The sequence below is a fragment of the Marmota marmota genome, unplaced genomic scaffold (assembly GCF_001458135.2).
Source record: "Marmota marmota marmota unplaced genomic scaffold, marMar, whole genome shotgun sequence".
Taxonomy (NCBI): domain Eukaryota; kingdom Metazoa; phylum Chordata; class Mammalia; order Rodentia; family Sciuridae; genus Marmota; species Marmota marmota.
This window is the reverse complement of record NW_026000016.1, coordinates 44,745,409-44,885,393: the sequence shown is the minus strand read 5'-3', so window position 1 is coordinate 44,885,393 and position 139,985 is coordinate 44,745,409. Positions and strand designations below refer to the sequence as shown.

The 139,985-nt window shown below is 52.1% G+C and overlaps 4 protein-coding genes across 13 annotated transcripts in view; all 4 read left to right on the top strand.

The window, feature by feature from the left end:
* The window catches only part of Tmem9 (transmembrane protein 9), a 17,916-nt gene extending 7,487 nt beyond the window's left edge, over positions 1-10,429 (top strand). For both annotated transcript variants that reach the window (XM_015483812.2, XM_015483813.2), the window contains exons 4-6: positions 129-237; positions 1,675-1,806; positions 9,368-10,429. In XM_015483812.2, the coding sequence (XP_015339298.1) occupies positions 129-237; positions 1,675-1,806; positions 9,368-9,520 (394 nt within the window). In that variant the 3' untranslated portion in view covers positions 9,521-10,429. The remainder of the gene's footprint in view (positions 1-128; positions 238-1,674; positions 1,807-9,367) is intronic.
* A 16,091-nt stretch (positions 10,430-26,520) lies between these two features.
* Positions 26,521-28,017, top strand: Ascl5 (achaete-scute family bHLH transcription factor 5). Its single transcript, XM_015483356.2, has one exon. The coding sequence runs from the start codon at positions 26,962-26,964 to the stop codon at positions 27,481-27,483; it is 522 nt and encodes a 173-aa protein (XP_015338842.1). The 5' UTR covers positions 26,521-26,961; the 3' UTR covers positions 27,484-28,017.
* A 957-nt stretch (positions 28,018-28,974) lies between these two features.
* Cacna1s (calcium voltage-gated channel subunit alpha1 S) lies at positions 28,975-92,351 on the top strand. The gene is made up of 44 exons (XM_015483810.2): positions 28,975-29,167; positions 30,721-30,826; positions 45,058-45,197; positions 46,915-47,057; positions 47,219-47,371; positions 49,542-49,747; positions 50,667-50,770; positions 52,434-52,579; positions 52,956-53,037; positions 54,553-54,713; positions 57,809-58,034; positions 59,024-59,231; positions 60,209-60,329; positions 60,868-60,982; positions 62,084-62,177; positions 62,880-62,949; positions 65,782-65,914; positions 66,775-66,904; positions 67,425-67,484; positions 68,872-68,978; positions 69,393-69,480; positions 69,672-69,779; positions 71,918-71,970; positions 72,248-72,394; positions 72,867-73,068; positions 73,502-73,660; positions 74,970-75,080; positions 75,744-75,827; positions 79,182-79,238; positions 80,099-80,227; positions 80,421-80,486; positions 81,053-81,144; positions 81,772-81,931; positions 82,904-83,031; positions 84,315-84,411; positions 85,066-85,168; positions 86,003-86,104; positions 86,386-86,510; positions 88,142-88,270; positions 88,902-89,152; positions 90,337-90,422; positions 91,033-91,106; positions 91,355-91,498; positions 91,653-92,351. Exons 1-44 carry the CDS (start codon positions 29,016-29,018, stop codon positions 91,902-91,904), a joined length of 5,604 nt encoding a protein of 1,867 aa, XP_015339296.1. The 5' UTR covers positions 28,975-29,015; the 3' UTR covers positions 91,905-92,351.
* Positions 92,352-106,659: 14,308 nt separating this feature from the next.
* The window catches only part of Kif21b (kinesin family member 21B), a 48,598-nt gene continuing 15,272 nt past the window's right edge, over positions 106,660-139,985 (top strand). For 5 of the 9 annotated variants that reach the window (XR_007349866.1, XR_007349865.1, XM_048809622.1 and 2 more), the window contains exons 1-26: positions 106,660-107,032; positions 119,980-120,202; positions 120,409-120,591; positions 122,797-122,946; positions 123,048-123,182; positions 123,469-123,636; positions 123,992-124,107; positions 124,636-124,831; positions 125,967-126,156; positions 126,929-126,992; positions 127,100-127,318; positions 127,734-127,815; positions 128,200-128,317; positions 129,117-129,308; positions 130,769-130,968; positions 134,146-134,253; positions 134,798-134,866; positions 135,275-135,507; positions 135,686-135,833; positions 136,063-136,257; positions 136,355-136,456; positions 137,916-138,081; positions 138,251-138,302; positions 138,477-138,534; positions 139,321-139,526; positions 139,604-139,678. Coding sequence is in view for 6 of the 9 variants with exons in the window: in XM_048809622.1 (XP_048665579.1) it covers positions 106,992-107,032; positions 119,980-120,202; positions 120,409-120,591; positions 122,797-122,946; positions 123,048-123,182; positions 123,469-123,636; positions 123,992-124,107; positions 124,636-124,831; positions 125,967-126,156; positions 126,929-126,992; positions 127,100-127,318; positions 127,734-127,815; positions 128,200-128,317; positions 129,117-129,308; positions 130,769-130,968; positions 134,146-134,253; positions 134,798-134,866; positions 135,275-135,507; positions 135,686-135,833; positions 136,063-136,257; positions 136,355-136,456; positions 137,916-138,081; positions 138,251-138,302; positions 138,477-138,534; positions 139,321-139,526; positions 139,604-139,678 (3,689 nt within the window). In the remaining 3 variants the exon portion in view is untranslated. Of the gene's footprint in view, positions 107,033-119,979; positions 120,203-120,408; positions 120,592-122,796; positions 122,947-123,047; positions 123,183-123,468; positions 123,637-123,991; positions 124,108-124,635; positions 124,832-125,966; positions 126,157-126,928; positions 126,993-127,099; positions 127,319-127,730; positions 127,816-128,199; positions 128,318-129,116; positions 129,309-130,768; positions 130,969-134,145; positions 134,254-134,797; positions 134,867-135,274; positions 135,508-135,685; positions 135,834-136,062; positions 136,258-136,354; positions 136,457-137,915; positions 138,082-138,250; positions 138,303-138,476; positions 138,535-139,320; positions 139,527-139,603; positions 139,679-139,985 lie in introns of all 9 variants that reach the window. The other 4 variants (XR_007349864.1, XM_048809621.1, XM_048809619.1 and 1 more) reach the window with 1 other exon arrangement.

Here is a 139,985-nt window from a genome sequence, read left to right as displayed (position 1 = left end):
CTGCCCTCCCTGGGAGCACCCTTCACCTATGCCCACCCTATCCCTCAGTTCCGCTGGCTGCCTGCCTCCTGCCCTGGGTCTGTGGGGGCTTCCCACGGCCCCACCTTACCGCCCTGTCTGTGTTCCAGCAACTGCCTGCACGTGGTGGAGCCCATGCCCGTGCCCGGCCACGACGTGGAGGCCTACTGCCTGCTGTGTGAGTGCAAGTACGAGGAGCGCAGCACCACCACCATCAAGGTACCTCCAGGGCCCAGAAAGCCCTGCCCCTAACTGTTCTATGTGCATAGTTTTTGCTTTATTCTGGAACATTCCAAGTGGCGAGTGGGACTGGCTTCTGGGCCCTCATACAGACACAGGGTCTCACTTCGCACATCTTTGGAGCTGGCTCTCCTCTCCGACATCTTTCCAGTGGCTCCCACACAATGACAGATAGAGTGTCCTGGGAGAGCAGCTGGAGTCTCCCCTTCCCCTTCCATTCTTTCCAGTTTTATTCCTTCCTCTCGCTTCCATTTATTTAATTCCCCCTTTCTTAAAAAAAATAATAATGATGACTGAGCTGCATCCCCAGCCCTTTTTTAATTACGTTAATGAGGCTGATCCTCATTGTGAACTTGTGATCCTCCTGCCTCAGCCTCCTGAGCTGCTAGGATTACAGGCGTGAGTCACCGTGCCCAGCTTGTTCAGTACATCTTTTTTGGATGTCTGCTGTGTTCTGGGCCCCATACACCATGCTGGGAGTAAAGCTGCCTTCTCAGAGCTTAGGGTCTCATCAGACTTCCAAAGTGACGTCAGACTCCTCTAAGAAAACCTTAGATCTGCGGCCAGTGCTGGGTGCCGGGTGCCAGTACCAGAACCTGGGCTTTTTTGTTTTTTCCTGAGCCCTGTTTTCAGTAATCATTTGGGTGAATTCAGGAAAAAAGTGGTAGACTTCACCTGTGCCACCATAGAGAATGAGGAAGGACACCACATTCCTCTGCCACCAGGTAGGACTTGACCACATCCCATCTCATAGAGGCCATGAAGTCACCTTTCCTTTTTGAAGCTTTACATGACAATTCTAGATAGCATCAGAAAATAACTCTCATGAGTTTAAAGACATTGCTGAGTCCTCCCTCAGCCTCCTACTTTTGAGGCATATTGGAGTGGGAGTGGTCTTCAACCCCCTCTACTTGCTTCAGGGAGCCACAGCCTCTTCCTGTTTTGTAAGGAGAAAGTAGCTGTCGCCCTGTCCAGTCATCCAGGCCACACACCTTTTGTACTCCTCTCCTGGAGCTTCCCCTTTCTGTCTCTGAACTTGCTCCAGTGGGCCTCACTTACTGGGAACTAGATGCCTGAGACTTTTATTTCAGAACCGGATGTTGCCTCTCCTATATGGCAAGGAAGGGACCTCATGCTGTGAGGACACCACTGCCTAACCCTCTGCCTGAGGGTAGAAGTATCTTTATACCTCCAGAGTTCCCTGCTGTGGGGCTCCCTCAGCTTAGGACAGACCTGGTCAGTCTGTGGCAGGGGCTGTCCCTTGTCCTTCGTGGCCCTCCTGCCCTCTAGGCCCATGCCACTTCCCAGTCTTCCCAGTGCAACAGTGGAGGAGTTGCTGGCAGCCAAGCACAGATGGCCCGTGACTCCCCTGGCCCTGGGTGTTATTTCACAGCATAAGCCGGGTCTTTTCCTCAGGTCATCATTGTCATCTACCTGTCCGTGGTGGGGGCCCTTTTGCTGTACATGGCCTTCCTGATGCTGGTGGACCCTCTGATTCGAAAACCAGATGCTTACACAGAACAACTGCACAATGAAGAGGAGAATGAGGTAAATGAGGCCCTGGACTTGCCCACACAAATCCCCAGGACAACCCAGAGAGCCTCCTCTGCACCTGGTGGGGATCAGGGTCTACCTGCTTCCCTCTGCTCCCCCATGCTCTTCTCCTGCCCATTTTCCTATACATCACCCAGACTCAAGCAAGGAACTGCCCTTTGCCCTCCCAGATGAAGCAGGAGATAGCCCCAACTTTTCCTGACATGTGGCACCAACCAGCCTCGGTGTACAAGCTTGGGGAGCCTTAGCTCTGTGTCATACTCTTTCTAGGCACAGTGGAAGTAAACCGACCAGGGCCTGTCACACGTAGATACACATGGTATCTTGCTTGCTCAGGCATTGGTGACAAGTCAGTGGTGGCCTTGGAGGCATCAGGTTTATCCTTTGGTTTGGTGATTTCACAAATGTCTGTTGAGTACTCAGTGCAAACCTCAGTCCTAGGAGCTCTAGAGTCGGAGGAGTTGGGTGGCAGTGCCATCGATGCTGTGCACATGTGAGGAATTTGATCATCCCAAAATAAGGTGGGCACCTAGGCATAGTGGTAGGTGGAGCTGGCTAGGGAGTTTAGGTCAGATTAATAAAGGTCTCAGAGGTCAACTTTATATGACAAAGAAGATGGGGAAGCACTGATGCCAGGCAGCCTGCCAACCCTGTCTCCAGACTGTCTCTGAGGTTTGTCCCTAGGACCTTGCTGGTGGAACACACCTGTTGGTGCGGTGCACATCGTGGTGAGCTTGTTCCCATGTCCACAGGAATGCCTAGAGGGGAAATGCCTCAGTCATGTCCTGGGGGATTTAGTTGAAGAAACTGGGAGATGTTTAACTTGGTGAAGAAAAAACAAACTCAAGAAGGCACATGCCTTAGGTGTTTGTAGAGTAGAACTTGACCTTCCCCGGGGAACAGAAGACCCCAAAGATGGGAGTTGGGGAAGGAGATTTGACATGACAATGTAAGAAGGATTCTCCTTGCAGACAGTACTGTGAGCAGGCTCCCTTGTAAGGTAGTGAGGTGTGGGTCACCATGGGTTCCAGGCTAGGCCAGACTGCCCCCTGGACAGCCCCAGTTCAGAGCTTTCAAGTCTTGGATTGGAGGCAGGTTCCCCACCAAAAAGAGGATCTGGGGGCTCAAGTCTGTGCGTGAAGCTGCCAAGGTGATCTCACGAGGGTCAGCATGGGTGGGTCAGGCAGGGAGACAGGGAAGCCTGGCCACTCCTAGTGGCCCTGCTGCTTCTGGGTATGGGTCTATTCCCAATCTGCCCCCAGCCTCCTGCTGGCATGAATTTGGCTAAAGGTGGAGCAGAGGTGATGAGCCTGGCCCCACTGGAGCTGGGGCCTGGGACGTGGTGGGGCTGGCAGTTGGGTGGTCTGTGTTGGAGAGGAAGGTTGCCTGCCCACCCAGTTATTAATGTAGAGTAATAGCAGCTCTGAGGGGGGAGGAGCATCACTAATAAACACTGGGCGATTAGGGGTAATGTGGTAATTGCAGCCCTGGCCGGGGAGTAATTGAGAGATGCAGCCGATGATTACACAGCCCAGGCTACGATTTCCCTGGAATGTGTGGCTCTCGGGCACGGCCTTTTTGTGTCTCCTGCCATCTTAGATATGGAGCCAGGGGAAGGGCAACTTGCCGTCTGCGGGTCTGAGCCCAGGTCTTTCCTACAAGAGACCTGGTGTTCCCCACTTGGAATCTGTCTGTGGGAGGACCTTGGGGAGGAAGAAGGGGTTAGATTTGGTCAGTCCAGTTCCCAGAGGTGGGACCTGAATCAGAGGGTGGACATCGCCTGGGCGCAGTTTTGGCTGGGTAGAAGGAGGGCTCTCTAAGGTCACCATCCAGCCATATATAAGGGGTGCCCCTGAGCGCACCAGGCTGTCACAGGCAGCACTCAAGTCAGGGCTGGTGAGCCTGTGCCTCACCTGTAGAGGTGACTCCTGCCCTCAGGATAACACCCTTGCCTCTCACCCCAAGGTCGGAAGATCATCAAAATTGTCTTCAGTTTCTTTCTGACCCGAGGCAGAGCCAGCTCTGGCCAGTCCAGCACGAATGCAGTGTCCAGGAAGGATGGGTGTCATCAGGGTCCTCTAACCCCATTATCTGGCATTGCCTTCCATCCCTCGCCTCCTGATTCTGTGCGGTGTCCTAGTTGTAGGTCCTGTGCTCAGCAGTTCCGATCCTCTCCTGCTGCATTCAGACCCCGCAGGGGTCTGATTGACACACACCCATGTCAGCCCTCAGGGACTCAGTCCCAGAGCAACCCAATCGAGGCAAATAGGGAACATGGAGGCCATCAGTAAGATCTGGCTTGTTGACATGATGGTCAGGTGAGGAAACTGGCTGTTCTAGGAGGGTCCCCTTTCCTAGGTCTTTCTCTTCATGTTAGTCATGGAAGGAAGGTTCTTGGCAGAAGGGGACTTTCAGGGCCAGCTCAGATGGGTGGGAGGCGTGCTAAGCTGCTGCAGGGCGGATGGAAGGGCATTGGCTAGAGAGGCCCAGGGACCGACCTCATCCCTACAGATACCCAACAACCTTAGTCCTGGACAGTGAGGGACTGTCTGCTGCCCCCAGCCCCAGCACCCGTGAGGAAAGGGATGTGCGGGGTTGGGAAGCACAGAGGAAAGTCCCAAGGACGCCCCAGCTGGGCAACAGCAAAGCCAGGGCTGTGGCCATGTCTCTGGGCTGGAGAGTGTCACCCACGAAGGTGACAGAAAAGGCCAGGCTTCCCGGGGCCACATCCCAAGAAAAGAAAAGTGGGAACCTGGCTTCTTGAAGTTCCTTTAGAGGTTGTGTAGGTCTAGACAACTGGGTGACTTTAGAAGGAAGGCTTTTAGGCTCTAGCGCTTCCAGCCCCTCTCTCAGGAGCCTGGGACCCAGAGCTGAAGACCAGAGTATTTCTCAGGATTGGGGCCCCTCAACTCCATCCCCCCAATTCCTGTGACCGGGAGCTTTCATCAGGGGGCTAGAGGACTGGAAGAGGAAGGGGAGCCTTCCCCCGCAGCTCAGCCCAAGGCTGTGGCGGGAGATGAAAGCTTGTCATGCTCCCTTTGAACGGCTGGCAGAGCCTCAGTGGGCCTGAGTGCTGGGCGCTGCCTCCCCTGGGATTCCAGAAGCATTAGGCCTAATCCCTGGGCTCAGACGCCCCTTTGAAAGGAGGAAGCCAGCATGTTTGCTGGGATAGAAACGGCAACAGAGCTGTTTTAGATGTATAGGTCTGGCCCTCTTTGAAGAGAAAAACGAGGGTTTGTCTGCAGCTCTAACTGTCTCCGCCACTCCCAGCATGGGCCGCTGAGCTCTCACAGGATCCTCAAAGGTCTTGGCCTAGCTGGGCAGTGGGTATAGTTCTGGCCCCTGTGGGAGAGGGGTGTGCAGGGGAGTTAGAAGGACGATGAGAACCAAGGGAACTGGGAACACGTAGGGCCTGGGAGAAGAGAAGGCCGGGGCCACTCTTGGAGTGAATCATGGAAAAGACACGCATCAGTGAGGGCCATTGATAAGGTCTCTCCCCCTGGAGAGAATTAAAAGGTGTGCCATTCAACAGACATTCCTAGAACATTTGGGGGGTGGGGGCGGGTAGAACAGCACATACAGCACAGTAAGTAGTTCAGGGCAGGGCTGTGACATCCTAGGCCTGGCTTGGAGTTCCAGCTATCCACTCACTGTCCTTGGCACTGACCTCATGGTTTAGTTTTCCAGCCGTGGAGTAGAGGTAATAGATCGTTTTCCCCTCAGCAAGACTGTTGTGGGATGTGCAGGGAAGCTTTACAATTGCTTTTTCATCCTTAACAATGAGGTATTTCATTCGAGTCTTAACGTGTAAGTAGCTTCCTGGTTGTTGGAAGGGAGGCCAAGGGGCAGCACAGGGGTGAGGTCACAAGTGAGGTGGCCACTGCGGGTGGAAAAAGGGTGCAGGCCAGTGTGACTGATGAACAGGGCCACATGTGGATGGTGAGGTGGGAATGGGCTCAGCCAGCTCAGGGGTCTGGGTTCTGTGGTTAGGAGCGATTTACCTGTGAGTAGCTGGTTTCTAGCCCAGTGTTGAGCAGGGGAGTGGCATGATTTGTTTGGTTGGCTGGTAGAGTAGGTTTGGGTTAAATTTGTAAAGTGCAGGGAGACTCTAATCATCTTTGCAGAGGGCTTGACTGAGGGTCCTTCCTCACTATTTGGCTGGGTAGGTTGGGAATGGGAAGGGGAGGCAGCAAAGGGGGCGGATCCTGTCTCTCCCTTCATCTGCTTATCACCAGGAAAACTCTCCCTTCATGTGCTTATCACCAGGAAAACAGGCCCGTCTGAGAGCCAGAGCTTCTGGCGGGCTGCAGAGGGTGCACCTGCAACAGTGTTTTCAGGTCAGGCTTACCTACACAGGTACCAGGGTCCTCCTGCTTGGAGATGAAGACCTGCTTCAATTCCCAGTCCCTGGTTCCTGCACAGGCGCCTTGTTCTTGCTGTAACCTTTGATGGGGGCGGGGTGGTGGGGGACCAGCCCTCCTCTTTGGGTATCCATGGTGGTCCCCTCTTATGAAAAATCAGCCAAAGAAGGACACAGTTGAGCCTTAGGATAAGAGATATGCAGACATGGGTACAAGTCCTAACTTGGTCCTGAACAGCATTATGATCTTGGGTAGCAAGAGTATTTCTCCTTCAGAGCCTCGTTTCTTCATCCTTAGGATGGGAATGGTATTACCCATCTGCCAGTGCTTAAGCCTGGGAGTAATCATATATAGTGCCTGGTACATAGTGGCATAGACTCACACTAGTCCCTTGAAGACCTTAGCTGCTCCCACTTGATTGGCAGGAGCTCCACCTACCCACTCTTCTAGCTTCCCTCTGTCCCCCTGAGTTCCCCAGAGACTCTCCGAGGGACAAGGGTAGAGACTGGTGGCCTTTCCCTGCCTCCACCCATTGCTGTGTAGAGGAGGCAGCGATGGAGGCCCTGCTCTGGGCCGTCTTGAGAACAGATGTGGAGTCTCTAATACCTTTTAATCAGATTATTAGCACTGGGAACACGGAGCCTCTCAGCAGCAGCTTCCTCCACTTAGGAGCTGTTTGCTAAGACTTTACATGAAGGGCTGACAAATGACGCTGTGGTAATGCGGTGAGTTGCAGCGTGTTCCTTTAATGCTCTGCTCTTGGCTCTCCCTGGCTTCTGCTCCTCCAGACACTCTTGAGCGGAGCCTCGCAAGGAAGGCAGGCATGACTGACACTTTTCCAACCCTTCTTGGATGGCCCCCAAGGACCCCAGCCCAGGCTTCCCCAGCTCACATCCAGGCACCCTGACAAGGCCCTGACATGAGTCACTGGTCTCAGAATGGATGAGACTGGGAATCAGGCAGAAGAGAAGCCCCTGAGCTAGATTGGCCAAATCCTGGTGAGCCAGTAGCTTCCTAGTCGGGGGTCTTCAGGGCCCACTTTATCTCAGCAGCCATGCAGAAGTGGAACTGGGTGGGGCTGTCCACAGCATAGCCTGCTCAGGGGTGTGGCTGAGCTGGGAAGAGCAGAGTTGGGAGATGGTAGGGCAGCCACCATCGTTATCCGTAGGCGGCCACTTTCTAGCCCTTTGCATACCTAAGTGGATCCTGGATCTGGGATCTGACTGACCACTGCTGCCCTTGGTGAATGCTTGCTGCAGACAGGCACTGCCAACAGCTCCACATTCATTGTCTCACTAAGAAGCTGTCTTGAGTCTCTGCCTGTGGGCAGGCGGGTGGTTCAGAGTAAGGTCACTTGCCCAACAGTCGTGTATCTGGTAGGGTCAGAGCCAAGAGTCAAAGCCAGATTTGTTTGATTCCAAAGCCTTCCTGACCACTGGGCTAAACTGCCAAGGCAGAAGGAAACTGGACATTTCTGAACTACTACTCTGGGACTATAGTTTACCGAGTGCTTGCCATACGTACTGACCTTTGCTGTACCTGGCCACTAATCATAAACCAGAGTTTTTCAGACCATGGGTCACGATCCATTAGATTACCAAATGAATCTTGGGAGTCATGACCAGAATTTTTAAAAAATGAAATGAAATAGAGCAGAGAATATGAGGACATCATAGTCAGTACCGTTTGGGGAAGTGTTTTTCCTCCGTGTGCGTGGGTCTACTAGATCATCAGGTAAAGAGCATTCTGAGTGACAGCACAGGAGGAAGGAATCTCAAAGACTAGGTTTATTATGCTGAAGCTTGGAGAAATGAAGTGACTTGCCCAGGGACCTCACTGCCAAGTGGCTGAGGCCACACCTCCTCCTCTACCTGCCGAGAGTGGACCTGTGCTTCCACCTGGGAGATGGGCCCAGGAGAGTTTGAGGCTGGTCCCGGCACAGAATCCAGGCATCCTGACTCCAAGCTCCAGCACCTGCCCATCAGGCATTTCCTGAGCCTCACCAGCCTTCTGAGAATCTTTATCAGAGTCGGGGGTACCCAGAGGGCAGTGTCCAACTCTAAGTCGCCCTAGAAATTAGTGTGCATGAGACAGCTTTCTCGGATCCCAGTGGTCAGGATGGTGAACTCCCAGCCCCTTCTCTAGACAGCCACCTCTCTGCGCTGCTAGCCCATCTCTGCTGCCCCTCCCCTCACCTCACCCCTCACAATCCCTCCCTTCTCCCTAGCCTGGCAGCTGTGTGGCGACAGAAGCTGTGCCAGCTCAGGGCATTAGAAGCAAAGTTGCATTTACTGGGCGGCTCTGGGCTTAGAGGGGTGCGCTAATCCCTTAAGAGATGTATGGCAGGAGATGAGAGGCAGGGAGAGCTAGGGAGGAAATCCCCATGGGCTCTGGGCCTGGCCCTGGGCTCTAATTCCCCCCAAAGATCAGGTTCGGGTCCTGCAGGAAATGCATGGGCTCTGGAGCTTCAGAGATAGAGAAGCGGTAATTAGGGGAGGGCTTTTGATGACAGAAACAGGTCTAAGAGCAAGGGGCAGGGGGAGCACCGGAGCTGTCAGGGAAGGTGCCATCAGGGGGGAATGTCCGTGGCCGTTAGGAGCGAGCAGGTCACAGCAGGCCCTGGATAGAAATACTAGATTTAAGCCCCAAATTTCCGTCTCTGCCAGACTCTCCGAGTGACGTCACATCCCCTTTTTCTCAGGGAAGGTAAGCTTGCTGTGCTATGTCCCCTTCCCAGTAGAACAGATGCTGCAGTCTTTGCTCTGCAGTTTTCTCAGGAGGCCCCTCCCCCCATCTGCCATTCCCTGGGCAACAGGGCAGGGCAGGGGGTTCTGCAGTGACCAGGTTGCATGGTCACTGGGGTCTTGAGGCCAACATTTAGTATTTGTCTTGCGAGTTGGGCCTGTGGGGTTCCGGCTGGGAGCCTGACTTGAACTAGCTTGTGTTGAAGTTGCAGAACACGCTCCTCCTGGCTCAGAAGAAGCAGGGTTCCCCATCTTGCAGATCTACAGACACTAAGGCCTCCAGCAGGCCAGACATGCTGCATGAGGTTCTGCAGGTGACAAAGCAAGGTCCTCAGGAACCCACAGCCCCCGGGAATGCAGGCTTTAGGATTGCTCATGGTACGTTCAGTCCGTGGCAGGCTTTCGAGGGCCCTGACCCTCTGGTTAATCATCTTTTTGTTCCCACTACAGGATGCTCGGTCCCTGGCAGCGGCTGCTGCATCCCTCAGTGGCCCCCGAGCAAACACTGTCCTGGAGCGTGTGGAGGGTGCCCAGCAGCGGTGGAAGCTGCAGGTGCAGGAGCAGCGGAAGACAGTTTTCGATCGGCACAAGATGCTCAGCTAGAGGGGCAGCACGGTCAAGTCAAGGACCCAGGCCATGGCTGCCAACTTCCAGAGCTGGAAGGAGCCGGGGGCCGCTTCCTCTTTTGCCTCAGCCAGTCTTCCCTGGGTCTTCCCTGTAAAAAGCTCATGGCATTTTCCCCTGTCTCCCTGTTTGGAAATGTTATACCTGACCGTTTTAATTAGGGACTGTGATGGGGTCTCTGATCTCTTGTCTTCTCGGATCTTTGGGCTAGAGGGGCAGGGGGAAGGAAGTCCAGAAAGGAATGAAGATTATCCAAGGTGGTCTCAGGGTTGGGTGGCGTCTGTCCCTCTTGGCTCCACCTTTGCTACCCCTTCCAGCTCCACATCATGGAGATGTCATTGCCCTTTGCAAGATAAAGCTGTGTCATCAAGAACTCAGTGTTTGGGAGGGAGCAGGGCCCAGCATTCTGCAGGTGCTCCTGTCTGCTGCGGCTCTTCCTCCCACCTCCCTTCCAGCCCCTTTACCTCTGCCCTGGCCTAGCCGGCCCCAGCCCTCAGGATTGGCACTGGTGGGCGAGCCCGTGCCACTGAGCTCACAGAGGTCTTCAGGGCATTCTGGAAGCTTGGCTCCTTCTCCCTGGCCTCCTTGTCCCCAATGCATGGCGGCCCGTGCCTCCTGCTTGCTCTGCCGCCTGGCTCCCCGCTCCGCCTCAGGAGTCCGGGCAGGCTCTCAGCCCTCCCCTGTGTCTGCAGTTGCTGAGCCAGAAGTTGGTTGGACCACGTGACAGGCCAGACAGTGGACTTTAATACCAAAACTCCTATCCTTGGATTGCCAGTTGTCCCTGAATTTCATTGTCCCAGTGCATGGAGAGAAACTTTGTCTCTCTGTTGTCTTAGAGTTGTCTGTACATCAAGGAAGCCATCATTAAATTGTTTTATTTCTCTTGTTTTCTGGATTTTAAGAGATTTGGGGAACGTAAGTGTTTCACCTGTAAGGATGGGATCCCAGAGAGGGGGACAGAAAACTTTGTCCTTAGTAGGTCCAATCCAAAAGGCAGAGCCCTGCAAGGCCCAGTAACTGTGGCTGAGCCATGTAGGACTCAGGCAGAGCCCAGGGCTCATTGGAAAGCCCTGTCACCTCCTAAGGGAAAAGACCGGTAGGCTGGAGTGCTGCCACCCTTGGGCTCCTTCACTGCTGAGGAATTGTTGGGTTGAGATTGGTACTAGGGATTGAACCTACAGGCACTTAACCACTGAGCCACATCTCCAGCCCTTTTTATTTTGAGATAGCGTCTCACTAGGTTGCTTACAGCCTCATTAAGTTGCTGAGGCTGGCTTCGAACCTGTGCTCCTCCTGCCTCAGCCTCCTGAGCTGCTGGGATTACAGGTGTGTGCCACCACACCTGGCATGTCCTGAGATTTTGTTGGCTTCCTCTTGTGGGGAGAGTTCTCTGCTCTGCACAGTGCCTGCTATCGTATTCATGCACTTAAGACAGTAAATGGCACTCACTGCAAAGTGTCCCCAGATGAAAACTAGCAGGTGTTGGGAGAGGGGTGGGAGTAGGCAGCTCAGAAGGAAGTGTTAGCACCTTCTAGAGAGGGCCTCACAGACCTGGACAGAAACAGGGACCTATAGAAACAGTCTGGTGGGACCAGAGTTTGTTCTAGAAGGTAGTCCATGGGGACATAGGTTGAAAACCTTTGTGTGGAGACCATGCTGGGTTTTTGGTGAGGGGTGGAATGCCAGAGAACTTGTGAGGTTTCGGTTTGCCATGGTTTGCCCACATTCAGAGCCATGTAAGGTGCTAGAGGGGGTAGGAGCGGAATGGCGTACACCGATCGTGGGATCCTGAACAAGTGTATTTAGGTGGCCTGAGCTTTGTGATGGGGTTATCCAAAGACACATCTCATAAATGCATGTCTGGGACAGAGGGACCAGTACTAGTTACATTTCTACTCTGTTCATCTGCCTGACGTTTTCTTAGTACCTATGAGGGACAGATGTGGCTTTGGCAGCTGCAGTAGGCCATTGCGTCTTTTCAAGTCAGGATGTGATATGCTCTGGGTCTTGGGTAAGTTGTTCAGAGATCCAGCCAGGCTTTGTAGTTTTAAAGATTTGGTTTGAAGAAAAACTACTGCTAACTATAAATTAACCCAAATCTAAATAAGCTTGGTATATGCAAATCCACAAAATATTAGGAATGAGTGTTCCCTTTACATAAGATACTACTAGTAACCACATATCTAAATGTGTTCCAACTTCACACACCAAAGCCTGAATTTTCAGACTTGGATCCCAGAGCACAACTTGTTTTCTTTCTGTGAATAATGAAGGAACAGGGAGTCCCCCAGAAGAAAAGGTAGTGATCTCTCAGTTATTCAGCTTGAACAGAGATTAGAACCTCTGTGTCCAGTGATGGAAAAATCAAAAGTAGCATTCTTCGTCCATGGCAGAAGAACATAACTTTAGTGTCACACTCAGAAATCCTTTATCTCTCAGCAAACTGGCCGCCATGATGTTGTGCAGTGGATTAGTCCCACCAGGATAAACAGATGGTTGAGTTTGGCCTTGATAATCAGAACCTGAAAACTGGGATTTAGAAGCCAGCACACTGCCCTCTGCCTAAACGAAAGAGAATCGAATCGAGGAGTAGAAGCAGCTCATTTCCTCTCACCCAGACCGATTCCATCTCCCTTGTGCTCTTGCCAGCAGAACCCCAAGCCAGCCCAGCCTGACCTCTCTAGTCCTCCCTGGGCTACTCAGGGCTGCTATAAGAGGCTGAATCCATTCACCATTTCTTGAGGTTCACTTTCAAGACCACTGGGAAACTTTCCAGTATTTTCTCTTCACCCCACCCTAGAACATCTTGCATACTGCTTTAAGAGGCCCTGTAGGTGTGACCTCAGTTTCCTTACCCCCGTCTGCAAACTTGTCATTCACATTCATGACCAATTTTGCTATGGTCTTGGCGATAGTGTGTCTCTCCTGCCCAAAGCAAACCCACTCTCCCATGGTAGTCCCTGGATCGCCATCATCTCTTCAACCTCATCCCATTCCCCGCCCCATCCTCAGCCTATTAACATGCTCAAGTCTCCTGCTCTGAAAAGAATCTTCTAGGGCTCCACACCCAGCTGCAGCTACAGAGTGTCCCTTCCCTGTCCCCACGCCTTCCACCATCCATTCTCACTCACCCCATGCCCTCTGTAGCTTGACCTCACCCTTTGTGCTCCACTAAAACAGTTCTCAGCAAGGTCACAGATGGCTCTGCAATTGCCAGTCACAGAGGACGTCCCTGGTTCTCATCTGTCGGAACCTCTGCTATATTTCACTGCTGAGCCTTCTCCCTTAGCTTCGCCTCTGTGGTTTTGGCCTTCGAGCCCCCATGCTCTTTCTGACCAGCTGAACATTGCTATTTCCCAGACTTCCTTTCTCAGCCTGGTTGGCTCAATCTAAAAATTAACATCAAAATACTCTCCCTGGGAGTTTGTTCTCTTTTGTCGCTTTGTGGTGTTCATTCCAGACTCTGTCTCTAGTGCAGGCCTGACCCAGTGCCCCAGATGTGTCTCTCCGGCTCTCCGTTGGACAGTCCCCCTGGGAGCCCCACAGCCTACTCCCTTCGCCCCCCATCCCCCGTCAGCTCCTGTTATGTTCTTTACCTTGGTTGGCAGCGTCATCACCCACCAAGCTGATCCAGTCAGAAACGCGGAGCCATCCTTTCTCAATTCTGCCCTGTCTGTACCTGTCAACATCTAGCCACTCACTAAGTCCCACTAACTCTTCTTCCAAATAGTTCTGGAATCTCTCCTCCCCTGCCCCACACTGTCACTGCCCCAGCGCAAGCCTTGGGCAATTCTCACTCCCGATATTGAAGTTTTTGTTAGGAACCCCTAGAGACCTTGCCCTTAACCTGACCACATCACTTCCTCTTTCGGAACTTCCTGGGGCCCCTAACTCCTAAGGCACTGGTGTTTTATTGAAGACTAACAGGCCTCAAGGCCATGATCTGCCTGCCTCTTTGGCTTTGGTCCAGAACTAGTCGGAAGGAGTTACCGCAAGCCCTCAGAAGAGGGGCAATTAGATGTCCCTACAATTACATGCTTACTAGGTGGGTGCTGGGTCTTTGGTCCAGGCAGGCCACTGGTCCTGTGCTGCCCTCTGAGGCTTTCGTTTAGGTCTGAGCCAGAGCTGGCCCAGGCTTCTCCCCAGCTCCCTGCTTCCATCCCTGCCTGGTGTGGCAGGGCCAGGGGAGAGCAGAGTTGCAAGAAGTAGCTGAAGGCCTGGAAGAGGGAGCCCCACCCCAGGCTTGGTGACTGCTGTGACAGTTGCTTTTGGCAGCACAGCACCTCCTACAGGCTCCGGGAGTCAGTAGGTGGAGTAAACAGACAGTGTGGGCGCCCGAAAGCCAGCATCGGCCTGAGTTCCCAGCCCAGCTGAGCCCTTTGGCAGCCCCTTAGCCACTCTGAGCCAGTCCCCTTGTCTGTCAGTACCGTGGCCCAGGCCTGGAGTAAGTGCTCATCAGATGATGGCTGCCAGGTGGGGGGCCGGGCAGATGCTCCCCAAGAAGGCCAGGCCTCCACTCAGGGAAGCAAGCGGGGTGGCTAGACCCCAAGCTCAGCCCAGTAGCCGGGTGCGAACCCTAACTTCTCCTTACTAGCTCAGCAGCACTGAGTCAGGTTTAACCCTACCCGTCTCCCCCTTCCTTGCTGTAAAACGGGGATGCCAACTAGCTGCACGCGGGACTGTTGTAAGGAACATGTTAAAGTGTCAAAGACTATTTCAGCAGCCCTCACTGGAGGCACCCAGCCAGGGCTGGCTGATCTTGCCCACGGCACTATGACACTAACACGATGACACTGTCATGGCATAGTGTCCCACCCATCCGTCAAGGCCCTGTGAGTTCAGCAGAGTCCTCCTGCTCACCTTTATCAGGGGCCCGTACACTCCAGAACCCTGCTCCTCAGCTACACCCCACCTTTGTTGAGCTTCAGCTCTGAGCTTCCCAGGGGTAAGCTCTCCTGGAGCCCCCTCAGCTGGCAGAAGGCCCTGCAGCCCCTGGTCTTCCCTCCCAGGGCAAGGAGCTGAGCATAGAGCAGGTTAGAGGCAGGCCCCGAAGGTGCTGAGCTCCAGAGGTTTAGGGGCTCCTCAGATTATTGTATCAATGGGGACATGAAGGGTCAAGGCTCCAAGCTGGGCACTCAGGAACCCTGGCCCTGGTGCTGGCTCTGATACTTGCTGTGTGTCCTCAGGTAGGGTGGACCTTGTCTCTGAGCCTTGCTTCTCCAGATAATTGAGAAGCCATTAAACCAGCCAAGGTTTCCAGAATAGAGTTCACATGAGCAAGGCAATTTGAAGTGGTACATGGAAGACTATTTTTCGCTCAAGTATTTATGTGATTATTTTAACGTGTATTAGAAAAAGCATATATGCTTCATGATTTTGTGAATATGGATACTAGAGACAAGTGAAAAGGGCAGGGGAGTGAGAAATGTAAAGAAAAATACTAGGTGAACCTTGAGCACAAATGGCCCCATAGATGTCAGGAGTTTGGGAAGGAGCATGGTGTCAATACTGCAGGCCTGGGCCCTGGACAATGCCACCCGAGGCACTTTCAGGGCTACATCTCTAGGCGACTGGCTCTCTCTAGATTTTGGGCCCTTGGCTGGTTAGATGGGGACAAAAGGGCCAGGAGAGGGTTTCTTGAGACTGTGCTGCTGCAGAGGTGCCCCATCCCAGGCTCCCTGTACCTTCCCGGCCCAGCAAGTTACTGTGGGTGGGGGGGTGGCTGGGAATGTGGCCACAGAGCTGGGCTGCCCAGCAACAAATCCCAGCCCTGACCCTTCTTGTGTGTGGTCTTGGGGATGTCAAGCTGTCTCCATTTTCTCCCCTGAAAAATGGGAACAGTAACTCATCTCATGGGATATGTGAGTGTGTGTGTGTGTGTGTGTGTGTGTGTGTGTGAGAGAGAGAGAGAGAGAGAGAGAGAGAGAGAGAGAGAGACTGGCTGCAGGCATAGTTGTCTATCATTCTTATCGTGTCTGGGTGGGGGAGGGCGGGTCTGCCCATGGCTGCAGAAGGGTCCTGTTGGCACCCCACCCACTCCCCAGGGCGCGCCTGTGGGATAGTGGAGGCCCGACCCCTTTTCTCGAAGTTGCTATCATGAGGCTTTCCAGGTTCCCACCAGACGGAGCTGGGACTTCTTTGCAGAAGGCTACACCAGCTACCTGCTGCCCCTGGACAAGTCCCTTTCTTCTCTGGACACCAGTTTCCTCAGCTGACCCCCAAGGGCCAAGGCCTGGGTCCTCTCCAAGGGCCCAGCTGCTCCTGCTTTGGACAATTCTGCAAACGTGCCTCTCTGTGCCCTGCAGTCCCCAGCTAGTGCTGGCTGTGCAAAGACCCCCACAGCCCTGGAGCTGTGTCCTAGAGAGCCACAGCAGCCCTCCTGTCCTCCATTCAACCCCAGGAGTGTTCAGTGACCACCCAACCCCCAAATTGGTGTCCTGAAAGCAATGCCAGAGTTGTCATCCCCCTCCACAGAGACCCTGTGTTCAAGGCCCTTGGGCTGCACAAGGGCATCGGAGAGTACCTGGGCTGCCCCGATCCCTGGACCACACATGTCCTCCCCCCTGGCCTCCAGCTGGGCAGTGCCTGAGGACGACATCTCTGCTCTTCCTAGGCGCCAGCCCAGAGCTACATGTCTCCTGCCTGGACTTGGGGCAGCCAATCACAGCAGGCCAGGAGTGGCCTTCTCTCCTCCTTGGGAGCCGGTCCCAGATCAGAGGCGCCCCCACCCCTCCTCCCTCCTTCTCTGGGTGTGTCGCCGTTTGAAACTTAATCAGGTAAAGTGTACCTGGCTCCTGGTGCTGTGACAGGGAAGCCGGGCCAGAGGCTGCCAGAGGCCCCGCAGGACAGTGGAGCAGCACGGGAGCTTCTGCCGTCCCCCTGGAGGCCCAGGAGCAGCGGTGCTGGAGGAGGGAACCCCAGGAACCGGTAACCACGCGCGAAAGTGGTGGCTGAGGGATGAGGCCCTAGAGTTCCGTCCTGAAATAGAGATGCCCCTCAGCCAGAGGAGGGAGGCTGGGAGCACTGTTTATGCAGGGCTTAGTCACCCGATGGCTTTCCTACCCAAAGGAAAGGAAAGCAGAGCCGAGCCACCTGCTGGCTGGGGTTGCTGCGCCCACCTCCCAGGGGGAAGGGGAGATTAGCTGTGCTGCCAAGGGCATTGCCACCAGCCAGGAATTTTTCCATGGACTTGTCCTCTGGAGAGCCCACTGGGTTTGGCCTGTCAGTGTCCAGAGATGACATCATGGATTTTCTGGGTAGAAATCTTCTGGGGAAGGCTTTCTTGATAAGGAGCTAAAATGGGAAGGTTCCAGGTAGGAGAGGGCTTAGGTCTAGTCTGAACTTGGGAGATGCCAGGCAGTGGTGAGGGGTAAAGCCTCTGAGCAGACTGTCTGGGCTCAAAACTCAGCTCCATCACTGCACAGCTGCATGACCACAGGCTATTTGCTTATCCAGCATATGTTAAATGGGTTCATAACAGTATTTTGCTTCATAACTCTATTGTGAGAATCCCATGGGTAAAGTGTTTGGTACCTAACACAGTATGAAAACCATATATTTTATTATTTTAATCCTGCTATTTACTAGAAATATGATCTTGCCTTGAATTCACTTAAGCTCTCAGAGCTTTAGTTCTCCATCTGTAAAATGGGATTGAAAAGTGACCAGAAAGGGAAATTAAAGGAATTAAATAAATTGCTAGGATATGGGTGATGCCCAGTAAGTGGCTCTCTCCTTCCAAAGGGTCTTCCCTGTTAATCTCCTCCCCTTGAGCCGGTGCTTTTTATCCTTCCCGAGAAAGCAGTCTGCATGGCTGAGTTTTGTATTTTCAGGTCCCTGACCTCGGCACAGCTGCTCTGCTGCAGATGTCAGGCCAGGCAGACTCCGTTTGTGGAGAGCGCCTCCTTTGCTGTAACCATGCATGGATGGGTGTCACAGGCCCAGGACCACGTGCCTGGCCACTGAAGCACGTGTGCTCTTTGGGCAGCTTCTTGGGCACCTCCAGAGTATCGGGCACAGTGTTGGGTCCTGCAGGATGCAGAGGTGCATAAGGTCAGCTCCTGCCCTTCCAGAATGCCTTCTCCTTGAGAGAGACCTAGACGGCAGTGTGTGGCAAGGCCAGAGGACACAGCGGGAGTGCCCCAAGTCAGCTGTGGCCAATGAGAGACCAACATGCAAAGGATCTAGGATTTGGGAGAAAAAGAAAAAGAATAGACACAGGAGCGGGCAGGGAGGCTCCAGGAGCATGAAGCGACCCACACAGGTTCCTAAAGGCGGGGGGATTCGGTGGGTGGAGAGGTGAGGCTCATGCTCCTGGAAGAAGCGTCTCCCTGAGCCCAAGCTCAGAGCAGAGAAGGCTGCTGCAGAGAGGGGACAGCAGTGTGCACCGCGGGGCGCCGTGTGCACCCCTGTAATCCCAGCAGCTCAGGAGACTGAGGCAGGAGGATCACAGGTTCAGAGCCAGCCTCAGCCACTTAGTGGGGCACTAAGCAACTTGGTGAGACCTGTCTCTAAATAAAATATACAAAATAGGGCTGGGGGTGTGGCTCAGTGGTTAAGTGCCCCTGGGTTCAATCCCCAGCCTGCGTTTCTGGGCAAAGCCGATTCTTCTACAGAACAACCTAGTTCATCCCACCGGGCCTCCAGGGTATCCACAGGGTGATTTTTCTCTCTTTTTTGTCCTTTTTGAAATGAGCATTGGCAAATTCAGAAGTGCTGCAGGAAGGCAGGGATCCAAGCAGGATGCACGGGGACAACAGGAGGCAGCAGCTCCCCTGGGAAATCAGGTCAGATGCTGGGCTCCCTTCAAACCTTGCCCAGGGCCGTGCTGCCCTTTCCCTTCCCTTCTCCTATGTCCCCTGCCAGCCTGACACCAGTGGGGCATTGAGGCTGATGGCCTCCTGTGGAGGTATTTCTGCTTTCTGAATGGAAAGGAGCAGTTGCATCTTAAAAGATTTGTCCACTGAATCACATTAGCACACTTATGGTGGCTTTGAGACAAGAGTCCAGTTGTCCTGGCTTTTAAGCCATGGCCTCTTTCTCCTTCTTTTGAATGCATCTGACAGCAGGGACAAGGGTGTGATGGGAGCAGTAGGAGTAATGTATGGGGCACATTTTCTCCTGAATTTCAGTCTTATTCTTTCTGGCCCAGGAAAACTTGTCCCTGAACAGGATGATGATGATACACTAGTACCAAAGTGTATATATACCAGGTTCTCTTGAAATTCAAGTTCAACACTTATCAGCTGTGCGGCCTGGAGAAAGTTGCTTTATCTCTCTGGGTCTCCATTCTCCTATCCATAAAGTAGTACCTACCCTGTAGTGAGAACAAGTGAATGAATGAGTGTATGTAGGCACATGCGTGTGAATCGTTTAGAATAGCGGCTGGCATGGAAGGAGTTATATGTGAGGGTTAGCTATTGTTCTCTGATCCAGGCATGCTCCAAATTTCAAGTTCTCAGTGACTCCTGAGCCAGTAGTTCTCTGTTTCTGAAGGTGAAGGTAGCAGATCTCCTGGTGATAAACACAAGAATGAATTTTTTTCTGCAGGCTTGAAATGATACTGGAGAAACGGTCTGGCACTTTCTACTTTCATCTTTACCCAGTGGCTGATGGCTCCTTTTAAAATGGCAATCACAAAAATTAATAATGATAATCCTTTGATATTTGCCTGGAACTTTAAAATTCACAAGTGACTTAGCCAGCTTACTCATTTGGTCATAAAACCACTCATGGGTATATTGGGCACAAAGTACCACCACACGTGCCAGCTCCGGAACTCAGGAGCACAGTACCCTTCTTCACATGGTGCTTGGTGGCTTTACTCTCTCCTCCTGACTCCTTCTGCTCTCACCTCTCTGGTGGATTGGTCTCTCTCTGCCCTGCATACAGCAAGTGGTCTTTAATAAGGAGCCCACTTGCCTGGATTTGAATGCCAGCTCTGCCCTGTTCCAGCTGATGACCTTTTGCAAGTTTCTTAGCCACTTTGTGTCTTGGTCTCCACTCTGTGCTCTGGGGACACATCAGTCCTGACATCACAGGGTCGGGGAGCATTTCCTAGCAGACCTGCAATAGTTAGTGTGGCACATAAGTGCCAGGTGTGTATTGGTCTCAGCGACTGCCATGTTGTCCTATCTTCTTCTAAGCTGAAGTCTGAGGCTGTCAGCAGAGCCCAGCCCACAGCAGGGGTCCTGGACAGAGCTCAGGAGACATTTGGTGATTGACAGGCCAGGAGGGGTATAGCCAATACCTTCAACTTATTAGAATTATTAGAATTCAGTTCCTCTTTTCATTTAAACATTTGAAGGGGGAAAATCAGGCTATTAATATATAGACATTTCCTTTTCGACTTCTGTCAGGACAGCTGTGACCATGGGAAGGTACTAGAGGTGGCCATCAGGGTCCTGGCCAGCTGCCATGTTGCTGGGAGGCCCTCACCATCTTGGGGTCTTTGCAGCCACATCCAAGAGTCTTAGAGCTGCAACTCTTCCCAAAGTCACTCCTGCTTGATGGTCAAGAGCTGCAGCTCCTGGAGGGTGCCATGTGGTCCCCGTACATGACCTTTACCTTTACAGTCACCTATGCGGTAGGCACCATACCCCCCCATATGCAGATGAGGACACTGAGGCTGACAGAAATCAGCAGCCATCCTGAGGCTCTTCCACCCGCACAGGCAGAGGGTGGGATCCACTGGGAGCAGTGTGACCTGACCCTCTGACTCCTACCACCAGGTTTTTCTGTCATGGGGACTCTGGGCAGTGAGATGCTCTTAGGCCCTCCTCCAAGCATCCTGAGGGGCTCAGAGCTGGAAGCCTGGTAATGGGGTAGATGCCTCTCAGAATGTCTTTCTGTGACTCCCCAAAATTACAAATCAGGTGATAGAGAATTAAGAAGGACCAAGTCTCTCATCCAACTCTGGCCCCCTGATCCTGTGATAATCACGACTCCTATAAAAGGTGAGGACCCTTACCAGCCAAGCAATTCCTCACGTGGCAACACAAACAGACCCTGGAAAATTGCAATCAAGTCGTGTGATCCTGAGTGGCTCTCTCAGCTTTTCTGAGCCTCAGTTTCCTCTTCTGTAAACAGAATCAGGGATGCCCACCTCCTCCCAGGTGTGAGGATGACGTGAGGTAAGGAAGCAGAGTTCCAAAGTGGCAGACCCCAGAAGGCACCGACCGACTCCATACTAGCCTTCTCCCATCCTGCTCCTCTTCCTTGAGATTCTCACCAAAGTGACTCCATGTTTGAGGGCTTGACTTGGCCAGTCTGTGCCAAAGCTCTGTGATTCTTTCTTCATGATTCTTTCTTCTTGGTGAAAGAAGTGGCTTGGGACCAACCAAAGGTTTCCAGACCCTGCGACAGGAGAGCAAGCGCAGAGGGCAGTGTGCAGGCCATGGGCTGAGGCCCTCATATACCACTTGCCTTGTTGGGTGCAGGTCAAGGAGCAAGTGGCACTGAACACACCTGCCCTGTGTCCATCCAGAATCACCAGCAGTTTTTAGCCCCCCCCCAAGGATGCATATGAATTCATGGTCATGGGGCCTGGCTATCCTTTTCCTTCACATGACCGAAGGAGGTAGATACTTCTCCCCATGCAGTATCATCAAGATTCTGAAATGACTGCTTATGTTGAATTGTATTTTGGGGTGTTAATGTGTATATGGTGGGAGTGGCAAGTTACCCAAGAAATATTTCAGTCTGTAAGATGCTCAAGGAAGATGGTGGCATTTCTTTAAAAAAAAAATGATTCTGGAGATTTTAAGGTAGAATCTTTTGCAGTACATTCTTTATGATGTTCGTAGGCTTAAGGATTTCTTATTTTATTTTTTGGTACTGGGGATAGAACCCAGAGATGCTTTACCTTTGAGCTACATCGCCAACCCTTTCATATTTTATTTTGAGACAGGGTCTTGCTAAGTTGCAAACTTGTGATCCTCCTATCTCTGCCTCCTGAGTTACTGGGATTACAGTATGTGCCATGACGCATGGCTAGGATTTAAAAAAAAATAAAAAGTCTGTAGTCTACTTAGAATTTCTAGGTTAAACATAAATAGGTTTCTTTACTGCAGGGTTTCCAAGGCCTCTGAGAAGCTAATGTGCCCCACTGATCTCCGAGGATGGAATATAGGCAGCTTTTTCCAAATTATTTGATGGCAGAAAGGTTTGGGGGGAAAGGTTTTTGGGGAAAGGTTTTTGGGAACCAACTTACTTGGAGGCAGGAAGTTGGGTGAGAGGATGCCACAAAGCCAGAGTTGTCATTTTGAGTCCTTCACCAAGTATTTGGCAGCAGGAATAGAAGGGAGTGTTGGGGGGGGCGGGTCCTGGAAGCAGTTTCATTGCTGCTGAAAAGCACCACTGTGGACTGAGCACCTGTCAGGGGTGTCCCCGAGTGATGGCAGAAGCAGATGAACCATGACAAATACATTTAGCCTCAAACCTCTTTGGAACCACAGTCTTCTGCTGGATATATTCAGCCAACTTCTGATCTCAGACACCTAATTCTTGTCCCAGCAAAAACAGTAGTCAGAAAAGTAAGGAAGATAGACCTGCGGTGTCTGCTCTGTGAGTGACCCAGCCTGCCCAAAGTTCACCCCTGCCTCTGCCAGTTCTCACCGTGTCCATCAACAATATCTACTGAGCCTGAACTCTGTGGGTTCATGATGAAATTTAAGACGAGAGGTCTTGTGTTTACAGTTTACAACCTGGGCTCGGGGACAGTGTCAGAAAGACCTCTAGAGAGAGAACGCTAGGACTGCCCACTGGCCACCAAAAATATAAGGCTGGAGAAAGGACAAATGGGGGCCCAGTGAACACTGGGCACCTGGAAGAGTGTTGGGACAGGGATCAGCAGGTGAGATATGATGACCAGCCAAAGCAAGTTACAATAATGTGCCATCTGTTCCTGGCTGGTGTGCACAGTTAGGGCCTCTGGAAGCATGTGACAGGAAGGGGCCCATGTTGGCGGGGCACAATTAGAAGCAGCAAAAATTGGGACAGAGGCCCAGGAGACCCCCAGTGACCACTTCCCCTCTCTGTTGCAAGTTGGACTGAAGATTATAAAGTTCTCTACACATTATCTGGTGATAGCTGACCCTCCACTAGCTGTATGGGACAGCACTGTCACACAACATGGACATAAAAGGGAAATTTCATTGGAGCTTGCTTTGCAGAAGAACTTCAGGTACCTCTTGCCAAGCACATCAGCTCTCCTGCTGCCAGGGCAAAGTAGATGAGAGTAGAGCAGAGCTGGGGAGCTTGGGAGGTGCCCCCAATCCCAGAGGAGACCCAAGTCCCCTTGAAAGAGTAGACAGCACTGTCTGCAGGTAACAGTCCATGGCTACTTGAGGTAATCCATGGGTTCACTCCATAACATTCTTTTTTAAAATATATTTTAAAATTTGTTTTATGAGTGCATTACAATTATTCATACTAGTGTGATTCATTGTTGCATATTTGGACATGCACATAATATAATTCAGTCAATTGCATTCCCTGTATCAACTATATTCTTTCTATGATAGTTAACATGTGGAGGAGAAGCTGCTATAGGGAATATAAGAACCACCCTTTTGCCTAGGAAGTTGCCTGATACAATGCACTAATTTTTATTCAAAATCAATAACAAAATACATTTATGCAAATTTTATTGAATATAATGAAAGTTTAAGTGTTGTGAATTGCTTCAAAAACTCAAGAAGAAAATTAGTACATCTTGGCAAACATGAGGGTTCTTGAGGGTTCTTCCTTGTTCTGATTTTTCCAAAAGACCTGGAAGGAGATTCAACCCCTAAGGGGAGCAGTAACAGGGACTTCCTGCAATATTCTCCCATTCGCTACTTGCATTTTTCCTTGCCACCACACTGTGGCGCTGTTGACGGCTGGTTCTGCCCAGGGTAGGAAGCAGTCCATGGGAAAGTTGCCGCTCACAGCTCCTCCTTGGGTTTTCTAAGCTCAGGCAAGGGACCTCCTCATTAGGCTCCCAGGGCTAAGCTCCAGGTGCTAGCCTCAGTCATCTTTCCAGCAACAGAAATCCATGGGCAACATTGAAGAACATCTTTGAAGGCATATTGCCTTCCCAAGGATGACCAAGGTGTCCTTCAGTACCTCTTTTCAGAACAAAGAAAACATAACAATATAATTTTAATCTGCAGCAAACACCCCTCCAACAAAAATCATAATTTAATAACATCCTTTCTTTAGGTCAGTGCAAGCCTTTCTGATCCTTCGATCAGATGAGAGGCAGTAGGAGAAATACCAGGAGAAGGAGAAGAGAAGCTGGATAGAGTCAATTAGCATTTACTAGTTCAAGATAACTAGGCATTCAGTTTTCTCACCTATAAAAGTGAATAATGTTAACAACTACTTCAGAAGAACGCCGTGAGAATTCAAATATGGTTTGCATGCATCCCTTAGCACAGTGTCATAAGTAACAATTGCAGTAATTATCATTATTTTACTACAATCTATCCCAATACCTGTAGCCATCCCTGCATTTAGAAGTTCCTCAGTAAGTCTTTAATGAATGAATATCATGCCCCTTCATGGTAATGGTCTACACCATGTGGCTCAGTTTCTGCTTTGGGACAGAGGATTTATGTTAGAGAATAAAAAAATTCACTCACAGGTGTGTCCTACCTGTGCTTCTCTTTCTAACAGTAAAGACAGAACAGGCTAAGAAATAGTCCTGCTGTGAGGTTTCTTGCCTGAATCATTTTTCTGTATAGTTTTAGGGAAAAAATATAAAGAATATGTAAGCTAAGTTATTTTAAATGAATGTTATGAATATTGATTCAACCTGAGCAAAAATTAAGTTGAATTTATTAATAATCATTAAGATAAATTTCCAACCTGTATCAGATAAAACTTTGATAATGACATCAACTATAAAGAGATGGGGATCGTGGGAGGGAGTACAGTATGGGACACAAGTTGTTACAGAAGAGCACTTCTAGCCAATAATTTGAGCACCCTTTATGTGCCCAGCACTGAGGGACAGAGAGGATTATCCATGAAAGTGAAAGCCTAGCCCCTACCCACCCTGGTGCTCACACTGGGTGACGTCTCAGAACACACAACTTTGAAAACCCACGTCAAGAGCTGGAAAGCCAGGCTCTCAGGGTGGGAATGGGTCTGCACCTCCCCTTTGGATGGCAAGATTGAGCAAAGCAGAAAAGTGGACAGAGGCCTCCAAAACCCAAGGAGACATCAGCCAAGAAGTGAGTCAGGAATGAGCAGTGTATCAGGAGACTGTTCTGGTGGAGCCAAGAATCAGTTTGGGAGAAATTTTCTAGAACCGTCTCTTTAAAACGATGGGGAGAGGGGGAGGGATAGACTAAATTGTCTTGATGTCTCATGCATTTGCTTCCACTTAAAAGCAAGTGCAAAAAGAAACATAAAAACAAGTGCAAATGTGAGTTTCCATGATGGTTGTTTTTGTTTTTTGAAGGGTTTTTTTTTTTTTTCCATACTAGGGATTGAACCCAGGGGTGTTTACCACTGAGCTATATCGCCAGCCCTTTTTTATTTTGAGAAAGCATGTTACTAAGTTGGCAAGGCTGGCCTTGAACTTTCAGTCTTCCTGCCTCAGCCTCCTGAGTCCCTGGGATTGCAGGGGTGGACAGCCGCACCAAGCCCCAGGATGCTTTGAGTCCTTGTTTATTCTGGGGGTTGTGGGAGTTGGGGCAGGGGTTCTTGTTCACCATGGAGGACAATCCTAGACTTGGGCCTGCAAAAGAACAAGGCAATAAGGTGCAGAAGACTCTTGAGAAACTGAGTTTGCCTCCCCAGCGGGGAGAGAGCTGGTCCCTCTGTCTCATGGAGAAGCCGTGTCCACTGTCCAAAGCCTCATGACACTCTGTGAGAGATGCAGCACCCACTCGCTCACTCATTCAGTAAACCCGAGAATTTCCGTAAAGACAAGATGATGTGATTAGTTCTTAGATGGCAGTTAAGGACTCTGTAGACACACACAGGAAGGGACAACAGGATCAGAGACTTCTAGAAAAAAAAATGACACTTCCTTGGCTCTGATAACCACAGGTGATGGGCTTGGTGGCACTTAAACCGAACACAGACCAATTATTTCTGAAATAACAGCTTTATAAAACCTTGGAAAGGCTACATGTAATTAAGTCCCACCCTGATGAGCCCAGCTTTCTGCCTAATCCCCTCTCGGGTATTCCATAGGTTTGTGCAGCACGTATTACATTGCCATCCGCTGGGCTAGGCTCTGGGCACGGCTCTGGGCATACAGAGGTGAAAGAATACGCACCTCTGTAAAGTGCCATGAAGGAGAAACCCAGGATAGAGGGAGACGGCATATCCTGGCCCCAAGTGGACACAGAAAGGGATTAGTGGTTGTGTCTCTGTTGGACAGAGGGCTTCAAAAGTGCCAATGACACCTGAGTTTCTTGTAATGAAAGATGCACTTCCTTCAACAAAGAGTGATATCCTGTGGGTAACTTGTGATTGCTTCTGGGCTCCTACTGCTAATTCAATAGGCAGTTTCTGAGCCACTTTTAAATGTAAGGCCCAGGAAATAATAAATTTGATCCCCATCTTCAAAGGAAATAACATTATGGGGCATTGTTATATTTGATCTTGGCAAACAGTCTGAAAAGTGGTCGCTGGGTATTTTTATCAGTCATACACTGTAGGAGGGATTTTAGGATATATATATTTTCTCATTTGATTCTCATTTCTTACTAATCTTCTGTGAAGGATATTTTTAATGTCTCCACATATGGAAACCATGACCCAACTATTAAGGGGCAAACACAAGATTTTTAACCCAGATTTCCACCTCTGCAAAAGCCTCTGTGGCTTCCCTGCATGATGCTACAATCCCTTCTGAAGATGAGCGTGTCACAAAGAAGTCCCCAATGCAGACTTTTCCTAACTGATATTTTCACTCTTCTCCTTTTTAGAAACGTTCCCCGGGACCCCTCTGCTGAGCCGGTGCACTTCTGACAGTTCGGGCCCCTAAACAGTCTGGGGATTCCCGAGTCCAAGAAAAATAAGAACTAAGCACTAGGGGACCCCTGGCATGGAGGCTTGGAGCTAGGGCCAGTGGAAGGTGCCCATTCTGGACTGCAGAAGGAGGCAGAGCAGGCAGCTCAGCTGCCCTACCCATGGGTGCAGGGGAGAAGGGCCAGGGCCCTCCGAGATCCACAGCACCATAAGCTGGATGGGAAAGGGTATCCTCTGAGCCTCTGGGAGTGGCCACACTTGTCCCAAGCAATGGATGGCGTTAGGGAGTCCCCGGAAGCCACCTGGAGGCAAAAAGAGGACCTAGTAAATCCTGGTGCTCCAGAGCTCCTGCTGCTGATGTGACTTGTCTACCGTGTCAGCACCTTGCAGACCCCACATAGGGGCCATTCGGTGAGGGTATCACTCTGGGTCCTGCTCCACGCAGCACCATGAACGATAACTTCTGCCGGGCCCTGGTGGACCGGAGGCCCATGGGGCCCCCCAGCTGCATGCAACTGGGTGTTGTGCCCCCTCCCAGGCAGGCGCCGCTGCCCCCCGCCGAGTCCTTGGGTAACGTACCCTTCCTGCTGTACCCAGGCCATGCGGAGCCACCTTACTACGACGCCTACGCGGGGGTGTTCCCCTACATGTCCTTCCCCGGAGCCTTTGGGGTCTATGACTACCCCTTCGAGCCCGCCTTCATCCAGAAGCGCAATGAGCGCGAGCGGCAGCGCGTCAAGTGCGTCAACGAGGGCTACGCGCGCCTCCGCGGCCACCTCCCGGGTGCGCTGGCCGAGAAGCGGCTCAGCAAGGTGGAGACGCTGCGCGCCGCCATCCGCTACATCAAGTACTTGCAGGAGCTGCTNNCAGGGAGTGGGGCCCGGGTGCCCCACTCCCTGGTGCCCGAGTCGACCGAGTCCTCCTGCTTCTCCTCCTCGCCCTTTCTCGAGTCGGAGGAATCCAGCCATTGATCGGACAGTGGCTGCTCCTCCACAGGCACCGTCCCATTCTGGGGAGCATCGTGCGCGCTGCTGGGTCACCCGCGGTGCCGTCATCCTCGGACCTGCCTCCCCCCTCTCTGCCTCGGCCCGCATTGGGGAAAGTTAGTTGGGGCCAGCTTGTCGCTCTGTCGTCCTTACCGCAGCGCAGCCTTGTCTCTGAGAGTGCGCTGGAAGCGAGCCGATTTGAATGCGCCATGCCCCGACCCTCCGCAAGATGGCCTCAGATACTAACGACCGGTTATCACTTGGGAGAGGAACCCAGAGGGAGGGGTGGGAGGCCAGACTGCTTTTGCACTCAGCCTCGATGGAACAGCCAGACTTGGAAGGATGGGATGTGTGTGCACCACGGGTGGCGCTCTCTGGCTTCCTTGATGGAGGGCCATCACCCCGCCTCCCCAAATCCTCAGTGTAGCCTTCTCAGGTTTTCCCCAGGTTGAATGAGAACTGCATTTTCCCCCTAAGACTTATAAACCTCTGGGGTCCATTAGCACTGTGTTTGCACCAAAAGGCTAATTAAATGCATTGTTGAGTTTTGTGATTCCTGGATCATTGTCTAGTCCCACCCCATGCCCCTTTCTCACTGGCCCCCCCAGCCCAAAGGCCTTACTGCGGTGGAGGGCTGAGTTTTCTGCTAGCTCTCACAGTCCATAAACTTTTTCCAGAGATCTTAGTATATGCCAGGAGACTGTGCACAGGAGGGGCCAGAGTCCCAGAGAGAAACACCCTGGTACAGGTAGGGGTGGGAGAGAGTGGGGAAGAAAGGTAAAAAGCCAGGGTTACTACACAGTGTGCGAGTGCCATACCAGAGGTGTGCCCATTCGAGGTCGTCCTGGGAGACGTCCAGCCCAGTGAGGAGGGGTTCAATGTTTCCCTGACAAGAGGCAGGCCTGGTGGTGTTGAAGGTGGGTGGGAGGGGTCTTGGCCTGATCCCTGCAGGTCCTGCGATGGGAGTGGAATGCTGGGGAGGATCACCGAGCTAGGCTGCCTACCATTTTCTCAGGACAGTGTCCTGGGACTGGGGTGGGGAAGTCCTAGGGTTGGGGTGGGGAATCCTAATTTTGGTATGACAGGCCATTCTGAAGGGTGACACTCCATGCCCCAGGCTACCCCTTCCTAAACTCTATTGGTCCAGCCTTGAAACCTTCCATCCTGCCTCCCACTGGGCCTGCCCCATCTCAGATCTGTGTATAAATTCCTCCCTTCACCATCCTACCCTCCTGAGAGACAATCTGGGATGTCACTGGCTGGTCTCGAAGGAATGACAGCTGCCTGGCCTCAGGTTCTCAGGCCAGGCAGCAGGGAGCTGAGTGGAGGCTAATTTTACTCGCTGGGAGCAGGGAGAGAAATCCTCCACCCTCACTCCCGCCCCTGCTTGGCTGGCTCAGCAGGACAGGCTCAGCCAGGCCCAGTCCCCAAGGCGGGGGGCATTGGGGACACAAGGAAGCAGGGAAGAGAGGGCAGTGGGGTGGGGGAGCAGGGAAAGCAAGTTTGCCAGGGAAGCCATGGAGCCCTCTTCACCCCAGGATGAGGGGCCGAAGAAGAAGCAGCCCAAGAAGCCTGTTCCTGAGATTCTGCCCAGGCCACCCCGGGCCTTGTTCTGCCTGACCCTCCAGAACCCCCTGAGGAAGGCCTGTATCAGCATTGTGGAATGGAAGTATCCTTCAAGGCCTCGAGAAGTAGGGAGAGGGTGCATGATGTGGGGGAGGAGTGTGTGGTGGTCACAGAGCTCAAACTTTGAGGGTTAGCGTGATTGGGGACTTGAAATGGGGTAAACTGCCACAGAACAACCTGAGACACCCTTGGGAAGGAAGGTCTCCACCACACTGGAGAAGAAGGCAGGAGTGGGAGGGCTTCCCACTCAGGTCCTAGATGACAGCCAGAGAGGCTATTGGCGACCTGGGGAAGTGCCTGTTTCATAGGGACTGTGCCAGCTATGCCCAAATCCATATCTTGAGACCCTACTCAGATTTTGAAATCATTGTCTCATGGTGGACTAAGATGGTGAGGGGGAGCTACAGTAGCCCCCTTGAGAAAAGCCTCACCCTCCACGAGAGGGGGAAAGAGAAGATCAGGAGGGGTTGTGGGAAGGCTTCTTCTGGGGCCCAGTCCCAGCTGGGGATGGAGCGGGGGGGAGAAATGGGTTTGAAGAGAGGCCTGCTCTTGGTGCTCCAAGCCTGGCTGCTTCGGCTTAGACATACCACCCCAGGGACAGGGATTTCGAGTCCCTTTCTGCTTACATGAGCTCTGGGAAGAAGAACGCTGAAAATATCTGGACTATTTGGGGAAGGAGGAAGAAGCTGCAGAGAGGAGGGGGCCTGGGTCAAGTGGATTCCTAGGGAGAGGGTCAGGAGAATTTGAAATATTCTGCAGGGCTCTGGAAGTGTGGGCTCCCACCAGCTGTTCCTTGAAGATAGGAGCTTGAGGGACAACTGGAAGGGCAAGAGGGACATGGGGCCAAGTAGATATTTAGAGTGGGGGTCAGCCCTGCTCCCCACAGCTACAGTTGCCCAGCCACGTCAACCCTGGCCTCTCCCTCCCTGCCTGTTGGCTGCCGGAGCAGACTACTGGGCAGCTGCCTCCTTTTCTCCAGCCTTCTTCCTCTGAGCCTTCTCCTTTTGCAGGCCTCTGCCCTGTGTCCCACCTAGAGAGGCGGGAACCACACACCAATGGCCCACACTGCCCCTCTTTCCCTAACTCCTCCCACGCACTTGCTTCCTAAGGTGTGAAAGTCAAGATAGGCAGGGGCCCAGGCAGACCTCTGCAAATGGCCTGGAGAGTGGGGTGGTTATTGGCGGGTGAAGCATGTGCACCCTGGTTTGCATGTCTCTGTCTTCCCTCTTTCTAGCCCCTGTTCTGTGGGGGACTTTGTCTGAACCTGGAGCAGCCCCAGCCTCTCTTGCCATTTCTCTGGATGAGCCCCCACCGGTTGTCAGGACAAAAATCTCAGAAGCCACAGCTCTTTGGGGCAAGGGGTAGGCACTGAGGGTGGAACAACCAGAAGACTCTTTAGCCCTTAAAGCTCAGTGACCCTCAGCTGGGTGCCAGCCCTTGCGTCCCTGAGAGTCTAAGTGGAACTTACCTGTTCCTGATGAGAGGGAACAAGGTCTCCGGGGAACCCCACAGGAGAGTGGGGAAGGGTCCCCAGGAGCCTGTCCATCCCCCTGGCATTATAACCCCAGTTCAGGCGCTCCTTAACCCGGGCACCAGACCCTTTGAGACCATCATCTTGCTCACCATCTTTGCCAACTGTGTGGCCCTGGCTGTGTACCTGCCCATGCCTGAAGATGACAACAATACTCTGAACCTCGGCCTGGTAAGATGGCCCTCTGTCCCCTTTCCCGCAGACTGCAATCCCAGGCAGGGTACACCCCACTGGAGGACTCTGTCCTGGTGGGAGACACCAGTGGTTCAACATCCTGCGGATGCACTTGGCCTTCCCCACCCCCTGCAGGGCAGCAGGGTAAACTGCTCATCCCAGATTCTGTGACATCATCAGCCTGCACTGAACAGGGCCTCACTATGCCCAGAGAACACTCATGACAGCCTCACAACAACCACACCGAGATTGACACCCATTTGACAGAGGTGGAAACTGAGCCTCTGTGAGGTCAGCCAGTGAGCCATGGAGGTTGGATGTAATTTCCCTTCCCTGGATATAATCCAGAAGGAATTTGCTTCCATGAGCTTGCCTAATGGGAGTGTTAGACCTAAGAATTTGAAGAAAGAGCATGCTTTAGAGTTCTATAATACCACTGTTTCTCCACCCCTCCCAATGATACAATGAACTGTCCAATTCCAGAGCTGGATGGAATTTTCCAGAATCAGGCCATCCTACCTCCTCCCACCTTACTCTGCTTTCTGCCTGTGAACGCTGAGGTTTATCTCTAAGTTGTCGCACTTTCTTACCCAAAAGTCAGCTAATAATAAAGATGGCTCACATTCTTTAAGTGTTTATCAGCTGCCTGACTCTGTGCTAAGTAGTTTATATTATTGCATTTTTAAAATATTCATAATTACTATTGTGGAGTAAGTAACATTATTAGGCTTGTTTAAAAGACAAGAAAACTATGGGCTGGGGTTGTGGCTCAGTGGTAGAGAGCCCTCACCTAGCACATGCGAGGCCCTGGGTTCAATCCTCAGCACTACATAAAAATAAATAAATAAATGAAGCTATTGTATCCAACTATGACTAAAATAAATAAATAAATATTTTTTAAAATAAATTAAAAAAAAAAGACAAGAAAACTAGCCTAATAACATTTAGGTACCTTGTCCAGAGTCACCCCCATCCAAGCCTTGAGGCAGGGCCTCAACCCAGATTTCTGACTTTGGGCTCTGCTCCTATACGGGCTGTGTTGCCAAGGTGGAGACAGCAGGAGGACTTGTAGAGAAACCCTCAGGGGCTGGAGGTGGTAAAGTGATAAAGCCTCACCTCACAAGGGTGGGGCCCTGGGTCCCAGGAAGCTGCCATCTCAACCTGGTGTTTCCCTGCACCGAAACTGTAGGGGACAGGAGGGAGGGGCCCATTAGCCTGCATCCTCAGTTTCTCTCTGCCTCTCCTCCTGCTGGTTTCCATGGGAACCTATCTTGAGTTGGGGAGAGGCTGGGATTCTAAATATGTGCTTTCTGTGAGTAGAAAAAACCGAGCTCTTGAAGGTGGAAGAAGAACAGGATTAAAGGAGGCAGGGCCTGTGCAACCTCAGTGGGCGGGGAAGGTCTTTGGTGCAGCCAGGTCCTTCTACAAGGTAGACTTAGTTCTCTGTGTGTCTGAATTAAGCAGGGCTCTGGGTCCACCATCCCCTTGGAAAGTCATACTTTTGGGCCTCAGTTCCATGTGCACTGCTTAAGAAGTTGACTGCTTTTGCAAGAAATTCTGCTCTCCCCAGAGAATGTCAAATTGCACCCTAATGGTTATGTCATCTCCCATCTTGAAACACCATGAGTTAGGTGTACAGCTCATAGAAACAGGGTGGTGAGGTCCACGGGAGAGAAAGCTGCCCGGAAGCCTATCCAGAGCCACAGATGTCACTTGGCAAGTCAGAGCTCCTGGGGCTATTAGCCTTCATTGTGAAGCCCAGAGACAGCAGGAGATACTCAAGATCACACAGCCAGCTTCTGCCTGAGGCCTCCTCACTCCCTCTTGTAAATTATTCTTTCATTTCCACAACACCCAGCAAGAGGGACATGAGAGGGGACAGGGCAGAAGGAAGGGAGGTTAGGTTTTTACCTCTCTCTCATCCTACTGGCCTCTCTGTAGATATCTGAAAAAGGTTGGGGACTTTCCTGTTATCCAAAATGACCCATAGCTTTTAAGAGGGGAGACCTAATTCTGCATTAACTTTCTCATTCACTCTACAAATATATATTTAGTACCTCTTATATCCCGGGCACCTACTAGAGATATAACTGTGAACCAAATAGACATAGTTTCTATCTTCAAAACTTAATTAACAAAATAAGTTAAACAAGTAATTACGATTAAACCAATTAAAGAGATAGTTAAAATGAAATGGGCAATATGTGAGGTTTGGGGACACTCTGATGGCCTACTGGACACTAGGGGTTGGGGAGGCTTCCCAAAGGATGGGACAGAGTCTGAGACCTGAGGGATGAGGATGGGGCCAGCTTTGTGGCCGTTTGAACTGTGGAGGGCCCCAGGCTTCAGGCTTAATGCTCTGTAGACATCCAATCAAAATTTTAATTAAGTTTATCCTTGAATTTCTATTTTGTAAGTAAAGTCCTTGTAGACAGTAGCACACACTGGGAGCTTGGGACTTGGCTCACACTGTGCTCCTGCGTCTTGCCACCTCCCTGCCTCAAAGATGGGCTTTCAGCTTACTTCCTTATGCTGTGGCCCCCTGGACGCCTGGCAGAGACCTGGGTGCAGGAACTGGGTCCTTTGGTATCTTAAGGAAGGGTAAAACTATGGTTGTCCCTGTAAGGTCAGGTGAGGCAGGTAGCAACCAAAGGAGGCACATTTTAAAAGGCCACCGAAGGAGGCTTTATTAGGATATCACTCCCAGGTGGAACTCGATCAGACCGGCAGAGTGGACAGGAGGAGGGTCTGAGGAGAAACCTCGTGGGAGCTTTACCGGACTGGTCTTTTATGGGGCTTACAGTAGGAAGGGATAGGGCTTGGGACAGGAAAAGGTGATTTTAGGGTCCCTTGTCCCTCTGGAGTTGGTTAGGGGAGCTGGCTGAACTCCAGGATTGGCCAGGGGGTCTTGCTGACCGACAGGCATTTGTCAGGAGATCCTGCTGATTGACAGGCCTTTCTGGGGCGCCTGATTGATGTTCCTTTCCCACGCGGGCTGCTTTGTTCTAAGTTGCAGCCACGGACTTAACAGTCTATCCTGGGTTGACTGTGCCATAGCCCATTCGGTGGGCAGTTCTGCCAAGCTGAGCCATCTGCCATTCAGGTACCCAGCAACTCTCACGTCTCCAGAGAGGATGCTGGGATACCCTTAGATATATCACCTGTTCAGTGTGGGTTAAGGTGATAGGTCCCTGTTAAGGGGAAAGGCCTGGCACTACTTCACTTGTAGCCAGGGCACAGGATATGAGGGTGACATGGGGGGTCCTGGAAGCCGTTAACTGTGACAGTCTACGCTGGCTCCACACAACATTTCCGCAACTAAAAAGCATGAGAGGTACAGACTGTGAAAAAGAAGAGTTTTATGTTTTAGTGCCTTTATCACCACTGATTTCCTGCTCTTTGAACAAGAGGCTTCGCATTGTTGTGCAGCAGGGCCCGGACAAGGCTGGGGAGTGTGACGGAGAGTGTGGTAGAGGAACGGGGCAAGAAGGGGGTTCCCGGTGGAGGTAGCCATGTGGCAAAGGGCTGGAGGCAAGAGACAGAGGTCAAGGTGGGATGTAGAAAGTGAGGCCACCACATAGAGCCTGGATTACGGTGAGATGGGGAGGCAGCAAGAGGGACAAAGAGGCCACTGAGACTCTGGCCCCAGAGGTGGTGGAGATGAATGAACAGACAACATTGAGCAACCCTAGTGGCTTTGGTGACTGACTGCATGTGGGGTGGTGATGGGGGTAGGAGGGGGTTGGGGGGCAGGCGAGAGTGACACTTGGGTTTTAGGGTGGATGATAGAGCAGATGGTGGTGTCACTTTGCAAGGCAGTTAGAGCCAGTTCAGCTGTGGACCTGCCGGGGTGCAGGTGTCTGTCCACTCATGGGCAATTGGCTCTGCAGGCTGGAGAGTTAATGACAGAGGTTTCCTTGCTTTGATAAATGCCAGGGCAGCCAGGGTGAGAAGGGGTAGGGATGGTGGTGGCAGGCACGGAAGTCTTCCTGAAGTTCAGGTGTGTGAACAGAGACAGGGATGCTAGCACGCTTGACTGTGGGAGGGACATCCCCTCCAGGTCCCTCTCCTGCTCTTCTTCCATCCAGCATTTGGTGACAATGGACCTGGATTTCCTGGGGCTGGGAGACCCCTCTGACTGACTGCTCTATGTCAGTTAGAAGGGCCTGGATCTTCCCTGAACAGAAGAGGAAACTGAGACCCAGGGAGGGCAAGGAGTTCCGGGATACATAGTAGGGTAGATGAGAGGGTAGCAAGAAGCGAATCAGGGTGCTGGCATCCTGACCAAGTGAACGACATCACACTGGGGGGAGGGTGGACTTGGGGTCTAAAGTCAGCCAGGTTGGAAAAGCAATGTTGTGTGGTGGTTAGGAAATGGTTTTCCGAGCTAGGAGGTATGCTTCTGGGGTCCATGTATCAGGTGCACCATCTTGGACAAGTTATACAACCTCTCTATTCCCTCAGTACCTTCATTTGGATAGCACTGTACACTTGAGAGAAGTTTCTGGATGAGTCGAGACTTTCAACCTGAGGAACTTCATTGGGCAGGTCCCAGAGTGCTTCAGAGCCAAGCCTCAGTGCCTTTCCATCCAGAAAGCCCCTGGTCACTGAGATCCCCAGATTGTCCTGGATTCAAAGGGTATAACCCCCCAACAGCTACACCAGAGGATTATTTAAAATAAAATAAAAAGTCCTCCTCACCCCACCCACCACCTGTCCCTGTTTTCTCTTTAATCCTTCATCTTCTCCAAAACATCCAGTTTATCTGAACAGCTTCCCTAGTCCCTCCTCCCACTCTGCAGTAAGTCACCATCATCCTCGTGAACAGCAACATCCGGGACTGGTCGAGGGCTGGCATCGTAGCGGGCCTCGATTCTTGTCATTTGTAGAGATGAGTAAACGGAGGCTCGGGGCGGTGAAGTCACTGCACATGCTGCACACTGTGCTGCTGGCTCTCTGGGTGGGTCTCTTGGTGTACCTTTCTGGACATCGGAAGAGGAGAGAGGAGGAAGACCCTCTGTGCTTCCCTGGGGCCTAGCATAGTCCTCGCCACTCAAGGCAACCGGGTTTTCTCCTGGTTGGAGTTGCTGCCTGCCCAGGGCTGGAATGGACACTCAGTGACCAGCCTCAGCCTCTCGGCCTGCTTGTACTTGCCCAGGAGGGAAGCCTGCCTTGGGCCTGGGGTGGTGGTGGGGTGCTGTGGCTAGCACAGTCCCTCCTAGAATTCTCCCAGGAGATTGGAGGCTGGGGGAGGAAATCACAAAAAGGGGACACTGTCTGTCAGAGAAGCAGGAGGATGGAATGGACACAGGGAGTGGCCAACAGGAAGGGAAGTGATGCGTCCACATGCAGCTGGAAGCCCAGAACCTGCCCACAGGCCCAGTCCCAACTCTCCAAAGCCCCTGTCTGAACCCCAAGGTCTGAAGAGGTTGTGCACCTCTGAGGGCCACTGATTGAATTAAAGGAGACTGTTGGGAGGGTCACCATTCCAGCCTTGGCCAACCTGAGGGGACCTGTGTGACCAAGCAATAGCAACTCTGAGGGCTACTGGCTACTGAGACAACACTGGAAATGGATTGTTTGGGGTCTCTTATCTTCTTGCATCCTTAAAGCAATCCTACATCAAAGGATGAATTTCAAAAAGTGAAACTGTAACTCTGACTAAAATATAGAAGGAGCGTGTGTCACAGGTAAATTTGACTCATCAGAGAATGAGCAGGAGGGTAAAGCCAGTTTACAGACAACCAGAGGAGCAGAAGTTTTATGGTAGTGGAGAAAGTGGACCCCGGTAGCCAGGTTAGACCAGCAGCTGGTTAATGCCCTACAGGGCCATGAAACTGTCACCACATGAAACTGTCACCACGGAGTGACTTTCTATGGGGGGATATACCCCCAGGTCAGTGGCGTTGTGGGAGGGGGCAGGAGGGGATCTGCCCACCAAGGGACTTTTGCAAAGTCTGAGATCACACAGGGGGTAGGGCTGTGCACTTCTAGCGTCTAGTCAAAGCCAGGGACTCTGCCAAACATCCTGCAATGCACAGGACAAACCCCTCCCCCATCACAGAATTATATGTCAATTAGGGCTGAGGTTGAGAAACCCTGCCTTATTTAAATAATCCTTGGCCAGGCCCATTATAAATTGTTCCAGTACGACATCACAGAGGATCTGGTGCCCTTCCCTTGCCTTTTTTCCAAGTTCTGGAAAAATTTTTTTAATGCCATCAATTGGGCGTTGCCTGCTGCCTGTGTGGGTGGGTGGGCTCAGGATTGCTGCCCAGTCAGCCCCTCCCAAGCTCCAGAGCAGCCACCGCCCCTAGGGCATCACTGAGCCCTCCAGGCCTCTGTTACATTCCTGGGCTTCAGGTTGCTGCTGAACGTCCTCCGCAAGGCTGGAGCCTAAGCGCCCCCCCCCCCTGGCAGCCAGGGCGTTTGTCTTTTTATAGGGTCTGGAATGTGCTCACCAGCTCCTGTGGCCTGTGGCAGGTTCCACCTCGCCATCTGGAGAGACTGGGGCTTCAGGAGGACGTCAGCTCTTGTCTTGCACTTCAGAGACCTAGGACCTGCAGGGCACAGGGTGGTCAGAGCCTGGGCCACCATGCAGAGAATTGACCATGCTTAACAAGGGTTTGCCAGGGGCTCAGCTCCCCCTTTGGGACACTTAGCATCCCCCTAACCTTAATAAGGCTTAACGGTGATTATCACAATTACCCAAGACAGCACTGGCCTGACAGCTCTGCTTTCCCCTGCCTCCCCATTTGCCCCTGAGTGCAGAACCCTCCTGTGGCTCTCAGCCCCCCACCTTATCTAGACCCTCTCTCCAAGCTGAGGGGACTGGAGGAATGAAGGCCCCACTGGGGAGGTCCAATGGCCAGAGAGGCCCACTCCAGGAGCGTCTCTTTGGCCTGGGTTCATTGGGTTAAATATAGTCACTTTCCTCATTCCTCAACAGGTCACTTTCCAAACCTGGAGGCTGAGGGGTGAGGGAGATGCCAGGTGCTGGACACTCAGTGAACAGTGTGGCCACAGGGATCAGCCCATCAGGCTGGCTGACTAGACAGGCCATTGACTTGCCCCAGTGGGTGGGGTGGGGACTTCACAGCCGAGGGCACCTCACATCCCCCCCAAGTGGCACTTACCTCATCTGTAAAATAGGAAAAGAGGCTCAGCAAGGTCGAATCCCCTGCCCAGCACTGAGGTGTGCAAGAAATGTCTTGTGTCCTCGAACCCCTGTCTGTCTGGATCCTGTACCCCTTTCCCTCCAGATGCAGGGACCTTCAATAGCAGTCAATGCTTGCAGTCATTCCTCCTGCCCTAGGTGGTGCCCAGGCCCTAGGTCTCTGGTAGTGCCAGAGTCCCCAGGTCACAGGTCCCCTGCACCCTCATTAGGTCAGGAATCCTGGTCAAGGCTGGAGCCTGCTTTCTTGGGAGCCCCAGGTCTCCCCCGACACCTGGTCACATCTGCAGGATACTATGAGCTCTATCCTTGAGACCTCCCACCCTGAGGTTAATCTTAAGCCACACGAGACCAAATGTCAGGGCCCTACCACTCCTGAGACAAGGAGGCCCACCCAGTAGCCTGCTGTCTGCTCCAGGGAGCCAGAAAGGGGAGAAAGACAGGAGGGAAAAGTCCTGACTGTCATAGAAGTGTCTTCTGATGGTTGTACCTGTCCAGCCTGCCCCAAGTACCTGCTGGGAGGCCCTGGGAATGCAAGGATATGTGGGGACCACCATGCCAGGCCCCTGCTTCACCCACAGTCAAAGCTCTACCCAGCACCTGAGCAACCCCCTCCCCTCAGCCAAATCCCCTTTGCTTCCTTGAAGCAAATGGCCTCAATGAGTAGACCACAGTGTGAGTCTAATGCCCCCACCTGCCAGCCCCAAGCCCTAGCAGGAAGGTGTCTGTGCAGGTCACGTGCCTGGACTCTAAGAGAGGGGACTTTGAGGCCCAGGGTAGGGAGCAGGCACATGGTGGCAGGGCACCTTCCCAGGGGGCCCTTCTCCCACAGCCACCCTGGTGCTGCCATCTGTTCTCTTAGACCAGTCCCATTAGGGTGCTTTCTGTGGGCTTTGTAGATTCAGAGCCTTCCATGGGCACATGGATGGCCTGGGAGACAGGAGTGCAGACCAGGCCATAGTGCTTGAGCAGAGACACAGGGGAAGGAGGTGTGGTGACAGCTGCCTCCATGGTCCAGACAGGAGTCTGGGGCTGGGCAGGTCCCTTTGGAGAGGAGCCACCTGGCTTCCACTATCTTCCCATAAAGCACAGTGCATGCCGGGGGCAAGCGACCCTTGGAGTTGAAAGCTGGCAAAGGGGGGGTAAGGGACATGTAGTCGGAGCCCTGCTTTTTTCAATCTGGGACTTTGTGGCTACCTGGCTTCAACATCCCAGGGAGCAGGTGCAAGGCCTGTGGGTCAGGGTCACACAGTGGCCTGCCTCCAGCCATGTGTGCCCTGGAGAGATCCAGTGAAACGCTGTTTTGGAGGGATGCGTCCCTTGAATAGGATGTTGATGATGAAGGCCCTTGAAGGGAGTGGAAATGGAGTTCTCAGTCCACAGGCAGGCACCTCCTGGTCCTTCCCTGAGCTCAGGAGTTCAGCTCTGGTGCTGGCCTGAGGTCCAGCATCTCTTCTTGGGAAAGGAGATCCCAAAGATGCACCTGCCTTTGAATTATGTGGCGGCAGAGATCACAACTTTCCAAGTTCATTCATTCATTTAACAAACATTCCTTGAGCACCTACTATGTGCAGGGCAATATGACACATTCTGGAGTCCAGCTTTCAGATGACAATCTATGGGGAAGGATGCGTTTGGGTTTAGAGTTTTTGTTGAAGTGGTAGGGATGGACCCCAGGGCCTTCTGCATGCTAGGTAAGCACCCCAACCCTGAGGTACACCTAGTCCTAGTTTGTTATTTTTAACTTCCAGACTACCATGAACTGATACATGGCCTTACTGTGACTTGTGGAACCTGCCATGTGATGGACAAACCCAGATTTTTCTATAGTTCACCCATGTGCTTAGATATTGCTCCAAATTGCTATGAAATTTTCCAAATGCTCACTCAATGCCTACACCTCAATTCCCTCACCTCGGAGAGATGGCAACAGTCTATGGACCAGCCCCAGACAACAGCCTGCACCTGCTCCAGGGCCCGAGGACACCGACTAGTTGACTCAGCCACAAATATGTATGTGGTGGGCCCTGTTCCAGATGCAGATATCAGCAGTGAATGCAGCACACTCCCTGAGCCTGAGCTTGTGAACCTGATATTAGGTCCAGAGAGACAGTAAACATAAATAAATTAATAAATAAACAAACTGTAAGTCTTGACATCTGTTAAAAAGAAATATAAAGAAGGGTAAGGCAATAGATCATGGAGGAGGGGTGGCCTCGAGGGTCTGATTAATAAGCTTTCAAGATAGAATCTGAAAGAAAGAAGACAGTGAGCCATGAGAATATCCGGGGAACAGCATTCCAGGCAGAGGGAAGAGCAAGGGGAAAACTCAAAGCCTCAAAACCCTTTGAGCTGGAGAGCTTGCACCCTGGGAGAGAGGCATTGGAATCCTCAACAGGGGGCTTTCTCAAAAAAACTTCCCTTCACCTGCCCCCAACAACCTTCTGATGGGAAACCCAGGCCTCCGTATCCAGGTACTATTGCTACTGAGGAAATGTTCCATCTCACCTGTTCCTGAGGCAGTGAAACCATGGGGCTTCTCCACAACTAAGATGACACACTAAGTTGATTCCCAAGTATCTTTTTTTTTTTTTGAGGTTATTGCAAATGAGGTAGTTTTTCCTCATTTCCTTCTCAGAGGATTTGTCACTGATATACAGAAATGCCTCTGATTTATGGGTGTTGATTTTATATTCTGCTACTTTGCTGAATTCATTTACTAGTTCTAAAAGTTTTCTGGCGGAGCTTTTTGGATCTTCTAGGTATAGAATCATATCGTCAGCAAATAGTGCTAATTTAAGTTCTTCTTTTTCTATCTGTATCCCTTTAATTTATTTTGTTTTTTTGTCTAATTGCTCTGGCCAGTATTTCAAGAACTATGTTGAATAGAAGTGATGAAAGAGGGCATCCCTGTCTTGTTCCAGTTTTTAGAGGGAATGCCTTCAATTTTTCTCCATTTAGAATGATGTTGGCCTGAGGCTTAGCATAGATAGCCTTTACGATGTTGAGATGTTTTCCTTTATCTCTAGTTTTTCTAGTGTTTTGAACACGAAGGGGTGCTGTATTTTGTCAAATGCTTTTTCTGCATCATATGATTCTTATCTTTGAGTCTATTGATGTGATGAATTACATTTATTGATTTTCGTATCTTGAACCAACCTTGCATCCCTGGGATCAATCCCACTTGATCATGTTGCACAATCTTTAAAAAATGTGGCATATATACACAATAGAATTTTACTCAGCAATAAAAGAGGATAAAATCATGGCATTTGAAGGTAAATGGATGGCATTGGAGAAGATAATGCTAAGTGAAGTTAGTCAATCCCCCCCCCAAAAAAATGTCGAATGTTTTCTTTGATATAAGGAGGCTGATTTATAGTGGGGTAGGGAGGGGGAGCATGGGAGGAATAGACAAACTCTAGATAGGGCAGAGGGGTGGGAGGGGAAGGGAGTGGGCAGGGGCTTAGCAAGGATGGTGGAATGTGATAGACACCATTATCCAAAGTACATGAATGAATACATGAATTGGTGTGAATATGCTGTGTATACAACGAGAGATATGAAAAATTGTGCTATATATGTGTAATAAGAATTGTAATGCATTCTGCTGTCACTTATTTTCTTTTTAAATCAATTTTTTAAAAAAAGATGACACATAAGGACATCTCCCTGAGACGGGGAGAGACTGCTCACCCACCTCTATGATCTCCAGGAGGCTGCAGCTGGGCAGCAGGCAAGGAAACACTGCACAGTGTCACAGGAAAAACTGAGGATACACAGGACCTATTCTTCCTGTGCAATGTCAGAGGGACCTTAAGAGATGAGAGGTCCACTTGGGTGGCAGGACTCAGGGACACTCCAGGCAGAGAGCCCAAATGAACAAAGGCACTGAGGCTAGAGCAGCTGGGAGACGTGAAAATCATTCTACCTGACAGGCAGGTGGCCAGCAGGCCAGCGGTAGGTCAAGGTCAGCAGGAGTCCATGTCATAGGAGGCCTTGCATGCTCAGGAAGGCATGTGGGGTTTATCTGCCATGAACACATTGTTGAGCAGTAGGAGAGAAAGTGGCCAGACTAGGATAGAGAGGGGGCAGAAGGAGGAGGAGGCGTGGCAGGCAGCAGATGACTGCAGATGGGGAAGGAGCGAGGGCTATGGCTGTGTCCATGGGGACAAGACGCACATAGCCGGCATTCAGGGTAGAAAGGCCTGGACCTGAAGGACCTGAAGGACCTGAGTCCAAAAAGACCCCTGGTTGTGGTTTGGGCAAATGGGTACCATCGGCTAAGGCAGGAACGTGTGAGTTAGAGCATGTTCAGAAGGAGAAGTTCAGTTTCAAAACCCAATGAAGTTCAAGGTCAGACAGAGTCAAACCTGATGAGTTCAAGGTCAGACAGAGCCATGCCCTGGTATGCCACCCACAGCTGCGACCACATACAGCAGCTCTGTGGACACAAACAGAATAGCACGGACAACAGGACAGGGCAGGCGGACAACGCCTTCCAGGGCCCAGGCCTCTAATAAGACTTCCTGAGCCCATGCCTCGTCCAGGCCACAGCAGACACTTCCTTACAGGGAGTCCTTTAATTCTGAAGATGATTCTCCAGGGTAGTTTTCATTATCTTGGTTCTGCAGATATGGAAATCGAAATTCATGGAGTCTTAGGAACTTGAGTAAAGAAATAGAGTTGGTGAGAACCCGTCTGCCATAGACCTATTCCTCCCACTCCCTGATGGCTGACTCTTGGGGGGGTGCAGATGGAAACAGGTACTTTGGGAAGGTTGATGACTTTGATCTCAGGAAACAGCCTGGCCTTGTCCAGGACATCCAGTGTCAAGCTTAACAAATATCTGTGGAATTACCATCCCTCGTTCCTTTATGCAAGGCTCAATCCAGGCTAGGGAGGCCACGGGGCCAAGGCAGTGTGACATTGATGACATTGTTCCTATGACACAAGAATGGACACATCCCTCTCCTGTGTCCCTCTGGGCAAGGGCCATGCCATGTGTGCACACCAGTTTCCTCCGTCGGTGCACGGTCACCCAGACACTCACAATCAGGCTGCCAGGAGGATGGTGGAGAGGGTTGGGCCTTGGAGCTCATGGACTGTGGAACCTGAGTGACCCCATCTGAGGCCCACAGCTCCCGACAAACTTGCTCTGAGCCAAGCAGCAGCTGGACAGGCAGCAACAGGTGTAGGCAGCACTACGGTGTCCGTGGCTGGCAGCCCAGGCACAGAAACTATTTTGGGTCCTGTTTTCCCTCCCCTCAACCTGACTTCTGTCGGTCCCCCTAGAGTTTTCAGCAATCTGAAAGTTTACATGCTGACTTGACTTTCCTCTTCTTCCTCACCCCACCCCTCGATGGTGTGCTTCACTGTCAGAAGCTTGTCCTGAGACAGGGAGAGACTGGTCACCCACTCCAAGGAGACCCCACCCACTCTCAACAGGGAGGATTCCAGACCCCCCTTTGCAGTTCCTGGGCATGAAGTGGGTTGCCCAGCACCTCTGCCTGATGCCAAGCCATCTCCAGCAACAGACCCTTCAGCAGAATGGCACCGCTTTGCATTCTAGTCCCCATTCTATCATTTCTGGAAGATGGAGAAAGCTGTGAGGTTACACATTAAGGGAAAGGATTAGCGGTAGGTCAAGGAGACAGGTCTGTTCATATATGCCTCTGTTTACCCTTCTTCCTGGAAGGAGAAATTATGGTTTCGGGAAAATTCTCTCAGTAACCTGTTTGGAGATTTCTGCAGTCACAACTACATTAATGAGTCATTTTAGAGATCTTTCCCCTTGCCTCCCACATCTATCCAACTGGAAATAGAAATAGATGATCTTTCAAGTTATGAATGGAGTGACCAGTTCCCCAGTCTGGCTCTGCCAGGGTCAAGGAACCATGAGTCCATAATACGAGTTAGGCCTTCATGGTGAACTGACTGGGGGAGACCCTACTCCCCAGAGTGCTTTCAAGGGAGGGGTTGAATGGGGGAGTGGCCTCTAGAACATGGAGCTCTGTACTGCTTAGCTCCATGGGGCACCCGTCACTGTCACCTCCTGGAGTTGTGCAGTTCTGCACCTGGACCAGGCAGCAGGCCAGGTTGACACTGCCTAGAGACGGGGCTTCTTTGGGGAGACGTGGGGACCAAAGCTCTTAGAAGCCACCAAACCAGGGTTCAGATAGTTGCAAGGAGAGCAGTTTCAGCCTGGAGCCCTGACAGAAGGGACCTGCTTTCTCAGTTAGAAATAGCTCTTGCCTGAGCCCAGAGGAGGGGAAGGGTGACCTAGCCAAGCCTAGGGTGACCCAGAGGATCAGGCTACAGGGACAGAGCCCAGAAGAGTCAGCATGGCCTCCTGTGGGGTGCATCTGAGCTGAAACCTGAGCCTCTTACCTGCAGGGTCTCCCCCATACACAGAGTACCCTACATTTGGATCACCTTGCCTAATCATGGCTGCCTGCAGACAGCTCAGGTTAGGTGGGCCGGGTGAGCGGGGAAGTCACAGGAAAATGAGCTAAAGGGCAAGACCCTGACCAAAAATGGGGAGCAACTCTGGAGTTTTGAGAAGTCCACCTCCTCCTACCATCCGCCCACTGGATGTGAGAGAGGGGTGCCCAAATGAAACCACCTGGGGACTCTCGTCTTGGGGGCTGGCCCAGATTATTCTAGTTCTAGGCCCTGGAAGTAGAGTCACAGGGAAAAATGGACTAAAATCTTCCCACTTCATGGAGAGAAAGAGTGAACCGAGAAGAAGGTGCATATGATATTTTAGCTAAGGACCAGTGCCAAGGAGACTCAATGAGGGAGAAAGAGGAATATGGAACATTGGAGGTGGCTCAACTTGCAGGTGGTGGCCAGGGAGGGCCTCGGTGAGGGGACAACTTTTGAGTAATGACTGCCAGAAGCGAGAGGGGTGGCAACGTGGGGCTGTGTGGTGTGAGAGGCTGAGGTGGGGTCCCTGCAGAGGGAGCCAGTGTCCTGAGGCAGGGCGCTGAGGACCTATGGGGCCAGAGGGGCTGGAGGGACAGGCGAGGCATGACCGCCTCTACTCCCACAGGAGAAACTGGAGTATTTCTTCCTCATCGTCTTCTCCATTGAAGCTGCCATGAAGATCATCGCCTACGGCTTCCTGTTCCACCAGGATGCCTACCTGCGGAGCGGCTGGAACGTGCTGGACTTCATCATTGTCTTCCTGGGGTGAGGCCTGGCTCTGGGGGACTGAAGTCACTCCTTGGCTGAGGACTCTGTGCCCACCGCTGACACCACTGGCCCCCAGGGATAGGGTGGAAGCCCAGTATCATGCCAACTGCTTCCATGGGGTGGCTTCTACTAAAGGCCAGAGCCCAGGGGTAGGTAGATGTGGTGGAAAGAAAGGACTGTCCCCCACCACCTGCCAGCAGGTCACCAACTGCTCCCCAGCTAGGCATGGTAAAAATCTTCATCTCTTTCACACCATTCAACAGTGGAAACCTTCTGTGAGGGCCCCGTGGCCAGCAGTCACTGGGGGTTCATGTTTGTCTGCCTCTGTCACCTGTCCATTGATTCCACATACCTGCATTATCTGCCTGTCATTCAGGTTCACAAAAAGGGACATTTAGTAACTTGTAGTAGTTTGCTTGGGCAGCCATGACAAGATGCCACAGGCTGGAGGCTTGATGGAGATTTCTTTTCTCACAGTTCTGAGGCTGGAAGTCCAAGGTCAAGGTATGAGCAGGTCTGATTTCCCCTGAGGCCTCTGTCCAAGGCTTGCAGATGGCCGCCTTCTCCCTGCGTCCTCACACAGTCTTTCTGGGCACATGCACCCCTGGTGTGTCTTTGAGTGTCCAGATTTCCTCTTGTAAGGACACTAGTTGATTGGATTAGAGCCCACCCTAGTGACCTCATTTTAACTTAATCACCCTTTTTAAGGCCTTGTCACCAAAGACAGTCACATTACGAGATACTGGAGGTTAGAGCTTCAACACAGGAATTCTATTCAGCTCATAACATTACCTTTACTAACCACCACCTAATTATGATAGCAGAATTTATTGAGCACTTTATGTGCTTCATATATAACATCTTATTTAATTCTCCCGACTACCTCCCCCACATTTTGTAGATAAGGAAACTAAGGCACAGAGAAGTCAAGCAACTTGCCCAAGGTCACATAGCTAGCTGGTGGCCTTGCCAGGATTCAACCAAGGAAATCTTGGCTCCATAGACTTCACCCTTAACCACTATGCCTGCCCTTCGATTCCATAAATACCGTGTGGTTTATCTGCTAACGACCCAGTGCTGCATTCGGCACAAGGAGGAAAACAGAATTCTGTGAATCAGCCTTGGCCCTCATGAGCTGTCCTGTCTGGGAGCTGAGACAAGGGCCTGCAGAATGACGTGTCCAAACAGGATGCCACAGGCGTGTCATGGCTTCACATGCGGTGTGTCCAGGGGTGCCTGTGTCAGAGGCAGGATTTATAGGAAAGGAGGCTTGAAGGAGAGGAAATTGAAGTAAACTCATAGAGAAGGAAATGAGCAGGAAAGAAATAGCCCGGGTAAGAACTTGCCCCGGGGTTTCCTGCTCTAGGTCACCATGGGGGAGGGTCCGATCAGCACAGCACCCTCTGACCCCCATGGTGTACTCAGTGGACACTGCGACTGTAGCTCAGGGCAGGGACCATGGCACACACCCCTCAAGAGCGGACACAGACATTACGAATAGATCACAGAACTGTTTTCACTGAGTCTGAACTTGGCCCCAGAATCCTTTTTAATGAATTCTCCAGGCAGCTCTTAGCAAATCCCCAGTTAGCAGTAGATGATCGCATTTGCCATCTCCCCCCAGGTACTCTGAACACGGATGAGACACAGACCATGGGGACGGTGGCTTACCTGACCACTGGCCCCACCCCCACCCCTGTCCTCTGTGTTCCAGGGTCTTCACGGTGATCCTGGAGCAGGTCAACATCATCCAGAGCAACACGGCCCCCATGAGCAGCAAAGGCGCCGGCCTGGACGTCAAGGCCCTGCGAGCCTTCCGCGTGCTCAGACCCCTCCGGCTGGTGTCGGGGGTGCCCAGTGGGTGGCGGTGCCTCAACAGACCCCCTCCTCCTCTCCCAACCTGCTCCCCTGTCCCCTTCTACCTTGGCGTCCCAGAGGCTTCCCAGGGATCATAGAGAGGGAGGGTCCTGGGACCAAGCAGGGAGGTGACTCCCCTTCCCCGCTGCCCACCCTGGCAGGCCTGCAGGTGGTGCTCAACTCCATCTTCAAGGCCATGCTCCCCCTGTTCCACATCGCCCTGCTCGTCCTCTTCATGGTCATCATCTACGCCATCATCGGCCTGGAGCTCTTCAAGGGCAAGATGCACAAGACCTGCTACTTCATTGGGACGGGTGAGCCCTCGGGGACCGTGGAATGGGACAACTCAAAGTAGGGGGACACCAATGCTAATGAAGAACTCCAGGGTAGGCCATTGCCTCCCACACCTGTTGGCCTGGGAAATGGGTTTCCCCTGGACAGGAGGAGTTGGAAGAAGGACACCTCTGCCACCGTCAGCGAAAGGCAGTGACCTGGCCCATGCCTGGTGTCTTCCAGGCTTTGTGGGCCAGTCATGGACTGAGGTGCAGGCTTGGGATGAGCCTGGATTTCTCTTCCACTTTCCCTGCAGCTGAAGTTTTCACTTTACCTTGAGATTCTTCAGAGCAGGGGCCCACAATGTGGACTCCGAAGGAGACCTTGAGAAAACACCCAGGAGTCAAAGGGGTCATTTGTCCAGTTGCCAAACATAACCTACACTGAGGCCTAGTCACACTTGAACAAAGTTTTCGAAACCAATATTCCTCCAGCTTCTTGGCTTCAGGACCCCTTAAAACTCTTACAAAGTCAGGAGGTCCCAGAGAGCTTTCAGTTATGTGAGTTTGATCTATCGATATTCATGACATCAGAAATGAAGACTGAAACAAATGTCATGATACTAACTTGTTAATTCATTTTTAAAGGAAAGGAATAACCCTGTGATATGAGATAATATATGGATAATATAGTTTTATGAAAAATAATTATATTCTTATAAACCAAAAATATTTAGCGAGAAGAGTAGCACCGTTTTACATATTTTTTTTGCAAGTCTCTTTAATGCCTGACTGGACAACCCCACTCTGCATTTGTTGAATGAGAGACGAAGGGTCAGTGACATCTCAGCATTATTACAAAAATAGTTCATAGTTTCCGTGAATTTGGAGGGCCTTATTTGTTTGATATTTGTTTGGAACCCAGGAAGCCTGTACCATTGAGCTATATCCCCAGGCTTTTGTTCGTTTGTTTTAACTTTTCCTTTGAAAATATTTGGGGGAAGGCGATGCCCTGAGAGGGTCTCTGGTCTCTCGTGCTGAGACTGGCTGCTCAACACTGGCAGCAGCTTGCTGGGACTTAGCCTCAGCCTTGGCTGGTCGTGGCCCGGACATTGCTTACACGGGAGCCTATGGGGAATTGAACATGGCAACAGAGAGGTGCCCTCTATCAGGACAAGCCCTGCCCCCAAACTTGGGCTTCTGACTCATCAGAATAGCACACCAGGACCTGCTGCATCTCAGGGGCTGGTCCCCACCTCCTCACATCCCTTGACAACAAGGGGACAATTGATGCTGGCATCAAACTCTAAGAAAGCTCTCAGTGGGCTCCTCTCTGGTCCTCTCCCATGCCAGCCTCTTCTCATGGCCATGACGGTCGGCATCCTAATCAGCCCTCTCAGACAGACAGACAGGAAGGGGCCGCCTATCACAATCTTCAGTCCAAATCTGGAGGTCTTAAAAGCCCCTGCTTGATTGGGGTTACTGATTTCGTGGGGTCAGGGGCCCTGCTCTGACCATCAAGGTCCTCGCTGTCCCGTTGCAGGGCACTGAGCCCACGTGTTCAACATGGGTAAGGTAGGGCGTTCTGGTTCCCATGAGCTAAGCCAATCTCTGAACACAGAGAGACTGTAAAACACCCTAATGTCATCCAGAATGTCCTCAAACCCGCAGGATTTTAGAGACAATAAAAGCACCATCCAGGGAGGGAAGAGAGTGCAGGCTGTGGCCTGTTGGCCACTCCTTGGAGAGCAGACTCCTGCCCCGCAGGTCAGATGTCTCAGCCCAGTGCTGTTGGAACATGCCCATCTTAGCCCCCAGATGGGCCTCTGAAGTCAGAGCATGCAAGTCCCTGTCCCCAGCCCCATGTCCCACTCCAGCCGGGCAGCTCCCCCTCTTTGGGAGCAGTGGATACAAAGACCACTCCTGCTAGTCCCGCTTCATGGGTTGCACCTCTTTGGATGATTAATCCTAGAAGCAGACTCTCCAGAGAGGCCCTGGGGTCTAAGCACAGTCACTTCTGCCCATAGCCATCCATGGCCAGTCCTCGGCCTGGGCCACCCCTTCCTCTCCAGCATCTGCTCCATGGGGGGCCGTTCTCTGCATCTTCACCCCGTGTGGTTTAGACCTCTTGCTCTATTCCCTGAGCTTCCTATCTCCTGTTACTGTCCCCCTACTAGCATTGTCTGGCACTGACTCTGCCTTCTACCTCCAGATATCGTGGCCACCGTGGAGAACGAGAAGCCATCACCCTGCGCCAGGACAGGCTCAGGGCGCCCATGCACCATCAACGGCAGTGAGTGCCGGGGCGGCTGGCCGGGGCCCAACCACGGCATCACCCACTTCGATAACTTTGGCTTCTCCATGCTCACGGTGTACCAGTGCATCACCATGGAGGGATGGACGGATGTCCTTTACTGGGTGGGTCTGGGCCCCTGCCTGCTGCTATCCTTGCCCATTTAACAGATAAGCAAACTGAGGCTTGGAAAGGGTACATATCTTCCCCACAGTTATGAACCTGATGAGCCATAGAACCCAAGAACTGAACTCTAATCCTTCCGGCTCCACTCCAGCACTCTTAATCTCAATGTGGCCTGGAGTGGGAACAATAGCAAAACTGTCAAATGCTTGACAAATATAAAGGATTTGTATGAATGCTTCTTGTGAGCTCAGACTAGGGAAGCAAATGATTGAACTTGTCAAAGGAGTGTCCCCCATGTTATTTCACCTCTGCTGCCAGCCTGTGAGGACAGAGCACATACCACTATCCTCATCAAATTGATGGGGTAGTTAATGCTCGGAGATGTTGCATGACTTGTCTGGATTCACAGAGGTTGTTCACTTTGAAAAATCTTGGTCATAAAGAAACCACATCAGATGCATGCCTATGATCCTAGCAACCAGGAGGCCGAGGCAGGAGGATTGCAAGGTCAAAGCCAGCCTTAGCTACTTAGCAAGGCACTAAGCAATTTAATGAGACCCTGTCTCCAAATAAAAAATAAAAAGGGCTGGGGATGTGGCTCAGTGGTTAATTACTCCTGGTTCAATTCCTGGTACAAAACAAACAAACAAACAAACAACACCATTGGTCATGGTGTCCACAGAGCCTAGTCCAGAAGAACATGGGAGATACCTTGGTGAGGGAAAATGGGTAGGTGACCCCACAGCCAGATAAGCAAGGCCCCCTGTAGTCTGCAAGGAGAAAAGGTCTCCTTGTTGGGCCCAAATGGTGTCTCTCTTTGTGCCCAGGAGTGGCTAGATTCTGAGTGGACAGACCTGGGGAGAGCACTTAAGTCCTCAGGGGGTCGGAGGATGGGACTCACACCTTTGTCTGGACCAGGTCAATGATGCCATCGGGAACGAGTGGCCCTGGATCTATTTTGTCACCCTCATTTTGCTGGGATCCTTCTTCATCCTCAACCTGGTGCTGGGCGTCCTGAGTGGGTAAGGAGCCCAGAGGCAGCTGGGGTGGGGAAGGAAGGAACAAAGCAGGGCAGGGAGGTATGGCTAGCACCTCGGCTCATCCCTGGGTCCCCATCAGTCCCACTGGGCCAAGAGCACTCTTCCTGGTTAGCAAGGAAAAGATAAGAGATGGCAGCAGGACCCTTCAGGTGTTCATTTTCCTCCCTTTTCTCCTCAAGCTTCTCCCAATATTGCTTTCTTCTGTCCTTCTGCATTCACACTTCTGAACAAAGCCCCTTAGACCCCAGCTTCCTACCCCAGGGTGTGCCTAGGAGGCAGTATGGCCTCTCATTAACACAGACCGTTCATTAAATTCCCACACTACTGCTTGGTGGCTGTGTGATCTTTGTCTAATTACCTAACCTCCATGTGCCTCAGTTTCTGCATCTGTCAAATAGGAATAATGTTAGTATCTATTTCATAGGATTTATGAGGATTAAATGAGCTAATACTTAGAGTCCAACACATATCACAAACTAAGTACTAATGGTTCATTATTAATGAGGGCTGTTCCCTTTGGGACAACCCTGCTGGGGTCCCACTCCAGCCACAGTGAAGAGGTTAGCAGTAGCCAATCACCCCACCCTAGAAGCTTCCCCCACTCCAGGCAGTCTGTAGATAGAATTCAAAGGGTCTGTGAAGTTGGTTAGGAGAAACTTATTTTCATTTTTTTATTATTCCAATTAATATTGAGTTTCTTTTAATGATGAACATAGATGACAGACCACAGTGTTATCAGCAGTGGCCGTCACTTGTCCTAACAGAAATCCCAAGTCACATTACAGTTGCTGCAAACAGTGATACTCATTACTACATTGAAATTATGATAGTTATTTAATTGACAACTAGATCTTCATAGTAATGAATTAATGAAGAACTACATGTATTCCTCTATCAGAATGTTGCATACTTCAAAAACTGTACTTTAATATAATTGGTCCCTTTGTAAACTGTGGTTTTAGTCCATGCATCTTGCACAAAATAATTGTTCTGAGGAGGAATCGGTGTGCTTTGCTGCACCACTAAAGGGTCCGTGGCAGAGCCTCCGCCCGGACACCACCCTGACAGGGTGTGGTGACTGTCTTAAGAGCAGACTCCTCCTGGCCCCCGGGCCCATCTCAGCAGCAGACCACTGCTGCTGTCTCTCTGGTCCATGCAGAGCTCTGCCCTCTGCTGGTCTGCAGATCCTTTGCTTCCAGAGCTGGTGCCTGCCTTCTGGCCTGGGGAATTTCCTCAAGGCCTTGGGTCTGTAAGTGGAAATAAGTTCTAGGATACCTGAAAGGGTCAGGCAGTGTCCCCTTCATACCAGACTCTGAGGATCCATGGCTGATCCATCAGGGCAATACACTATCATGTCATTAACCCCCAACCTTCAAAGGCAATCCCAAAATAAGGTGGGAGAAAATGAAACGGAGTGGGAAAATAGATATGGGAGGCTGAGTAGTCCTCCAAGGTGTTCCTGGAGGTAGGAAGGGGAAGGGAGAGAGGTGCTACCCTGAGCCACCTGGAGGGCCACCTCAGACCCCAGGCAACACCACAGCCAGAAGGGGGCACATCCAGGCACAGTGTGCCCGCTGTCTTCAGGGAGCTCAGGCTTCCCCTCTTTTCTCTTTCCTCCCCTCCTGTCTCCCCCGTCCCATTTCAGGGAATTCACCAAGGAGCGAGAGAAGGCCAAGTCCAGGGGGACCTTTCAAAAGCTCCGGGAGAAGCAGCAGCTGGAGGAGGACCTCCGGGGCTACATGAGCTGGATCACGCAGGGCGAGGTCATGGACGTGGAGGACTTGAGAGAAGGTTTGGGCCCCAGGGCCACAGTCAGCCTCTCGACCCGCTCTGAGCCACACCCCACCATCCGCTCCCACAGAGAGAGCATGATGCCATTATATATGCCCGAAAGCCTGGCAGGCCCCCTGGGCAGGGGCAGCATTGGCCCTTGGGGGTGAAGACTTGCCTAAGCCCCTGCACCCCAGGTGGTAGAATCCAGGGGTGCCTGACTCTTCCCAAAGTGCTGTGTGGCCCACTCACAATGGCAGATGAGGGCTCTTGGAAATCTGAAATCTCAGGAAATCACAGCAGGACCCAGGCTCACGATTGCACCGTCCTTCCCAGAGGTACCTAACTCCACTGCGTCCTTCCTGTGGCTGACTTTCTGTATCTGTCCTATCCCTAGGGCGGCTGTCCTTGGATGGAGGTGGCTCTGACACCGAGAGCCTGTGTGAGATAGAGGGCTTGAACAAAATCATCCAGTTCATGTGAGTACCTGACCATCTCCCAGCTTCTGTCCCTCTCACTGAGACATGGGGTCAGATTCCAATTAGTTACCTTCCCCTCCAGTCACCATCCCAGCCCTTAGAAAGGCAGATTTCCAAGAAAACAGGGCCAGTTCTTGCTCTGAGGACACGGCAGTGTCCCGCTGCTCAGGGAACACACAGAGAAGGCCCTGAGCAGGTGACCTATTTATGTACCATTCAAGGAAGAAGCAGGGAGCCCTTGGGGCAGCCAGCACATCTGGCTGCTGCTCTCTTAGGAGGTGGGCTTGGGTGAGGCTGGAAACCTCCACAAGGGAAAGGGGGACACACAAAATGGGCTTCCTAAGAAGGTGGGCCTGACCCAAGAGTCTGGAGACAAGGCGACGCTCTAAGCTCTTGCCTTTGTCTTAAGGAGGGTTTGTTTGATTGGTAGGCTGTCTTTTACAAGTTCACACATAGTCTTGATTTTTGAAAGATCAAACAATAGAGAAATACACTAAAGAAATGATGAAAGTCCCTACTGCCCTTCAAAGAGGTAACCATGGCAACAGTTAGCCAAGTAGCCCTCTAAGATCTTTTCTGTGCTTTCATCTCTATTACACACACACACACACACACACACACACACACACACACACACATGATTTTCTGCTTTTTTTGTTTGCTACATAATGGGGTTATTTATGTTATAAGTGCTGTGTGGCCTACTCACAATGGCAGATGAGGGCTACTGTCACTATAATGACTAGAATAATGCCCAGCATATAGAAGGTGTTGGCAAAAATTTGTTAAATAAATGAATACAATATGCATATCATCTCATGACATAATTTTTACTTAAAATTATCTATTTGGGACCATTTTTACACCTATGTATACATATAATCACAGATCTATGAACACACACATACACACACACACACACATACATACCTTTTTAAAAATATGTCTTTGAATATAAACTATTCCTCAGTACCGGTGTACCAAAATGTATCTACTTAGTCTTTCCTGTGTTGTGCAAAAGCATGACCATTTCTTCTGGGCAGAAGTCTAGAAATGGGATTTCTGGGTCAAAAGAAATATAGATTTTAAACTTTGGTAAATGGGGCCCTATTGCACACCAGAAAGGCCATACAAATGGTGAAAGTGACTTTTCCTGACCGTCCCAGACATTTTTACGTTATTGGGACTACTCAGTGTTGCTTTAATTGAAATTCAAATGCATGCAACTCCTGTGTGAGGCGCAGGGCTGAGTACTTTCCTCGCATCAGCTCATTTAATTGCCTCAGGGGTTGGCATCCTTATTATTCTCATTTGCAAGATGAAGAACTTTGCAGTAAGAGGCCAGATTTTCAATCAGCCGGGCTCTGGAACTCATGCCCTGAGCTCTCTTATGTAGCAGGAGGGGAGAGTGGGTGCTCTGACCAGGTGCGGCTGGAGTTCAGCTGAGTGTCACTGGAGAAAGGTGGACTCCAGCAAAGTAGCTCTTGGCCCCCATCCTCCTGTCCCCTCCCTCAGCCGGCACTGGCGGCAGTGGAATCGTGTCTTTCGCTGGAAGTGTCACGACCTAGTGAAATCCAAGGTCTTCTATTGGCTGGTGATCCTGATAGTGGCCCTCAACACCCTGTCTATTGCCTCAGAGCACCACAACCAGCCACTCTGGCTGACCCATTTGCAAGGTGAGTTGGAGGGAAGGAATTCGGGAAGGGGGCACATGGACTTGATGCTAAAACCTGCCCAGGGTATCATGGGGTTGACCAGAAGAGGTCAACTGGATGTTGACCTCACTTTCTAGGAATTATTGACTGCTGGGACTGATCATGCAATTCAACTCCCTCCTTTTACATGGGAAAATAGAGATCTCGACAGACAGGCAAGGTGACACACCTAACTTTCCTCCTCAGGACTTTGCTATCCATGAGGACCCATGACAGCAACGCATTGGGAGAGCTTTTAGTGCTTACCCAAGTGACTGGGCAAATTATTTCAATAAAAGATCATTGCATATAAGATTACTAGTAATTTAGAGCACCAAGCATCTGAGCTCAAATCCTACCACAAGGAACAATCTTTCACCAACTATTTATTGAGTACATACTAAAGCATAGAAAAAGAACTCAGGATACAAAAGAGTCGATTCACTGCTCTTTACTTCAAGGAGCATACTTAGCCAGAGGAGAGGACATGTGTATAGTTTCAAGGCCATCCAGGAGGCCACTGATAGAGCAGATGGAAGGGAGCTAGAGAAGGATCACAGAAGAGATTCTGGAGATCCATGATTTTTAAAGGAGAAGTAGACATGGCCCAGGAGGTCAAAGGTTGGCAGGGATTCCTGCAGGAGGGACCATGCATGCAAAATGGTGAAGATGTGAACTTGGGGATCCATTGAACTTTGAATGTGACCAGAGAGTGGCAGAGTTGCTTTTGCTTATAACAGACCTCATATGCTGTCATAGGTGTTGGAAGTATAATTTTTGGGCAAAGGAAAGCCAGTGAAAAATTGTAAGCATGAATGTAACAGGATGGGACTTGAGTCTTTGCAGAAGATAAATGAGCCTCATCCATGCAGTCAAAGTCCTCTGTGTGCAGAGCTAAGGACTGTGACCAAGGGTAGGGCAAGACAAAAGAAGAACCAGCTCCAATATGGTGGACAAACTAAGTGCTCTCCCACTACAAACATGTAACAATGCTGCCTGATTTATAATAACACCATTTCAAATTATGAGAAGGAAGTCTCTGGGTGGCAGAAACAAAGAGGCGGCCAAAAGCCAGACAAGTGAACTCATGAGCTAACTTCCAAGGACATTTAGACCTAGACCTAAACCCTCAAGGGTAGCAGCTGGGCTTTTAATGTCTAAGCAGGGATACGAGATGGGGCCTGATGGGGCCCTGGGCTGGTACATAGCATAGCACCAAGGCCCTAGCAAAGCTGCCCCCAAGTAAAGTAAGCAAAACTCTCCCTGCCCGTTGGACCACACGAGGAGCTTAGAAGTTTTTCCCTGCTGGCGCCCTGGGAGGAAGAAAAAAATGTCTCAAGTGAAAAAATCGAAATTGATCTGTGCCCTATGGAAGCATGGGGTCCAATTTTCACTACCTGTCATGGTGCCAAGAGGGTAAGCTAAGACACAAACATAAAAAGCCTCTGTGACACTGGCTACAGAGAAGTGAAATCCCCAGGGTGCCCAAGAGAAGCAAACACAACTGCTCTTTAAGGATGCTTCAAGGAGCCAAAGCACACAGAATCCCCACAGGGAAAATGTTTCCTGATGATGAGTTCACAATAAAAACTTGCAAACCAAACAAGGGACAGAGCTCCCCTGAGGAGGATGCCTCAGGTCCAAGCAATGGGAGCTAGAACCCCAGGAACCTGAACTAACAGGACAGAGCAAGAGACTACTATTTTATGTGATGAAGGAGATTAAATTTCTTAAAAGAAAGAAATCGAAGACTTGGGAAGGAAATAGGAAACAACGCTACTGATCAGAGGCCTGCGTGCATCTGTTCTTATCTTCATTCATTCTTTTGAACCCCCATCTTTTGAACACCCTATTAAATGTATCACACATTGTCAAATGTGGGGAAGCTGGGGGACACTGCCTACTAAGTGGAGTCAGAGGTGAACTTGAGGTTCTTAGCCTATGCCAATTAGTGGATGATGGTAGATGGGGAAGATGGTCAATGACCACATGTGCTTGGTGAGATAGGAGGGGATCAGCTTGGCCTTGGGCATTTGAGACCTCCCAATGGAGAGGTCAGGAAGCAGATGAAAAAACATGACTGGAATTTGGCACAGAGGTCTAAATCTCTTCAAGAATTAAATCTGGGAGTCATTGGCAGGGGCAGCATGGAAGTAACAATCCTAGAAGATTGCCAGATCACAGGAGATTGTGTCCACCCAAGTGTATAGCTCAGGTTCTCATTCAATGTCTAAGTAAAGAATACATCTGCCGAGGGGGCTTAGGAGGAACCAGAGGAGAAGAGAAATCCACGAGGATGTAGTATCACAGAAGCCAGAGAGAAAGAGAAAGAATGTCCGTAAAGGCAGAAGGATGTTCAACAGAGCCAGGGCTGCTGGGAGACTAGAAACAAAGAGGATTAAAACATCCAGCAATTGGGCAACATGGAGGCGATGGACGACCCTGGAGAAGCTTGTTGGTGGAATGATGAGAGTGGATCCAGATGGATATGGGTTGAAGAACAAATGGGACAGAACCAGTTGGGTAGTGAAGAGAGCAGTGTGGACCTCTCTTTCAGGAAGCTGGCTGGGATAAGGAGGAAAGAGCTCAGACAGCAGAGACAGAGTAAATGGGATGGACTTGAGCTTTATAAATGGCCATGCAAGGGTCCACTTGAAAGAAAGAAGTCAGACATATAAGGAAAGACAAAGGAGCATTGGTCATGGGCTTCCCAAGGAGGACGGGGCAAAGTACAGGAGGACAGATTGGCTGTAGACCCTGGAGGGCTCCTCTGTGGGATGGGGTGGGGCGGTGTATGTAATAAGGAGGCAAAAGCAGAGCTTAATGAACATAAGTGAAACTAAAAATAATGAAATTATCTTCCTGTTATATATGGTACGACTTAGCTTGTTGGAAATTTAGACTAGGTTTCCTTCAGTAGGCAAAATTCACCAGGTTTTACTGAGTTTTGAAGGGTAAAAAACCATCGTGCCTTGGAAACCTGGGGAGGGTGTGTGGGTGGAGGCTCCGTCCAGGGCAAAGGACTGGAGATGGAGATGGGAAGGAGCACGTTGGGAGGCTGTGGTGCCTGCCTGCAGATGTCGCCAACCGGGTGCTGCTGTCCCTGTTCACCATCGAGATGCTGATGAAGATGTACGGGCTGGGCCTGCGCCAGTACTTCATGTCCATCTTCAACCGCTTCGACTGCTTTGTGGTGTGCAGTGGCATCCTGGAGATCCTGCTGGTGGAGTCGGGCGCCATGTCGCCCCTGGGCATCTCCGTGCTCCGCTGCATCCGCCTTCTGAGGATCTTCAAGATCACAAAGTGAGCACTGCGGGCTGGGGCTCTGGGCGGCCACGGGTCAACACCCATCTCATTTCCAAGTTCACAAGTGGTTCCTTGCGGGGGACTTCCCTCTCTCCTGGACTAACCTCCCTCTGGGGAAGAGAAGCCACTCTCCCCACTCGGAGCTCCTTTCTCTGTTTTTTTCTCGCCATGGTCTTTGGCAGGGCAAGGAAGTGGGACCCTAGAAAAGAGAACAAGAGGGTGAAAAAAGGAAAGGAGGATGAGATGGAGAAGGAAAGGGAAAAGAGTAGGGAAAGGAGAGGGAGGAAACAAGAAAGAAGAGAATAAGAGCAGGCATCAGAAGGCGGAGGAGAAAGAACATGGGTCCGTTTCCAGTAGTTCTCCCTTATCAGCTGAGGATGTGTCCCGAGACATCCACAGTGGACACTTGAAACTGGATAGCATGGAGCCCATACATACTATGCCTGTGATAAAGTCACTTACAAATTAGACAGTAAGAGAGTAACGACAACAACGCATAAAATAGAACAATTATAATAGTATATTGTAACAAAATCTATGTGACTATGGTATTTCTCTCCCTTTCTGAAAATGTCTTATTGTACTATATATATATATATAGGATTCAGTACCATCTGCACTTAACCACAGGCAACTGAAACTTCAGATAAGGGGGTGCTGCCGAGCTCTAATGTGGGAGCTGTGTTTTGTGCTAAGCACAGGCCACATAGTCGATTGCCCAAGAGAGGATTGGTTCCTACTCTTACCAGGTTTCTAGCCTAGTGATGGCATCAGAAGTTAATTCACAGCTCTCCTGAGGAGTATGGAATACAAACTGAGATAAGGGCTCTGTGGCAAAGAGCCAGTGCTCATGTGCTGGGAATTCAGGGCTTCTGGCCCCCTGGCATCCCATCACTCCAAGCCATTCCCCCAAACCCACCCACCCCCCTTGGGAGTGCTGGTGAGAGGACTCTGCCTCCTCCCCACCTGGTGCACTTCTCCCTCAGGTACTGGACATCGCTGAGCAACCTGGTGGCATCCCTGCTCAACTCCATCCGCTCCATCGCCTCCCTGCTGCTGCTGCTCTTCCTCTTCATCATCATCTTCGCCCTGCTGGGCATGCAGCTCTTTGGGGGAAGGTACGACTTCGAAGACACCGAGGTGCGGCGCAGCAACTTTGACAACTTCCCCCAGGCCCTCATCAGCGTCTTCCAGGTAGGCCGTCCGTCTGCACGTCTCTCTTCCTGTGCAGTTACTGAATCCTGCTTCCTGTCCGTAAAGATCAGGACAGGCACCACCTTCTCTGGGAATCCCTTTTGAATCTCCTGGTGTCCTCCTCTGGTCTCCCCCATCGCCTGTACTTCTTGCCACTATCATGCCTGCTGGCCTGTGTCCTCAGTGGGGCTGGGCCCAATCTGTCTGATATTTCTTGGTCCCTGGTCCTTGCAGAGAGGTAGGTAGGATAACAGATGATGAGTGACTAGAGTTAGGGTGCGCTGGGAGTTCAGAGGCGTGCAGCTCGTTTCTCTGAGGACAAAGCCAGACATGTCAGGTACTCCCTGCCCACCCTGGGAAAGCCCGAGGGATGCATGAAACATTGCTCACTCAGGAGGCATGGCTCTGCCACCTGTTCCCCAGGAGCCACCAAAGGGAGTGTGTCTGAAATCCAGTGAGAAGCCCTTAGAGCCACTGCCTCCCACAGAGCTAGCCTAGGAACAGAGCTAGTCCTTTCAGTTATAGCTGGTACCTCTTAGGTAACACCTCCTGTTGTACCAGCAAGAGGGTGGTGTGTGACAAGCAGTTGGTCTTTTGGATGGCTACACTTTCTCTTTCTTCCATTCACCCCACTGGCTGGTCAGACATCATGGCTTTCAAGGGACCTGCTATTTTACACCATTTCTGAGATGACAGGGGGCCTGGCTGGTGCCATCCAGTTTAGCCTGGAGGTTGGGAACAAAACTGGGAAAGGGACCCCTTCATCAAATTCCCTGGCCCTGCAGAACTGGATGAGATGCTATTAAGAGAGGCGATGGGGAGGGCAGGGACCAGTCATCTGTGCCCTGGGATAAAGAGGACAGATTAGGGAGAATGATGGAGCCAGAAGAGGCCTTTTGAATAATGCAGTCCCTACGGAAGGCTCTCAGGTCTGCATGCCCACCCTCTCATCTCCTCGTTCCTCCCTCTCCCCCTAGGTCCTGACAGGGGAGGACTGGAACTCTGTGATGTACAACGGGATCATGGCCTATGGGGGGCCGTCCTACCCCGGCGTGCTTGTGTGTATTTATTTCATCATCCTTTTCGTCTGTGGCAACTGTATCCCCTTGGGTGCAGGGTGCAGAGAACTTAGGGAGGGGTCAAGAGTGCCCACTTACAAGGCAGCCAGGCCCTTTGGCTGGAGGGGAGGTCCTAGCTCATGAAGTGGGGGGATAGGACAAAGCAAGGGCAGGTGTGGCTATGGGATGATTCCTCCCAATAGAAAGGTTTGAGGACCATGGCAGGAATGATTGGTCATGGGGAGAAACTGACCCCAACCAGCCTGGAGCAGGTGGGAGGAAGCACAGGGTTTAGCTGAGGAGCAATACAGATGGTGGTCCCCATGTAGTAGTCTGGTGCAGGAGCTGAAATCGGTTATGGCGGGAAATGGATAGGATTTAAAGGCCGCGGTGGATTCAGAACCCCTCATGGATACTCTCTGCAGCTAGGCTTCTCTGAGGGCCCTGACCTGTGTCCCTGAGCTCACACCCTCTCTAGCAAGGGACATTCCACTACCCCAGCGGGCGTTAGGTCCTGTCAACACAGGCAGAGGCTTCCTTTCACCCCAACCCAAGGTTCTTTAGCTCGGCTCTCTCAGACATACTGCTCAACGTCTTCCTGGCCATTGCTGTGGACAACCTGGCTGAGGCGGAGAGCCTGACTTCTGCCCAGAAGGCCAAGGCCGAGGAGAGGAAACGCAGGAAGATGTCCAAGTGAGTTCTGTGTCTTCAGCAGGAGGGAGCTGGAGTGATGGGCCCCGGTTGTGGCCTCCATCCGGGAGAGGGGGGTTTTCCTGGAGCCAAATGATGAGGGGCCACGTGGCCTCTCCCATAGGCCCACTCCTACAACTAGGACAGCCAGGGTTGCTGCAGTCCTGGGAGTCATTTTGGGGGCAGGACTAGAGGCGGGATGGCCTTCTACACAGGCCTCAGGAGATGTGATGGCAGAACCTGGTGCATTGGACCAGGTGACCCGCATGAGGGCTTCTGGGATTTCTCCTCCCAGCCCTACTACTGAGTCACTGTACCTCTTGGAGGGAGTCGTCCTTTACTGAACCTCAGGCACCTTCCATCTGTGAAGTGGGCGTTGGCTTCTCTGGACCTCCTGAGGTCTCTCCATTTGGGATGTCATGTCACTCTCTGTAGCCTGGGACTCTCTTCTGGGGGTGGAAGTAGGACTGGTCTAGACAGCATTTCTCAAACTCAAACTACAAATGTACCACCTGGGAATTTTGTTAAAATTCAGATTCTGTTTCAACTGGTCTGAACCAGGTTGGGTGGGTCAAGGTTCTGCATTTCCAGCAAGCTCCAAGGTGGTGTCAACCCTGCCTGTCACTGGAGGGCCACACTGGAGTAACTAGGTTCTGGATGGAGCGCTGCTTCTCCCAATGCCCATGCCTGCTGGAATGGAGTGCCCATTCCTGTGGACAAAACATGGGAAGAGAAGGGGAAAGAGAGACCAGCAGTAGAGTCCAGACATTTAGAAAGCTTAAAACCATCTTGGACAAACCACTTCCATGAATTTTGTATGAACTAAGTACAAAGCCACTTTCCACCTATTCACTATCAACAAACACTGAATGTAGCTGACCAGTGAGCCTCAAGCCTGAGCTGTGGATCATGGCCTCTCATCAGAGAAAGGGTTTGCCCAGGTCCACCACCATCCCACTTGGTAGCCAGTCCTTCACCTTCCTGCACAGAGACCCCCTGAACCCTTGGTGTGGGATCCTTCCGAGGGAATTGTCAGACTGAGAAGACCCCTGACAACTGTCTGGTTGGGACTCCACCTCGGGTTTCCTTGGTTTTCCAACCCAGGGGTCTCCCAGATAAGTCAGAGGAAGAGAAGACCATGATGGCCAAGAAGTTGGAGCAGAAACCCAAGGGTGAGGGCATTCCCACCACCGCCAAGGTGAGACCTCATATGAGGTGCTTTACAGGCTACGTGGCGGGGTTCTGAAAGCCCCCTGGTTTCCTCCACGCCTCAGGGCATTGGTGGGGCAGGAAGGGGAGATGGAAGAGAGGTTGTCTGCCAGGTGAGGGCTCCCCTGCATTCTGTTGGGGGGAGGGCTGGTGGATGCATCGGCTCCATGGAATCCTGTACTGAGAGGCCAGGGCCTTCCAATCAGGGAACCAGGCTTCCTCACAGTTCCAGCTTCCTGCCCTAGAGCAAGAGGTTTCCACCTCCCTAAGACACCCATGCCTACTGAGAGGCCTGGACTGACGCCCCACCAGTCCTGCCCTGCCCGTTTCAGCCTTGGCATGACTTGACATTCCCAGAGACTAAGGAAATGGAGTTCAAGGAGTCAGGGAACTGGGCTCAGAGGGGCTGGGGAGCCTGGTCTGGGGAGCCCATCTCCACTGTTGAACCCAACAGAGGACACAGGCTGGGACGAGCGTGGGCCTTGACTGTGTCTCATGGAGGCAGGGCAAGTTGTCTGACCTTGCTGGGCCTGGGCTCTGGTCTGTAAGACAGGGATGACCACAGTATCGCCTGTCCCTCAGGCTACAGAGGATTATGGAGGTTGAATGCTACCCTGGTCCCCAGCACGTGCTCAGGACATGCAACTGCAGCTGTGCTTTGCCATCTTCTTTATTATGTTCCTTCCTGCAGCTGAAAATTGATGAGTTTGAATCTAATGTCAATGAGGTGAAGGATCCCTACCCCTCAGCGGACTTCCCAGGTGAGGATCTTCGAGCCTAGGCTGGAGCAGGGTGATGGGATTAAAGGGGCATATGCTGGTGCCACCTTTTCCCCATGGGCAATATTTTGTATGTCCCCTACTCGAACTCCTCCATGTGGAGGTCAGGACCAGGGAGACGTCCCTTCCTTACCCAAGCTTGCAAATAAGCCATCTATCTGCCAGCTCATCTCTCCCTACAACACACACAGTAGAAAAATTCACACATCTTATTTGTGTTTACCTCTGCAAGTTTTTGTTGAGTGTTGAATGCATGCTTCAGTGCTGAGGACCTGGTTTTGAAAGCACAGAGACTGGTGGGTACATATGACCTTCCTAGTAGTCACACAGAGTGGACCCTCAATGAGAGCATACACACCCATCCATGTGGGGATGGAGCAGATCACTCACCATGACTGGCACTGTGTGGAATCCAAAAGGAAAGATGAAGGGGGGATGGGAAGGGGGGATTACACACAGCTATGGATGAGCTTTGAGCATCTAAATGCACATAACCAGAAATCCTATCCATCTGGAGCAAGGAGAAGACACATGGAGGAAGCTGAATCAGGCTGGATTAATCCTAAAAGTCTACCTGGAAGAGTTCTGGTATCCAAAAGCTCCCAGGCTTTGCTCAGCTCACTCATGGGTCCTATAGAGCACTGGGTCATGGGGGCAATTTTTTGTCCCTTTGTGGAATCAGCCAATGACCATCTGCTCCAATAACTCTAAGCTCCATGGGGAAGTTTTGTGTTCTGGGTGGCACAGTGTTTGACACAGAGTAGGTGCTCAGTAAAATGAATGAATGAATATATGCAAGGATTTTGAGAAATGAAATGTGGGTTGAATGGAGATGGTATAGTAAGACTGATAAAATGTTCTTCCAGTATCTACCAGAAATGAAGATTGGAGTTTTAGAATAATTCATCTGGAGTTGTCTCACCTCACAGGTGTCATCTATTAGAAGGGGGTGGCTAGAGAGCGGGTGGAGACTGGCTGACGTAGGAAAGTTGAGGGGAACTGCAGAGGAGAAGGAGGGCAGGGAGAGTGGGCTGGGTGTTTGGAGGAGAGGTCTTAGCAAGAGGAGGGATTGTGTTTATATCTACCTTCTTTCTAAAAATAATTCAAGCTGGGCACCTGCGATCTCAGGGGCTCTGGAGTCAGGACCCAAGTTCAAAGCCAGCAACTTAGCAAGGCCCTAAGCAACTTAGGGAGACCTTGTCTCAAAATAAAAAAATAAAAAGGGCTAGGGATGTAGCTCAGTGGTTAAGCGCCCCTGGGTTCAATCTCTTGTACCAAAATAATTAATTAATTGATTTTAAAAAGAATTTGAAATGGCCTACAACAAAAGATACGTACACTAAAGGAAATAAGTTGGGCACAGACAACAGAAAAGAGAATTAGAAGGGAGAGGAGGCAAAGATGCTACCAGATGCCAACTCTAAGAATTAATAGGTCTCTATAATTAAGCAGAAAGTGTGCCCCTGGGGTCCTTGCCAGTCCAGTCAGGACAGGAAATGTCAGGTTAGGACACACATTCAGAGGAAGAAGCAAGAGTTCTCTCTAGTTTCTCAGGAATGGAGGGGAGACAGAATGGGATTTGAATGGATGAGAACCCTCAGGCGTCTTCAATGGGGAGACCAGAATCCAGAATCAGGGTCTCACCGAGTTGCACTGAGGGTCTCTGCCAGGGCCGGTGGGAGAAGAGAGAAGGTGGAGGGTGAGGGAACCCCTCTTCCAGCACTCTCCCTGCTTAGCACAGCCCCAGCACCATCCCTGGGACTCCTGCCCTGGAGCAGAGGACTTCAGGCCCTCAGTTCCCCCCTAGAGGCCGTGAGACCTTGGATGTGTTGTCAGTGTCTGTATCCTCCTCTCCCTCCCTCCCTCCTCCACCCCATTTCCTGCCCTGGTCCTGAGGTTGGGCTGCAGCTCAAGAAATGTTGGTTGCTTTTTTTTTTTTTTTTACATGCAGGAAGTTCCTCTCTCAAATTATTATTTTTAGAATCCCAGGAGAGAGACCAACGACTCCATTTATTTTAACAACTTTCCTGCCCCTTGTCAATTTCACAAATTTTTTTGTTGTTGTTATTTTTTGTTATTTCGATTTTTGGTCCTGAGGATTGAATCCACTGTGCCACATCCCCAGCCCTTTTGATTTTTCATTTTGAGACGGGGTCTCACTGAGTTGCTTAGAGCCTCGCTAAGTTGCTGAGGTTGGCTTTGGACTTGTGATCCTCCTGCTTCAGCCTCCCAAGTCACTGGGATTACAGGCCAATTCCACAAATTGGAAAGCCCCTGGGGGATGTAGCTCAGTGGCAGAACACTTGCCTAGCGTGTGCCAGGCCCTAAGTTCAATCCCCAGCACCATGAAAAAGAAAATAATAATAATAATAAAAAGAACAAATTGGGAAGCTGAAACTCAGGAAGGGCACAGATTTGTTTAGCACTGCACAGCAAGTCAATGGCAGAATGAGGACAGAATTCAAGTCTCCTGAAGCAGCCCCTCACCCCATTCCCCAGCTACTATGCATTCATGGTGTTGATGATCCAGTATTGAGACAGAAAGGGCAGCAACAAAGACTCCTGGGCCTGTTCCTGTATCTACTCCCAGAATACTCTGGGTCCTCCCCACAGACCCCTGACAGCTCAAGTCTGCTCCCTGCAGAGCAAGAGAGATACCTAGGCTAGTCCCTGCTAATGTCCTAGAGTCCCATATTGGCTTGCCACCCACTTTGCTTGCTGGCTGCAGGGACCCCTAGGAGGGCTCTGAGCACAGAAGCCAAAGATGAAGCAAAGTTTGGGAAGACACCCTAATATCTCCCCCTCTCCACACAGGGGATGACGAGGAAGATGAGCCTGAAATCCCAGTGAGCCCCCGACCACGCCCCCTGGCCGAGCTACAGCTTAAAGAGAAGGCAGTGCCCATCCCAGAAGCCAGCTCCTTCTTCATCTTCAGCCCCACCAATAAGTAGGTGGTCCCTTGTCTGCTGTGTGGGGTGACCCATGGGACTCCCAGAGAGAGCCATTCTCTGCCCTTAAAAGACCTTTTCTTATTTCTCCATGCCTACAGCTACACTGAGAGAAGCTCATTCCTTTAGCTTAACATCTTGTGCCCTGTTCAGGATGCTGGGGTGGGCATCAGTGGTAGAGTGCTTGCCTGGCACTTGCGAGGCCCTAGGTTTGATTCCCAACACTGGGGGTGGGTTGGGAGGAGGACTTAAAAAATAAGTGACCACTATCAGTTACACCTAGAAGAACCGTGTTTATTGGCTCCTTGCTAAGAGCAGATTTAGACATCACCGTGCATGAGCTGAGAAATGCTATAGTTTGTATTGGCTTCATAATTTTACAGCTTTAGGATACATAGACTCTAGGGCTGGGGATATAGCTCAGTTAGTAGAGTGCTTGCCTTGCATGCACAAGGCCCTGGGTTCGATCCCCAGCACCACACACACACATACACACACACAAACACACACACAAAGATATACAGACTCTAGATCTTACAGAGTGTCACCTGCCTGCCATCATGGATGGAGTTCAGCCTGCCCCATCCGTTTTGCAGGGAAACTTCAGTGTGGTGGTGCATTGGGAGAAGGGGCAGATGGTGGAGGGATTGCATGGGAATATGGGACAGAGACAGAAGGAACTAACTGGGAGGCAGAATCCCCTCCTGTTCAGTCAGGGTACCATAAAATGCAAGGCTATCCTTCTCTACTGCCTGGGGAAAAGGGAGAGGAGCCATTGTCCCTCTTCAGGACAGTGGCTGATGGGGCTTAAACTACTAGCAGCTCACAGCACCCCTGCCTCCCTACTCTGTCCTGCCAGGATCCGTGTCCTGTGCCACCGCATCGTCAATGCCACTTGGTTCACCAACTTCATCCTGCTCTTCATCCTGCTCAGCAGTGCTGCCCTGGCTGCTGAGGACCCCATCCGGGCCGAGTCTGTGCGGAACCAGGTGATAGGAGCCCCCATGCCAGGCATCGGCCATCCCCACACTTCTGGTGCCCAGAGTGCAAGTGCATATTCTCTGTGGCTAAAGCAATGTTTCTTAGTTTAAGCTCCTAAAGATCCAGACTGCCTCCTCCGCCCCTCCTAGACAGTACTGTCACAACAGGAGTAGGATGGGCTGTGGCTACTGAGTGCTTTAGATGACAGTAGTGGTGACAGTGGTGATAGTGGTGGTGGTGATGGTGGTAATGGTGATGATGCTAGTAATGGTAGTGATGATGGTGAATGGTGGTAATGGTGGTGATGGTAGCGGCAGTAGTGGTGGTGGTGGTGGTGATGGTGATGGTGATAGTGGTGATGGTGGTGGTGGTGAATGGTGGTAATGGTGGTGATGGTGGCGACAGTGGTGGTGGTGATGGTGGTGGTGGTGGTAGTGGTGGTAATAGTGGTCATGGTGGTGCTAGTGGTGGTGGTATCATTGCTCCATCCCTCCTCTCACTGCTGCTCCTCCCCCACCCCATACCCAGATCCTGGGGTATTTTGACATTGCTTTCACCTCCGTCTTCACTGTGGAGATTGTCCTCAAGGTAAGTAGAGGCTGATGGACAGCCAGCCCTGGGCTCAGGGCTTCTCTGGGCCAGGGAATGGGACCCTCCCTGATGTGAATCCAATTTTCTTACGCTGACCTCACTCAGGGCCTAGACTAAGGGGCAGGAGAAAACAGGAAGAAGTAGGTCACCACAGGAAAGCCTCACAGGACCCAGGAAATGGGATAGATCTTCAGCTCACAAGCCAGGGGAAGGCTGGAGACAGGAAGTACAACCAACCTGTGGCCTGCCACCCCAGCAGAGTACAGCCCGCGTCTGTGAAGCCTGTGGCACACTGAGCTTAAGAGTAGATCAGGGAAGCTAGAATTTGTTCCTAGACCTTGGTTACTATTGACTTCCCAAGAGTCCCCAGGGGAGTGACCACTGTCCCAGCCTGGGGTTCTGGCAGCCACACACTGTTCATGTCTTATCCATAGCAAATCCCCACTTGCCCACTTGTTGAAGTGGGCACACTGAGTTGAAGCCACCACAGTGCAGTGGGCTTTGGGGGTGCAGGCAGAGGGAGGGCTCATCCCAGCCTTTACCTTCACCAACAAGGAGAGGAGAGGCAGCCATCAGAGCAGACTGTGGGATGGCCCTTATTTCAGGGCCTCAACTACTGAATGAATTGAGCAGAGACAGTGGATTCCCAAGGTCAAAGAGGACTTTGTGGAGGTGGGGGCATAAGAGCTAGGCCTTGAAGTTGGACAGGACTTCATTAGGAAGAGAAAACCAGGGAAATCCAAGAGGACAGAGAGCAGCAAATTCATTGTAAGATTTGGGGACATTCTTGGAGAGGACAGTGTGGCCTCTTTGGGTTGAGATGTTCCATAAACCCAGGGGAAAACCTGGTTACTGGAGCTGAGAAGACAAGACAAAAATCATACAGGGCCCTGAACTGGACCTTAAGGGAGTATAATATAAGAAGTCGAGAGGGAAGCGAGAAGGCAGAGGGTAGGTAGGGGGTGCAGAGAGAAGGGGCTGGTAAGTTCTGGGGTCCTCAAAGGGCAGTTGAACCCAGCATAGCAATCCCTGAGCAGAGGAACATTCCAAGAAAACTTTCCAGGGGAGAGGATCCGGGTCCTGCCCCTCAGAGGGAGGAGGGCCGCAGGGCAGGAGCCTGGACATCCTACGGTATGTGAAGTCAAGGGCTTGTGCTCAGAGAGGCAAGCCCAGCACAAGTCAGGTGCTTCCGCCATGAGCAGAGGGTGCGCTTAGGCCTTGGGAGGGAGTGGAGTGGCAGAGACTCCCAGGCAGGCAGGCTGTCTCTATACTCACTCCTCCTGAGCAGACAGAGGCAAGGAGCCCTTCTTTGGGAGGCAAGGCAGGGAAGTGTCTGACCTGCTCCCCAAGCTCACTACCCAGGACACTGCCTCTCTCCCCTCAGATGACCACCTACGGGGCCTTCCTGCACAAAGGCTCCTTCTGCCGCAACTACTTCAACATCTTGGACCTGCTGGTGGTGGCCGTTTCTCTCATCTCCATGGGACTAGAGTGAGCAGGGCAAGGGCCAACCCTGGGCATGCCCCCAACTTTCTCTGTGCCAGGTCTTTGAAGCAGGAATACCACCCCATGCTGCAGGAGGAGGGTCTCTCAGGGACGCGGGTCGGGGGTTTCCTGGTTGCCCCCAGCTGAACTGAAGGGGCAGTGCTATGTGAGCAAAGCCCTATCCTGGAAACTGAGAAGGGAGGCAGAGAGGAGAAATCCGCCCCCAATTCTCCCCATGGGGAGCACAGCCCCTGCTGGCCTGGTGGGAGAGACAGAACCTCTAGCCACCCAGAGAAAGCCTGTGTCCTGCTGCAAGGCCCACCAATGGCAGCTGTGTGGAGAGCTAGAGGCAGGAGGTGCATGGAGGCCCCACTGGCTGGAACAGGCTGCCCTCAGCCCCACCCCCTGCGCCTCCCCCAGGTCCAGCGCCATCTCTGTGGTGAAGATTCTGAGGGTGCTAAGGGTGCTCCGACCCCTCCGAGCTATCAATAGAGCCAAAGGGTTGAAGGTGAGAGAGGGACCCCAGCAGGGCTCCAGAAACTCTGTCCAGCCTGGCTGGGGCACAGGTCCATCTCTTTGGCCAAACGGGGGTTAAGGAAGAGGCTGGAGAAGCCATGCTTCCCTGGGAACTGTCCCCCCAGCTGACAGTAGGATGCAGTTGGTGTAGGCCTGGCCCCGCATCGGCCCCTCTCTCCCCAGCACGTGGTGCAGTGTGTGTTCGTGGCCATCCGCACCATCGGGAACATCGTCCTGGTCACCACACTCCTGCAGTTCATGTTCGCCTGCATTGGGGTCCAGCTCTTCAAGGTGAGGCCCCCCTGCCTGGGCAGCCTTGCCCCTCCCCACCTGGGGCCTCTCTCAGGCCATGAAAGGCGCCAATGGGTTTCTTTCCCAAGCAGAGGGAGCCCCAAATTGTGAAAGCAAATGTTCCCTAAATGCACAGTTTGGGGGTTAGATCCAGTTTCCTAAGTGATGCCCATGGCTGGCCTGTGGCTCTGCTGGCCACCGTTGCCTATGTCTTCTCTTCCCCCTGCGGCCACTCCTTCCCCTCACCACCTCAGCCACTTCCTCTTACCCTACCAGGCCCTGGTTACAACACACCACCCGCCCCGCCCCACCACCTCCAGCTCTGTTGGTGCAGCAGGGCTCTGCAGCCCATGAACCCAGCCGGGCAGCTGGCATCAGCCAAGCCTCCCAGGAGCTTCTGGAGTGGCTGTCCTTCACTTCATGTCTGGAGCTGGCCTTATTCTAGGCTCATTTTTCCTGGGTAAACACAACTACTCAGCTCCTCCCTAGGAATCAGCCCCACAAAGATGTCCCCTCCCACAAAACTCTGGCTTCCAGATGCCTCTGGCTCTTAGGTCACCTGCCATACTCAGAAACTGACATCTGAGTGTTCCACTGACCCTTGATACTCTTTGTCCTGACTCAACCCACTCCTGTCCCCAAAGCATGGTCCTTGAAAAGTCATGATTATATAACCTCAGTGAGTCTTAGGTACACAATGGTATTTATGCATTCAGCATACGAAGCGTCCGTCATCCCATACATGGGGCCGGGGCCTCTGCTAGGGTTGAGGAGGTCACAAGATAAACCACATGTTCCTCCTTGAGGGCAGGGAACAGGATTTGGTGAACATAGTTAAGGTGGGGCTCCTAGAGGACCTTCAGGGGCAAAAAACTACACCATCTAGACATTTGGACAGCCCATGTGGTCTTTGCCTCCAGTCGTGGCAAGGGGCTATCCCCCCTTTCTCCTCTGTCAGGCTTGGGGGTCCCAGGACCCACTGAGGGCAGAGTCCATGCCAGACTCATCCCTTCCCCTGGAGCCCCACCTGCAGCCTGGCACATAGGAGCCCACCAGACACTGCCTTTAAAGGAATGTTGGGGGAGGGGCTGCCCTTCCTTTGGCTGCCATGTCCCTTCTGGGCAAGAGCAATGGCACCTCAATACCACAACTTCTGTGCTTTCATCTCTCATCAAAAGCCCTCAGATCCTGCCTGCCCAGCTAATAGGACACACTGGTCACACACGTCACATTTTACTCTGGAAACCTGTCACATGCATTTCATGTTATTCCACTCCCCACCTTTCCCCCACAACACCCCCGGGTTATCCCAAGCTCTGCTCCAGCAATCCTAAAGAGGGGGTGTGGTGGGAGCCCCGCCACACACAGGGGCAGGGCAGCTGACTTCAGCGAGTCCTGCGTCTTCAGTGATGGCATTTCCTTCTTTGGGCCTTGGAGGGCCTGAACGAGAATCTGTGGGTTTCAAACTTCATTTGAGCCACATTCAGACCTAGGAACCAACTCCTCTATTCAAACCGGATCTTTTGCAGGTATCCAAAGGTGACATAGACAAAAAGAGAAAGTGCTCTCGTTGATGTTATGGGGACCCCAGAGTCTCCTACTCAGGCCTTAGGGGCCCCTGTCCCACTCTGAGGACAAGTTGAATCATCAGAGCCCACCTAGGGTCCATCTCTGCAGCTCCTGTTTCCACAGTGGCCCTTGGGGCCAGCCTATGGCAGGAGAGGGGAGGCGGGAGGTGGGGAAGACCTTTTCCCTGCTGCTCACTGGGGAGAACACAGGGGGCTCCTTCAGCAGTGGGAGGTGAGGGGCTCTGTCTCCCCTCTCCAAAGGGGAAGAGCAGGACCAGGGCTGCATTCCTATTTCCATTCCTTGGGGCCTCAGCAAATGCTCACTTAAAGAGCTGGATTCTCATCTTTGAGAGCAGCTGGTCTGGCTAGGGAAGCCAGGGAGAGCCCTGGAGTCAGAGGATGGTGAAGGAGAAAGACTCTTCGGGGGCCTGCCTCAAGGGCAAGGCCACCCCTCTGAGAGGAAGGGGAGGCTCCTCCTTCCAGATGGCCTTACTGTATGATTCTGTAGCCCACTTTCCTCTCCTGTTTCCATGACAACATGTCTCCATCTTTCCCTCCTTCTGAATGTAGGGGAAGTTCTTCAGCTGCAATGACTTATCCAAGATGACAGAAGAAGAGTGCAGGTACATATGCTCTGCTGGCTGAGGGGCACCATGGGAGGGTCCTGCTGCAGGGACCTCATATATGGGGCACGCTGGCCCTTCGGGCTGGGAACTGGAAGACCTGAGCTATTAGACCCAGGAGACAAGTTCATAGACGCCCCCTTCCTTGGGCAGCTGTGGGGAAAGGGTGTCCAATGGTGTCTTTCCTGTACACTAACTGCTCAGGACTCAGAAGATTTGGGTGGGGCAGAGGAAGCCCAGCCACACTCAGTGGAGTGACTGGGCCTCCCTGAACCAGGGGCTACTACTACATGTACAAGGATGGGGATCCCACACAGATAGAGCTGCGCCCCCGCCAGTGGATACACAACGACTTCCACTTTGACAACGTGCTCTCAGCCATGATGTCACTCTTCACGGTCTCCACCTTCGAGGGATGGCCCCAGTGAGTGAGGCCTGAGGCTCAGGTCCAACACAGGCACTGTCAGGGCAGTGCCAGGAGCCAGTTGTGATTCTCCCATGGCCCCCACTGCACCTTTCAGGCCTGTGATAATGCTCAGCAAACCCCACCAGCTCCTTGATGGTTTGTAGGACTTGTGTTGACTAGTCACTACAAAGGGTCCCTGACTAGGAGACTCCAACAAAATGTGCCCAGTCCCCCGAAGGGATATGCTCTCTTGCCCACAGGGGTGTCCTAGTGATTGATTAGCCATAGATGGAGCATTTCATAGAAGGGTAGGACCATTCCCAGATGGTTCCAGCCTGCTCTGGCCCTGTCCTTCCTTCTCTCCCATCACTTGACTGTTCAGAAAGTTCCCTAGGTTCCCCGTGGCCAGTGGAGTAATTCCTACCCTTCCTGGGTGGCTGGCTGCCTCATGACCCAAGGCCCTCATCCTCTCCTCTCTGCCCACCCCAAGGCTGCTGTACAAGGCCATAGATTCAAATAAGGAAGACACAGGCCCCATCTACAACAACCGAGTGGAGATGGCCATCTTCTTCATCATCTACATCATCCTCATTGCTTTCTTCATGATGAACATCTTTGTGGGCTTTGTCATTGTCACCTTCCAGGAGCAGGGGGAGACCGAGTACAAGAACTGCGAGCTGGACAAGAACCAGGTGCCTGGGTTGCCTGCTAGAGATGGAGAACAGAGCCCCTACAGGCCCTGAGCCTCTGGCCAGTCAAGAGGGTCCTAAGAGTGACCCCAGAACCTCCACTTCAGCCCAGCCCCAACCTCCACGCACTCCACACCACATCCAACCTAAAGCCATACTAGTTGACCAAGCTGGAGATCCTCTCATGAACCCCCATGATGCTCAGAGAGAGGAAGCCCTTCAGAACCCCTGGGCTAAGAAAGAGCCATGGTTACAACTGACTATGGTACCTCAAGGATCCCAGTGGGATTCTTTCTCTAAATAACCCATGCAGTCCCCCAGCCATGGTTCCTCCTGCCTTCACAGAATTTAGGGTTCCCTCAAGCCCATGGATGTGGCATTGTTGGGGGGCGGGCAGGCTCCTGGTGCTAACCCACCCTGTTGTATTGTGTCCCAGCGCCAATGCGTGCAGTATGCCCTGAAGGCCCGCCCACTGAGGTGCTATATCCCCAAAAATCCATACCAGTACCAGGTGTGGTACGTCGTCACCTCCTCCTACTTTGAATACCTGATGTTTGCCCTCATCATGCTCAACACCATCTGCCTGGGCATGCAGGTAAGGGGGCCTCCCAGGACACAAGGGACCTGGGCCCTAGGTAGGCCAGGGTGAGTAGGATGGGATTTCCTGGTTCATCCCAATAGACATTATCATGCCAGGCACTGCGTGGTGAGGGGCTGGGCAGGACACAGAAGTAAACTGGTCACAGGATTCGTCACCAGGCACTATGGCTTATTCAGGAACCAATTCAGAACATACAAATAGTGTGGTGATTCTGCAAACAGGAGGAGGAAGTGTAGGAAGTAGAAAGCGCTTTCTCTGTTTTTCTTCTGAGGTTGCAAAGCTAGATGGTTGAGTTGGTTGGAATCTTGGCTCTGGTCCCAAGAAAACTGGGTTTAGTATTCACAGAACAGGTGTCTCTCTTAGGAGTTGAGCATCTCTTATAGACAATATCCTAATCAGCAGCAGCCTTATCAAATCTTAATTAAGCATGTAATCCTTATATAAGTCTTATATAAATAGAATTGCACAGCCAGGCTCCCCGCCCCTAGGAGCCCAAGACACACCCGATGATAAGACCACACAGCGCCTGGTCCTGAGAATATGGAGTCACTGAGTTAGCAGGCCCCAACCACACAGAGGATCATGAACAGTGGCTTGTGTTTGGGGCTGAGTCAGGCAGCAGACTTGGGCAGCACCACCAAGGCTGGAGGGGTGGGAACAGCCATCAGATCCTTCTGACCAACCTGGGAAGGCCTTGTGGAAGAGGTGGGATTTCATCAAGTTTCTAAGAAAGGGGGAAGAGATTCCCAGGGAAATCTCTAAGACCATGGATTTAAGGGGGGGCCATAGCAGTGGGTTAAGGGGGCGAGTTGTTGATTTAAATACTCTGACACCACTAGGGACAGCATGCAGGTACAGCAAGCTTGGTGAGCTCTGTCTCCCACCAGCTAGTGACAATGCCAACCTCAGGACCCAGGGGTCTTGTCTCCTAGTCCTATGCCCAAATGCCTACATGGAACCTATCACAGAGCCCTGCCTGGAGGATACCCAGGACACCCTGGTCACCCAAGACAGATATATGAGTGAGCTCTGGCCTTGCAACCCTGGAACACACTCAGCTGGACTTGAACTTGCAGAACCCCCCCCCCCTCTTTTGTAGGCAGGGAAAGGGAATGTTCTGAAAACTTGGTGGGATTCAGGGGATCACTAAAGCAGGCTCCTAGTTTTCTGAGCTAAAACAAGGTAGAAAGGGGACCCAAGAATGGGTGGAGGGCTCCCAGGAAGGATGGAAGCTCTTAAAATGGGATCAGCAGGCTGGGCAAGCCCAGCCCTATGGCCCACCTCTCCCTTGTCCCCTCTGCAGCACTACAACCAGTCAGAGGAGATGAACCACATCTCAGACATCCTCAACGTGGCCTTCACCATCATCTTCACCCTGGAGATGGTCCTCAAGCTCATGGCATTCAAGGCCAGGGTGAGCGCCTGCCCTGTGGCCAGTCTGGGTGGGCTTCCCGTGGAGCACCCTCCCCGTCTCCTCACTGCTGAAGCCCCTTGGTCCAGCACTTCTGCTCCCCGCCTGCTCACGGCTTTGCCCACAGCCACTGTCAGGTACAGGCCACGGGAAACTCCAGGCCACCAGAAGCGACAGATGACACAATAGGTGCCCATTTCTGCCCCATCGTTGAGCCTGTCTTAAATTCCTCACCTTCGCTTCAGCTTCTGAAGCACAGGCCCAGGGCCGCGGGGCATCTTGCCCTGGTTCTTTGGTTCTGGAGTCCACTCCCACAGCAAGCAGCCTAGCCCAGTCAGGCCACCCACTGATGGTTCTGGTTTCCCAAACCTGCCAGGACTTTAAGAGGGGCTCAGGGATGTAAGAGTTCCCCATCTGGATCAGGACCCCAAGTCCTTAGTCCCCAACAACTCTCCCAACCACTTGACACTCTAGGAGAAGAGACTAAAGTGCCAAGAGGAGAAGGGTGTTGGCTGGCTTGGCCCACGCAGCCCCAGAGGGAAGCAGCACCGTGGACATTGCACCTTGGTCCATTCCAGAAGATCTCACTGGACCACTGCCCTGTGCAGGCCACCAGAGTCCCCTCTTCACAAAACTTACCCTTGTTTTCCCGTCTCTCATTCCCAGGGCTATTTTGGAGACCCCTGGAATGTGTTTGACTTCCTGATCGTCATCGGCAGCATCATTGATGTCATCCTTAGTGAAATCGATGTGAGTATCAGCCCGGCAGAGCCATGACTGGGGTGGGGCTGAAAACACTTGTTCAGACTACAGATAATTGTGGGGTACCCATTGTGTGAGCAGCCCAGCACCCTAGGGTTACAGGAAAGCCGAGGCCATCTCTGGGTGGGTGGTCAGGAAAGGCACTCCACCTGGAGGAGGTGGCCACTGGAGAGGGGACAAACTCCAAGGCAGGGCTTTTGCAGGAAGAGCACAGCCTGGGCCATGCAGAGAAGGTTCGGGCTTTGGCAGGAGCATATGAACATGCAGGGGGTGGGGGCCGGTAAGGCTGGAATAGGGGCATTGAACTTTACATAGCTGGCAGTGGGATGTCACCAAAGGTTTCTGAACAGGGTGGTGGATTTTAAAACTAAGCTGAGGGTCAGATACTGCTCTTGGTGCTAGAGATACGGCAGTGAGCAAAACTGTGGGGGTAACAGACAGTAAATAGGTCTATCACGTGACAGGTTACAGAACGGAAAATGTAGGCAGTTAAGGATGCGGAGTGGGAGGGAAAGGGAGGATGATATCAAGAAGACATTGGAGCCAGGTGCAGTGGTGCAAGCCTGTAATCCCAGCAATTCAAGAGGCTGAGGCAAGATTGCAAGTTCAAGGCCAGCCTCAGCAACTTAGAGAGATCCTGTCTCAAAATTTTTAAAATGAATAAATAAAATGGGCTGAGGATGAAGCTCAGTGGTAGGAATCCTTGGTATTAAAAAAAAAAATTGTTTAAATGACATTGAGATCAGACCTGAATAAAGCAAGGCGTGAGTCAGGCAGGTATGAGAAACAGAGTGCTGAAGAGAGCAAGAAGAGTGTGTGCAAAGGGCTATAGCCAGAGCATGTTTGCTGAGTTAGGAAGAGCAGGAGGCCCTTGTGGCTGGAATGGAGAAGGTTGGGGAAGATGAGAGAAGACAGGGGTCAGATCATGGTTATGTCCTTACTTTGAGAAAGACAAAGAGCCCTTTGGAGGGTTTAAGCATGTTCAGACTTTAGTTCTTAAAGGATCATTCTAGCTTCTGGGTTGAGCAGACACCAGGCTGAACCAAGAAGAGCGGTCAGAAATTTACTGCAGACCTGCAGATAAGGGGATGGTGGCTGGGGTGCTGGCCGTGGAGGTGCTGAGCAGTAGCCAGCTCTGGATCTATTTTGAAAACTTAGCTGGCAGGAAGGTGAATGACCTAGGAACTGGACCAAGAGACTCAGCATGCAAGAATGAGGCCCTAGAGGAGAAAGGGAAACAGCAGCAGAATCTGTGTTGAGGGGTAGGACTGCAGGTCAGGGAGGGGTTTCAGCCAGAGAGGTCCCCTACAAGGACTTCGAAGTGGAGCCCTCTGGTGGCCTTGCTACAGAGTGAAGAAGGGGAGAAGACACTGGGAGGAGGAGATCCAAGACTTAGTGACTAAAATCAATACAGCTGCCCTCTGGGTAGGTACCCAGTGATCCCAGGCCAGGCAGGGGGCAGCGCAAGAGCAGGAGGGAAAGGGGGCAAGAGCAGGTGGAGAAGGGAATTCATCTTTCTAAGCTAGAAAGGGTGGGATTCTACACTAAGAGTGGCTGATTTGATCATCAGGGACCCCAGTGAGAGAGGAGCTCATCCATATGTAAGGCCTCTTTCTGAGCCTCCCACTGCTCAGTGAAAAGCACATTAGGTTGTGCCAGCCACGGGGAAGCCTGTCTCTGAGTGGGGGTAAGGTGGGGAGGATCAGCCTGGGAGATGCCTGGGTGGGCTGGGCAGGGATGGGGTGGGAATGGGGGGCTGCAACTGAGGAAGTCTGAGTCTGTGCGGAAGGAGCCCTGGACCAAGGCTGGAAAACTGAGCCCTGGCAGGCAGCTGCAGTTTCTGGGGACTTGGCTGCCACACCGACTGTCTGCTGTGCAGGGCTGGGGGTGGGCACTGGGAACCCTGTTCAGCCCCATGCACAGAACAGACAGGGAAGACAGAGCTCCATCTGCTCAGGGCTGGTGAGGGGCGGGGTAGGCTGGGGGCAAAACCAGTGAGTGTGTGTGTGTGGGGTGGGGTGTGTGGGTGTGTGTTGTGTATTTCCATCCATGCTCAACATTTGCTGGAAAAACAGCATCCCCAAAGTCCCTGTGGTTAAAAGCAGCACTAGTCACCAGCACAGTCAGAGGAGACAATTCTACACAATCAATATAACGACCCCAAGTTAAAAATAACTACTTCCTGAAGACTGAGGCCTGGGTAGGGGTGGATAAAGTCAAATGGTTTTCTTGGTTGTGGAGGACATACACGCGAGGGAAAGGCCTGGAAGCACGTCTCTCACAACAATGATAGAATCGCTCTGTTCAGTTCAATACAGTAGCCACTAGCCACATGTGCCTACTGGTCACTTGAACTGGATAGTGGAGCTGAGGAACTAGGTTTCTAATTTTATTCATATTCCTGTCATTCAATAGCCACACATAGCTAGCCGCCACCCTATGGACATCACAGATCTAGAACACGGTTGTCATCCCCTGGCTACACATGAAAATTACCTAGGGTGCATCCAAACCTCTGACTTCATTGGCCTGGGTGGGGACCCAGAAAAGGCATGGAAAAAAAATTGGGGGTGATTCTGACATGCAGACAGGATTGAGACCTGGGTGGTCTGGGGTAAAGCTGCCCAAGACACTGTGCTCGACTGGCACAACCAGGGCGCTGGGGGTCACCTCCCTGAAGATATGTGGAAGTTCAACAATGACTTCTTCCGGCCAAGAGCTCCAGGACAGGGTTTCTCATGAAATGTGGCCTAAGGGAGAAGCTTGGAGTAAGCAGGAAAAATGTCATCCCCACAAACCCAACCACCAGGTCTTTAAGGGCCTAGCCACCGAGATGTGAGCGTTGGTCCTGGGCCTGGGCCAGGAGCATCCGCTGGGGGGGTCTCAGGCTCCCACAGAGGAGCTTTGCCCCACAGGAAAGTTCCATAAGAGCCACAGCCTGACCTCAGGGCTCTAGGGGCCACTTAGAGTGACGAGCAGGTGTTTTCCAGTGAGCCCTCGGCAGGCATGTCCCCAGCATTACATAACCCAGACGTAGGAAGGACCCGAGCCCTGTCACCTGTGGATGCATCTGAGAGTCCAGAGGGACTGTGGCCAGTCTTCCCTCCCTTCTTGCTCCCGTGGCCCGGCCTGTTCCCTCGTGTTCCCACAGAGCTTCATTTCCACTCCACCGTCCCCTGCCCCTGACTGCAGCCACTCGGGGTCTCACTCCTACCTCTCCGTCTTTTTCTCTCTTTAACTCTCCTGTGTGTCTGTCCTTTCTGACACCTCTCTTCACCTCCCTCCCATGTGTCCCTCCTCTCTCTCCTCTCCTCCCCCTCCCTTCGTCTCTTTTCTCCACAGACTTTCCTGGCCTCCAGCGGGGGACTGTATTGCCTGGGTGGAGGCTGCGGGAACGTTGTAATTCCAGGCTGCATGAGCCCGCCCCGCACGCGGCTCGCCCCGCAGCTCGCATGCTTAGGCTGGCTGCATGGTCGCATGGGGTGCATCCAGCACTCAGGGCCCCCTTACTAAGAGCAGACCCTCTGAGGGTCGGGGTTAGGGAGGAGGCGGGGGCTCTGCGGGAGAATGTGCATGAGACAGTGGCTTCCTTGGAGCCCTGGGAAACCGAGTGAGGGTTCTCTCTGGCACCCTCTGTGCAGATTGGAGTACAGTCCAGAGAGGACTATGCTGGCAAAGGACCTCAGTGATGATTCATTAGGCACAAGGCCTTTGGGGCCACAGGAAGCGGGGCAGGGAGGGGTCTCCCTTCCAGAGTTATCCTTGTGTCTAAGGCTGGCACAAGGGCAGGGGCTAAGAGTAGGGTGGAGATAATAGGGAGTGACCCTGCTGAACTTATGGCCAAGCTTTTGGGAATCTTTGCACTTTAGGACATTAGTGCCAGGGGCCCAGAAGGGCCACCAGGGCACTAAGCTCCGTGGCAGCTTGAGGCAAAGGAGAAATAAACAGAAAGCCCTAGAAGGGCTGACAGTGGGCCTGGCTGCAGCCTCGCCCCAGGGCAGAATCCCTGCTGCTGCTCTTGAGCACTAGCTCACCGCACAGCTTGGCGTCCATGCCCACCCCTTCCCCGAGTCCAACAGCCCAGAGCCATGAGCCCCGGGATGTCCAAAGATAATGGACAGCAGGGGCCATGCGGAGGGTGTGGAACCACTTCCCTACCATGGACATCTCCCCAACACACACTGCACCTCCACCCCACCCTGCCCCTACCACCTGAAGGGGCCGCCCCCAGACTGACCTCTGGGGCTGCTGCCCCGCAGGACCCAGATGAGAGCGCCCGCATCTCCAGCGCCTTCTTCCGCCTGTTCCGGGTCATGAGGCTGATCAAGCTACTGAGTCGGGCAGAGGGAGTGCGCACCCTGCTGTGGACATTCATCAAGTCCTTCCAGGTGCAAAAACCCAGCCCAACTGGACAGGAAACTGCACTTACCTAAGGAGGCCACTGGGGCATCAACCTGAGTCCAGGGTGGAGCTCTGGGGATCCTGGGGTCAGGCAGGACCCAGCAAGCTGCTGATGGGCAGGGTGGCAAGCAGGTGGGTGCAGCCCACGGTTGATGCTGACGCTCCCTCCCTGCCCTGCAGGCCCTGCCTTATGTGGCTCTGCTCATCGTCATGCTCTTCTTCATCTATGCTGTCATTGGCATGCAGGTGAGAGGCAGGTGGGCCCAGGCCACAGAATGGATCTTGACCAAGTTAGAGGGGGCATCCGTGGGCCTCAGGAGGCCTAATCAGCATGCGGGCTGGGCCCTACACCTCCTTGCCTCCTCCACCCCAGTGGTCCAACTGGTCACCTGAGAGGCTGAGAAAAGAGGCTGCACTCCTTAGCCCAGATACCACAGTGTAGGAGCCTGGAGGTGACCCAGGAGAGCCCTCGGCAGGCAGATGGGCAGCAGCGGCCAGATCTCATCTCTAAGACCTTGGCTGGGGCCCTTCCTCAGGAGCCCTCTGCCAGGCCACAACACCCTGGGTCTGCCTGCAGTTGGGAAAAATGGTTCACTCTCCTACTTTTCTTTGGCCTTTTGGGAAGAATGTTACTCAACTGAGAAAATAGTCCAATTTATTTGGCTCCTGACCTGCTGTGGACCAAAGTGAGCAGGGTTCAGGAGAGGTAGGGGTGAAGGCAAGGAGCAGGTCAGGCAGGAAAAGACGTGGGAGATGAGCGGAGGGGACACTTGTATCTAGGTTCCTAAGCTACAGCCCTTTGTGACTTGCAGATGTTTGGGAAGATTGCCATGGTGGATGGGACCCAAATAAACCGGAACAACAACTTCCAGACCTTCCCACAAGCTGTGCTGCTGCTTTTCAGGCAGGAGTCCCCCACCCCCCACCTCACCGACCCTCTGGCCTTGGCTCTGTGCTGACTGCCCTGGGGACAGCATTAGCTCCACACAGCCAAGCACTCAGAAAGGTCCCCTGCCTGGCTTAATGCCCTACTGTCACCGTCTTGAAGGTTTTAATCATTTGTGAACAAGTGGCTTCACACGGTCATGTCTCACTCATGCCTCCAATGAATGGAGGGCTGCATATTCCTCTTTCTCACTCCGCTGGAGGAGATGATGGAGGCCGATGCCTCTCCCAAGAGAGTGGTGAGGCCTCAACGGCCTCTGAGCCTGCCTCGCCTTAGTCAGTGTGCTCACTCTGACTGTTCCCCGTCTAGGGACTTGAACCATGGACCGATTTTGCCCCTCCATCCAAGAAACCTTTTTTCTATATTTGATCTCCGAGTGGTAGCACCCCACGATGGTAGAGCTGAGGGGCTCCCACACAGAGAGAAACCACAGACAGGCTTGCAGGGACGGTGACCTAGGATCTGACCTCCTCACCTCTGTGGCAGCAACCCCCATCTGCTCATCACTCCTGCCCTGGCTGGGCTGGCGGCCCCCTAAGGGACCACGAAAGAGTGCACAGGCTGACAGGAGCCTCTCTCCTCCAGGTGTGCCACAGGTGAGGCTTGGCAGGAGATCCTGCTGGCCTGCAGCTACGGAAAGTTGTGTGACCCAGAGTCGGACTATGCCCCGGGCGAGGAGTACACTTGCGGCACCAACTTCGCCTACTACTACTTCATCAGCTTCTACATGCTCTGCGCCTTCCTGGTGAGACCTGGGGCAGGGCAGGAGGGACGGACTGAGCTGAGGGTGGTGGACCCGCCTTCTTCCTCTCCATCTCTCCAGGGGTCCATCTCCAGGACACTGAGGCTCTGGTTAGAGTGCCCTTTGTTCTGGTCATCTTGGGGGTGGTTTTGTTTTGAGAGCACTTTTTCCTGCTCTAGAGGGATTATAAGTTTTTACTACACACATAAACATGCATGCATATAGACACACATTTAGTAAGCATAAGGAATTTAATGAGGTCATACCCTCCATAGGTAGGGACTTCCTCTAAAGATATTTATGCCTAATTATTCCTTGGAAGAAAAAGTTATTGTCCAATTATGAGAAGGCTGAGAATCTGGAAACAGGATCCCACAGGAAGTCAGTTGGCATTAGAAAAAGTATGAAGTCACTTTGAGACTGCAGGGTTGCTGTCTGTCCATGTGAAGCCATCATGGGGACCTTGTTCCTCTATTCCTTTTTCTTTCCTGCATTCCCTCAAAACTATTATTTGAGCATCTGATGTGTGTCAGGCACTGGGCCAGGTACAGGAGATAGAAACTTGAATGAGACCCAGTCTTGGCCTTGATGGAACTCACAGGGACAAAGGAGTTCAAGTACCTTGTGATTCAAAGGGACTCCCCCCAACTCTGGACAGAAAAGGCAGAGGCAGCAAGAAGGCCACAGGTTAGGGTGCAGAAGAGGGCAAAGTGCCTCGCAGGTACAGATGGCAGGCTGAGATGGGATAGCTCCCAGAGGCACTCGGGTTGGGTTTTAAAAAAACAGGCACTGGCACCCTAACACAGCACCTGCCTGTGTAAGAGAAGAGATAGACACCGCCTTGTGTGTGAAATGTGGGACTAGGGCCATAGGGAGGGAGAGCCCGCAGCCCCCCACCCAGGGATGCCTCCCACCTCCGCCTGTGCCCGCATCTCCTGCCTTTCCGGTTGCGAGCCCTTGGTCCTCCTCTTGCAGATCATCAACCTCTTTGTGGCTGTCATCATGGACAACTTTGACTACCTCACACGAGACTGGTCCATCCTGGGCCCTCATCACCTGGATGAGTTCAAGGCCATTTGGGCGGAGTATGACCCGGAAGCCAAGTGAGTCCAATCCATAGGCTCTGTGCTGGGCACTCCCTAAACTGTCCGTCCTCCATCCGAGACCCTGTGTCCCCTAAGGACTCACTCTCTGTTCATTTATCCAAGGTCCCAGCCCAGAGAATCAGAGTGTCTCGGGGTTGGAAGGGGTCCCACAAGCTCCCATGTGAAAAGACCCTTGACTTTCTTGGGAAAAGGTCATCCAGCCTCTGAATGGACATTCTTAGGAGTGGGGAACTCAACATCTCACCAGACACCCTAGTCCTGGCTACTCAAAATGACCATCCACACCTGTGTTTGGTTAAAATGCAAACCCTGCCCAGATTGCCTGAATCAGAATCCTCATTTCTGTTGACCTGATCCTCAGGGGATTTGTATGCCCATTAAAGCTTGGGAAGTGCCACTTTCTTACATTCCTTTTAAGAAAGGTAATAAACTCGCATTTATTGGATGTTTCCCAGGTTTCAGGCACTATACTAAACACTCTATGTATTATCTTATTTAATTCCTACATCCTATAACATGGGTTTTCTGATCATCTTAATCTCACAAATAAAGAAACTGAAGCTCAAAGAGATTAAGTTGCCCTGGCTCATGCAGTTGTTAAGAAATGGCCCCACAATTCCAGGGAGGTCTGCCTGGTGTCCTTAGCCACTGTGCTTTAAACTGCTTACATCAGGGAAACCAAAACCTCCCTGCCTCTACCAGCCATCCACAAGTCCTAACTCAGCCCTCTGGAGACAGGCAGAAAATGGTCAACTTCCAACCCAGGCAGGACCAGAGAAAGAAGGAAGTCAATAGCATCCTCAAAAATGAGATTTTTTTCAAGGCAACACACATCTGCTGCCTTGGTCATTCCCGGCTGCTGTGCTTTATGCCCTTTCTGAGATTCATGGTCACGATGAAAATATGGTTTCCAGCTCTGGGGACCAGTCTGCACCTCCTTTGCCATATACTCTACTTCTGATAATATAGCCCAAGAGCTCCTCACATCTTGACCAAAGCCTAACAAGGTCTTAGTATACATCCAGCCTCCAGGCCTGGGGATCCCCTCTCCAAGAGAATCCCCTCAAAAAGAGATCCTCTGTCTTCCCAAAATAAAGCCTCCATTCCTGGTACTGGGCAACAGTGAATCCCAACAGGGTCTCTTCCTTTAAAAGGGTCCTAGGCTCCTACTTCCTAAAGTTGGAAATTAAGGAAGTGCCCCATGCTCCCTTCCCTTTGCTCTCTGAGCAGGGGAGGTCCTAGTGGGGCTATGTGGTTTACAGATCTGTGTCCTCCTGCAGGGGGAGAATCAAACATCTGGATGTGGTGACCCTGCTGAGAAGGATCCAGCCCCCACTGGGCTTTGGGAAGTTCTGTCCACACCGGGTAGCATGTAAGGTAACCAGAGCTGCCAGAGAGGGGCGGTTCCAGGAGAAACGGAGCAGGTGATACAGGGCAGGGAAACTGAGGCCCTGAGGGAGTCATTTTAGATGAGCACTTTCCTGTTTAGATTTCCAACACTATAACAAATACCTAAAGCTAGGTACCGTGGCACATGCCTGTCATCTCAGTGGTTCAGGAGGCTGAGGCAGGAGGATGGCCAGTTCAAAGCCAGACTCAGCAACTTAGTGAGGCCCTAAGCAACTCAGTAAGACCCTGTCTCTAAATAAAATCCAGAAAAAGGGCTGAGGATGTGGCTTAGTGGTTAAGTGCCCCTGGGTTCAATCCCTGGTACCAAAAAAAAAAAAGAAAACAGAGGTAATCACATTATGAATAAAAAAGGTTTATTTTGGCTCACAGTTTGGGGTATTCCAAAATGATAGGGCAGACCCTTTGCTTTTAGGTCTCGGGTATGTGGGGAGTACCACATGGCATGGTGGGAGCTTGAGGCAGAGGAAAACTGCTCATTCCATGAGCAGGACCCAAAAAAGAGGAAGAGACTAGGATCAGCCCACACCCCGTCTCGTGTCCCATCCCCTCTGGGCCCACAGATTGGGTGAGCATGACCTCTGATCCCAATTCAATAACAAACCACTGCCTCTGCTTGCACAGCGGCTGGTGGGCATGAACATGCCCCTGAACAGCGATGGCACGGTCACTTTCAACGCCACACTCTTTGCCCTGGTGCGCACGGCCCTCAAGATCAAGACGGAAGGTGAGGGCCTTCAGCGGGCACCGATTCTGCCAGATTCTCAGTGCTCAAGACTGGAATCAAGAGCCATGGGGAGAAGCAGAGGGAGCCCAGACAGTGGTCACCAAGTCCTCCTGCCCCTCAGGGCTCAGAGAGAGCCTGGAGTACTCTGCAGGGCAAGTTTACCAAGGATCTGCTCCCAGACTCCTCGGCTGTGTCTCTGGGCTAGAGAAGTGCCAGGGCTAGCAGGGGCTGGGGCACCTGAGGTCAGCTCTGGACAGGGGCAGAGGAGGGACTCAGCTGGTTGGGAGAGTGACAGGAGTCCACACTCAACTCCACGAGACCTGGAGGTCCTCACTCACCTAGCAGAGGGACATACATGGTGGCAGGGAAGGAATAAAGTGTGGGGGGAGAGGGAGGGGGGTTGTTCCTGAGCCCTTGCTCAGGGTTCTGGCTGCATCAGGGCCACCCCTGCATTGAAAAAGTCTGAGGCAGCCACAGGGCAGGTTCCTTGAGAGAACAAAAAGAAGGGGAGGAGTCAGAGGGGAGCAATTTGGAGTTACAGGAGGGGCGGGGAATTGAAGTCTGGGGAGGAGAGCAGGGGTGACGGCCTTATGACACTAAGCACTCTGGGCACTGGAAGCCAAGGCCTCCGAGGAGCAAACATGTCACCCAAGGGTTGGATGCCCCATTGCCAGCCTCCAGCACAGCAGCTGCCACAAAAGAAAGCTTTGCCAGGGTTGGCTGAGTGAATGAGGGGCACTCAGAGGGGCTCAGTGAGTATAAGGTGGCTTTATCACAGGCAGTCAGCCTGGCCTGGATGGCTTTGGGGCCACTCCTGCCTTTGCCTTGCCCCAGGTAACTTTGAACAGGCCAACGAGGAGCTGAGGGCCATCATCAAGAAGATCTGGAAGAGAACCAGCATGAAGCTCCTGGACCAGGTCATCCCTCCAATAGGAGGTGGGTTACTGTAGGAGACCAGAGTCCAGAGGCAGAAAGGGTAATGAGCTTCTCTGAGAAGTCCCCTGAGAATCTGAGAATGGCCCAGACCTCAATAAATACCCTTGATAGACTCCCATGAGCATCTAGCAAGGCAGCCACCAGTATCAAGGTGCAGAGTGCCCGTCGACCAAGGCAGCAAGACAAGGAGGACCTGGGTGCTGGACCTGGCTGCACCTGGCTCCCACTCTGTGCCAGATTCCCACCAACCTTCGGGACATCCTTTGTTGGCCCCTCTGCAGATGATGAGGTGACAGTGGGGAAGTTCTATGCCACATTCCTCATCCAGGAACACTTCCGGAAGTTCATAAAACGCCAGGAAGAATATTATGGATATCGGCCTAAGAAGGACACCGTACAGATCCAGGTAAGTCCAACCCAGGCAAGTTCCAAGGGACTCCTGCCAGGGCTCCAGTTCCCTCTGGAATTTAGTCTGGGGATGGAGGAGTGAGGAAGTGAGATGATGATTCTGGATGGTCCTCCATGAGTCACGTATCAACTTCAGGAGAACCAGGAGCTCTTCACCTCTGGATGGTGGGACAGAAGAAAACAGGATTTGTTCAGAGGAGAGATGAGTTAGACAAGAGCAATAGTCTCCAAAGAAAGCAGATTCCCCCAGGGTACTTAAAATGCCATGAAAAAGAAAGCTTTAGAACTTTGTTTTATCTTATGTGGGTTTTGTTTCTATTTTTTGTGTTCATTGTAATGCACATAATTTGTAAAATCAAAAATGTGCATGCATTTGTGCTGTATGCGCAGAACATTATTTCAATTGCTGTTTCTATTCTAAAATAATCTCACACTTTTAAAAGTTTGCAAGTACAATACAAAACCTTTTTTTCTGAACTGTTGAGTAACACTAACATAATGTTCCCTCAACCCTTGATGTTCCATGATGTACACATGAAAAAGTGTATTCCTGCACACATGAGTCTTCTCCTACATAACCACAATGCAACCATCGAAATTAGGAAAATGGGGGCTGGGGTTGTAGCTCAGTGGTAGAGCACTTGCCTAGCACGTGTGAGGCACTGGGTTCAATCCTCAGAACCACATAAAAGTAAATAAATAAAATGAAGATATTGTGTCCATTTACAACTAAAAATATATATATGAAAAAAGAAATCAGAAAAATAATGTTGATATGTTACTGCCATCTACTCCTCAGACCTCATTTGGGTTTCACCAGTTGTCCCAATAATGTCCTTTTTAACAAAAGGAGCCAATCACACATTGTATTTAGTTTCCATCTCTCCTTAGTCTCTTCCATCTGGAACATTCCTTGTCTTTCCTTGACATGACCTTGACACTTCTGAGGATGAGAGGCCATGATGTCCCTCAGGTTGGGTTTGTCTGATGTGTCCTTATATCAGGTATAAGATATGCATCTTGTCGGTTACAGAAATGTTACTGTGTCCTCATTGCAAACTATCAGGTGACACCAATTTTGATTTGTCCCTTTGTGGGTGATATGAACTTTGATCAATTTTAGATACATAGATAGATAGATAAATGTATAGAAATGTAGACATATAGATATGATGATATATTAAATTTTCCTATCTGTATGTCTGTGTCTCCTATACGGTCCTGAACTATATTCTGTCTATCCCATCAAATTGACACCTTTCTGAAGGTGAGGATTCTCTTCTCCTTCTGGACTCAGTACTCTGTTAATTTCTTTTTGGTGTGCACACATGTACACACACACACACATGCACATAAGTGAAAAGATTGCTCAACCCAGAGGCCTGGGGCAGACACAAAATCTCCACCCATGGAATTAAGACCAGACTCTTTGGTAACTATTAGAGTGTGGACGATCACTGCCACCGGAGAAGGGTCTGGGAGCTTCACAGCCCTGTGATCTTGAATGAGACAGGAGGGAGAACAGGCTTCAGGAGACCCCCAGGTGCATGGATTAGAAATGAGTGGGGGAAGCAGTTCTAGTCTCTGCTCCTGGTCTAGAAGGTTCTCCAGTCACTTCTCCATCCTCAGGCTGGATTGAGGACCATAGAGGAAGAAGCAGCCCCTGAGATCCACCGCACCATCTCAGGGGACCTGACAGCTGAGGAGGAGCTGGAGAGAGCTATGGCGGAGGCTGCAATGGAGGAAGGAATATTCCGGGTGAGTGAGGGTCATGACCACCCTTCGTGGTCTAGACACAGTGAGCAGTAACAGAGAGAATGGCCAGGAGTCCAGCCACACAGGAGGTGGACATGAGAGCTGATGGAACAAGGTGTTAAGCATAACACACCCTTTCCCACCTTCCCTGCAAACCCTCATCAATATTCCATGTTATGCCAGTCCTCTGTCCAGTTTTCTTCTAACACTTTCAAGGTGGAAGATTCTTTATGACCACCTTGTTAAACCCTCTCAGGTTACTGATGAGGAAATGATGGTGTGAGATGTGCAAAACTTAACTTCAAGGGGGCTAGAACCCAGCTCTGCAGACTCCCAATTCAGGGTTCTCTCCACCACACCACATTTCCCTATCCATGTGTCGGTGTATCCTGTACATGTCCTGAGCTATGTCCTGTCTGTCTCATCACATTGAGCCCTTTCTGAGGGTGGGATTCTCTTTGCCTGGTCTCACTGCTCAGGCCATTTCCCTCTGGCCTCATGGGATTTGTCTCCAATCCATAACTTGTTTCCAGCACCATCATCCTGGGTGACAGCCCCCAGTCCCCTTCCAACCCTCATCCCTCGGTCACTGATCTCTGTCCCTCTGTCTCTTCACTCCTCTCCTTGCCTCTAGAGGACTGGAGGCCTGTTTGGCCAAGTGGACAACTTCCTGGAAAGGACCAACTCCCTGCCCCCCGTCATGGCCAACCAAAGACCCCTCCAATTTTCTGAGATAGAGATGGAGGAGCTGGAGTCCCCTGTCTTCTTGGAGGACTTCCCTCATGATCCAAGAACCAACCCACTTGCTCGTGCCAATACCAACAATGCCAATGCTAATGTTGCCCATGGCAACAGTGACCGTAGCAACAGCTCTGTGTTTTCCAGGTAATGGAAGCAACTGGATACCAGGATAGGACTGAGGAGACAGGGTTAGCAGGTTGCAGGCTAGATGGGAAGAGGGAGCCCTGAGATTTATGGTGCATCCTTTGCTTGCCTTTATGCCCTTGGGGATCCTCTGCACCTTAATGCAAGGGACAGGTTTAGGGTGCAGAGATGCCTGTGACCAGCAGGGGGCAGTTTCATGTCAGCATTGGCCCAGACGCTGAGGGGACCTTTGGTTTCATCCTCTGCAGCAGGTCTTAGAGCTGAGATATATTATAGCGCATATTACAGGTTAGAAAGAGCGGGCCTACCTCAGCAGCACAGACTACTGTGGGTGATAAGGTTCAATTGTTGGAGTTGGGCTCCACCTCACCAACCCCAGACTAAAGACTAAATATAATCTGTGACTACCTGAGTGTCATGGAAAAAAGGGCAGGATGAGGGAAAAAGCTGATCAGCCAACATGACCCAGGAGCTGGGCTCAAAGCGGAGCTCCCGTTCTAGGCCGAAAGCCAGCAAAGCTTTGGTAGGACAGGGCAGAAGTCATCTGAAGAGCTACTTTCCACAGCCAGGGCTGCCTACACCCCATCCCAGCTGGAGAAGCCCCTTGAGTTCATCCCAGAAGCCTTGAAGGGCACGCCTGACTTTAGACTTTGGTGCAAAGTGGTGTGAAACTAGAGCTGTATCGGACCTGGGCCAGGCTGCTAGGGGACGTGTCATGTGATATGACTCATGTCCTGAGAGTACAGAAGGGATATTGATCACCATGGACTGGAAAGGTCTAGAATAGTTCTCAGTTGCAGCTGCACACTTGAATTATATAAGGAGCTTTCCCAAACCCCCATCATCTGGGAGTGCGACAGTCACTACTATTCCTTAAAGCTCCCAGGGGGTCCTATGTGCAGCCAAGGTCAAGAACCAGGGTCCTAAAGGTTGTGAGGCTGCATGGAATGTGGAGAGCAAAGAGGGGACCACTGAACAGGAGTGGAGGCGGGGAGGCATTGGGCTCACACCCCCAAGTCAGGGATAGCTGTGCAGAGAGGTGAGAGGGTCACTGGAGTCAAGGTCCCTGTGCTATGACGGGTCCAGACCCTGAGTGAAAGGATTTGGGGCCACAGAAGAGCAGAGACGTCCAGAGACAGACCCGGAAGCCTGCTCTGGTTCACTTGGCCTTGTTTCCATTTCAGTGTCCACTATGAAAGGGAATTTCCAGAAGAGACAGAGACACCTGCTGCCAGAGGAGGAACCTTCAGCCAAGCCCGCAAGGCCCTGGGTCAGCCTTCTGCCGACCTGAGAAGCTGAGCCTTCTCCTGAGGAGGCCTGGGGAGCCTCGCTCCTTCCTTGGAGTCTGGCATCCCAGCTGGGAGGGCTGTCTTGGGGCCTGTGGCAGTGGGAACCAGCTGAGAGAAGCTTCTAGGTAGAGGGGGGTGGGGGAGCCTGCATTCTTCCAGGTCTGCCTGAAATTCAGCCAGCGTGGGAGTCTGCCCTCTCCCAGGTCCCATGGAAGGGCAGCTCCCAGACTCACTGTTACCTTGGCTCTTGGGCTCTTTAGCAGGTCATCTTGGAGTCTGACAGTGGGTTTTGGACCACTGTGTGACAGTAGTGACCCCGAGGACACTGCAGATCAGTGACCCTCTTCCCTGACACACACTCCTTCACATGCACAAACACACTGAAGAATGGCTTAGCTAGAGACTTGGCCCGGAGCCCCTCTCCCAAACCCAGAGTAGGGTAAAGAGACCTGGGCAATTCTGCCTGGCCTGGAATTGGCTGGGCCCCAGCATGTGTCCTCCCTCTAAGCCGCCCTCCACAGCTGGCCAAGAGAGTTGGTACGGGGTTGCCTGCCTGAGCCAACAGTCCTCTTGTCCTCGCCTTGCTCACAGGACCTCTCAGCAAGCCCCATGTGGAAAACCTGAAAGGATGGCGGACTTGCCAGACACCTCCTGTCCCCTGCCAGGTAAAGGGGTGGAGAACAGGGAGCAAACTCCATATAGAGACCCTACCTGATGCAGTGCTAGGAGCGAGCTATGACAGGGGAAGGGCCTGGCGCCAGTTTGCCCACCCATAACAGAAAAAAATCAGGTTCCTGGATCTTCTCCTTTCCATGGATCTTGCTTGAGGCCGCTTTGGATGTGCTGGGATTTCACTGCATCTGTGGGTTCCAGCAAACCTGTTGGGGTCTTTGCTTTTGTGCATTTGAAACAGCGCCCCAGGGCAGAGCTTCCCGTTCTAGAAGAAAGGAAGCGCTCCATGCCAGGCTCTCTGCACGCGGAAGCATCTCGCAGCAGGAGCTCCGAGGAGAGCCGTTCCAGGTGCCCAGCTCCAGCCACGGCCCTGCTGATCCAGGAGGTGAGGAGAGGCTGGGACAGAGCAGCTGGCTACATTGGCAGGTGGCCCTGTGACAGCCTGGCATGGAGAGGGGGTAGGGTCAACAGAAGCAGACCCTCCCCCACCAAAGACCACTCCCAGGAAGACCCTGTCTAGGCCCCTCTCCTCCCTGCAGGCTCTGGTTCGAGGGGGCCTGGACTCCTTGGCGGCTGACGCTGGCTTCGTCATGGCGACAGGCCAGGCCCTGGCAGATGCCTGCCAGATGGAACCAGAGGAAGTGGAGGTGGCAGCAACAGAGCTACTGAGAGAACAACAGACCCCAGAGGGCCCGTCTGGTGCCGTGGGAGGCCTGAGCCTCGGGTCTTCCCTGGGCAGCCTTGACCAGCATCAGGGCTCACAGGAGACCCTGATTCCTCCCGGGCTGTGATGGCCGACAAGAATCAGCCTGGGCTTAGAGCTGACATGACCAAGGGGAGGGAGACTGCTGGAGGGAGGAGTATTAGCACCACAGCAGCCTCCCCTCCCTTCAGTGGCTAGACACCTGGCTGAACAAGGGTGGTCAGGAACCATCTCAAAAACTTGGGAGGAAGTAGATGGACAGGACAGGCCCTTCCCTCACCAGCAAGAAGCATGATTGGCTGGAACTTCTAAGGTCATTCTAAAAGTCCTGGCCAGTGCCAGTGTCCATCTGTCACAAGGCCACTCCCATCAGCAGGACATTAAAGTCTCAGGCCTATGACACTGGCACCTGGCCTCTGCTTTTCTCTTTTTCTGGACCCTCTATACTTTTTTCCCCTCCCCAAGAGCCCTCAGGGAACCTGGGCCTAGGAGTCTAGAGGGGCTCTCTGGGTTTTATTCTGCATGAGGCAGAGGCACTGTGTGGAGAGTGGGGTTCTTCAGCCTGGAAGTCTAGGGCTTGCCCCATTGACTAGGGCGGAGCAACCCCAGAGAGGACTGGTGGCCTCAGAAACACTCCTAAGCCCTAGTCACACCATGGCCAACCTTCTTTGGAGCTGTGATAGTGCCTCTTTGGTCAGAGTTCACTGCCAACACCACCCTCCTCTCGTGCCGTTTATGGCCTTGGTTATCACAGATCTGCAGTCTCCATGGCCCCTCTTATCCACCCCATGAGTATGGATGTGATGTGTAACAGCAGTTACTGTTTGCTGAGTGTCTCCCGCGTGCCAGCTACATACAGTCTCACACCAGAGGTCTTCATGTACTGTGTTTACAAAGCACTCTCACACACAATATCCATCTTATCCTCACCAGAACCATGTGATGTAGGTATAGGATCAAGATGAGGAAATGGAGGTACAGAGAGGTGATAGGACATCTCTGAAGTGCACAGCTGGGGAGAGGCAAAGCCGAGACTCTGCACCATGTCCTCAGAATCCCTACAGTGCCCCTCCCCTTCCCTGGATACTCTTTTTTCTTCTGGCCACTCCTACATTAAGCCAGACGGGCAAGCCTGCTCTGTGGCTGTGGCCATGGTAACCAGGTTGGCTTCCCATGCAGCCTCCCTATTACATCCTGCAGCAGGATCCCTACATCTGGGTTCTGCCCCAAGATGCAAGCAGCACAGGACAGGGACATTCACACCCTCAGGGTGCTGTACATCCCTGGTCCCTGCTGGACCCAAAGCTTCCTGGTGCCTGGTCAGAGCAGGTATTCCAACTCATGTTTCTCCTCAAACCTCAATGCCAGTAGCTTGCATTCACAGCAAAAATAGAAGCCACCAGAAGGTCCCTCCTCAGCTCTCTCACCACACTGAGGAACCTATCTCTACCTTCCCCCTGACCCAGTGGAAACCAAGCCAGGTCTCTCCTTCTGCCAAAATACTCCTTCTATCTAGCCATTCTCCCCTCTCTGCCTCTGCTGGCTCCTTCTATCTACGTGGGGCACATTCTAGGTGCTTCTAGCTTAACATGATCCTGTAGCCATCTTGCCTGTGGATTTATGTAAATACTGTGTATCATCTATTTACCTATTTATCCATCAATCGTAAGTCCATTACAGGGAACCAAACTTCCTACCTGGGTGGCATCCTTGCCTGGGTTTCCACTTTCCATTTCTCTGCCCCACGCAGCCTGCATTCCTCCCCACCCTTTCTTCATGAAAACCAATATCACTAACAATCTGTTGCTGATCCAGTGGACTCTTCTCTACTTGACTTCCAGGCAGATTTGATACAATTTATCTTTCCCCACTTCCTGAAATGCCTCCCAAGTCTCAGATCTCCTGAATTTCCTGTTACCTCCCAAGGGCGCTCCCACTTGAAGCTTTCTTGAGCCTTCTTCCTCCACCCCCAGCTCCCAGGTGTGTTCTGTCTGCTTGATTTTTCGCTGCACTCACTAACTCTTGGGGTGATCACATTCATGCTCATATCCTAGTGACACCTATGTGTTGCTGATTCTCAAATCTGTATTTCTGGTCTAAATCTCTCCTAAACTCTATCCAGGTCCCTGATTCCTGCTCCTCCTACAAAATACGATGTTTCTGTGTCCACCATGTCTAAACCCACCTTGTCCCAGTGTCACCTCTTATCCTCTCCTCAAGGCTGCTTCTCCTCTGCTGCTGCTGGGAAACCTACTCCTCATTCTCAGGGAAACCTACTCCTCATTCAAACTGAAGGTCTGGCTGTTATGCCCCATAAACTAATCTCCAAAGTGCTTCTTACACCTGTCTCCACCTCTCTTCACCCCACAGCCACGTCCTGATATGTCCCCCATCACCTCATGTCTTGTCCTTTGCAACAGCTTCTGAACTGGCCTCCCAATCTCTCGCCTCCCTCCCAATCCATCTCTGATCTTTCTAAACAGAGAAATCTATTATTTCCTTACTTCAAACCCAAACAGTGTCCCCAGAGCTCTCAGAATCTCAGGCAAACCCTGGCCTCAGTTCCTAGTCTCACCCAGATTTGCCCCACGTGCGTCTCCTGCTCACCTGGCCAGAGGGAGTTGCTCTCATCTCTGAGCACCAATGTGCTGCTCTCTCTGGAAACTTCCTGAGCCCTGAACCTGATGGACCCCTAATTAAACTTCAGCTTTCCTATTACATCCTGCACAGAGCTTTCCCCCCAAGCTTTCTGTTGTCTGACCCAGAAATTGAGCACATTGCTTTCCCTGTTCCAGCAGGGATTGTAACCTTATTGTACCTGCCTTCTCCCCCAGCCAGATGCTAAGCTCCATGAAACCTGGTGCTATGGCCTCCTTGTTTGCACTTATCCCTCCAGAGATGAGCGTTTTTCAACACTCATTGGTGGCTCAACAGTTACGTGTTGAATAAATGCAGAAAGGAGCTAAGAGGTGTGAACCCTGCCCTCAGCAATCATACTGCCCAGTGCCTCCTGCTCAGTCCTGCACCCTTGGCCACCTTAGCTGTCCGTCTAGGCCAAGGGAAGGCAGGGAGGAAGAACTCTGCTTCTAGAGGGTGACATGCCAGACTCCACATGCAGAGGGAGCACCTAGACTCCTCCTGGTCCCCTCCTCTGCCCCCTCCCCTTCACAACCACTTACACTATCTCCCATTCAATTGACTCATCTACAAGAATAAGATAATGTGCAACTAATGAGATTGTTGCTCCTATGCTGTAGAATTCTATAAAAGGTTATTTTTACTTGCAGCAGGGACTTGAGCAACAAGACCTGTACTATGTCTACCATATATAGATTGCTTGCTAACTCTATGGCAAGCCCTGTGCCAAGTGGTTTGTATGTTAATTTATTTAATCCTCTTAGCAATTAAGAAAGGTATCATCATCCTCATTTTGCAAATATGACCCAGAGAGATAAGTAGCTTGTCTAAGTCCACAGAGCTGGTAAGGGAGCCAAAGTGAGAGTCAGACCCAGGCAGTTTAGCATCAAATGTCCTTAACCTCTGTGCAATTTGTCAAATCTATGCCTTTCCTTCTAGCCTGACTGACAGGTATGTATGTATAAAAGTCTCTGAGAAACTTTCCTATTAGCTCTTCGCCCTTTTGAAAAGTTCAGGCAGTTTCCTTTGTAACATATAAAGTGTTCTAATTTATCAGAATGGGTGAAATTCTGCATCCATCTCAACTCCCCTGGACAAAATGGATGGCTTTCTCCTAACGGGGCTGCTAGGCTACTCAAATAAAGCCAGGAGGACCCAATTAAGGAAGGATAAGGGCTGAGAAGGGTGTGAGGGGGAGTGGGCAGATTTCAGATGAGCCAGATGCCCCTCTCAGCAAGACCACCTGACAGAGGGAGTGTGCCCATAGGGGAAGGTGGGGCCACCTTCTGTCACTGGGGGGCACTGGCCAGGGGCAGTGTCTGCCAGACCCCATCTTTTCCCTGACAGTTCTCTGCAGATTTGGGGCCCAGCTGCTGGAGGGAGAATCTGCCAGAAGAGGCGGAGTGCAGCTAGCAGGAGAGATGAGCACAAAGCTGCATGTGGGGGCTCTGAGGACCAGGGCAGCCCTCCATCTGGACAGTGCAAAGCTTAGATGGAGGGTCCCTGGAAAGACCAGAGAGTGAGCCCCAGTTCTAGTCCATTCTCAGAAGGGTTAGTGTTCCTGGCCCCAGACCTGGAGAATTTCCCACCCTGCTCTGGATAGAGCTGAGTGACTCCTGCAGAGCTAGCTGCCTCTCCTGGAGATGTAACACAGGGCCTTGCACATGCTAGGCAAGTGCTATACCCCTGAGGTGCACCCAGCCCACCTCCCGGGACTCTATTCAGTTCTTCTTTGTTTGTTTTCTCTCTTCAAAACTAGGGATAGGGCTGGGGTTGTGGCTCAGTGGTAGAGCACTCACCTAGCATGCATGAGGTACTGGGTTCCATCCTCAGCACCACGTAAATATAAAATAAAGATATTGTATCCACCTAAAACTAAAAAATAAATATTCCTTAAAAAAAATACTAGGGATAAAACCCAGAGATGCTTTACCACTGAGTTACATCTCCAGTCCTTTTTATCTTTCATTTTGGGACAGGTCTCACTAGGTTGCTGAGGCTGGCCTCATACTTTTGATCCTCTTACCTCAATGTCTTGAGAAGCTGGAATTTCAGGCATAACATGCACCATGATGTCCATCACCTGGGGTTCTTAAAGGAAAGGTATGACTACTCTCTGCAAAGTGATTATGAGCAGAGTCTTAAGTGGGAAATTCTTAGGATCTAAACTCATTTCCTCCTTCCACTCATGTGAGGAGTAAGGAGGGTCGGGAAGTTCACAAAACCTTTCTAAGTTCCAGCTCCTCCCTTTGTAAAATGGAATAATTCCTGCTTCAGGGTTGTTGCAGGGCATGAATGTGGCAGTGTAAGATCTTTGCACTTGGTAAGAAGCTGTTTTGATCCTGTCAGGTGCTGGCTAGTGAGAGGGCTGATTTCTAAGAAGGGAGGAAGCTGATCGGCAGTGGGGGGTCCAGGACTTTTAGGGGTAGTTAGGCAGCAGTGACACTCAGCCCACACCCCTCAGCTCCAGGCCTAGCCTCTGTACAGGCCTTGACAGCTCTGACCATCGTGGACAAGCATGGAAGGTGATTCCTGCCACTAACCATCGCCAACCCAGGGCTGACCTTGACCTCCACCCCTTATTATATTTAGGGTCTTCCCTAATCCTGTGGCAACTGATTCCAGTAATTCATCACTGCGGCCCTGGAGCTGATAGCTCAGAGTGCCAGGTGACCTCCCTCTCCCCATTTTACACAGAGGGGTATCATAGCCGGTAAGTGGCAGAGCCAGTATTGGTCCTCAAGCTTTGGAATTCCATTGCTTCGTTCCCTTACATTAGCACAACTGTGCCCCTAAATGGAACTTTAAGATCCCGTCAAGAAAACCAAGGCATTTTAGAAAGAAACTGACCATAAATACAGGGGACAAATAATAATTCTGGCAACTAAAAACATTAGGGTGTCCACAGGCGCTCCACGGGGTTCAGAGGACAAAGGCTTGACTGGTGTTAGTTTAAAGTAAAATGAGTAAAAGAAAAGATACCACCGTGGTGAGAAATGAAACCAGGACCCCGAGAAGGAAGGAGCCATGGCCAGCCAACATCACTTGAGGCAGCAAGGGGAGCCAGGAGGAGACCCAGCTCTTCAGAAGGGCAGCCTTGAAATAAAAGTGAAGCCCTGGACATAGGGAAAACCCATTCCCATTTCTAGTTGTTTGTTCTTTTGAAAGTGCCTCTGCCCCTTGATTTGCTCCTCTGTGGAACAATAGCCAACATTCACCAAGCCAGGTTCATGACGTGCCTGAATTTAAACATCTCATGTAATCTTTGCAGCACTACCTATAAAACAGGCATTATGGCTAATCCCATTTTATGATGAGAAAACTGAGGTTCAGAAAAGCCGAGTGAATTATGTAAAGTCATTTGGCCACAAAATGGCGAAGCCAGGGTCTAACGGGAGCCTGGACGCTATTCCTAAGCTGCTTATCTCCTGCATTATCATGAGGATCACAGGACAAGCTCTCACAATCCCCAACTCAGACTCGGCTACCCGGCCCTGAAACCCCTTCACATCCTGCCAAGCACCAGCCTAGCAGTGGTCAGCGGCACCCCTCTCTCTTCAAACAGGCCAAGTTCCCTGAAGTGTCCAGGACCATGCCCTCTGTACCCAGCAACCCCTCCTTCCATCTCTACCTAACAACGTTTCTCAAAAGCCTTCTCTGACCCCCTGTGTTAGTCAGCTTTCTGTCACTGTGACAAAATACCTGAGAAGAACAACTTAAAGGAGGAAAGGTTGATTTTGGCTCACAGTGTCAGAGGTTTCTGTCTATGGTCATCTGGCTTCCTTGCTGTTAAATCTGTGATAAGGCAGAAAGGTCATGACTAAATGGGTGGCACCAGAAACTACTTGCCTCATGGCTTCTGGGAAGGCAGACAGAGAGAGGACAAGATATAGTTCCCAAGGACACACTGCCAAAGACCCACTCCCTTCAGCTAGGTCCCACCTCCTAGTTTCTACTACCACCCAATAAACCACTCAACCATGAATTCATCAATGGATTAATTCATTGATGAGGTTAAAGCCCTCATGATCAACCACCACCCCAAAACCCACCACTGAACATGGATGCATTGAGGACCAAGCCTTCAACATGAGCTTTGGGGGCCATTCCAAGTCCAAACCTTAACAACACCCTCATAGGCAAACTTCGCTGCCACCTCCTCAGGGCTTGTGCAGAACTTGATAACTTGTGTTATGGCATTTATTACACTGTATCATAATTAGGGGTATTGATGTGCTCTTTCCAAATGCTGTGAGTCCTCAAGGACAGGGACTAGGACTTAACTTTGTATTCCCAGCAAGGGAAAAAGGAAGGAAGGGAAAATCAAAACCCTACACCAAGTAAACTGCTAAATAGTAGGTATTAGTTTGATTCAAAAAAAATTGCCAATATTCTATTCTTTTTGATCTATAGAATGGCAATTTCTTGTGGGTTTTTGTTTGTTTGTTTGTTTGTTTGTTTTTACTACTGGGGATTGAACCTAGAGATGCTCCATCACTGAGCTACATTCCCAGGCCTATTGTATTTTGAGACAGGGTCTCACCAAGTTGCCCAGGCTGGCTTTGAACTTGAGATCCCACTGCCTCAGCCTCCCAAGTCCCTGGGATCACAGGTCTGCGCAGCTGAGCCCAGCTACGATAGCAATTTTCTAAAATTTGACCTACTCAAACCTATAGCGGGTTTCCCCACTGTCTGGCACTGCCCAAGTACCACCATTGCCCGTCTGGCCGTCCCTGCTCCCAGCCTTTTGTTTGGGACCAGTTTACAGCTATTCTAACCATCCATACAAATTGGTTTGGATGGGGGCTCACCAAGGTGGGCACCCTATGCAGGGTGGTCTTCACACAGTGAGCAGATTCAATCTGATGGGGTGGGGAGTGCGGTGGTGTGTTTCTATAATCCCAGCTGAGGTAGGAGGGTTGCCTATTTGAGGGCAGCCTAGGCAGCTTAGGGAGACCCTGTCTCTAAATATGAAAAGGGCTGGAGGTGTAGTGCAGTGGCAGAGTACCCCTGGGTTCAATCTCCAGTACACCACACACACACACACACACACACACACACGTGTGCATGCACACAGTACACATAAAAAAAATTGGTATGGGGCCTTTCTGCACCTGTTATCAGTAAGCTTGGTCCTCAGTCTCCCTTGAGTAGTGAGCAGAGGCTCATTCATAGCAACAACTTGGGATATGACCTCCGCCAAGTCCCCCACGTCCTCTGTTTCTCTTTTTCCAGCACAAGAGACCCACATCAGTCTGGGTGGGGGAGATGGAAGACAGAGGATGGGCCTCTTCCTCTGGGCTCTTTCTAATTTGGGTTATGACCTAAACTCTGCTCCACCCAGTTCTGGCCTTCCCATTCTGGGTCCTCCAACTAAGTTTGGAAGTTAAAGAGGGGAAAAAAAAATGCTTACATCTTTCCATCGTCACTAGACCCTTCCTAATTCCCCAGTCCTCCTCAAGGCAAGGCCTCTCTTCTCTCTGTTGCTACCAGTGTCAGGAAGTACAGGCGTCAGGAAGGGAAGGCACAGAGGAACTTTTCAAGAGTCATTTCACCTCAGGTCAACTTGACTGTCTTACGTCAAAAGGGCCTTTGAAATGCTCCTAAAACCACCCCATGAGCTCCAGCCTGGGGTGCTGGCATCCTCTGCTGTCCCTTAAAATCCTCAGTCAGGCTACATTTCTGGAGAGTTGGCACCTGCGAGGTTAACCTAGCATGACTCCCTGCCCCTGCTGTTGCTGCCAACCCCTCTCCCCTCCCCCCATTTTTAAAGCGCTAAATGTTCATTTGCTGGCAGTTTGCTCTGTGTGGTCTGGCCAAGGAAATAGCTATTCAAACCCAGTGATGCATCCTGGGGGACTGAAAATCAGCAGCTCGGAGGGGTTGGTGGAAAGGGATTTGTGAACTTAATTGGAGGGAAGGGGCTTATAAAGAAGGCACCTGACAAAAGAGGGGGGTGGCTGCTCTGGTCCTGGCTAGGACAGTCTAAGAGGCCTCCCCCTCACACCAGGTCTCCCATCCCCCTCTTCCCTTGCCCCAGGCCTGTGGCTTGGTGTCTTTGTTTCCTTCTCTTCTCTGGATCTCCCAGCCGGATGCCCTGTCTGCCTCTTTTCAGGGATCTCTATTTTGTTTTATGTCACTTTACCCTTTTTTTGCTATCTACTTTCCTGTCCCTGTCCCCTTTGGCATGTGGGGATCTCTCCATGAGCCCACAGCCTCCATGGTACAGACAAGAGGCCCACTCAGGTAGCTGGAATTCCAATTAACTGTCCCTGTGACCCAGGCTAAGTCATAAGCCATTCTGCCTCTCTGTTTGGGCAAAGAAGAAATTGGAGCAAGTTACTTTTTTTTAAGAAACAATTTTATTGATGAGTAATTAACATACAGTATTTGATTAATTAACATACATATTTGATTGATTTTGACAGACGTACACACCCATGGAATCATCACCATTATCGATATACACATCACGCAAAAAATTTCCTCAAGCCCCTTAGTAATTCCCCTTGTACCCCCCCACCCAGCCCCACCCACTGCCCTTGCTTCCCCCACCACCGACCACCAATCTGACATTTATAATTAGTTTATTTTCCAAAATTCTTACAACAATGGAATTATGTATCACTGTGCTCTTTCTGGTCTGCTTTTTTCACTGAGCACAATTAATTCTTAAGATCCATCCATGATGTATTTAGTATCAATAGCTCTCTCCTTCTCATTGCCAAATAGTGTTCCATTGTGTGTGTGATGTGCCAGTTCTGTACCCATTCCCTTCTGAGGGTCATTCAGTTTGTTTCCAGTTTGGGGCTATAGTGAAACTGTGTATGAGTCTCTGCATGGTTACAAAAAGCAGATGACTTCTCAGATGCTCTGACCACTTTTGTTTTTCTTTTCTTGGTACCCTGAGATTGAACCCTGGAGTGCTTATCTACTGAGCCACATCCCAGCTCTTTTTATATTGTGAGACAGGGTCTCATTAAATTGCTTAGGGACTGGCTAAATTGCTGAGGCTGGCCTGAACTTGCAATCCTCCTGCCTCAGCCTCCTGAGTCTCTGGGATTATAGATGTGTGCCACTACATCCAGCTTCTGATCACTTTCTTAGCTCAGCAGATGCCAAAGCCCAGATCCAGTCTTTTCCTTGAAACTGGCCATTGACTTGCTTGAGTCTGAACCCTGCTCCTCACTTGTGACCTTATAAACTCTTACTGTCCTGGTTTTTCATTTGTTTGTTTGTTTGTTTGTTTGGTACCTGGGATTGAGCCCAGGGGCACTTAACCACTGAGCCACATCCCCAAACTTTTTTTTTTTTTTTTTTTTTTTTTAATTGGAGACAGGGTCTAACTGAGTTGCTTAGGGCCTCACTAAGTTGCTGAGGCTGGCTTTGAACTCACGATTGTTCTGCCTCAGCCTCCTGAGCCAGTGATTACAGGTGTGTGGCACCACACCCAGCTCCTGGTTTGTTTTATGGAGATGATGATTGTTCCTACCTCCTAGGGTTACCATGCACATTACCTTATAGTATACATCGGAAGCATTTAGCACAATGCCCAGCACAGAAATGGTGCAATAGTAGCTGCTATCATTTTGCATGTGCCACTGAGATTTTTAATTTTTACATTTTATTATTTATTTATTTACCTAGAGGTGACACATACCAGTATCGCATTTCATTGATTAAAGCTGGCAAAGCCCCACATTTCATTGGTTAAAGTCACATGACCAGTTACCATCAAAGAAGACTGAGGACTTGCAGTCCTACCTAGTGCAGGAAGACAGAGAGCAGGAAATATGTAAACAGCACTAATGACTACTACACTAGCCAAATGACCTTTGAGCTCATTTCCTCTTCTGCAAAATGAGGATGATAACAGTGTTGACCTCACTGTTATGAAGGTTTCATGAGAAAACTTAAACAACACTTATGGTCCAGTGTGGCCATAGGATGGATGCAAGATCTCCTTATCAGCAGCCCCTCTGTGTACAGCACAGATCCCGCATGCCAAGGCTCCCTTCTGACTGCAAACTTCCCTTGGCTTCCTAGGCTCCACCACTGAGTGGTTGACAGAGAATGGATAATTTCCTGCAGATCTGCCTCTGCCATTCCCGGACCTCACACCCATGACCTAAACCAAGCAAATCTCATTGCCATAACCTCCTCCTCCCCCAGCCTCACCTACACTCACCTCTGAGACTCCCTCTCTCTCCCGGAACTTTGTTATGACAAATCCATTGGAGAAGGAATACAGAATCCAAGGGAAATGCAAAAAAAATTAGTAGCTATTTTGTGCTGACTGCCAGCCTGGATGCTTGACCCATGTTACCTTGTAATAGCCCAGTGAGGTGACTGTTCTAACATTTTGAGATGCAGGAGCTGATGCTTGTTGCAGTTACATCACTAGAACAGGGTTATACAGCTAATGAGTGGCAGAGCTAGGATTGGAGCCTAGATCTCTATGTCTTAAAGACCACAGTTCAGCTGAGGGGCTGTCTTTTGTTATTTCATTCAGACTGAACTTCTGTCAGGACTATAAACTCACTGACAGCCCAATCTCAGATGTTTGGCTGTTGGGTTCCTATTGTGCTATCATGGAAACGGCCCTGCTTTGGAAGTATAGGGACTAAACTTTCAGTTTTACTGCTCAGCCTCTGACCTGTCTAACCTAAATCTCACTATACAATGCAACTTTGGATAGTCCCTTTCATCTGTGGGCCTGTTTCTTCATCTGAAAATAAAGGAATGCATTAAGTGACCCAGGGGGTTCTTTCCAAGCTGAGGATTTGGTGACATAGTCAACTACCTTTGGCCCCAATATTGTGTCAGAAAGCATTGTAAAGTAGAAGGGGTGGTGGTGAAGATTTCATGTTTGAGGTTATATGGAGAATTCTTTAAATACTAATTATCATTTGAAACAAAATAAGATTTTTTTTTTAAAGACCAGTGGGGTGTTTGTAATCCACAACAGTTCTCTCCTTCCCTGCTATTTATAACAACCTCTGGCTTCCTTTGTGGCTAAGTCTGTCTCCCCCTATAACAGAGGAAGTGAGGCTGAACCCATGCCTGAGCTCAGACCTTCTTAGTCTACAGCCCTGTGGACACTCCCTGGGGTTCTGAGCTCCTGCTAGCAGGCAAAACTGGGTTCTTTCTCTGGGAGAACACTGGAAGTTGTGGCTGGACGTCTGCTGGAGGATAGGTTAAGGCCCATTCTCCCATGGAATCAAGCACAGCTGCCGGGGGTTAACACTGGAGGTCCAGAACTCCATCTTCTGCTCCCAGAATTTGAGGTCAATGCTCAGATTTTGCAAATGCCAATGCTCAGTACTAACACTGAAGAAAATAAAAAGGGAGATGGCTCAAGGTCAGGCCACCCTTGGAGACATTTCTAGGGCCTACATGTATCTCTTAGGTGTTTTGATTTGTTCCTTTGGGGTTGCTGTTGAGAGCTGAGACGTGCCTGAGCAAAATCTCGGCCAGATGGCTGCCCCAAGTCGCTGCTGGAGTATTTTAACTACAGTAGCGTGGGAGCTTCCTGACTTGGAGAGGGCTCCCCACACCTCCCCCAGGTTCCCATCTGCCCAGACGCCCACAGCTCATGTCAGGAGAAATGATGGAGGCCCCAAGATGCCTGGGGGAAGGGCCTCAGTTCGGGACAAATCCTGGGACTCAAACTCCAATTTTCTACTCAGGGCCAGTGTGTGTGTGTGTGTGTGTGTGTGTGTGTGTGTGTGTGTGTTTCTGTCAGGCAGAGAGGAAAGTACTGGGGATGCTATGTGCCTTATGTAGCTGATTCTAAGAAACTTCAGGGTTTGGAGAGGAGGGAAGGAAAGAAGAGTAGCTGAAAGGAGACAGAAGAAGTGGGAATAAGCCAGAGAGGAAGCAGGGGCTGTGCTGAAGCTGGACAGAGACAGAAAAGGGCAGGGATTGTCCTAGGCTTCCTCTGACCTGTCTAACCTAAATCTCCCAAGCTGCAGTTTAAGCCTCTTTTCTACCTTGAATCCCCGTGTTAGCTTCTCACCTATGGGAGCGGAGCTCAGGAGTCAGTCTGGACCCTGGGCTGTCCTGCTGCTCCCTGGTGGCCCAGGAGGGAGTTGCTTGAGGTGATCAAAGTAACCAAAATCCTGAGGCCCTGATTCTAGGAGGTCTGAGTTTGCAGCCAATGTGTCTCTTTGCTTGTCCTAGCTGGACACTCTGGATTGTGGCCTGGAGGATTGCAGAGGGGGTGGGCAGTGGCTCTGGTAGCATTTCCCAGCAGTTGAACTGTGAGTCAGAAGGGTCACCTACTGTCGGAAGTTACAGCCGACCTCCTGCAGGCAGGAAACCAGAGTTGGGCCCCAAAGAAGCCTAGAGATGGGTGGGTGGGAGAGCAGTTTTGCAAAATGCAGCATTGCCATCTGGGAGGGCTAGGCCTGGAGGCTGTTGGGCCTGCAAGAAAACCCTAGGCTAGCCCAGCTCCCATCCTCCTGGCACTTGCTTAGAGGTGATCTGGGGAGTCCAGAATCATATGCACAAATTCAAATTCTGAGTCTGTTGCTTATATGCTGGGTGAGACTCAGTTTCCCCATCTGCAAAGTTGAAAAAGAATATTAAAGTCTAGCTCAGGGGTATAACGATGAAATAACATGCCCATGAAGTACCTTGTTTGTGTTACGCTGCTCCCTATCGCTAATTTTGGTTGGAAGATGGAGAGAGAATGCCCAGGATCTGACTCCTCAACTCTGCTGGTTTCCGGCTCTAGGAGTGTTCAAATGTTAGTAAAGGGTGCAAGATCTCACCAGGAACCCCCTACCACAACCTTGGGGGTACTCCTGCTGACGGCAGCCTTCTATTTGCCCTGAGGATGAGAGGGTGTTGATGTGACCTTGAAATCTGCTGTTGAAATTTTCTGGTTTTTTGGTTTGAACTTAATAGGTCAAACCATACAGGGATCTGGGCTCCTGGATAGAGTAGTTATCTGGGGTGTTAGGGGGACGGTGGAGGAGACAGGACAGGAAGATGGCACTAACAGATAAATTCTCCGACCCTAACCTATATCCTTACCAAAATCTCTGACATGGTTTCATCATCTGAGGGTGATGCAAGAGGCTTGGAGTCAGACTCCCCTTTCTCCCCTCCCCCAGAGATCTCAACTCACATCTGGAGTTGCAGCTGGGTAGTCCTCTTGGGCCCTATCCAGGGGAGGGAGCTGGGTGAAGTGAGGGAAGGGAGGGCAGCTGGTGAGGGGCTCTGTGAATGGCCCCAATGTTGGAGTTGGAGGGCAGGAAGGAGGAGTCCAGTCTCAGAGGGAGGAGAGGTGGACTGGACAGGGAATTGTGTCTCCACAGCACTGGTCTCCTCCTCCATAACTGCCCTGTGTTAAAGTCTCCATGGCACCCCCTTGTCCTTTATATCCATTCGTGCAGGCAGCTGCACTCATTGGCCTTCCCTTCCCACCCACTTCCCCACCCAGCCTCTCCATCCAGGTGCCCTTGGAGTTGAGTGCCCCCTTTGTTCCCTCCTCTTCCTGGGGCATCTCAAGCCTCCCACACTGACCCCTCTGCCCCCACTGCCACAACAGAGTGTGAGCCGGGCCTGATGGGTCATCCGTGGGTCATAAAGGTCAATGGGACTGTGGTCTAGACGTATGGAGAGCCCAGACTGAGCTAGCAGTCTGGCCAGAAAGCTATCAAAAGATGGACTTAAATGCTGCAGGGTGGAGGTGGGGGGAATTTTACTTAGACATCAGCAAGAATCCCCTTCACTAAAGGTTGGCGAACTTACTGGAATAAATGCAGAAGGGAAGCTTTGCTGGCCTTTTCAAACTGTAAACCGCTAATCACTGTGGGATGCTTTGAAGCAGCGCGCTGCCCCGAAGGCCAGGTTTCTTACCCGTGCTTAGCCACTAACTCGCTGTGTGACCTTGGGTAGTTCCCCTCTTTGCATGTTTCCTCATTTTTGAAAGGAAGGTCCCAGTGAAGCTGAGGTTCTGTGACTCCGAGGATCCAGGCTTCTGCGTGGTTGGCTTCTCCCGGCCGTCCCAACTACCCCCAATTCTTCCCGCCCCCAGCAACCCGGTGGACCCGAGCCAAGAGATCCCTTTAAAGGCTCAAGTCCCGCCCCTATTGCTCTTTCGGGCCTTCGATTGGTGGCTGCAGGGTGGGGCGGGGCCCGGCGCGGCTCTGCCGGGCTTGGGGGCGGGTCCTGGGCCGGGTCGGCCCCGCCCCCTTTGTTCGCGCTGCGGCGGGAGGTGGTGGCCGGGGTGGGAGGTGTGTGAGCGCGTGTGTCGCGCGGTGGGGAGCAGTGGGTCGCGCTGCCGGCTGTCAGCTAGCTACGCGCCGCCGCCCGATGGCTCCAAGAGGTGTGCTGGATCGACCCCGGGGGGCCGGCAGTGGGTAAGCCCCTCTGCCTGTCTCCCGCGAGCATGACACCTCCAGCCTCGGCGACAGCCTTCGCCAGCATTGCCCGCGCTCCCGCCTACGGCAGCCGCAGCCACTGCCTTGGGCAGTGGCCCCCGGACCCCCGCCCTTGATCCACGCCCAGACCCTAGCGTCAGAAGACCATGGCTGGCCAAGGGGACTGCTGCGTCAAGGTGGCGGTCAGGTAGGGACCGACAGCGGGAAAAAGGAGCGTGAGCGGCGGGGCTCGGGCTTTGTCTCGGGTGGGCTTGGAGCCGGGGGCACGGACATCGCTGGAGCTGGAGCCCGCACTCCCGGAGGAGGGGCCGGCGTGGGCCGGGCTGAAGGGCGCCGCGCGCTGGCCCCGCTGCCGCAGGGGAGCGGCAGCCCGGCGGACTGCTGGAAGGTGGCTTTGTTTGGGTGGTTAATTTCGGGCCCCTCTTGGGAGCCCTTAATGATCAGAATATCGAATAAACAAGGAAATCCGGTATTTCACACCCAGCCCTGGCCCAGGCCGGGCGTCTGTGCGTTTCCTCTTCGCCTCCCCACGAGGCTGCTGTCTCATAGCGGGATATCGGAAATTTTTTTCGCCCTCATCTACCCCAGTAAGCTAGTTCTGTGCTCGGTCAGGCTAGTCAAGGCAGCACACCCTCCCGGAGCTCGTTCTGCAGAGATGGGTTCTAAGACCACAGAAGGGCTGGAATGGTGCTTTGGCCTAACGTGGAGAGTCAATGGAAAGAATCCTGCAGGGCCTGCCCCAAAAGGAGATGGGGTGAGAGGAGCGGGGATTAGGTATATTTGAGAGGCTACCTTTGAGAGGACAGGAGGGTGTGACACTGGCCCATCCTCCGGCACTCAGGTGAAATTGAACAGGGAAGGGTTGGGTAGATTTTTCTGGGGGTTCCATTCCTGACAGCTCTCAGATGTGAAGTGATCTGACAGAAATTAGGCTAGAGAGGGCATGGCTGGGTAGGTTCTGTTGGGAGGGGCACACAGAGGTACAGGGACAGGAAATACTGCAAAGTTGAACCATCTGTGTTCTTTGTGCTGGGTGGAGATGCTTTACACCACACTGCCTCTCCCTGTTTTTATTTGGGGGTTTTCTCTTTGAGAGGGTGTATTAGGAGAGTACCAATCTGGGACTTCACCAAGGCAGGGATGTAGAGAGGCTTTGCACAGCTTTGTATGATAGGGGGAGTGGAGGGTCTACGGTGGGTCCCTGAGACAGGTCTCCAGATCCCCTGGGTCAGAGATGACCCAGATTCCAGGGGTCCTGGGAAGTTGCTTTTAGACAGGGCCAGAAATGATAATGGATGAAGGCCCCACTTCCTGTCCCAGGGCAGATGCCCCTAGCCACCTGGACAGTCCTCTGCATCCTAGAGAGGAGGCATTGAGGCTGATTCCAGATCTGAGGCTGAGGGAAGGAGATTAAGGCCCTGCACCCTGTACCCCAGGAAGCATTCAGAGCATCACTTGAGTACAGCCTTCCTGGCTCCGAACAGCCTGAGACAAAGAGGAGCCCTGCAGGTGCCTGGTGGGCTGACTGGGGCGGGGCCAGGCTGTCGCTGGGGCTGACATTGCAGCAGGAGCCCTTGGAGGTCGAGAGAGGGAGGTGCACGGGTGGGGAGTGGGAGTGAGAAATGTAAATATGGCATCTGCTGCAGATGGGGAGAGTCCAGCGCCATAAAAGGGAAATGAAGCTGCAACCCCCATCCAGTGTGAACCAGGGCTGGGAAGAAAGGAGCTTGGGGTGCCCCTTCCAGGGGGGCTTTCCTTTAGACTCCATCTTGCAGGAGAGAGTCAAACAAAGGCCCTCCACATCTGTTCAGGGTCCCCAGCCTGGGCTGGGACATGGTAAGATGAGGGGCTTCCCAGGGGGTGGGGGGGAGCCTTAGGGGACAGCACATTATGTCAAGGGTGAGAAGCCAGTGCTCCCTTCACATTACCAGAATAATCCTGGGGCCCTGTCCACAGAGAAAGGATTGTGCCTGCTCTCTGCACCCAGTGCTTTAGGGTGATCTTCCCAGTCAGATGGTCCTAAGTGAGGTCCCCATACCTTGCCTTGAGTGGCTGATCTGGAAGGAACCCTGCATCAAAAGAGCCGGGGCTTTCAGGGGCTGCAGGAAGGTAAGGGCCCCGCCCACTCCTCTCTGCCATCGCCTCTAGCTCTCCAGCTCAGCTTGAGCGCCCAGCCCGGCACACGCCAGACCTCAATGGGCAGCCGGCCGTGGAAGGCAGACAATGCCTGGACAGAACCCAGTTTCTAATCAGAGAACTGAGGGTAGGACTGGGCCAAGGCTGGGCTGGGAGGGGGAGCAGATGGTGCCAGTAACGAGCCATAGGGGGAGTTCTCCTTGTTTTGGATGTCCTATCTCCTGCCCCCAGAAACCACTCGTGCCACCTAAAGGATTGGGTGTGGGGCTGCAGTCAAGTAGAGCACTTATGAGAAGGGCCAAGGATTTGGAATTGCCTATACCTACTGCTTCCCCAGGGCTTACTACCTCCTGCCAGGTTCAGCTATCTTTTTGACTTCCTGGAAGTCCTTTGTCCCTAACTGAAGCCTTTCTGAACTCCCATGAGATTAACTTGTGATGAACCCTGGAGTCCAGCTCTTGGGACAGGGAGCCAGGATTGAGACAGACTTGGGCTGATGTGTGTGCTTAGGAAGAGAGGCCCAGGCTGCTCCACTAGGTGAAGTTCCAGGCCCTGGCCTCTTGGGCTCTAATCTGGGATGAGGATCAAAGCTGGCCATCTGCAAAGTGCTGCTGGGAAGGCCTGGGCTCCGGAAAAACCCGAGGAAATTTGCAGGACCTGGGGCTTCAGGATTAGGGGAAAATGTCCAGGTGTATGTAGGCCCTCAAAGCCCCACCCCATTGCCTCCCCAGCTAGGTGGAGTCAGGCCCATCTGCTCCTGAACTGGGGCTAGTCAGTTCTTTACCAAGAGATCCCAGAACAGTCCCCTCAGGCCTGCCCTCTGATCCCTTTATCCATTAATCCCCTTGTACTGTAAGGACTCTCAGCTTCCTGGGCTGGGCTAGAACTGGCCTTTACCTGGGGGTGGGGGAGGAGGACATGTAGCACAGCTAGAGAGAGGTGAGGCTGAGCTGTAACCCGGGGCCAGCTGCAGAAATACAGGCCCGACAAATGTTAAGAGATGCAAGTTGGCAAAGTCGAAATTGGGGAAGGAAGCCAAGTCACATGGCGAGTTTATTTAAGACCCTTTCAAGCCCCCAGCTCTGAGCCCCCACCATGAGGGGAGCCCTTAGTGTTGCGATGCCTAACCCCCTCCCGCTTATCTCTGCCTAGCTTCCCTAAACTTCCTTCCTTTAGTCTGCAGGGGAGGGGGAGGTGCCTTGGCCAGTCCCACATCCATCCGTTGAGAATACAGGGTTGAACAGGGTAGCAAGGGAATTGAGGGGAGCCCCAGCTGGGGACCCAAGGGACAGTGTTAGAGTGGACCCCTGTCTTCTCCCATTGGGGTTCTCTAGCTGCAATTATTTCCCTAGTTCCAGACTAGTCTGAAATCTTGGTCCATAGCTATCTAAATTTTCAATCAAGAGCATTGTGGGATTGGGAGAATGAAAAAGACTGAACTATGGGGGTGGGCATGTGGGTGCCTTCAGGGTCCCAAAGCCATTCAGAGCCAACTGATGCCAACTGCATCTCATGCTTTCCAGTTTGCAAAAACTGAGGCCTTGGCAGGAGCTCCGAGGGTTGTGTGGAGACCTGAGAGTCCTGGTGGTGGCCTCCTGCTGCATTGACAGGGCTTACATCATCACAAGGAAGTGGAGTGTAGTAGCCACAAGCCCCGGAAACCTCCCCTCCTCCACCACCCAGCCAGCATGCTTGATTGGTTCTCAGCTTTTGTAAACCTAAGGGTGGGGCTGGGGCTGGGGCTGGGAGGTAACTGAGGTGACACATGCCTGACACCCTTACTCTTACAGCTCGGGGAGCAAAGGGCAGGGCTGGACTAATGCAATGTATCTGCTAAACGGGTCATGGGTCCCCTTTCCTGATTGTCCTTCTGGGCCTCAGTTTTACTCACTGGGGAATGGGGACACCTGGTTTGTTCTGATTTTTTCATTTATGCAGAGCAGAGGTTTGAATGAAGTAGAAGGCATTTAATTCTTGGAGGGAACAAAATACAGGTAGATACCTTCAGAGTCAAGTATGAATAAAATGTTTAAAAATAAGCCCTAATTTAAGTATACCTAAGAAGTATCTCCCTAATTTTAAGCCGCAGTGAATTATTGGGTAAAGTGATTCAAAGTGACTCCACCTATTTATTTATTCAGAGCAGAAAGCCTGCTGTGGTAGAAAGGAGAGTGAACTAGGAAGTGGCTTAGCACTATGATTTGTTGAACACTTACTTTGTGCCAGGCACTGTGCCTGCATTATCCTATTACACCCACCAAGAAACTGAGGCTACTCTCCTTTTATAGACAAGTGAACACAGCAGCAGATGCAGGAGGCTGGATCTGAACCCAGAGCACTCCTCTTTGCAAGCACGTGGCTCCTCAGACTGCTCTAAGCCACCTCCAGTCCAGCTGCTAATTGGCTAAGTGTTCTGGTCTCTGCTTCGGTTTCTTCAAATGCTTTACTTCTGTACACAGTTGCCCTGGAGGAGAATGTGGGAGAAGCGCACAGCGCTGTGCAGCTGTGTGGCAAGGGATTTGCCTTACCGGGTTACTTGGCATAGGGCTGCCCATCCCCACCGTGGCCCTAGTTCCTAAATCCTTGTGGTTTCCTTTTGGTTTGGGGGAGTTCCTGCCTCCCCATTCTCTTGGCACTCTCTAGAGGAGGAGGTTCTGGGGCTTCCAAGTCTTCTCCTGCTGCCACCCCTCCTCCCTCAGCCAAAGGTTAGAACCCCAGGCTTCCTGGGCCTCATGGCCTTTCATTTTACCCTCTGGACAGTCTTGCAATTGAGGGCATTAAGGAGGAAAGCAGAGTCCTCCTACCCCCGCTTAGAACAGCTGGAGGGAGCACTTCCAGGGAAGGAGCAGGGCTAAGACAGATCCACACCCCCCATCCTATGGAGGGAGAGGGGAGACTGGGGCGGGGGCAGTGAAGCCCCAGGCTGGCAGCAGTGTGGACTGCAGTGTTCTCTGGAGGACTTCCCCTTTTACCTCCAGCTGCCAGCTGGAGGTAAAAGGGGGGAGTCCTGAAGCATGGAAAAGTGGGCATGCCATGGTTCCTGTCCCCAGATGCTTAAGTCCCTGTACCTCTGTCTTCTCGGTGGCAGGCCACTATCATAGCTGGTGGTGGAAGCTGCCTGTCAGTCCTTTCACAGGCTGGGCTGGGCTGACCTAGGCGGAATGAAGGTGCACCTAGAGAACCTATTGCGCAGGCTGGCAGTGGGGGCAGGGCCAGGGCCAGCGTGGCTCCTGCCCTCCACAGCTAGCCCTCCACAGCCAGCCCTCCACAGCCAGCCAGCCAGCCAGCCAGCCGCCTGTTGCTCTGCATTCCTCAGCAGGGGAGCGTCCCCAGGGTCCAGTCCCCACTGAGCTGTCCCCCACCAGATGCAGATGTCATCACAGCTCTGGGCTCTGGGCTAAGCCAAACTGCAGCATCTCCTGTCTCCCAGGAGGTCATGGGAAACCCCTGCCAGATGCCCCATGGTGGGGGTGGGTCTGCAAGAGCACAGCTGAGTGGCACTTCCCTGAGCTAGGCTTGCCCTTCCCAGGCCCCAGAGCCAGAGGAGTCAGTCCATGGCTCAGGAAGCTCCTGGTGCTCTCACAGCCGGGTCTGTGCAGCCAGCCTGCCAGCACAGGGCGGGCCGGGGGTACATGCAGCTCAGGAGAGGGACTGGCCCTTTCTCTCAGCCTCTGCATCCCACTCCCTGCTGCTGACACCACATCCTGTCTTCTCCTATGTCCTCCCCAGTGCCTGGTTTCAGCCTCTCTGGGGAGTACTGCTGATGGCCTAGAGGGTGAAGGGCAGGGAGACCCTCCTCAGATGCCTCATACCATACACCCCTCCCGTTTGCCAGCCTTTCCCCAGCATGATTCAGGAGATCGTGGCCAGGACTCTGGGATGAACTGAAAGGATGGTCAAGCACATCCCTGAGGAGGGGGTGGGGTGAGAGTTCTGAACCCTGTTTGTGGGGTTGACACCCCAACACTTCCTGTAGGTTTTCTTTGAGTATTGTTACCTCTCCATGCTCTCAAGACAGTGTTCAGGGGCAAAAGTCAGGCAGAAAGGATTGACAGACCCCTTTCACTGGGCCTGCCAGGGCCTCATAAACCCATGTCCTTTGGCTCCACTATACAAAACCTTCTTGTGAGGGTTCAGAGTGAGCCCCAGTCTTTTCCCTGAGGCCAGCTGCAGGAGGGCTGGGCTGGGGACAAGTCTGAGAGGCCAGGGAAGCTCTATGGGGAAGGCAACAAGACCCTCAGGCTGTTACAGGGCTCTCTGGTGGCTCTGCCCCCACTTTCCCATACAGCTAAAAGGGTCAGCACCCCAAAGTGGATCTTGCCGCCCTGACTGATAGATGCCTGGCCTCTGTGGGGAGGTGCCTTGTCTGGGCTCAGTCAGTTAAATCCCCCCTGGTGTCTCGGAGCCAGACTCCCCAGAGAGAGCAGGGATTTTGCTTCCAGCCGCCTTCCCCAGAACTGGCAGGCTGCCAGGGAGAGGAGGAGGAGGAGGAGGAGGAGGAGGAGGAGGAGGAGGAGGAGAGGGTGCTCAGTAAAGGGGGGTGCGGACGTTTTCTTTCTACTGCCGAGGAGTGCTGCTGCCTTGCTTTGGCAGGGAAGCAAGCTCCATGCTTCCCAGGCCCCCGGGCCGCAGCTTCCTTAATGACAAAATGGGGAAATACTTTCCCAACAGGCCCCTCATGGCACTGCTGGCAGCTGTTGGTGACATCAGCCAGGGAGATTCTCTGAGGGGATCGGTTTTCTTCAGTCCAACCTCTCTCCTGCCCTGGTGCAGAGTTGCTTGGGGGATGCAGCCAGACTGGGCAAGGGTAGGATTGGTTGGAATTTCATCTTCACCATTACAAATTGTGTGACTCTCGGTTGTTAAATCTCACCTTCCGAGCCTCCCTAAACATATCCCTTGCTTCCTAGGGTTGTCACGACACAGTACCTCCTTTCATGTGCCTCAATGAGCTGGGAACCCAGGTTTTCAACAAATAGTAGATATCATCCTTATGGGATGAGGCCTGGGAGGCAGAGGATGCTGGAAGAAGAAGACTCCAGACTCCTCCAAGCTTCCCTGTTCAGTTTAACAAGCATTGCAGGCAGGAAGTTCTTTTTGCTAGCTTATCTAAATCCCCCCTGCTGTAGCTAAGTTCCCCTTTGATCTTGTCCTGTCACTGATGAGGAAGAGCTGGCCCCTGGCAGGTTACAACATGGCAAAGTGATCCGGTGTGCCAGCAAATGAAAGATCATGGGGAAAAAAAAGATCATGGGGTTCCTCTCTGTGTCCCTCCCCTACCTCTGCCCCTAAACACACACACACACACACACACACACACATTTCCACCATGGAGGATGCAACACTTGACTGCCCCTCTGCCCCTGCCATCCTGGTTGAAGCCAGGTGTGCTGATTTGGGACTGGACATGAGGAGGGAAGCAGTAGAATCTGGGCCAACTTTACTTTTCCCCTCAGGCTTTGGTGCTGCATGCCCAGAGACTGACTAGCCTCTGGGGGCTGCATTTCAGGATTCCAGGAAGGCATTAGGGATCCTGTTGGAGCAAAGAGCAGATATGCTCTTAGCCCCCTGAAGCTTTTTTTGAAAGATCTAGTCATGTTGGTTATTTTGGTTATTTAAGAGATGAGTCTAGTCCAGGTTTCTCTTCTTCTGACAGTCTGTGAGGTAAGGCCTAGGGAGACAGTGTCCCTCCGCCTGGAAGTCCTCAAGTCCAAATTACACACAGGTGGGCAGCTGCATGCATGCTAGGTGTCTCAGGTTCTCCTCTGGATGGAATCTTCTGGACTGAGGGCTAATGAAGGTAATCTTCATAGAAGATCTTCTTTCTTATTAGCTCCGTGACCTTAAGCCAAGTTTTTGCCTCATTTGTATTAGAATTAGAGGCAAAAAATTCCAACTTTAGAACTAAATGGTAGGTGATGGCCTAACTTCGAACAGCATCCTAAATAGCACCTAGCAAGAGGCGGCCTGTTCCCTGAGGACCATGTTGGTTATAGTACAGAGAAGATGCATCAGGAATCACAGACCATGCATTATCTTTGTAAGAATCTTCTAGAATTCCGGAACAGTTCATAGATATCTTAAGGTCACAGCTTGTTACTTCTCCTCAATGAGAAATAAGGCCAAGTGCAAAGAGCCCGGGGCCCTTGGGGGCCTCGGGATAAGATTTGGTTGGCAGGTCAGTTGGAACGTGGGAGCAGCCCTACTGATGGGTGGGACTGATTTCATCTAAGAAGCTAAACTCACTCCTGGGAGCCCAAGGTCACTGGGAGGAGTTCCTGGGAGGGGTGATTGGCCGACTTCACGCGATGTCACTAGAGGGGGTTGGAAGTGAGGCTGGCAGTCCCCATCCTCCCCCTCCCACTCAGCGGGGCTGGGTGTGGGGCTCCAGGCACGTGCCCGGATGTGCCCAGTTGTTACCTCTGCAGAGGAAGTTTTCCATCCTTGGCAGCCTCTCAGCAGCCACCCGCCCCGGCCTGCCTCCTCCCTGTCTCCTCTGTCCTGTCCTCCAGGCTCCTCAAAGAGCCGAGGAACCGCTGAGCTCAGCTCTTCCCGCAGCCCCGGCCCGCGGCTCGCAGCCTTTGTCCCCCGCGGGCGGCGGCACGGAGCGGCTGGGGGCGGGCCCGGGAGGAGGGGGCTCCCAGCCGCCCGCGCGTCCGTCGCCGCGATGGCTCGAGTCCCCGGGGCGGGGGACCGCCCCCCGCATCACACCAGCCCCTGCTCAATTGTGAGCGGAGGAAGCTCTGCGCCCTCGCCGCCGGTGCCAGATCCTGCCTCTGAAAAGCCCCGGGCCCTTTCTCCTCGCGCCGCCGCTCAGCCTGCAGGTTGCCAAGTGGCAAAATAGGCAGGCTCTGTTCTGGGGGGTTCCGGGGCCTTTCGGAGCAGGGCAGGATCTGCAGAAGGGGGAAGCGGGAGGGGTGGGGCTTGGGGGTGAGATGACCCTGGGTGGGATTCAGGCAGCCCTGGGAGAATGAATGTCCCAGGATCTTTGGGCCACGTACCATGATGGACAGAAAGACAAAGCAGCTGACCCAAGGGCCATAGTTTGCCAATTTGAGGTTTTGGGGGTTTTCCTGTCTTTTGTTTTAATTTATTTGGATCACTGAGGGTTTGTCTGATTCCCTTGCCTGCTTAAATTTCGTGCTTAAGGCACGTGCTTCACCCTAGTCCTGGCTCTGTCCATAGCTCCTAGGGCCCATGGTGTGGTCAGAAGAGCCCAGAGACACTCCTGACTTCTCCCCATGCACCAAGGTTAAGTGGTTCCCATCCTTGCCACCTTGCTTTAAGGGGAACTCTCTTTTCTGGGGCAGGATGGGTCACTGCCACCTAGACAGCAACCCAAAGAAATGATGTCATTCACAGTGGGACCAGGCGAAGAGGCTGCTGGGGGCTGGGGTGATGCTGTTCTTAGAAAGTTAAAACTGGGAAGATCTCTAGATAACCCAGGCGGAAGTCCAGAGTCATATGCCACAAGAGGTCAGAGGCTGGACAAGGACCAGCCCTCCAGGTTTGAATTCTCCCTGAGACAGGTGTGGTGAGGAATGCTGCCCCAGGATGGCGAGCCATGGAAGGCATCTGTGTGGATGAACATGTAGGACTCCTGCCTCTGATGGTGGTACTGGGGAGGAAATTTCTTTAGTGATCTGGGGATTGAGAGTTTTCTGGGTAGGATGCCTTCAGAGAAGTGCAAGGGCATTTGTAGTTAGCTCGAGCCAGGATTGATGCCCTGCTTCACTGTGTACTGTGCATGCAGCTTAACCACTTTGAGTCTCTTCTTTCCTTTCTAAAAGCATCACTTAAGTAAGGTAACCTGAGGGGGCTGCCTGGCCCTGAACTAGCACAGGGAACGCATCCGGGAAGTCATCCTCCCTTGCTTCCATCCATAGCTACCCATTCAGTCCCATTCCTGGGACTGTCAGTCTCTCCCTCTCCTAGTCAGTTGCTTTTAGAATAGTGACTCATCCAGAGCCCATGTCCTCTCTCTTCCAGCTGGTACCTGTTTTTCTAGGTGACACTGCTCACCCACCTGTGCCCTAATAAAGCACCTCATGCTTAGAATGGGCCAGCATGGGGCTCTGTTGCTCTCTCTAACCACAGAGAACCCCATGTCAGAATGTGCTGGGCCAACAAAGGGTCTCAGGGTGAACCGATAATGTAGCCTACAACTTTTGAACCCTAAAACCCTGGAGTGCCCTTGTCTGCATGCTCCCTCCAGACGGCTCTCCTGCTGACTCTCTCCATCCTGGGAGGTGGGCTCCCTGGGTGGTCTAGGGGCTAGTTGCTGAAGGCGAGGCTGCCCCTCTCATTGAAGGGCTCTGACAGCGGGGCTGCTGCTCCCCCTTGCCTGCTCCCACTGTCTCTAGGGATGCTGATTCGATTTGCTCCAATCGCCAGTGTTGCCATCTGCCTGCAGTAATTAAATGGTATTTGAACTGGATCCAGAAATCCCATCGCAGGCAGCCACGTGGGGAGGGTGTCCTCAGGAGCTCATGCTTGCCCACGCAGCTCGAGGGTCCTCAGAGGCTGCTTGGACCAGAACCTTGCTTCACCTGGGAATATCCAAATATCCTGGGAGGAAATGCCCTGGTCTTAGGTCCCACAGGCCCAGGACAGAGCAAGGTTTGAGGTCCTGTCTATTAGCCTGTAGCCTGTGCAGTGTCTTATCCCTCTGTCTGCGTATGAGACTTTCCCTTGGCCCTCTGAGCCCCGGTCCTTATAGACAGTGTAGTGCAGGACCATCACAGGGACATGCATGCAGACAGCCTGAGCTCAAACTGGCTCGTTACTGTCTGTGACACTGGAGGACACCATCCCGGATTCCTCATCCATAAATGGGTTGTCATGAGTTAGTATGTGTCAGTGTGCAGATGCTGCTTGGCATACAGTGAGAACTCAGTGTTTGAGCTGCCATTATTTATGTAGAGATAGGAATCTTGCTGACCCTGAGGTCTCTTGGGGTGGGGTTCTGGTCTGCAGGTCCAGAGAGGATGAGCAAGAACTGGGCACAGTGGTGCATGCCCGTAATCCCAGCTGCTTAGGAGGCCGAGGCAGGAGGATCGCAAGTTCAAGGGCAGCCTCAGCAATTTAGCAAGGCCCTAAGCAACTTAGTGAGGCCCTGTCTCAAAATAAAAAGCAAAAGGGGTGGGGATGTGGCTCCATGGTTCATTGCCTCTGGTGTCAATCTCTGATATAAAAACAAAAACAGAAGACTCAGAAACCAATTCAGGTGGGAGGCTGAGAAGCAAGTTTCTCACTTTACCTTGGCCCAGGAAAACTGGATAGGATAGCAACTTCCTTGGGCTTCCATTCCTTTCTGGGGAGAGCCACCCATCGTGAGGACCTGTTCATACCTCAGAGAAAACACTTCTAAAGAAAACCCAGACACCGCATGTGGAAACAACAGGGGAAAATAATTGCCCCCTCCCCAGGAATTTTCCCACCTCCCCAGTCCACTCCCTTAAAGCCAAGTGCAGGTAACATTTTCAGGTGAGCACCTCACTGGCCTACAGTTCAGTGAGGTGTTCACCTGAAACTGTTCAGTGCCAGGGGGGCTGGGCTCAGGACAGGGACAGAAGGATAGCTTGGAGGCCCTGGGCTCTGTGGCTGGGCGCCTCTGGGCCCTGGGTGGGTGCTGGCCTGGTCCCACTCATTCTTTTCTTCTCTTGGTAAATGTTGGCTTGGGGAGAGGGAGCCTCACAAGCAGCTCATTGTGAGTGCCTGGCCAACAGGGCTGGCTTGTGTGAGCCCATGGGCACTAGAGCCTAAACCCCCCTTTACTTTAGGGTGTTGGGGGATGCTTTCAGCCAGGCTCTTCACACGCATGCTCACTGACTCATGCATGGTTGCCATGGGGATCTCGTCATGGTGATGGCTACTTGGAAAAGGGAAGAAGGGGTAACTGATGGAGACAGTTCTGCCCATGACTGGCTCCCCACTCAGTCCTGATGCCACTTACTGTCCTCTGTATGAGGGGGCCTCCTAGTGTCTGAGAGATAGGCCTACCCTGTGGCTGGCCTGCTGTCCTTTCTAGAGGTTTCTGCCCTTTGCAGGAAACGTTTAACTTGGCCTGAGATGCCACATTCTGCTTAGTCTGGCCCTTCAGCTCCTGCAGGGAGCCAGACCTGGTGACTGTCCACCAGGCTCTGGCATCTGGGAGGGGGGCTGTTGGTTTGGAGGACCCCTGCAGCCCCCACAGGCTTTGGCAAAGGCTCTGGCCTCCTTCAGAACTTGGCCCTGACCTGGGGGAATGTGACCCAGAACCAGGCTTGTCCCTCTGTTCCCTGTCCTGGCCCTGAGCTTTGCTTCCACAGAAGCAGAGTATTCTTGCTCAGAAGGGGTTGATCTCCAAGGTCCCCAGTCCAGCCAGGACTGTGTGCTTTTTACTTTTCTTTTTTTTCTCCCCCTCCCCCTCCTTTTTTGGTGGGGAGGGATAGAATTAGGGATTGATCCCAGGGGTGCTTTACCACTGAACTACATCCCTACTCCTTTTTATTTTTTATTTTGAGATGGGGTCCTACTGAATTGCTGAGGATCTTGCTAATGTTGCTGAAGCTGGCCTCAAACTCACAATCCTCCTGCCTCGGCCTCCTGTGTCACTGGAATTATAGGAATGCACCACATCTGTGGTTCATGCCACACAGATCTGGCGCTGGCCCCATCACTTGCCGTTATGTAACCTTGGACAAGTCATCTGAACTTTCTTACCCTCAATTTTCTCATCTGTAAAATCAGGCAAATAATAGATACCTCACAGGTTTATAGTGAAGAATACATGGATTAATTTATATAAAATATGTTAAAGATAGATTTAGTATACACTGAGTGCTCAATAAATGTTAGCAACAATTGTCTGGGGGTATGATTCTTTTATTACTGTGTTACCAAAGCTGTCCTCGGTTAGCTCCTCCCCTCCCTTCCTCTCTGCCCAGCGCCGATGGGAAGCCTGGCAGGTAATGTGAGGGAGGAGGGCCTGAGCCAGGGCTTTTCTATCCTGGGCAGGATCCGGCCCCAGCTGTCAAAGGAGAAGATTGAGGGCTGTCACATCTGTACGTCTGTAACCCCGGGGGAACCCCAGGTCCTACTGGGGAAGGACAAGGCCTTCACCTATGACTTTGTCTTTGACTTGGACACTTGGCAAGAACAGATCTATTCGACCTGTGTGAACAAGCTTATCGAGGGCTGCTTTGAGGGCTACAATGCCACAGTGCTGGCCTATGGGCAGGTAAGCCACCTCCACCCCAATAGTGGCCACCCGACTTTGGTGTCCCCTCATCTGAGCCCCACCTTTAGAGCAGTTGAGACAACTGCATGGTTTTGTCTATTGTCTGAGGATTTGGCTGAGCAGGAGGGCTGGGAACAGTGAGGGACTTCCACGATGGTGCCTCCAGAGGGTGCTGGGTAACACTCTCCTTGTCTTTGCCAATGCAGACGGGGGCCGGGAAGACGTACACTATGGGCACTGGCTTCGACACGGTGACGTCAGAGGAGGAGCAGGGCATCATCCCAAGGGCCATAGCTCACCTCTTCGGGGGCATCGCTGAACGCAAGCGACGGGCTCAGGAGAAGGGTGTGGCTGGGCCTGAATTCAAAGTCAGCGCTCAGTTCCTGGAGGTACTGTGTTCTTGCAGGGTAGGCAGGAGGGACAGGCAGGAGGGAGACCTGGTAGACCACAAAACCGCCCAAGCTGGGTCCTCCTCCAGTGCAGTCGAGTAGCCTAGGGAGTCACAGGGGCATCTACAGCTGATGAGTTCCTTGCTGCTGGAAGTCCCCAGGCAAGGACAGGAGGATCAGTGGGACGCTTTGAAGGGTTTCCTCCATCATTTGGTAAGGAGTCAGTGACCTATGAGATCTCCTCAAACCCTGTCTGATTCTAGCTCTGACACTTTTTAGCCATGTGACCTTGTGCATGTCATTTCATGCTCTGAACTTCATCTGCAAAATGGGGGTGATGTCTACTTCCCTAGGGTTGGCGAGGATGACGTGGAAGCATGTTACTTATGCATGGTAACAACTTTGGTTCCTGCCTTTCCTCTGGCCTTCACTGGGTCCCTCCTTCGCCTTCAAGTGGCCTGCCTGTCCCTTTCTGGCTAAGATGCTTCCTGGCTCTGAGTCTTCTTGGGTCTCCTGGCAAAATGGTCCCTAGAAGAGAATTCCTTGGCCTCCAGCCCTGCCTGTGAATGGGAGGATGTCAGCCTGAAACTGTGGTATCCAGGAACTTTCTGGGGCGAAGGATGAGATCTCTAGGCTCCTTGACACTTGGGCTGTGCTAAACCCCAGATCAGTAACCCAGGTGTAGGTACTCCCTACTGTGAACGGGCCCTCCCAAAGGGTTTCTAGGAAGGCAGAAATGATTTCCACCAAGAGCCTGACCAGGTTTCTCCGGGACATGTGGTTGGGCCTCTCAGATCCTCAGCATTTAAATACTCAAGCCAAGGAGCCCAACCTTGTGGTGTTTGCTGGTTTTAGAGGTACCCTGGGCTCTCACCCCAAAACCCTGGTGTTGCGATTGTACTCTGGTTGTCCTTTGAGGGAAATATGTGACCTCAGCCCTGCCCACACTTTCCCATGCTCCAGCTCCTACCCATCAGAACAGTTACTCCCTCCTGGGTACACATGGCTACTGCTTTCCTGATTTCTTAGGGGGACCCTATATTTTAGGCTTGGGAATTTTTATTTGTTTTTCTAGACCTTTGTTTCTGATGAACTGCCTGCCTCTGTGTGTGTGCACATGTGTGTGTGTGTGTGCACACGCACGCATGTGTGACCTGCTGCTTGGGTATCGCTATTAGCTTTTCTCTCACATCTCTTTGTTTCCTTCCTTTCTTCATCCCGTTGCCATGGGGATCCACAAAAGGAGGCTATTTTCTATAAGATCCATGCCAAGGGGTGAACCACAAGGGGTTAAATGATGCAGTGTGTCTGTCCCAATACAGACAGACACGAGAGTGCCCCCTCTTTACCATCTCTCCTTCTGTTTCCTCTTCCCCTTCCTGTGAGATATTTCTGTCCCTTTAAGGCCCTCAGTGCCTCAGATGTCTGAGGTCTGCAGTCCCCCTCCCCCTTGCCCCACTGGATTCTCCCCCATCCCTTTCCCGCTCCCAGTCCCAGCTCCCTGCCTGTTGACCACCCCAGCCTGTCAGTGGAAGTTTCCTTGCTCCTGATTCCAATCACAGGAATCTCCTGGGCTACCATCTGAAATGGGTGGCCACCTCCCCACATTAGGCTCCCCAGAAGGCTGGGCCCCAGTCACCCTTTCTCCATGATCTGTTTCCCTCCTGAGCATAGGGCAAGGCACATAGCCGCCACCTTCCTCCCTCCCCTGGGAGGTTGTCATTATGTCAACCGCCAGGAACCATGGGGATCAGGGAATGGCCCCTGGAGGTCTCTGAGCTCTGCCTCCTCCTTCCCTCATCTGGAATCATCCCATCCCCTCTTTTCCAGTCCAGTATTGCAATAAGATCTGCCCAAGTCACGTCAAGTTTTCCTTGTCTGCTCTCTAGGATCCACATCCCTTTGTCCCTTTAGGTCCTTAGCTACCTACTGGGACTGAGAGCTGCTGGATACTGGTTCCTCAAAGTTGAGGAACCGTGTACAACCTCAGGGTAGGTCTGCCCAGGGCCCAGCTGCCCTCCTTTCCCTGTCCAGGAGAAAGATCCTAGAATTCAGAACCCAAAAGGGACCAGGGTTAGATAAGTTAACTTCCAGAGCCTCAGTTTCCACTTCTGCAAAATAAAGGTGGTTTAGAAACAGAAGAAGCCCCCTGGGGGCCCTGCGCTGTGTGCCATATGAACCCAGCCCTGTTCCCTCCTGGCACAGCTCTACAATGAGGAGATCCTTGACCTGTTTGATAGCACTCGTGACCCTGACGCTCGCCACCGCAGGTCCAACATCAAGATCCACGAGGATGCCAATGGTGGCATCTATACCACAGGCGTCACGTCTCGCCTCATCAACTCCCAGGAGGAGGTGAGCATCCACGGGAGGTACAGGGCAGGCACAGGACATCCTGAAAGGCCAGAGGCTGGCAGCACAGCCTCTTGAGGCCTCACCTCTGCATCTGTCCCCAGCTGATCCAGTGCCTGAAGCAGGGCGCCTTGTCCCGTACCACGGCCAGCACCCAGATGAATGTACAGAGCTCGCGCTCCCATGCCATCTTCACCATCCACCTGTGCCAGATGCGTGTGTGTGCCCAGCCCGACCTGGTGAGGAGCCCTCTGGGGCCCAGGAGCTTCTTGCTATGGGGGTGTTGAGGGAGGACAACACGAGTAGCCCTGGACCCAAGCTAGCAAACCAGAGTTGGGGCTTGCCCTGCCACTTGTCGATTTTTCTTTTTTTTTCTTGAGCTTCAGCGACCCCTTCTATGCAGTGGGGTAATGAGACCTATATCGAGTTGTGAGCAATGAATGAGAATCAGGCGTGTGAACATCCTGTGTTTGCTGTCTCAGGGTGGGCGAGGGCTGGCAAGTCAGAGGCTCTCTTCTGCTACAGGTGAACGAGGCGGTGACAGGGCTTCCTGAGGGCACAGCTCCTACGAACGAATACGAGACACTCACAGCCAAATTTCACTTTGTGGACCTGGCTGGCTCCGAGAGGCTGAAGCGGACAGGGGCCACGGGTGAGCGGGCCAAGGAGGGCATCTCCATCAACTGTGGCCTGGTAGGTACATGGAGGTCCCCAGCCCCGGCAGCTAGCTCAGCTCTGGCTCAGACCCTCCTAAGGCTCTGTGACTCTAAGGCTGCACAGGCTTCCTGGGGCTTCTCGCCAGCTGTTGGGCAGGGCACAACTAGCTACTATTTCTAGGTCTTGGGGCCTCCCGGGGCTCTGCCCACTCTCAGGCCTCACCCCTGCCCCAACGCCCAGATTTCACCAATCTAGCACATCTGCCTATAAACCCATCCAGGGGTCTGAGGGCTGTTAGGGCCAGCAAGGCTGGTACAGATGGCTTGGGACTGTGTTGTGCCTGCCCCTCCCTCCCTGAGTGACTCCTGAGCACAGGGTCTGTCTCCTGCAGCTGGCCTTGGGCAATGTGATCAGCGCCCTGGGGGACCAGAGCAAGAAGGTGGTGCACGTGCCCTACAGGGACTCCAAGCTCACTCGGCTCCTCCAGGACTCTCTGGGGGGCAACAGGTATCTGATGACCAACATCCCTGAGAAGGGGTTGGGGAGGCAAGGAGGTTTTTGGAGAACACCCAGGTGAAGGTTGGATGCATGATGGCCCTGTGGAGGAAGAGGCCTTCCCATCCGAGGCTGAAGATTAGGCAGGGACCTCGAAGTGCTCCATGACCTTTGGCCAGTTATGCTCAGACTCAGTTTCCTCATCTGCACAACAGAGAGAGATATTCCTCAGGGAAGTCATTCAGCCCAAAAGAAAGAACAGACAGAAAATGCTAGAAAAATGCAGGGGCTATGGCACATCCTTATCACTAATCAGAGGACTCTGGCAATTAGGCACCACCACCTTTCCCACCTGGCTAGCTCCCTTCACTGGGTTACCCTCCGGCAGGGGAAACTCTCGGCCAGGTGGTCCAGAGACCCGCATCCCAGCTCCTGCCCTTCCAAATGCCCAGGTCCTTCAGGCATTAAAGTAGTGGGGCGTCAGGTGGGGGCAGAGCTTCCTCACCCCTCACTCTCACCCTGGCCTGACTGCACCCTCAGCCAGACCATCATGATTGCCTGCGTGAGCCCCTCAGATCGGGACTTCATGGAGACACTCAACACACTCAAATACGCCAACCGGGCCCGCAACATCAAGAACAAGGTGGTGGTGAACCAGGACAAGACGAGCCAGCAGATCAGCGCACTGCGGGCTGAGATCGCTCGCCTGCAGATGGAGTTGATGGAGTATAAGGCGGTGAGCAGGCTCTCCCGGGCTCTGCCCAGCACTCCTGCTGAACCCAGTGCCCGGCTCTGCACCTGCCCTGTGATTCCTCAGCATGCTTGCCACCTCCCCGTCACCTGCCCATCCACTCCTTGTGCCTCCTGAGCATTGCTGTGTGCCAGGCCTGGGGCTCAGTGTTAGGAACTTACCCAGGTGATTTCAGCAGCCCGAGCCCTCTAGGCTTTAGAATGCAAAGTCCTTGCATAGATATCCTGCCCAGGGAAGACACTGTCCAGGGTGTTTTTATGTGCACTGAACATGCTGTGTTGGAACAGATGAGAATGCTGTGCTTCGATAGATAAGTTGACCATGGAGACCACAGTCACCCACTGTGCTGCAGGGGGACAGGAGAGAAAGTTGGTCTTGCTTGCTGGGTAGTCAGGGAAGTCCCCATAGAGGAGGGCTTTGATATAGATATTGGAGGACAAAGAGGAAGCAGGTAGGCATTCTAGGTAGGGAGCAAAAGTAAAGAAAATGGTGCTTTGAAGGAAGTGTGTAATTCCATATAACTACAATAACTGTGCTTGAAGTCACCAACTGGTGGCCCATGGCCTGAATATGGCATATGAATGGATTTTGGTTTGACTTGCACATGTTTTAAAAGACTGCTTAGTCATCAACCTTTCTGAAAATCAGGGAGTTTTAGCTTTTCTGGAAAAATTTCAAGTTCTAACTACATATGGCTCAAAGTTCGCTGGAATGCATGGTGGCTGCCTCTTTTAGATCAAGTCTCTGAGTTTTAGCTCCAGTCTCCACAACTCCCTGTTACCTTACACCCAAATTGAGTCCCTCAGTTATGACAACTGCCTGGCCCCAGTAGGGTTTTGTCCCTTGGAGTAGCATTTGTGGAGGTAGAAACATGAGTGGCAGAAAGGTAGGTCAAGCTAAGACAGTGGGAGGCCTTGAATGGCTGGTTCTAGAATTTGGATATTTGGGGGTTTTGAGCATTGGGAGACAGGAGCTGTATTTTAGGAAACCAGGGGTAGGGGACCCTGCAGTTTTGCCATGTCCTACAAAAGGCCAGGTGACCTGGCAGAGAGAAGAGCATTGTTACCACTTCCCTGTGAGATTTGGTACCTGACTGCTCCCTGCCTGCGCCCTTTCCCAGGGCAAGCGGGTGATTGGGGAGGATGGAGCCGAGGGCTACAGTGACCTGTTCCGGGAGAATGCCATGCTGCAGAAGGAGAACGGGGCACTGCGGCTGCGGGTGAAGGCCATGCAGGAAGCCATCGATGCCATCAACAGCCGTGTCACCCATCTCATGAGCCAGGAGGCCAACCTGCTTCTGGCCAAGGCTGGTAAGTCAGGGTGCACCAGGGCCAGTTGGAGCACCAATATGCTCAACCCTCCTTTCCCCACTCCCACCCCAGAATGTTAGGCAGAGCAGGCCAGCCAGCCAGTGCACAGGTCGATCCATTCACACACTTTTTAACCAATTTTAAAACAATTCTGTACAATAAAGTAATACATGTACACATCCTTCTTAAACAGGCAAGTGTTGCATCAGTATATGAAGCTAGAGGTTAAAGTGCCCTCACCAACCCCTCTGAGATTCCACCATGTCCTTTCTGCTTCTCTGAAGGGAACCTTCTGGAGCAACTTAGTACATATTTTCCCACACCTTTCTCAGTACATCTGTTTCAAGTATAAGTATGTTTAAATATATTCTTGTGTATATGAATATATACTTCTATATTGGAGATCATTTATATTATTCTTATGACTTCCCCTTTTCATTTAGCATTTTGTTTTATAAATCTCTATATTAAAACCAGCCTAATTTTTTTTTTAAACTACTACGTGGTTTTCTGTAGGTGATGATGAATTATTGATAACAAACAGCCCTCTTCTGACGGGCATTTAGCTGGTTTCCACTTTCTGCCTCTTACAACAGTGCTTCCTATCTGTGCATGTGTACAGATATTTCCTGGCTAGAGATTCCTTTATGGAGAAGGTCCATGTGCACTCCCTATTGGAAGCACAGATACAAGGTCACTGGTCTTAGAGGGGAAGGTCCTTGCTGACACTCATCTTCTTTATTGCATGCTCCTTCTGCCTTCCGCCCTCCAGGTGATGGCAACGAGGCCATCGGTGCTCTGATCCAGAACTATATCCGGGAAATTGAGGAGCTGCGGTGAGTGAGCCCCTGAAGGTGTGAGCAGGCAGGAGGTCTTGGCCAGACCAAGATCGGGGTGATGACGACATCTCACCTGGCCCCACCCCCTTGCTCTTTCCATGCAGGACAAAGCTCCTGGAGAGTGAGGCCATGAATGAGTCCCTCCGCCGCAGCCTGTCAAGGGCATCGGCTCGGAGCCCCTATTCCCTGGGAGCATCCCCAGCCGGTCCGGCCTTTGGGGCCAGCCCAGCCAGCTCCATGGAGGATGCTTCTGAGGTGATCCGCAGGGCCAAGCAGGACCTGGAGCGACTGAAGAAGAAGGAGGTCAGGCAGCGGAGGAAGAGGTAAGCAAAGGGCTGCCTCCTCCCTGAGAGCCCCGAGGTGGGAAATTGCAAATGGACCCTTCCAGAAGAACATGGACCCACCTGTGTTCAGGAGGGACCACCATTGCCCCACTACACCCCATCCCCAGGAGCTCCCCCATTATTGTGTAGGAAATCATGGAGCAAATTTGCTCTGCCCTTTGGGTAGAGACCCCGCCACCACCACCTCCAATGCTGTACTTCCCCCCCAACCCACAAGGCTAATTCTGGGCAGGACAAAAAAGAGCAACTGGGTTTTTAGGAGAGCAGGAAGTCAGCCCTACCCCTGTGCTTCCTGGCTGGAAGCTTTCCTTATCCCACCCTCCACCCTCCTCGCCTGTATGCTCAAGCCAGGGTTAGTCCCCCTAATCTGGGCTCCCCTTCACTCCACAAGCAGTCCAGAGAAGGAAGCCTTCAAAAAGAGGGCAAAACTCCAACAGGAAAACAGTGAGGAGACAGACGAGAATGAGGCTGAGGAGGTGAGGACCCCCACCCCCACCCCTCCTGGTCACATGTTTACTCCTGTGTCCCTGCTGGGGTTGGGGGTCCCCATCAGCACCTTCCTATAGGGTGGAGTGGGGTGAGTGCCTTCATCGATCCTTGCACTTCCTATTAGCTCTGGCTGGTTGCCATGGTGACCTGCATCACTCAGGCCTCCTCCTCATCCCAGAGGAGGCTGGATGGAGGCTCCTCCAGAGAGGCTGTGCCCAGGCTACTGGGAGAGGGGGTAGTCTTCCCGAGGGAGGGTGTGGCCGACCCCAGCCCTCCTGACACAGCTGAGGTATTGGATCTGGCCTGGCCTCTGCTTCTGGACTCCCCTCCTGGAGGCCAGGCACAGAAACCTAATTGTGCCTGGTGCCCAGGAGGAGGAAGATCGAGACGAGAGTGGCTGTGAGGAGGAGGAAGGGCGTGAGGATGAAGACGAGGACTCGGGCAGCGAGGAGAGCCTGGTGGACTCAGACTCAGACCCCGAGGAGAAGGGTGCGGGGGCCCGGGCTGGGGGACACGAGACACCCGTGGCCAGTGCCCAGGGTCGGGCTTCCTGTCAGCAATGGGCCCAGAGAATGTTCAGATGCCCCTGGGGTGGGATCGGCCTGCTTGAGTTCTCTGAGACAGTTGTTATCCAAGGCTCAAAACTCCCAGCTGTGAATTCAAGAACAAGAATCGTAATGATAATGATGCAAATACTGAGCGCTTATCATGTGCCAGCCACTGTGATTAGCTCAGCATTTCACGTGCTGGCTTCTTCCAGTCCTCACTGCTACCCCATGCATAGGTGCTATTTTCCCTGCATCACCACGGAGCATGCTCAGAGAGGTCCATACTCTCCCCAGTTTGGTCCAGGCAGAGCAGTGCATTGAATGTAAGCCTGGCTAGTGTCAAAGCCCATTCCTCTAAGTGGGGACACCTGCCCTTTAGCTCTGTCTTGCTGCCATTTCTGGCCCATGGCTCTGCAAAGTGCATTCAATCATTTTACCCTCCTCTACCCAAGCAGGGTCCCATGAATCTGTGACAGGTGGATGTTGGCCTCTGGAGCCGACAGCAGTGGGAAGGATGTCTAGACCCGCTCCCAGATTTTGAGGCCAGGCGTGCCTTTGGGGGCTGCTCTTTAAATGTGTTACCATATTTGGCAGCACTGTGCCCACCTTGGATTTACCATTTCACCTTCCTCTGGTCATGGCTGACACGAGGAAACACCCCCTCCCTAGACTGGTGAGTGCTCCCCACCTGGCCCTTACCCTGTTGCCAGTCTGAGCCTGGCTCTGCACCGACCCTGCAGAGGTGAACTTCCAGGCGGACCTGGCCGACCTGACATGTGAGATCGAGATCAAGCAGAAGCTGATTGATGAGCTGGAGAACAGCCAGCGGCGCCTGCAGACACTCAAGCACCAGTACGAGGAGAAGCTGATCCTGCTGCAGAACAAGATCCGAGACACCCAGCTAGAGCGGGACCGTGTGCTACAGAACCTCAGTGAGGCCGGAACTCCCCACCTCGCCAACCCCTGCTTTCACCTGAGCCCCTCCCCTGTCAAAAGCACACCCCATAGCAGCTGGCTTCTTTGGGCCACAGTTGAAAGTTTTATGTCACACCCAGGTCCTCTGCCATGTTTTAAATTCACCTTTTTAAAACTAACATCTCACATATTAGGATCTTTTAATCCTTTTTATTTCTTCATGTACCTAGGCAGGTGAACAGGACACTTCCTGGCCTTTTCTCCGGCATTTAGTTCCTGGCACCTGTCTATAAGCCACCTTCTGACTTCTGTCTCCTTACACTCTTCTTCTCCCAGTTCAGTTTATTATTCATGTATTCATTCCTTTGTCTTATTCAGCAAGTCTTTGCTGGATGTGTCTTATGGAGCAGACATTATCCTAGATTCTAGAGATGTTGACGTGAGCAAAACCCCTGCTCTTATGGAATGCACACTCTAGCTGAGAGAGATAGACGTGAACAAAATAAGTGTGATCTCTAGAATGGAAGATGGTCATCAGGGCTATTTTAAAACATACAGCAAGGAAGGAAGATGGGGGACACTTGGAACTAGGTTGGTCATGGGAGACTACCTGGGAAGGTGACTGAGCAGAGGCAGGAAGGAGATGAGGTAGTGCTACAGCAGAATGAGCGATGCTAAGAGCCTTGCAACAGAGCCAAAGTCCTGAGCAGGTCACGCCTGTCATGGGAAGGAAGTTGCCTTCTTCTCTGCAGATGAGGCAGTGTTGAGTTTTGAGAGAAGCACATGATGTGAAATTTAAAAGTATTTTTAAAACATCACTGTGGCTGTTGTGTAGGAGAACAAAAATGGTGGCAGGAGACCATTTAGAAAATTGTTATAAAGATCCAGAAAAGTCAGACAGGAGGTGGTGAGACATGGGCAGATTCTGGATATGTTTTGAAGGTCGAGCCAAAGGCTTTGTCAGTGCTTGGAGTTGGGGACACGAGGGAGAGGGGAACCAAGGATGCCTCTGAGCTGGAGTGAGAGGTGGAAACTGGGACTTGGTTTTGTACCTGTTTAGTTTGAGATGTCTGTTGGTAGTTCAGGAGGGAGCACCTAGGGAAGGGAACCAATTTAGTCCTTCTGCTCTAGCTCATGTCACTAACTTCTCTTGCTGATTCTTCCCCTTCCCCTTAGTCCCATCTCCTTTACTCTCACAGTTATCATGGGTCAGAAGCAAGCACACATGAGTGGACTGCAGCACCCTCATGGGAAGCTAGGGATCAGGGCCCCAGGTCTCAAGATGAGATCTCACATTCCAACAGAATGTCAGAGCAGGAAGGGGCCTTGGGCATCCGTAGCCTCATTCCCTTGTTTCGAGACCTCGTGCCCGACGTGTCTCAGTGAGACTAGAACCCAAGCGTCCTGCCTCCCCTGTTAATGAGCCCACCTTCAGAGGGAACACACAGAGCTGAGGGCTGCCTCTTGCTGCTCTCAGGCACCATGGAGTGCTACACAGAGGAGAAGGCCAACAAGATCAAGGCGGATTATGAGAAGAGACTGCGGGAGATGAACCGAGACCTGCAGAAACTGCAGGCTGCGCAGAAGGAGCACGCCCGGCTGCTCAAGAACCAATCGCGCTATGAGAGGGAGCTGAAGAAGCTGCAGGCTGAGGTGGCCGAGATGAAGAAGGCCAAGGTAGGGCCAAGGGTATTAGGAATAGGCCTAGATGGGACGGTGCCACACCTTCAAATCTACTTTCCATGTTAAAAATAATCGATGCTGTCAAGTGCGGATTTTTCCCCCCAACACTTATCACTACCTGGTTTAACCCAGTCCTGGCCACGCACATTGTCCTCTTAGCTAATTGCTTCGTTCAGGATGCAGCAACCTGGATGGCTCAGTGCTTGGGGGGGACACACCCAGGTGCCCTGCTCAGTGCTGCCCCCTTTCAGTGGGTAGCAGCACTGCAGTTATTCCTGCCTGCACAGGGCATGTACAAGACTTATTTGGTGTAACCTTTGCCTTGAATCCCAGTGATAATTATGTTGCTGGCAGGCTTTCTGGGTCCAGGCCCTTTGCTAGTCATATATGCATGCCCTGTGTGGCCCTTAGGAGAACCTTATGAAGTGACCCTATTATTACTCCCACTCTATGGGGAATTGAGGCTCAGAGAAGGCCATTCCAGCTACAAGGAGTCGGTGCTGGGATGCTGGGAGTCCTCAGCCTCACTAGCTGGTGTGTGTTCAGGTGGCACAATACCTCCTCCCACTTTGCTATGGCTCAGAGTCTCTGGGGCCTGGGGTCTTTCCCTGAGGTCCTGGTTTGGGGCTCAAGTCTTATTCCTCCAAGTCTGTCTGGCTCCTGCCTGGAGATCAAAGATCCATGGTCCCTTTATGTCCCCCCCTCTGAACCTTCCTGCCCTGACCCTCAGGCTCTGGTGTCCCCTCGCTCTCCACAGCCCTAGGCTGGATCCCTAGTAAATCCTGGCACTACTGATGGCAACCCCAACAGCTGGCCTGGGGAGCAGATACACAGGAAAGGGGTGTTCTCCAGTGCGAGGGACCAATAGGACAGGTGTCTACATTTCTAGGAGCCACCAGTAACTGTCCTCACCACTGACTCATTAGTGCTGACCACTATGCAGAGGCAAGCGGCCATGAATGCAGGGATAGCTGGAATAGATTCTTAGAAAAGGTTGTTGTCATAGATCAGCCACCTTCCCTGCGCAGGCTTTGTCCCCAAGCCTAGGCCACAGGTCCAGGAGCTCCATCAGCCTGACCAGACCAGATTAGAGAAGGCCCTGCCTTGCTGTGCTTAGACCTTTTTGACCTGGGCTGGTTCCCAGGGACCCTACTCTCCTCTTCTACTTCTGTGCATCCACCCTGTGGACAAGATGCAAATGACATTGAAGTGCCCACAGATTCCCCCAGTCCTGGGCGCCCTCTGGTGGTGCAGAGGGAGGAGGGCTGGGTGGGCTCTGACATCCCCAGGTGGAGTGGCACCCCACCCTACTCCCCACCCACCCCCTGTGACCTGGCCTTCAGTAGCAACTCCAGAGCAGTTCTGGGTGCTTTTCTCTTCATCCCCATTCTGTGTCCCTGGGGGTCCCTGGCTCATTCCCCTTCAGGCCCAGCCTCTCCCGGCCAGCTCCCATTTCAGCTGGGCCTGATTCTCGAGAGTCTCATGAGGAAGGAACATTCTCTTAGGGCTCTGAAGTCTGGAAAAATAACTGATGCCCAGGGCATGTTTGAAAGATAGAAGGATCCTCATACATATATGTGTGTTTCAGTCTCGGAATTGCTGAGGCCCAGCTCTGCCCACCTGCCTGTGCTTCTATGAGCCCAGGGATAGAAGTGGAAAAGATTGGCCTAGAATCATCCCAGGGGTACCCCTACAGCCCAGGGGCCCAGGTTTTCTGTTGGAAGGACAGAAAAAGCAGCAGCAAGGATTCTGACCAGATGCCATGAGACCCAGTGGCTTAGACCCTTCCCACCACCTTCCAGCTGCAGGCCCCAGCAAGTCACAGGACTGCATAGGGTAGGACCTGCAGCTGCAGGGTCCCCTAGGAGAGGAAACACTGCCATGTACTTTAGGACTTAAGAGCAAGGCTCTCCCAGGAACTGAGGCCCCTTTCGGCGCTGTTGTGTACCTGGAATGCGCTCACCCATTCTGAGACCATCACTTTGGTGTGGCCACCGTGGGGCTCCACCACGCATGCGATGTGGTGGATGGACCTTCATCCAGGAAGACATGTTTCCTCCCCAGGAGCCTCAGCTCGCAGTGTGCTAGAGTTTTCAGAACCATTGTTAGCTGAGGCTTTGACTTGGTCTTCCCAATCTCAGTCCTTTGGAAGAACACTCATTCTAGACCCCAAAGACCCCGTAATTACAAGCCCACCTCTGCTCTATAGACACCCCTTCAGAGCCTTCCCTGCCAGGGAGAAGCCAACCCTGATAGTGCTGGCTGCCTTGGAATCTTTCTCCTTCCTTTCTATCCCTTTTCCTGTCCTACCTGTCCTCAGGCAAGACAGGTTGGTGACTTTCCTGTGATGTCTGAGGCCTCTGTGGCAGAGCCAGGACCAATCACCATGGTGATTCTCCTGCCACCGCTACCTAGAAGCTGTGGGAAGTACTGTGCTCATTGCATTCCTGTGTTAGGGCCCCAGGAAGGGGAGGCAGATGATGCACTCTGAGGCAGATGATGAGGCCTCAGGACAGTGGCCTCCCAACACATTGGGTCATCTCCAGCCATACTAATGGTGCTTCTGTGCCTTTGGCTAGACGTTGGAGAACTCTGGGTTCCAGGCACTCTATACCAGTCCCTATCCTTGTTCTGAACTGGTGTGGTGCCCTGCCTGGGGCTGTAGGAAGACCATCTGGATTGGTCACTCATCTCCCAGATGCTCATTTCCTTATTTATTGAACAGGAATGGTAATGCCGGTTCTTAGTAAATTACGGTGAATTTTATTGCTGTCATTATGAGCCTGACCCTGGGATCCAGCCCCGACCTTCACAGCTCAGGCTGTCAGATGGAGAGAGGATCACCTGCCTCCAGCAACCTCGGCTGACCTAGAATGCTCAGACCCAGGATGGTAGCTTTGGGCAGGGGACGAGTTGCACCTTGCAGATTGGGAGTCCCCGCACTGCGAGGCTGGCTGTAAGGCCACTCCTTCTAGCAGGTTGCCCGGATCGTACCCACCTCCATGGAGGGTTTAGGGGGTGGACCCCTGGCCCCAGACCCTGGAACACTGAGCTGGTGCTGTGTGACAGGCTGGCACCTCTATTCAACGTCCTCGGAGCCAGCCACTCCTTGGAGCACGTGGGCCACCCCTTTCCGAGCCCCACCTCCACCACTGCCTCTGCCCGAACCAGGTGGCCCTGATGAAGCAGATGCGGGAGGAGCAGCAGCGCCGCCGGCTGGTGGAGACCAAGAGGAACCGGGAGATCGCTCAGCTCAAGAAGGAGCAGCGACGGCAGGAGGTGAGAGACCCTGGAAGACTCCAGGAGACTTCGGCCTCAACTCCCAGCTTCCCTGTGCACCTGGCCACCCCTCCCGGTCAAGCAGGCTCCAATTCCTGCTGCCCTAAGCCGTGACCGTCAGGCTTGCAGTAGAACACAGCCTGTCAGAAGGGCGGGACCACCATGGGCCCCGAGCCTGGCCCCACATATTCCAAGGGAAGGCTTGAGCCCCAGAGAGGGTCAGGAACTTGCTCAGGGTCACCAGCAAACCAGAAGCATGCAGCTTCAGACCCAACAGAGAAGTCCAGCAAGGCTGAGCTCCCTCATCCCAGATGCCTCCCCCAGAGTGGGAGATGAGGCCAAGGGGTCTTTAGTTCAACCTCCAGCAAAGGGAACTCTACTCTGGGGACCATTTTATCAACATTTTTGCTGCATGAGATTCACCCAACGTGAGAAAAGTCCAGGCTTCTGGCTGCAGATCTGGCCAGTTCATCCCCAGCCCAGTCTGGGCAGAAAGGGTCTCTGTGTCTGAGTGTGGACCCTGCCCCTCCTCTCTGACCCACAGTTTCAAATCCGGGCCTTGGAATCCCAGAAGCGGCAGCAGGAAATGGTCCTGAGGAGGAAAACCCAGGAGGTAGGTGCTCTTGGACTGTCCCAGCACAAGGTCCTGTCCTTGCTGCATGGCCCTCGTGTTGCTCTCCTTTGGGGAGAAAGAGGGGGGCTAGGCTGCCTGTGGCCCTGGGTCTCCCTGCTCCATTCAGCAAACACAATCATCAGGCAGAATTGCCAGGCCCGAGAGCAGCGCTTTCTCAATGGGAGGGCTAAGTCTAGAGGGCAGGCTGCAGGCTCTGTCCCCAAATACTTGAGCCGATCGCTTAAAAAAGAAAGAAAGGGAAAATAGTGGCAGATCTTGTGTTCATTTCGCATCAGACAGACCTCTTGGCCCTTCTGTGACCCTGGGCTAACACAGGGTGGTCCCTACCCCCCAAGCTGTGTAGCTCTAGTTCACCCTGCTCACTGGGCCCCCCTTTCTTGCCTCCAGGTTTCTGCATTGAGGCGCCTGGCCAAGCCCATGTCGGAGCGGGTGGCAGGGCGCGCAGGGCTGAAGCCACCCATGCTGGACTCGGGGGCTGAGGTGTCAGCCAGCACCACCTCATCTGAGGCCGAGTCGGGGGCCCGCTCTGTCTCCAGCATTGTGCGCCAGTGGAACCGCAAAATCAACCACTTCCTGGGTGACCATCCTGCCAACACCATCAATGGTACCCGCCCGGCCAGGTGAGGTGGACTGGTGGTGCCTTGGCCTGTGTGGGCCCAGAGGTGGAAATATGGGGGGTAGGATCAGAATGAGGCCAGTGCTCTAGTCCCAGGGCTTGTCAGCTCCTGATGGGGGTTCAGTGGAGCTGCGGAGGTTAAGAGGTGTCACACCCCATCCCCTGTTGCCTCTGCCTCCCAGAAAGAAGTTCCAGAAGAAGGGGGCCAGCCAGAGCTTCAGTAAGGCTGCAAGACTCAAGTGGCAGTCCCTGGAACGGAGGATCATTGATATTGTCATGCAGAGAATGACCATTGTCAACCTGGAAGCTGACATGGAGAGGCTCATCAAGGTGGGCCTGCCTCCCGCCTCCCACCCTTCCCACTCTGCACTTATCCTCTGTCACCCTGACGTCTCTGGCTCCTCAGACCTTTCCCAGCCCTCTCTCTCTGCTCCTGGTACCTGCTCTGGAATCCAGAGGTGCTGGGGCCCCTCACGGGCTGGAGATCTGGGGTGGGATCTGTGGGCAGGACAGGGCAGACCCCTGAGACCCTGATGGTCCCCCATCATCATCCCCCCAGAAAAGGGAGGAGCTGTTCCTCCTGCAGGAGGCGCTGCGGAGGAAACGTGAGCGGCTGCAGGCCGAGAGCCCGGAGGAGGAGAAGGGGCTGCAGGAGTTGGCCGAGGAGATTGAGGTGCTGGCGGCCAACATCGACTACATCAACGACAGCATCACCGACTGCCAGGCCACCATCATGCAGCTGGAGGAGACCAAGGTAGCTATAGGGACGGGATTGGCTGGGGGAAGAGGTGGGAGAGATGGGTGGGCAGGGGCAGCCTCAGCTGATGGGGGTCTCTGTCTCCTGGTCCCAGGAGGAGCTGGACTCCACGGATACCTCGGTGGTCATCAGCTCCTGCTCCCTGGCCGAAGCCCGCCTCCTGCTGGACAACTTCCTCAAGGCGTCCATTGACAAGGTGAGCCTGCCGCTGACCTGTTCAGGGGTCCCGGCCGGCACAGGCGCCACCGTGACATAACCTAGTAGTGCAGCCCACAGGCCTGACTCCTCCTCGTTTGCGTCACTCACAGGCCAAGGCAAGCCTCCTGGCCTCCCAGCCTAGGATTCTGCAGCTATAAAACTGGGGTGATGACAATACCAGGCTTGTAGCTTGTTTCATGCCTTTAACAAGACAATGCCTGTATAGGGCCTGGCATGGCACCTGGCACGCAGCAGGGCCCCAATTAAAGGTGACCCTGGGTGTCTGGCCCAGGCCCATCCACAGCAAGGCTGGGCTTGAGTGTGTTGGAGGTAGAGGGAGAAGTGTGTGTACATTGGGGTGGAGAAGCAGGAGACAGATAGACAGACCACATTCTGCCCAGCAGGGTTTATCCCAGAACATTAGGCATCCCTTGGGGTTTCTGGGCTTCTCTCTTCTCTTCCCTCTTGGGACTTGAATCTTGGGAACAGACACCACCTGGTGTGCATGCAGTGTGACTCAGAAGAGGGCGGGAGAGTTTGCCCTCTGTGACTCCTCACCCTATCCCCAGTGACTCCTTTCAGCTCTGCTTTGTGTCTAGGGGACTGCTTGAGTGTGCTAGGGCTGCCGTAACAAAGTGCCACAAACTGGGAGGCTTAAGCAACAGTGATTTATTGTCTTCCAGTTTTGTAGGCTAGGAGGTTCAAAGTCAAAGTGAAGCCTCTTCTCTGTGATTATAGATAGCAGTCTTCTCCTCCCTGTGTTTTCAGTCTTCCCTGTTTATATATCTGCAATCATTCTGTGTGTGTGTGTGTGTGTGTGTGTGTGTGCGCACGCGCACATTTTCTACTGGGGACTGAACCCAGGGGTGCTCTACCACTGAGATGCATCCCCAGACTTTTTTCTTTTCATTTTTAAATTTTTTTTTTAGATATTGATGAACCTTTATTTTATTCATTTATTGATATGTGGTGCTGAGAATCGAACCCAGTGCCTCACACATGCTAGGCAAGTGCTCTACCACTGAGCCACAACCCCAGCCCATCCCCAGCCCTTTTTATTTTTTATTTTGATAAATTCAGGGTCTCACTGAATTGTCTAAGCTGGTCTTGAATTTGCAATCCTCCTGCCTCAGCCTACTGAGTAGCTGAGATTACAAGCATACCCCACTGCACCTAGCTCCCCTAATCTCTTTTTAAAAGGAGACCAGTCCCTTTGGATTAGGGCCCACCCATATGTTCTCATATTACCCTATTTACCTCTTTAAAGGCCTTGTCTCCAAACATATTCTGAAGTAATGAGGGGGACTTCTACCTGTGAGTTTGGGGGGACACAAGTTAGCTCATAACAGGGTGTATCCTAAGGTGACCGCCACCAAGCTGTGCCCATGGGTGCTAAGGGTTGGGGCATACCCCCAAAGCCAGGAAGGCTAATTCCAGGCCTTGCTTCCTGCCCTCAGGGGCTGCAAGTGGCACAGAAGGAGGCCCAGATCCGGCTGCTGGAGGGACGGCTGAAGCAGACAGACATGGCAGGCTCCTCCCAGAACCACCTGCTCCTGGATGCCCTGCGTGAGAAGGCCGAGGCGCACCCCGAACTGCAGGCCCTCATCTACAATGTACAGCAGGGTGCGTATAGGTGGGCTTTACCCCTGGGGAGGCCCCTGCTTCCTCAGAATTACCCTAGAAGCCCTTGTCTTATCCCCGCAGTACAGATGCAGGAGGGAGGGAGGCCATCCCTCCTTTCCCCTCCTTCCCCACACTGATGGGGTCTCTCCACTCTCCCTTCCTCCCACAGAGAATGGCTATGCCAGCACAGACGAGGAAGTCTCAGAATTCTCTGAGGGGAGGTGAGTTTCCCACCTGGGAGAGAGAGCCCAGCACCCCTGGGGCTCAGAGAAGGAGTTGCCCAGGGTCCCAGGGCTAAGCCTGAGTTTGGGGGCTCTTTGAGACCCACAGGCTTAAGTCCCAGAGAGCCAAGAGAATAGGATATTAGGATCCTAAACTCTCTGCTTCTTCCTCAGCTTCTCCCAGTCATTCACCATGAAAGGCTCCACCAGCCATGATGATTTCAAGTTCAAGGTGAGCCCCACTGGAAGTCATGCAGTAGGTACATTAGGGCCAGCCTCCCACAGCCTGGACCCTGTCTTACTGTGACTTTGGCTCACCCCATCCGTGCCCTAATATTGCCCCCAGCTGGAATAGAGGTGCCAAGAAGAATCTAGCCTAGAATTGGGGAATGTGTAGTCCATCCTTTTTGAGGTGGGTAGAAAGTGGAAAAAGTGACTAGAGCCACTGCTGGCCTGTTTCCATTCTGCCTAGTGACATCCCCACATCCATTTTCAAAAATTTCTCCCTTCCCCACCGAAGACCCTCACCATGGTCTGAGCCAAATCCTAACCCTAGATGTCTAGTTATTTTGCCTGCAGATAGTTGATTCAACAGTGTAGGAATCAACAGTGAGGGAGTCTACCTAACATCAGGTATCAGTTGTTAGACTGAAACAAGACCCAAGACTTTTAAAGAAAAAAGGAGGAAAAAACACAGACAAGAAGCTGTGAATTTTATGCATATTTTGGGGGTAAAGTGATAAGCTGGTATCCAGCAAGAAGTCAGTCTGGGCATTCTGTGGTTTGCGTAGTTTAATAAAGAGCAACAAAACAATTTCAGTTGCCCTGGATTCTCCAGACACCTGGAGAGTTTAGCTGTGGAGCACAGAAGATGATATCTGGGTGTCTGGGTCCTTCCATTGGCTCTTCTTCCTTAGGCCAAGCCTGCACCATTTCCATGCTAAGGATTTCCCCTGGCTTCCCTTTCCTGTGCCATCCTATGTGGGCAAATTGATCCATCCGATTCTTTTTTTCCCAGGGGGAGCCCAAGCTGTCTGCCCAAATGAAGGCTGTGTCAGCTGAGTGCCTGGGACCCCCACTGGACATCTCCACCAAGAACATCACCAAGTCCTTGGCCTCCCTTGTTGAGATCAAAGAAGATGGGGTGGGCTTCTCCATCCGTGATCCCTACTACCGAGACAAGGTCTCACGCACCGTCAGCCTGCCCACCCGGGGCAGTACTTTGTAAGGAGGGGAGCCAGGGATGTGGGTCAGGGTGGGCAGGGAGTTGGGTCTGGGCCTGACTGGACCCTCTGTTCCAGCCCCCGGCAGTCTCGAGGCACAGAGACGTCCCCTCTGTCCCGGAGGAAGTCCTATGACCGGGGGCAGCCTATCAGGTGAGAACCTCTTCTAGAATCAGCTCCAGATTCACTGCCAGTGTAGTGGTTGGGTGTGTGAATGGCTGTGGAATTCCACTCTGTAGATTATCATGTGTGCTTTCTAATCTGGGCTGGCTGGACTGAGTCATTCAGCTACTCCCATGGTCCCTTGTACCCCATCAGCTGTGGGCTTGGGATGTGTCATCTCCATAAGGCACCTGGGTAGCTAAGCCAAATAGTTAAAATGTTTGCTGATGTGCACTCAACATAGGTGGCTTTGTAGTAGCTTAGATTTGCTTCAGCCCTGTTTCATGACAGTGGGTCC

Coding starts and splice junctions, on each gene's coding strand:
- Cacna1s (XM_015483810.2), top strand. CDS start 29,016: ATGGAGCCCTCTTCACCCCAGGATGAGGGGCCGAAGAAGAAGCAGCCC. Junction 59,232..60,208: donor CCCTCATCAGCGTCTTCCAG/GTAGGCCGTCCG, acceptor CTCTCCCCCTAG/GTCCTGACAGGGGAGGACTG. Junction 85,169..86,002: donor CCTCAAGATCAAGACGGAAG/GTGAGGGCCTTC, acceptor GCCTTGCCCCAG/GTAACTTTGAACAGGCCAAC.